We start from the raw sequence: 117,900 nt of genomic DNA on the forward strand, positions 1-117,900 counted from the left end.
CTCTCCACCGCTCTAACTGAAAGAAGACTGAGCGAGGTGGAGATTGACGCAGGCGCAAAACTGCCTCTACCCGAAAGGAGCCCCAAATTTTGGCCCAGGGATTTCTGGGTTATAAGTACATCGTTCTGCCGCGGGATGGCAGCGTTTCAGCTACGATCTTATTGCTTAATATAAATGGGCAGTAAAAACAGGTATTTGGAGGGGGGGGGCTTCAAATTCTCTTTAAGACCTTGTTCACATTGCGTTCTGTTCGCGTGTCCGTCAGCGTTTGGCTGTTTTTCAGATGTCTTTTTTTTCCGATTCCCGGCGCTTGGGTGGGTGATTCGCTTTTGTGCTTAGCGGGTCTCTAAGAGGTTTTCCCAGCGGTTTTGTAGCTCCCTGACGCAAGTCACGAAGTGAACTTTGACCCGGGAAAGAATAAATACAATGTATTTATTCTTCAAAACGCGAGCGCAATCACCTTATTGTGCATTTTTGTACGCTTTCGACAATTTTCCTATACCTTCCATTTCCGCGGAGTCACCCCGAAAATGGAACATGTACCGCTTTTCTAGCTGCACCTTGCATGATCCGCGCTGATGTGAACCTCCTAGACATTCATTGCCCATGCGGGGGGGGGGGGGGGAGGGGTTATAAAAACCGCAGGCGGGTGAAAAAAAGCTGGAAACGTCTGCAGTGTGAACAAGCCCTCACTGAACAGTCTAACACTTAGTGGTGTATGTAAAGCAGCTGTGAGGGGCCTGCTCCTCCCCCTTTTGCAGAGTAGCCCAGTGGAGGAGTTTAATATTTACCTGCTCCAGTGCTGCTTCAGGTCTCCTGATCTATGCTGCATACCTCTGGCTCCTGTGGTAAGTCACGTGATCAGGAGAAGGAGGTATGGAAGCGCAGATCGTGCAGCTGCCAGGAAAAACAGAACATATACAGCAGATCGCTGGAGCAGGTAAATGTTACACTGCTGCACTATGCTACTCTGCTATGGGGGTGGGTCCCATGAGTTATTAATGCACCCTGGCTCAAATTGACAATGTTTCAATCAGAAACACTGACACTGGTGTTCTCCTGAAAGGAAGGCAGTGCAAAAAATATATATATTTTACAGCTTACAATGATGGACATTAGAAACTATCAACAGCCACCTAAAATTGCAAGAAGGGCTACATTCGGGCCTTGTGTTTGACACCTGTGTGGGTGCTCAGATATCTACAGTACTACGGAGCCACTTGTGCATGTATTTTCTGTGCATGAGCGATGGTGCTGCAGTGCAGGCTGGCCCTCCATGTACCTGCGATGCGGCTGTGCTCTTTCATGGATTGGAACACAGCGAGGAAGGTGAGTGCTGCAGGATTGAGGAAGTTTATGGAGCATCCAGAGGTACAACCATTCTGCCCCCCCCCCCCCCCCAGTTCATTCCTATATGTACATCAAAGTGACCCAAGGACCACCCACCAGACATTACATGCTGTGTCCAAAATCAAAGCAGTCTCATGCCTCAGAAAGGCAGTGACGTATGGGCAGAGACATCATGGTACTGTGGCACGAATACAATGTGTGCGTGAAAAGCAGGCAAACCCCAGATGTGAGTGAGTCTGTACAAGGAAATATGTACCAAACCAGTACACTGATTAACCACCACCATGTGGCCTCTTTCATGTACCAGATGTGCGCTTGCTAGTGTTTGGTAGGGGAAGTGCAGACATGGACTACACTGTCACATCTGAGTGCAAGTCCAAAATCTGTTCCCTGCTCACCATTTCCAAAACCTTCAGAAAAATGCATAAGACAAGCTGTCACAGCTGGAACCCTACTAATCTAAGTCCAAAGGACAGCTCTACGAGGTACTAGAGGTCAACAGTTGTAAAGTGCACAACCTCTAATATACAATACACGTGAAAAGACCTCCCCACATGAGTCAGTGTGGGAGGCTCACATGCCCCACCAGTGTGCTCTGGCTCTCACTGATCCCCCACCTCCCTAATATGTGAATCGTAGGGAGGGGTGTAGCCATCTCACACATGTAGGGCTGAACAGTGACAGATGCATGTCAGTGTAACCAATGGGTGAAGAATCACTGCCCCAATTGGACACAAGGCCCTGTACAAAGTCTACTGCTCACTAAACTGAGGGATTAACATAAGAGGGTGTAAATATATACAGTGACACCAGTTTTGATATGTTTCACCCCGAAAGGCTTTGTCAGGATAGTACAGTGCAACAATATACAATAGAACCCCCACCAACAAAATTCCCAGCAGCAACAGCCCAAGTCAGAGCTCTGGAACCTTCAGAGCCCAGCCAGGGCACTACAGGGTTCCAGATGTGACAGCTTGTCGTAAGCATTTCTCCAAAGGTTTTGGCCAGAGTGAGTCGACAATCCTTTTTGGACTTCAGAGAGCGCCAAAACCATCTGTCGTGTTATTTATCTTTATTATGTGCACTCCTTGGGGATGGAGTGTGGGCCTGGAGCTATTAGTAGGTTAAGTGCCAGAGGAATGTTACCACCTATTGCACAATAGAGTGTGGCCACAACATGATTCTGCCAGGGAACTTACAGTCGAGCGCTAACAGGTGTGTATTTCAAGCGCTGACATTGGTGTACAGTAAACTGTAGCCAGGGGGTGCTCAGGGACCATCAGATGTGAGGCTGAACTATGCAACAAGCACCCAGCTCAGCCTACCATGTGAAAAAGACCTTAAAAAAAAAGACAGGTGAAGTAAATAACTTTGAGTAACTTATTACAAGGGCATTACCTGTGAAGTCTAGCAATATTTTAGTCAGCAAGTAAATAGTCGTTTTCTCTGAAAAAAAAAGTGTGAACTTTTCCTAAGGATCTAAATGTAAGAAGTCTTGAATCCGGATACAATTTATTGGTAAACTTAAAATTCAGGTCTGTTTTTTTCAGTTCCAGGAATGTGTGGTGCAGTGTGGTATCTTTCAGCATAGTAGAAGCAGTAGAGTATTGTACTGAGTTACCCATCAGTAAAAGCAAGAAGTTTTTATTTAGGATAATACCATTTATTTGCTTACTTGAAATTTCAGGAAGTTATTGGCTAACAATTTAGCCGATAAATAGTATCCTGATTCAAAACTTGATGATTTTACTGATGGCTGACGGTACAATACTCACCTGCTACTGTAAGGATCTAAATTACTTTGATTGGAGCCAAATTGTTAGGTCTTGGTGACTGAGCCAGAGCATCTTCAAACCTGCAGCTCTTGTGCGGTGTTCCCGGGATGCAGTGGTTGGTATCTACCAAAAGTGGTCCAAGAAAGGATTAGCGGTGACCGAGTGATGGATGACTAAGGCTTAAATATGTGGGAAGAGCAAAGCCCATTTTATCTAATCTCACAGAAGAGTTAAGGCGGCCATACATCAGGCGACTTGGCGGCCGATCGACCATCCAATTTCATAATTATCAAATCTGATGAAAATCTGTGCTGCCAAGAGCATGCCCGATCGACGATGCAACCATTTTGGGCCAAAATGTATCAAATGTCTCGGTCTGACATGCTGCAAGATCGTACAGAAGCAACAGAGGAATACCAGTTAAAAGTTTCAAAAGGCTTACCTTTATAAGTGTGTGTGAAAGACACAGTGCTTTTGTATCTTGCAGGCACTGTTTTATGTTTGCTTTTATTACAGTTACTCCGTTAGTATTTTTGCCTGAGGAAGCGGGCTAAAGCCCCGTGAAATGCGTTACATATTTTTGGAGTAAGAATTAAAAATGTTGTTCATATAGAATAGTTGTTTGTCCTGGGGAGGTAAGTCCACCCTTACCCCCCATCTTATATGTTTTTAAATTTGTCATTTTTACTCTGTTGGCGACTTTGTTGCTTCTGTACGCTATTGTGATCCACCTGGTGGATGGGTGTGCACACTCTTTGTTTCCTTCTATGAAGAGAGACCTCTTAACTTGAGTCGGGACAGGTCTAAAATCCCCCCCATGTGCATATAGTGGTTGCCTGAACCATGGCAAACCATACTTATATTTCGCTTGCTGCTATAATTATCTCCATCAATAATACATTATTGGGGGCTCTTGATTGTGTTTTTCATGCTGCAAGATGTAGGGCCGACTTGCTTGTTTGAGTGCGCGGCGGTTCCTGCATGCAATAGGATGAGTGATGAATGCAATGGAACCCCAGGCCCTCACCTGCCAATGTAAAATGTTCCCTCGGTGCAGTATACTTTACCTGTCCCGCCACTTGCTCCGTCTTCATACCCTACATGGTTGCCGGTGTAACGCAGGCGCATGTGTAACGCCACACAAGATCCCATGTATATGCCAGCAACTGCGTGGGGAGTGTGTTTAGACGGAGCAAGAGGCGGACATGGACAGGTAAAGTATACTGCACAGGGGGGGTTTGTCGGGGCTTAACACATTTAACAGCGCTGGGGGGGGGGGGGGGATGCGGTGTCACAAGGCTCAGATTTGATCAGAGAAAGATCTGTGTCTTGGTCGATCTGCCCATACATCTTCGATTGTCCCAACTTAAGGGTAATGTCGGAGCACCAGCTAATGCGCATATGGCTTTATTGGTGGTCACATAGGCAGAGACATTTCAGCAAGGTATAGAGAGAGATACCAGCCGTACAGCCGTTTCACGGCAACTGCATCTTCTGAAGACGCAGCCGTGACACGTCGGACTGGGACACTAAGGGCCCAACAGGAAAGCTTTAGTCTGACTCCCCCCTATCCCTTCTTCCCACCCCCCATATTGGGCTCACATATGCATGTACTCTAGAAATTTTGCTATATAAATATAATTTTGGTAGGACATTAGATGATGGTAGGGAATAGATTGTGAGCACTTCTGAGGACAGTCCCCAACAGGGAGTTGCCCACATGCGGCGGCAGCAAAAAATAAATGTCACCATGCACTGAAACATGGGCGTAGTCATGATGGGTCATACACAAAATAACAAAAAATACACAGAATAAGTAGTGGTAGGTCTGACCAGATAATTTTAGATAAAATAATCAAGTAGTTACATGCTTCATTATAATTCATCAAGTAGTCAAATGTTGCAAAATAAAAATATGAAGTAGTCCAGTGCTGTCCAACTTCGCGGGCATGGAGGGCCATTTTTTATTCCAGACCACATAGTGGACGGCGACCCAACCCCCCAAGGGAAAAAAAAAATATATATAGTAGCAGATTTCTCCACAAAATGCAATCAAATTGGCAGCAGATTCCCCCAAAAAGAGGGCCTGGCGGGCAGGTCTATAGGTGGCCCTAGTTTAGGTAGGAAGGTGTATAGGTGTCCCCAGTATATGTAGCCAGGTCTATAGGTGTCCCCAGTTTAGGTAGGCAGGTCTATAGGTGTCCCCAGTTTAGGTTGCCAGGTGTATAGCTGTCCCCAGTACATGTAGTCAAACGCTATCCGAGTGGTATTCCAGGGAAATAAATATGTACACTGGGTCTCAAAGGACAAGCCCTATAGGTATAAAAATATGCAAGCAATGTATTCCTTGACGATTACTGTATATATGTCTAGCACTCTTTGATAAAGCCGTGAGGTGAAACATGTTAGGGAATCAGTATACAGCACTTTGTATATAGCACCAGCACTGTGTTATTGCATGTCTTCTATTTTCCAGCGGGCACACCTTAGAGGGTTTTACAATAGGTGCTTGAGGGGTGAATCATATACCTACACCCCATCAACACCACCCCTCTATCTGTGCTCTTTCTGGGTATTGTCCTGCTGGTTTTGATGGTGGAATAGCTACACCAGTTCTCCTTATATGTGCGCAGGAAGCACTGGGGGATAAGCAAAGACCTCCACCATTTGCAGAGACCTAGCATCATATATTTGTCAGGACTATACCAGGGGATACAGACTATGTAGATCCCCCTTTTTAAACTTTATGTATCATATGATTTGCAAGGGATTCATTGCTTGCATATTTTTATACCTATAGGGCTTGTCCTTTGTGACCCAGTGTACACACCCAGTATATGTAGCCAGGTCTATAGGTGTCCCCAGTTTAGGTAGGCAGGTCTATAGATGTCTACAGTTTAGGTAGGCAGGTCTATAGATGTCTACAGTTTAGGTAGGCAGGTCTATAGATATCCCCAGTTTAGGTAGGCAGGTCAATAAGTGCCCCCAGTTAGGTAGGCAGGTCTTAGCGCCCCCAGCCTGGAAGGGGGGGCAGTGGGCACAGAGTGTCTGGGAGGGGGGGATGCCTCCCCCCTCCCTGACCTGGAGCCCCCTCCTCCATGCTCCCACCTCCAAAATTGCAGCAGCAGCGAGCGTCGGAATCACTTACAATCCGAGAGAATCAGATAGCTCTGCGTGCCGCTGCTGGTCTTGTCTCCTGCACTGCACTGTCCAATCACGCTCTCACAAGGAAGTACAGTGAGAGCGTGATTGGATAGTGTCAGTGCAGAAGACCAGACCAGCGGCACGCAGAGGTTTCGATCTCCGTTCCCCGCTGCTGCTGCCGCTTGCTGGAATTCTGGAGGGGGGAGTGCGGAAGGGGGGGCCCTAGGTGAGGGGGGGGGAGGCTTCCTCCCCTCCCCGCTGCTGTGCCACTACCCCCCTTCCTGCGCTGTGCCCCCTCCTCAGCACTGGAGCCCCCGGGCACAAGAGGCCTACCGGGCAGAAACCCGAGCTCCCGCCGGGCCTGTCCGAGCCTGCCGGTATCTCTTTATACCTTGCTGGAAGGTCTGTTTGCCTATGTGACCACCAATAAATCCATATGTGCATGAGCTGGTGCTTCGACTTTTTTCTTCGGCTGGTATATGACTTGTTCTGCGTGAGCACAGCCATAATAGGGGTGGTACATAGAGCTCGCCCTACCAACGTGTTCTCTATTAACGACATCTTCTGATGTATTGGCACCTTTAGTAGATTACAAAATTATGAAAAACTTAAAGGACAACTCCAATAAGATTATGGAGGCTGCCATATTTATTTTCTTCTGATGAAAGTGTCCAAGTGTTTCACCTATTAAAGTGTCCACTATGAGAAGATGAGTGTCTGAACTGGATCATGGAACAATGGAAGAAGGTCTCCTGATCTGTTGAATCACATTTTCTGTGGCCTCTGAACATCCCACATTTCCATTCAAAAATCTTTTGGAAGTGCTGGAAAAAAATCAAGTCTGATCTGTTTACTCCACCCAAGTGACTGAAGTCTGACTGGATTAGCTCCATACTGGTTTCAGTGATTCCGACACTACTCACGCCAAAGAGATAAGCAGAACTGCCAGGCAACTAGTATTGTTTAAAAGGAAATAAATAAATATGCCATATCCCTCTCAGTTCTGGTGTCCTTTAACCCTTGCCCTGTATATAACTACTGAAGGGAATGCATTTTTCTCAATATTTCTCTTCTAAGTCATCAATATACAGCAGCAGATCTCTTCTAAGGCTCAACACACACCATACAATCTTGGTTGTTCAATCTTACCACTTTCATGTAGTACAAGAGCTTATCCAATCAGTCATTCAAGGTATTTTCAATCTGTTGGCCCTTATACTACATAGATTTGGTAAATCTGTACAACCAAGATTGTATGGTGTGTGTTGAGCTTAAGCGCTAATCCCATGTAGATCATATAGATTAAAGAAAAATAAAACAGTTAGATGAAATATATTAGAGCATTGTCTTTTTATTTTTATTCCGTAATGTACAGAAAACAAGTTACATCTTTGACACAACACTACTGAAAACACACAATCACAGATTGTTCTTTCAGGAAATACAATATATACAGATAAATTGTAAACATGTCACTTGTGTCCAGACACACGCACACACAGATCACACTGTATAATTGACACGGTGGTAAGTGGCCTCGAAGTTTTGGGGTGGAGGCTAAGGACGGTTTGGTTACTGTTTGGCAATAAATCTTATTTCTAACTACTGGCTGGGTGCATCCAGTGTTTCCCAAAGTGTGGTATGTGTGCAGCAGGGAGTCCAGGGGAGGGTGCGCTTGGTGTATATGCAAGCCCTATTAGCCTATAGTCCCCAAAGCAGGCACTGGGTGGTGCCTATAGTCCCAGAAGCTGGCACTGGGGGAGCCCATAGTCCCCAAAGCAGGAACAGGCACTGGGGACATAGGAGGGGCAACATGGCGGTTAATTCTGGATGGAACTATCAAGACATTAAAGTTACCCTTCCAGTATCTCTGAAATGTGATTGTCCACTAGGCCATAAATACGAGTACATATCAAGGCGTCACCGCATCAGTTGGGCGCCAGGTAGTGTCACTAATAGTAAAATATTGGTGATTTAAATTACCAATATTTTACCATGCACTACCTGGCACCCATTATACCCTTAACCCTCCACCATAAGTGCCTAACCTTCCACCTAATGACTAACCCCCAGCCTACCATAACTCTCCCACCTATTGCCTAATCCTCCCATAAGTGCCTAAAAAGAAGACCCCCTACCTAATGCCTTACCCTTACCCCCCTTTAAGTACCTAACCTTACAATCCTCCCATACACACACACCAAATGCCTAAAACCTTAACCTCCCCCAGTAAGTGCCTAAATCTGGCATCCACACACCCGATAGCAAGCAGACCTAGAAGGCCTAGAGCAGCCTTTCTCAACCTTTCTACCCTGGAGGAACCCTGTAAATAACTTTTGGATCTCAAGGAACCCCTGCAAACAATTTTTTGGTCTCGAGGAACCCCTACATTTATTTTTCATGAGGCATGGTCTTTAAATAGGCTGGGCTGCTAATTTCACTATCTCCTATTACACTGCCACTTATTATACTGTCTCCTGACCCCCCAATTTAGTGCTTCTTGTTACAGTACCACCTATTATAGTGTGCTCTATTATACTTCCCCCACGATGGGGTAAAATGCCAAGGAACCCCTGCAGAGTCCTCAAGGAACCCTGGGGTTCCAGGGAACCCTGGTTGAGAAAGCCTGACCTAGAGGTTGTAGACTCTATTATGGCGCCCAGAATTGCAATTGACATTTGGACCCTGTGGAGGTTATGTTAGTACAACGGACCAAAGTTTGGGAAACACTGGTCTAATCATGTGATTGAGGCCTCGGAAGAGGGACTAGGCCTCCGACAGATCACTGACGCTGCATTTGTTTAAAGGAAACCTAGAATTAATGGCCTTCAACCAATAATGCAGTTGTGTGTGATTTTGTTGTCAGGGGGTTTACATGCAGCCTGTATTCCAGCCCTGCTTTACAAACTGCTCTAGAGTACACCATGCAACACCCATAGTAAATTTAGCTATGCACTGTTATTCACTATGTGCCAATTGGGCTGTCAATTCAATAATGCCCAAAATATTAATTACATTTTAACCTGCATAAGCTGTTCCTTTTATTGATCAGTTGTGAATGGAAGCAGGGAATTGACAACGGTGTAGATATCTTAAATGAAGTACAGATCACAGAGATGGTCCTAAAGCTCTCCTGCTTATTCTGATCCTAATTTTGCCCTCAGATTATTTCCCTAGCTTCCATAGCTGACTTCTCAGGATCCAATGAGGGCTTCAGGATCAGCTCCATAATTTGTATTGTGAGCTCTGTACACACGCTAGGTTAAACTTGGCCGAGGCAGCCAATAAAGGCCGCCTTGGGTGACAATCTAGCGAGTGTCGTCCCCCCCCCCCCCCCCCCCCCCCGACATCGCCTATAGATCTGGCATACCAGTGGTTTATTGTCTGTGTGAGTGTAGTTTATTGTAGCAGTCAGTGTGGGCGTATCTGATAATCTTGTTGTCAGCGTGAGCGTAGTTGATAGTCTTGTTGTCAGCGTGAGCGTAGTTGATAGTCTTGTTGTCAGCGTGAGCGTAGTTGATAGTCTTGTTGTCAGTGTGAGTGTAGTTGATAGTCTTGTTGTCAGCGTGAGCGTAGCTGATAGTCTTGTTGTCAGTGTGAGCTTAGTTTATTGTGTATTGTTGTCAGCCTGAGTGTAGTTTATCGTCTAGTTGTCAGTGTGAGCATAGTTTAGTTTCTAGTTATGACTTATGAGTGATTGTCTTGTTGTCAGTGTGATTGTAGTTTATTTTCTTCTTGTCATTGTGGGTGTAGTTTGTTGTCTTGTTGTCAGTGGGAGTGTAGTTGATTGTTATCAGTGTGTTGTTTATTGTCTTTTCAGTATGTAGTGTGTGTATTTTAATCTCGTTGTAAGTGCAGTTTGTTATCATGTCAGTGTGAGTAGAGTTTATAGTCTTGTTGTCAGTGTGAGTGCAGTTTATTGCATTGTTAACAGTGTGAGCGTTGTTCATTGTTTTGTCAGTATCAGTGCAGTTTATAGTCTTGTTGTCAGTGTGCTGTTTTATTAGTGTAGTTTGTTGTCTTGTCAGTGTGAGTGTAGTGTATTGTCTTGTTGTCAGAGTTGAGTGTAGTTTATTTTATTCTCAGTGTGAGTATAGTTTGTTGTCTTGTAAGTGTGAGTGTAGTTTATTATAATTTTTATCAGTGTGAGTGTAGTTTGTAGTATTGTTAGCGTGAGTGTAATGTATTGTCCTCTTGTCAGTGTGAGTGTAATTTGTTTCGTGGTCAGTGTGAGTGTAGTTTGTAGTATTGTTATCAGAGTAGTCTATAGAGCAGGGTGGGGGCTGAGGCTGCAGTCAGTCTTTGTGACTAAAGTAAACATTACTGCTTTGGACTAACTTGACATATTTGTGTAATGACAGTAATCCTTTACAATGTGACTCCAGCCAATACCCATTTTATGCATGGATGACTGGAGAACACTTAAGATTCTGTCAAGTTTTTATTGCCGTCTATGTCCCTTTTCTGGAATTTTCCTATGCCAATAACTAGGATGGGAAGTCAAGGAAAAGGAAACTAATGAATGGAACACGGACTGCAAAAAAACTTACATTTAACAGTTTCTAATTCTTCCTCAGAGACACATAATGACTTTTGGCAAAAGTTCCACTAGAAGGATGTTCAGATCTGACTGAGCCAGATCCATTCCGGTTAGTGCATAAGGTTGTAATGTTCTGATTGGCCACACAGTAGTCTATTCCTGATCCAACATTCTCTATCTAGAATACGTGAAGTAATGCAAGTAAGATATAACTTAGAGTGCCATATTACTATAAATATATATTGTTTAAGCATCCGATCCAGTGGCCATCATTCGGTGTCTGAGCTGGAATGTACAATTTCTCCTTAAGACCAGCGTTTTAAAAAAAATGAAATCTTGATTGTATATAAACACATCATTAATCATTTACCGTATCAATAATCTGGCAGTTATAGTATGAAGAGAAGTTTGAACTTTTTGGCTGCAAAGCTCCCCCTGGAGGCATATCCGTGCGCACACACTAAGTGCAAGTCAGTACAGAGTGCTACATGCGCTCTTCTTACTTCCTGTGCATTATTAGGGTGCCGGGTACAGGAAGAGGCGGGACTGGGAGGCATCAACACATCATTCCCCCAATTTCTGTACTGTCTTTTCAGTTTAATGGACTCAACGTTATCTATTAATTTTCACATCTTCCTGTGTCCAGCCGTGTGGTCTTTTACTGTATCTTAATGGGAATGTATCATTTTCAGTCTTGTTTTATTTCTGTATTAGATGATGTGTTAAAAAAGGTGTTTCAACCATTCCTGGTGGTCCCATTAAAAGAAAATGGGGACTGCAATAAAAACTTAAAGGGGCACTATGGCGGAAAAAAAAAAATTTAAGAGATGTGCAAACATAAACAAATAAGTACCGGTATGTTTTTTCCAGAGTAAAATGAGCCATAAATGACCTTTCTCCTATGTTGCTGTCACTTACAGTAAGTAGTAGAAATCTGACAGAAGGGACAAGTTTTGGACTAGTCCATCTCTTCATAAAGGGATTCTCAGTAAGGCTTTTATTCTTTACAAAGATATTCCCTAAAAAGGATTTAAACAATGATGCTGGCCATCTTCCCTGCTCGCTGCACAATTTTTTGGCAGTTGGATAGAGCAACTGCCATACACTAAGTGCTTTTGAAAATAAATAAATCCTTGAGAATCCCCCATGAGAAGATGGGCTAGTCCAAAACCTGTTGCTTCTGTCAGATTTCTACTACCTGCTGTAAGTGACAGCAACATAGGAGAAAAGTAATTAATGGCTCATTTTACTCTGGAAAAAATTTACTTATTTGTATATGTTTGCACATATTTTAAATTTTACAATTTTTCGCCATAGTGCACCTTTAAAACGGACCTGAACTCAGAACTTCCTCTCTGCTCTAAAAGATACGCAACAGCATAAAAACCTTTAAATAAAAACATTTCTTTGTAACAGCTGATACAAATCCCGAAATAAATCTGCACAGTTTTTACTTCCTGCTTTCATCGAAGCAGACAAATTAACATCCTGTGTTTTTAAACGAGCTTATATGCCGTGGCAGTCAGGTGTCACGGGGGACAGATCAAATTACAACTTGTGCTTAGACACAAGTGAGGGGGAATTAGAAAAGCTAAACTCTCTCAGGGTCTGTTTCCACTAACGTTTTCATTGTATGGGAAACGGATGCATGATGCAGAAATCTGCATCAGAAAAATTGCGTTTGGTGGAAACCGGCACATAGGAATTTATTGGAGTCAGTTTTTCTGCATCCAGAATCTGTGTGTAGTGGAAATAGGCCCTAAATACATACAGGGTGCATTTCTCTATTTTTCTTTCTGTCCTGTGCAAGAGTTCAGGTCCACTTTAACAGAGGCTCCTCCTTACTGCAGGAAAATACATTAACATGACCACATCCTATCAGATCACATAATAGATCTCTTTCTTCCTGAGGTGGGCGGGGTCATTACAAGCCACAGGGGTTTGGGATTTGCCACTTTCAAAAGATTCTTTCAGTTATAAGCCAAGTACTACTGGTACTCTGAAGCGATACCATTTATCACCCTACTATCCTGGGATTTACAGGTGAAATATTGCATCATTTAGTGAAATTGCACTTATGTTTGCACCAGATGTACAAGGGGACTATGTGTGCTCTTAGTCTTATGCTATGCTAGAGAGGGGGCAGAGCAGCCATGTGATTCAGCTGGCTTACAAGGAAACATATATCTAGAAAAGGGGGGTATTCTGCACCGAACACACATGATTCGACAGGCACGTATATCCATGTGAACATGACTTTCCTCATAATATACAGGCAGATTTACATAAACAATCCCCACACTGTAAAAAGGCTCAGTGTTCCCTCTAAGAACCACAGAAAGTCCATAATATATTGCTATCTAGGAGAATTGGTTTGCTACACAAGTTTACAAAGCTGCTCAGGAATAACCATCACTTAAAGGGTAAGTCTACTCAAACTAACATAAACATTTAGAATAGTTGGCAACAAGCTGAATCACCCACCAATCCCCTTATCTCTCAAGGAAGCTGTTGCGTTCATTATATTACAAGAAAATTAAATATATTAAACATAATGGAAACTATACTTCCATAATGCCCATGATGACCTGTGGGCAGAGCTGGGAACAAGCTGAGATCTCACCACCACAATTCTCATGAGATATAAGAAGCTGGTGGGTGACCCGATTTGTTAGCTGCCACCTTCCAACTTTTCCCTGAGACATTTCTGAAAACCGCTGTGTGGAAAGGTGAGTGGTGTTCCCTACAACAATCCGCAACATCTAATAATTTAGATCTGGCGTTAGCTAGACCTACACCATACAATCCTTATTGTACTATCTGATCACATCAAATGAGTGCAAGAGATGAGGAATACTTTGGAGAAATTGTTTAGTAAGCTTTCATACTACAGTGGTACGACTAGACAGGATTGTACAATCAGTGCCATATGGTGCAGGGTCAGCTTTCGAAGGATGATTGGATTTTGACTAAATGTTTTGGAAGTGGTAAGAGTACTCTCAAAAAAACAGGAGTATTCGTTAAGGCAGCCATCCACTGGTCGATTCTGCTTGAAAATGATGCAGAAAACAATTCCCGATCAATGGATTTTTGGCCGAATGGAAGATTTTCGCTAGATTGGCGGCAAGTTGGGAGTGCTTTCCTTGATTTTGTGACAAGCGATGTACACATGGCCATCTTTAGAGGATCAGCAGTTTAGCTAGATATCTACTACGTTTTAGAAGGTCTTTATGGTGGACTTCTTGTGACAGGTGTACTTTAGGAGTTCTATATTAACATTACACAGCCCAGCAGAGGTCCTCTGCCTTTCTTTCATAATGTATGTGGCATTCAGGATTCTGTTCATGTTAAAGGACCAGAGGACCTATGCCTGTCCTCTATAAGGTATGTAACATTCAGTGGGCTGTTCATGATAAAGGACCAGAGGACCTCTGCCTTTCCTCCATAATGTATGTGGCAATCAGGACGCTGTGCATGATAAAGGGCCAGAGGACAGCTGCCTTTCCTCCATCATTTATGTGGTTTTCAGGATGCTGTTCATGTTAAAGGACCAGAGGACCTCTGCCTTTCCTCTATAATGTATGTGGCATTCAGTAGTTGCTTTGTTGAGTAAAACACCACTTTTCCTTCAAGTACCAGTTTAAAGAAAAAAAATCTCAGTAAGCTAATAATTGGAAGTGTCTTATCTGCTGCGATGAACACTTCCAAGTGTCCTTCTCCCGAAGCACCAAGTGTGGTTTACTAAAGGCTGGAGATTCGAGATGCAAATAAATCAAACTTGCATTCAAATGCAATGCGAATTGTACGTAGCTTGGAACTGGGCCAATCAACTGCACCTCCTGCTGATTTTGACTCACCCAATTCCAAGATTGAATTTACATGAAAGTCATAGTTTTTTGCATCTCGGTAGCAATCTCTACCAATGAAGAAGCAAAACTAACCTGGATATATTAAAACGTTTCTCCTATTAGTGACGAGTTTGAAACCTTCTCCTGTATCAGGCCACAGAGGGGATTGCTGAACAGTCAGTGAATCGGCAGTAGTATGATTTCTGTCATCTACATGAACCCATTGGGTGACTTTTTTTGAATAAACCCAGGCTGTCCAATGTGAATGCAATCAAACAAATGCTGATTCAATTACATTTTAGCAATCCTCGCTAAGGTCTGGATATGATTCCCTTGCCCCCAATAAACAGTTTTACTATATCCAAGTTTGCAGGATAACCTTGTTCTCCAGTAGTCTTGAGCCCTGGGTAACCTTAGCAGATCCAACCCACTGCATAACCAATCAGGTCACATGGGTTGAGTGATGTCAATGAGGCACAAAATGGCAGAGAAAGTAAGTGATGCACCAAAAATGTTTCTACTTACAGTCATACTTTATTACATGGTTCCTGCCATTCATCTCCAATTACCAGGAAAACCCATCTTGGGATTTTCAGGACACTCAAGTATCGGCGTGTAGCTATCTACTGTTTGGTTTGGCACATTATATACCCTTATGGTCATGTTTTTCGTTTCAAGCGTGGGCAATCCCTTAGGACTTACAGATGGATTGGACATACATGCAGGGAAGTTGGAGATGCAGCTCATTCCAGTCAACCAGGTGTTTGACAATTTACTAAGGTTGGAATAACAGATGACATCTGATATACTTGCTGTGGACAACCCAGACATTTCCCCAATCCCTAAATTTTTCTCTTTGAGAGAAAATATCTTTGCGCTTTTATACTCAGGAACATTATTAAAGCTCTGCTTTTACTATCAAAGACAAAAACCTTGATGTCAGTTTTGGATAGAGAGGGAAAGGCTAAGAACCACAATCTGCTGTCTATCCTCCTATTGGTTAGAGTTCTCTCTTCCTTTCCCTATGGCAACATAAGCAAAGTAAGGTGCCACATATACAGGAAGTGAAAAATGACTAATGCAAACTATATCAAGGTTCTACTTTTTTCTCACGCCACAAAACATATACTGTTCATTGTTGTCTCTGTTCCTGTTAGAGGGGTTTATTTACAGTTCCTGCAAGGACAAATATTAAAAATGTAGGATGGGGAAGTGCCTGCCCTGTCCAAAACAACCAATCAGATTGCTCCTTTCAGTTTCTAATGAACTCTGGAGGAATTAGAGCTAAAACCACATTGGCTGCTATCCGAAATACAGTTTCCTTTTGGAAGCTTTGATTCACAATGACCTTTGTATGCCAGTCACTGAACTATACTGAACTTTTTTAACCAAAGCAAACACAGCAGGGGCATAGCAATAGGGGGTGCAGAGGTAGCGACCGCATCGGGGCCCGAGGAGCCCAGAAGGGCTCTCCCTCAACTACAGTATTAGCTCTCTATTGGTCCTGTGCTCATAATAATCACTTCTATAGATACTTTGTATAGTGGTAATCATTAACAAGCTGTTACCCATCCCCTTCTTGCACCTCTGACACTGTAGTTGCCATTGGCAGGTTTGCGTGCGCCATATCAATTGTTATGTATAGAATGCTTAGGGGGCCCCATTGTAAAACTTGCATCGGGGCCCACAGCTCCTTAGCTACGCCACTGAAACACAGACACCATTATTAAAACAGAAGAATTTTTGTACAATTGCTATGGACGTGCAACAAGAACTATCCCTAATTCTGAACCTTCTGACCATAAGACTTTACAAAAGATTACTCAGCTTGGCTGAGCAAAGTGCATAAACTACTCTAAATGGATACCTAGTTCAGCTCATGTTGCCATAAAAGGGAAGTTCAAGCTTCTATTCACCATTAAGGCAATCAAATATCCATATTGTTTTACTCTTTGAGTCATATGTTCAATGTACTTGTTGAGGTAAGACCAATAAGTTAGTCGTAAGATCAGAACCGCATTTTCTAGCCTGCCGGCCAAAATTTACAGACAGGGCCATCAAGATTCACCATTCAAATGCAAGTCTGTATCTAAGTGGTCTCTTGATGTTGAAGCAAGTTGCTCCCTGACTACATGATTACACTGCGGAAATGAATAACTAAAAAAAAAGCCTGTTAATTGGGACCCCTATTTCTCCACTTTGTGGGAGAACTAGTGCTGAAGTGAGGTAAGTTGCACAAGTTAGGACTCATTTCCACGAGTGGTTGATAGGCAGTGAAAAGACTGTCGAACCCTCACAACTGCTTGCTGCTGCCTGGTAACTACTGCCTGGTAACTGCTCGCTGCTGCTTGGTAACTGCTCACTGAGCGTGCAGTTCAGCCGCCAGTGGAAAAGGGCCCTAAGTTAGGTTTCTCCTCCAACCAGTTGGTGCCGTCATTTATGTTAGAGCTTAATCAAAAGTGGAATCTTTCCATTCAGTCATCAACTATTAAAAATCATGAGACTCACATTTCAAATGCGTATTCACGATACTTGCAATCATAAATGTTAAAACCTGAATTACAGATACAAATCTGAAACGGTTTTTGCATGAATGGAGGGAGTTCTGCTTTACATGGACTATGATACAGCAGAGAACAGCTAAAAAGCCCTTTAACGTCATTGGTTTGCGTTTGGTTAGTCAATTATGTTATACTGTATGGCCTACTGGTGTGGTATAAAGTAGGAATATTTGTAGCCCCTTTATAAAATTTCATATCAATCCGTCAACTTTCACCTTCAAACACCATCCTTTCTAGATCGTTCCTATATCCCCCATCCACTGAAAACTTTGTTACAAACTTTAAATTTGTCAAGCGATGTGTACCGGGTCACTGGCATCCCATTACAGAAATTCACACACTCCAAAGCTATCATCTCATAAACGTTCTTGTTTTACATGTGTAACTGTCTCTTCTCCCAAACCATCCCAACATAGATCCCCATATATCTTTGGAGAACAAGTGGAACTGGCCAGAAGAGAGGCCATCAGAGACCAATGCAACCTTTTTTTTATGACATCATCTTCCATTGTGGCCAGTGAGTACCTGAGTATCAGTTGGCACAGGTTCAAAAAAAAGCCTGATCAAGATAAAAGAAGTGGCCATTTAACTGACTTTTTTTGCACAACATTACAGTAATTTTACATGTGTTGTATGGCCTTGTCTTCTAGTTTAGCCATATGTAGCTCAGTATCAGTTGGTTTATGAAGCTAATAATGGCCCTCAAAAAATCTGATGAAGGTGTGAGGTCAATAACTGGCTTTATGGGCACTTGTAGGACTACAGTATATAGTTCATGTTGTGAAGTTGAATGTTGTTTGACCTTAGCAGTTGGTGGAGGGCCACAAATGGTCAAATTAAGATATGAGGGTCTAATATAACCATTTTTTGTATATATACATAGCAGTAATTTTGCATTGCTTCTATGCCCATATTTTCCATGTTGGCCACTGAGTATCTGGATATTTGTTTGCCTACAGAATGGCTGATCAAGATATAAGGTCAATAAATATATATTTTTTCCTAACCGGCAATTTAAAAGTAATCTTATACCTCTATCTACCTTCATTGTTTGCTGCACCAACCTACATGCCTACCAAATCACATCCACAAGTCCGAACCAGGATCTGCCTGCCTTAGAGGGAACACTTTGTTTAAAATCAGAATTGCAAATAGTTATAAAATAAACCCTTTTCCGAAGAGATCACAAACAAGCAATCAATATCACAGTACAGAGTGCACTGTACATGAACTACAGGAAGAGAATCCAGCACTGGTAATCACATATAGAGTGTACAGCAGAATGCGCTAGTCATCCCATTCTCTGTACCGCGCTCAGTACACCTGCTTTATCTGCATACAAACATCCACGTGCGCCTCCTCCCCCTCAGTAAGAGGGCGCTTGGTAACCCTTAGGGTTGATGTCCGCATTTTCGGTGAAAGGCGGGCTCTGATACGTTTCTGTGGTCTCAATTCCACTGCCCGTTGGGTAGCCTGGGTATCCAGCAGTGGTGGGTGTAGTTGCGAACTGATCTGTGCTGAAGAGAGTCATGTCGGTCCCTAGGCGGAATCTCTGGTAGGCTTTCAGTGCCATGGCAACCTGGATGAGAGGTTAGGTTAGAGGATTAATAAGGGTTAGGTTAGCAGTCCACATGCAGCAGGGATTTTAAAAAGTTATCTATCGGTTAACAGTTTTAGATGAAGAAAAGCATGCTGGGATATCAAGTAGCTTTACAAATTAGGCCCATAGTTAATAAACATGCAGAGGTTACCTTCCCCCTCTTCTCAGACTATTAAGTCTCCATATCACTTTCAGGGCTGGTTTTAAGTAAAATGGGGACCTGGGAAAACATGAACTTGGGCCCCATTCATAATATACCAGTATTAGGGTGGCCTTTGTCCTCTCAACCAAGAGCAGAGCTGGGGTGTTTCATTAGAAAGCCCAGTATAGTATTATTTTTGTTTAGTTTTTTTACTTAAAGAGAGTCTGAAGCGAGAATAAATCTCGCTTCAGACCTCATAGATAGACACATGCCCCTGCTAAACCGCCGCTAACGCGTGGCTAAACGGGGGTCCCTTCACCCCCAAATCCCCTCCGTACAGCGGGGGAGTGCTTCCTGGTTAGGGCAGGGCTAACCGCCGCAGCCCTGCCCCACGCGCGTCTGTCAGCGCGTATATCCGCCTCTCCCCCGCCCCTCTCAGTCTTCCTTCACTGAGAGGCAGCGATGTGCCGCTGATAGACGCGACTGGAGGCAGGGCTGCAGCCGTTAGCCCTGCCTCCAGGAGCGACCAAGTCTGCGACCAAGTGTCGCAGTGGGGGGTTTGGGGGTGAAGGGACCCCCGTTTAGCGGCGCTATAGCGGCGGTTTAGCAGGGGCACACGTGCCCCTGCTAACTATGAGCTCTGAAGCGAGATTTATTCTCGCTTCAGAGTCTCTTTAAATGCATTCAGTAACATTTTATTTATAAAAAATAATCTTTATATACATGATTGAAAAAAAACAAAACACATCAAGCATCTATTTTAAATTTCCAAATCAGTTTCAAACAAGAATGCACCGTTAGTTAACCATTGAAATGTATTCAGTCGGTCTACAGGGAATCTTGAGATTCACCTCAGCAGCTGCTGCAGGTCTTGTTGTGAGCTTAAAAAAAAGTGTCTAGAGGTGGTCAGAAAGGACAACAGCGTGAATGGTTGGTCAGTGGTGAAGTCCTACTAGCTAAAGAACCAACCACCATGCCATCACTTCCTGCTCTGCCCACACCTGGCTCTGCAGGAGAATCTGTGACACGCCCCGGAAGCACTTCATTTATCCCTGCAGAGCTAGGAGGACGGGTGGAGCCTTGTCTGCTGGAGCAAAGACAGGTCCCTGATTGGCAAGAAGATGGCCCAGTTCATACTGACTTTCAGAAATGAAGGTTGGAAAAGTTATGAATTGAGGTTCCCTAATTTAGTACTTTCTGCCAACAATGTAAGTCACAGTTAACACTTAAGCCAGGGAAGGAGGGGAATCAGGGATTAGGAACGATTTTCTGCTCCTCTTCCACAAAGGCTAATTGTTTGAACTTGTTGACAGTACAAAGGGAGATGTAGCCCTGAAACAGAACAACAAACAGGTATTGCATGAGTCCAAAATATTAAAGGGAAGGTCCAAGCAAAAAAAAAAAATGAGTTTAACTTACCTGGGGCTTCTACCAGCCCTATGCAGCCATCCTGTGCCCTCGTAGTCACTCACTGCTGCTCCAGTCCCCCGCTGGCAGCTTTCTGACCTCGGAGGTCAGGGCCGAATTGCGTACATTTTTACACATTCCCGCTAGTGCAGGAACATTAACACATACATTTTTACGCGTTAGTGGTGCAACGCGTACATTTTTGTTCCTGCACTAGCTAGAATGCGTAAAAATGTATGCAATGTGGCCCTGACCTCCGAGGTCAGAAAGCTGCCAGCGGGGGACTGGAGCAGCAGTGAGTGACTACGAGGGCACAGGATGGCTACATGAGGCTGGTAGAAGCCCCAAGTAAGTGAAACTCATTTTTTTTTTTTGCTTGGACCTTCCCTTTAAAACTGATATACAGAATGTGAATAGACAAGACTTTCTGTAGAAATGTATGGCGGTAATAATTAAAGGATTGTATAGTGTTTGATGTACCTGTGCTGAAGAACCATATAGAACACTACAAAATGTAAGTGATCCAAAAAAAACTGATAACTTTTTTTTGTGCTATTACGTTGCCAGTTTGTATGTTTTGTGATGCTCATTTGTGTCATTTCAGTACTGTACACAGTGTAGGTATTTGAAAAGTACGTGAATTAGTGTTTGCGGTACTGCCAGTTGCATGTGGACACGTACAGCAAGAAGTATTGTTTGATAAATCTGGGACAGATTGCATAAACTTGAAAACATTGCAAGTGCCAGGGGTAGACAAAGGCCCATGCAGGCCGTGCAGGGGCCCAACCAGGGCCGGAGCTACCATAGGAAAAAATGGGCAAGGGCCCCAGAGCCTGTAGGGGCCCCCAAGGTGTCCCTCCCCCATCTTTACTGTTGCTCCCCAGGGACTCTGCAGAGTCTGTTAAGTTGGGAGGTGATTGGGGAAGGGTCAGCAGCCAGCTCAGGGGCCCAGGAGGGAAGTTTGGCTGCAACAAAGTGCCTCTAATGACACTTTTTTGGTTGGGGATGTCTGTTGGGGGGCCCCCAGGCTAATCTTGCCCTGGGGCCCAATTGTTACTTGAACCGGCCCTGGGCCCAACAGTAGGGCAGGATTATCGCTCTTCTCCGTGTATTTCTCTTAGTAACTCATGAGGAACAGTCATAATAGCTTGTAGCCCACTCATAACAAGTATAAAACATGCGCTACATTAATACAGGGCCCCCTTCATTTATTCTGCACAGGGGACCACTGTTAGCTTTGTCCGCCACTGGCGAGTTCTGAAAATGGCTGCAACTGCACAAACACTGCATTAACTTTCCATTAACCCCACAATACTGTTATATATCACTTATAAACAGAATAAACGCTAGGTGGGAGGGATATATATATCTCTTATGAGTTCCCTGAGGTGGGTGGGGGCTCTGTCACACTCGCCCCACGTGGTTGTCGGAGTAATGGGAGCACGAGTGTGACGTCACATACGCGCCCACCCACATATACACCGACAACCACAAGGGGCGCAAGTATGCAGATTGTGGGCGGAGCCTGGAGCAAGCAGCAGATGCGGAGAGATTAAGTATGGTGCACCGGGCATCGGGGGGTCACATTTGACATTAGGGAGGACAGTGTTGGACCGGCGAGGCGATGGATGCGTCATCAGAAGGCCGATTCCTGATCAATTTCAGCATGAAATCCATCGGGAATCGGCCTGTGGTGTACGGGCAGCTGACAAATCTCTCTCTAATCAGATTGGATTAGAGAGAGGTTTGTCTCTTGGTCGAATCTGCCCATCATCGCTAGATGTATGGCCTACCTAAACAGGTGTGTTTAATCCACCAGAGATTTAATCAAAGGTTTTGGAACTGACAAGAACTACTTTATCGAGACAACTTGTCTGCCCATCATGTTGCCTCGATAGAGGAATCTTTGGTTGGCTCAAAATGTTGGCTTCAGATAAGTACACATGTCCAAAAAAGTGCACGATTAACACCACAACATGCCCACCACCACGACTTGTATTTTCCACACACCAACCAACTAAACGACCAACTGCATGCGGAAGCAAAATGACAGCCTGCACGACATGGCCACATTCAAAACAAGTGCATCATTCAAACTACGCTGTACACACTAGGCCTACTGCACAGTATCAGCCCAACAGTCGTGTGAGTGGGTCGTCTAGTCATTTTCCACATGTACGCATGCCGGATTGTTGTCCAACAGAACAAAATCAGATGACAATCAAGCAGTTTGGTTGAGTGTGAGTGTGGGCCTTTAAATCTTAATTGGATTAAACACCACTGATTTTAACATGATGCACTGGAAAGTGCTGACTTCTTTTCAACTTTCCACACCTGTAACATTCTGAGAAAATTGGGCAGATGTGCAGATCATGGAATCAAACGAAGAGCCCTAAAGAGCGACCATCATCTTACCCAGGTGAGGATAGAGAAGAAGGAGAAGGCAATGGCGGCTCGTGCTGCATCAGCTCCTTGGTACGCCTCTGGAATATCGGGTGTCCTTTGCCACTGGTTGGTCAGAAAACAGAAGCACACAAACCAGAGGAAGGCCCATAATGCTGGAGAAAAAAAAGGAGAAACAGTGAGAGGGACACAGTACATTTTGTTCAAGTGAGACATCGTAAAGCTTAATGACTTGGACATCTGGATTCACCTTGGTTGGACCATAGTGGACATGGTAACATGAGTATGGTTAATGACAACTGGCTTGGTTTTTGTTCACTCCTAAGCCACTGTACGTGGTGCGTAACTACAAATCAAGGGGCCCCCTACAAAGCTTTGATGACCCCCTCCCCTCTTTCCCAACATTCACTCCCCTTTCCTCATTTAACCCTAGTGAGCCCCTTCAGCCAGCAGGACCATCTACCAGAGGTCATATAACAAGTGTGCCCATCAAGATCATCCCATACACAACAAGCATGGCCACAACAACTGTATTGGAGGTCGGCTGGGCAAGTAGTTTCTGCAGCAGGCCTGGCTGCCATACAGTATCATGTGGCCCTGGTAATAGGTACTGACTGGCTCATTCAAGGAGTAATGTTAATCTAATTTACATTGACTCTTGCAAAGCATTGGTATAACTCAGTCAGTATGTCCCACTCAGACCTCCCTTTAGAGTTATGTGCAACTTGACAACCCTCCCCTGAGTGTACAGTCCAGGAAGCGACCTGCTCAGCTTCTCTGTGACCTAAAGTGTTCCTTTCGGGGGGAACAGCAATGTGTAAAGCACCAATGTGCCATCTCCCTGCCCCCCTTCCCAATCCCAGGCTGGAGCGAGCCTCAGCACCTGCCACCTGATGCTAGCCACAAAAAAGACCAAAAATCTTTCTGCATGGAGCTGTGCCAGTGGCTTTATAATCGCTGTTGTTTTGCAATTTGGACCAACTGTATATATACCAGCATCTCCAATCCTCCTCCGAAGACACAGACTGCAAGTTTCACTTCTTCATCATGTAATATAATAGGAAGGAAATGCGGTCACACATCAAAGCCACAGAATTCAGATTTCACTGTAAGCTTCAAAAGGAGAAGTACGGCTCTGAAGCACAATATCAAAATATTTTTTTTTACAGACAGTAGAGACGAAGTACTTATTCTCTAAAGCAGGGGTCAGGAACCTTTGTGGCTGAGAGAGCCATAAACGCCACATATTTTAAAATGTAATTCCGTGAGAGCCATACAATGTGTTTCAAATTGGGACAGTAGGGCTCACGTCCCTAGTGCCATGGTGATGTGTATACAGTTCATCCGCCGGGCAGCGGAAGTGTTGGACACGTCTTCAGCTTCTCTTGGGTTTCAGCAACATCAGCAATTTCCCAGAGAGCCAGACAGGAGAAATACCGACTAACAGCTTGTACAGTTAGCTAGCTGATTTGGGGATTGATTCACTTTGTAGGACGAGATCCCCGCACTTTGGCCCAATAGGCTGCATGTGTGTGTGTATAGCCACAGCATATGTGTGTGTGTGTGTGTGTGTGTATAGCCACAGCCAGAGCTGGGACAAGGTTCTCCAGCACCCAAGGCTGAGACACCAAAGTGCGCCCCCCATCCCTCCCACCCCAGCCATCACACACTGATTGCTATTAGACTAAGAGGGCCACAGGGCCCACAACCTCCCCAACACATTAATATGTAGTTATCTGGCTTGCAGTCATTGCTATGTATCCCCTTTTCTTATTTCTTTCTGCTTCATACACAATTAGCAATGACAGCTGAATGAATTGTGCGCCCCCTCCTACACTGCGCCCTGAGGCTGGAGCCTCTCCAGCCTATGCCTCGGCCCGGCCCTGGCCACAGCATATCTGTGCATTTGTGTGTATAGCCACAACATATCTGTGTGTGTGTGTGTAGCCACAGCATAACTGTGTGTGTGTGTGTAGCCACAGCATAACTGTGTGTGTGTGTGTGTGTGTGTGTGTGTGTGTGTGTGTGTGTGTGTGTGTGTGTGTGTGTGTGTGTGTGTGTAGCCACAGCATATATGTGCGCTTGTGTGCATAGCCACAGCATATCTGTGTGTGTGTGTGTGTGTGTGTATAACCACAGCATATCTGTGTGTGTGTGTGTGTGTGTATAGCCACAGCATATCTGTGTGTGTGTGTGTGTGTGTGTGTGTATAGGCACAGCATATCCGTGTGTGTGTGTGTATAGCCACAGCATATCTGTGTGTGTGTGTGTGCGTGTGTGTGTGTGTGTATAGCCACAGCATATGTGTGTGTGTGTGTGTGTGTGTGTATAGCCACAGCATATGTGTGCATTTGTGTGTATAGCCACAACATATCTGTGTGTGTGTGTAGCCACAGCATAACTGTGTGTGTGTGTGTGTGTGTGTGTGTGTGTGTGTGTGTGTGTGTGTGTGTAGCCACAACATATCTGTGTGTGTGTGTGTGTGTGTGTGTGTGTGTGTGTGTGTGTGTGTGTGTGTGTGTGTAGCCACAGCATATCTCTGTGTGTGTGTGTGTATAGCCACAGCATATCTGTGTGTGTGTGTGTGTGTGTGTGTGTATAGGCACAGCATATCTGTGTGTGTGTGTATAGGCACAGCATATCTGTGTGTGTGTGTATAGCCTCAGCATATCTGTGTGTGTGTGTATAGGCACAGCATATCTGTGTGTGTGTGTGTGTGTGTGTGTGTGTGTGTGTGTGTGTGTGTGTGTGTGTGTGTGTATAGCCACAGCATATCTGTGTGTGTGTGTGTGTGTGTGTGTGTGGTTGTGTGGTGTGTGTGTATAGCCACAGCATATCTGTGTGTGTGTGTGTATAGGCACAGCACATCTGTGTGTGTGTGTGTGTGTGTGTGTGTATAGCCACAGCATATCTGTGTGTGTGTGTATAGCCACAGCACAGTTCAGTTTCTAGGCTAAAATGCACCCAGGGCGAGGGTGTAAAAATTGCGCCCGTGCCCCCCCCCCCCCCCCCCCCCCGGTATAGGTAGTCAGCTATAGGTCCCCCCCCCCGAGTATAGGTGGCCAGGCATAGGTGAGCCAGTAAAGTTGCCCCCCGTATAGGTTAGCCAGGTAGTTGCCTCCAGTATAGGTAGCCAGTATAGTTGCCCCCAGTATATGTTAGATAGGCAGGCACCCCTCCCCCCCGGTATAAGTTAGATAAGTAGGTGCCCCCAGTAGAGTTGGGCGAACTGTTAGTTGAACTGCAGCCGAACTGTTCGGCTGCCCAACCTGTCATGTCGCTGTGGCTCTTACTACTTCCGGGTCGCAATGACCCGGAGTAGTACGTCTGCGCTGGCCCGGCGGAGCGCGTCCTAGATCGCGCTCCCGTTGCCGGGCACTCTCTGCGCATGTGTGTGACGTCATGTACAGGTTAGCTAGGTAGGTGCCTCCAATATAGGTAGCCAGTATAGTTGCCCCCAGCATAGGTTAGATAGGTAGGTACCCCCAGTATAGGTTAGTTAGGTAGGTGCCCCCAGTATAGGTAGCCAGTATAGTTGCCACCTGTATAGGCTAGCTAGGTAGGTAGGTGCCCCCAATACAGGTTAGATAAGTGCCCCCAGTATAGGTTAGATAGGTAGCTGCCCCCCAGTATAGGTTAGATTAGGTAGCTGCCCCTCAGTATAGGTTAGATAGGTAGGTGCCCCCAGTATAGGTTAGATTAGGTATGTGCCCCCAGTATAGATATGTGTCCCCAGTATGTGCCCCCAGGATAGATAGGTAGCTGCCCCCCAGCATAGGTTAGACAGGTAGCTGCCCCCCAGCATAGGTTAGATAGGTAGCTGCCCCCCAGTATAGGTTAGATAGGTAGCTGCCCCCCAGTACAGGTTAGATTGGGTAGGTGCCCCCCAGTATAGGATAGATAGGTAGCTGCCCCCAGTACAGGTTAGATTAGGTAGGTGCCCCCCAGTACAGGTTAGATTAGGTAGGTGCCCCCCAGTATAGGTTAGATAGGTAGCTGCCCCCCAGTATAGGTTAGATTAGGTAGGTGCCCCCCAGTATAGGATAGATAGGTAGCTGCCCCCAGTACAGGTTAGATTAGGTAGGTGCCCCCCAGTATAGGATAGATAGGTAGCTGCCCCCAGTATAGATAGGTAGCTGCCCCCCAGTACAGGTTAGATTAGGTAGGTGCCCCCCAGTATAGGATAGATAGGTAGCTGCCCCCAGTATAGGTTAGATAGGTAGCTGCCCCCCAGTACAGGTTAGATTAGGTAGGTGCCCCCCAGTATAGGATAGATAGGTAGCTGCCCCCAGTACAGGTTAGATTAGGTAGGTGCCCCCCAGTATAGGATAGATAGGTAGCTGCCCCCAGTACAGGTTAGATTAGGTAGGTGCCCCCCCAGTATAGGTTAGATAGGTAGCTGCCCCCAGTGCAGGTTAGATTAGGTAGGTGCCCCCCAGTATAGGATAGATAGGTAGCTGCCCCCAGTACAGGTTAGATTAGGTAGGTGCCCCCCCAGTATAGGATAGATAGGTAGCTGCCCCCGAGTACAGGTTAGATTAGGTAGGTGCCCCCCAGTATAGGATAGATAGGTAGCTTGCCCAGTATAGGTTAAGTAGGTAGGTGCCCCCTCAATGGCGGGGGGAGCCAGAGCCGCGGGGAGGGCAGCCCGACCTCTTCCTCCCTCTCCTCTCCCGGCCGCCCTCCGTGCTCCCCCCTCAGACTGCAGCAGAGTTAGCGCGCAGGGAAGCGCTGCTATACACAGTTACTCACCTCCCTGGATCCGATCGCCGCTCACGCCCTGCTGGTCTCCTCTCTGCAATGTAGCCTGATACACACGTCACGCTGCTTCCTATGTAAACAGGAAGCAGCGTGTGTATCAGGCTACATTGCAGAGAGGAGACCAGCAGGGCGTGAGCGGCGATCGGATCCAGCTATCACAGCGCCCCCCCCATCCTCTGCGCCCAGTGCAGCGGCACGGGCCGCACGGCCATAGAAACGACCGTGCCACAGCATATCTGTGTGTGTGTGTGTGTGTGTGTGTGTTGTGTGTGTGTGTGTGTGTGTGTGTGTGTGTATAGGCACAGCATATCCGTGTGTGTGTGTGTATAGCCACAGCATATCTGTGTGTGTGTGTGTGTGTGCCTGTGTGTGTGTGTGTATAGCCACAGCATATGTGTGTGTGTGTGTGTGTGTATAGCCACAGCATATCTGTGCATTTGTGTGTATAGCCACAACATATCTGTGTGTGTGTGTAGCCACAGCATAACTGTGTGTGTGTGCGTGTGTGTGTGTGTGTGTGTGTGTGTGTGTGTGTGTGTAGCCACAACATATCTGTGTGTGTGTGTGTGTGTGTGTGTGTGTGTGTGTGTAGCCACAGCATATCTCTGTGTGTGTGTGTGTATAGCCACAGCATATCTGTGTGTGTGTGTGTGTGTGTGTGTATAGGCACAGCATATCTGTGTGTGTGTGTATAGGCACAGCATATCTGTGTGTGTGTGTATAGCCTCAGCATATCTGTGTGTGTGTGTATAGGCACAGCATATCTGTGTGTGTGTGTGTGTGTGTGTGTGTGTGTATAGCCACAGTATATCTGTGTGTGTGTGTGGTTGTGTGGTGTGTGTGTATAGCCACAGCATATCTGTGTGTGTGTGTGTGTATAGGCACAGCACATCTGTGTGTGTGTGTGTGTGTGTGTGTGTATAGCCACAGCATATCTGTGTGTGTGTATAGCCACAGCACAGTTCAGTTTCTAGGCTAAAATGCACCCAGGGCGAGGGTGTAAAAATTGCGCCCGTGCCCCCCCCCCCCCCCCCGGTATAGGTAGTCAGCTATAGGTCCCCCCCGAGTATAGGTGGCCAGGCATAGGTGAGCCAGTAAAGTTGCCCCCCGTATAGGTTAGCCAGGTAGTTGCCTCCAGTATAGGTAGCCAGTATAGTTGCCCCCAGTATATGTTAGATAGGCAGGCACCCCTCCCCCCCGGTATAAGTTAGATAAGTAGGTGCCCCCAGTAGAGTTGGGCGAACTGTTAGTTGAACTGCAGCCGAACTGTTCGGCTGCCCAACCTGTCATGTCGCTGTGGCTCTTACTACTTCCGGGTCGCAATGACCCGGAGTAGTACGTCTGCGCTGGCCCGGCGGAGCGCGTCCTAGATCGCGCTCCCGTTGCCGGGCACTCTCTGCGCATGTGTGTGACGTCATGTACAGGTTAGCTAGGTAGGTGCCTCCAATATAGGTAGCCAGTATAGTTGCCCCCAGCATAGGTTAGATAGGTAGGTACCCCCAGTATAGGTTAGTTAGGTAGGTGCCCCCAGTATAGGTAGCCAGTATAGTTGCCACCTGTATAGGCTAGCTAGGTAGGTAGGTGCCCCCAATACAGGTTAGATAAGTGCCCCCAGTATAGGTTAGATAGGTAGCTGCCCCCCAGTATAGGTTAGATTAGGTAGCTGCCCCTCAGTATAGGTTAGATAGGTAGGTGCCCCCAGTATAGGTTAGATTAGGTATGTGCCCCCAGTATAGATATGTGTCCCCAGTATGTGCCCCCAGGATAGATAGGTAGCTGCCCCCCAGCATAGGTTAGACAGGTAGCTGCCCCCCAGCATAGGTTAGATAGGTAGCTGCCCCCCAGTATAGGTTAGATAGGTAGCTGCCCCCCAGTACAGGTTAGATTAGGTAGGTGCCCCCCAGTATAGGATAGATAGGTAGCTGCCCCCAGTACAGGTTAGATTAGGTAGGTGCCCCCCAGTACAGGTTAGATTAGGTAGGTGCCCCCCAGTATAGGTTAGATAGGTAGCTGCCCCCCAGTATAGGTTAGATTAGGTAGGTGCCCCCCAGTATAGGATAGATAGGTAGCTGCCCCCAGTATAGATAGGTAGCTGCCCCCCAGTACAGGTTAGATTAGGTAGGTGCCCCCCAGTATAGGATAGATAGGTAGCTGCCCCCAGTATAGGTTAGATAGGTAGCTGCCCCCCCAGTACAGGTTAGATTAGGTAGGTGCCCCCCAGTATAGGATAGATAGGTAGCTGCCCCCAGTACAGGTTAGATTAGGTAGGTGCCCCCCAGTATAGGATAGATAGGTAGCTGCCCCCAGTACAGGTTAGATTAGGTAGGTGCCCCCCAGTATAGGTTAGATAGGTAGCTGCCCCCAGTGCAGGTTAGATTAGGTAGGTGCCCCCCAGTATAGGATAGATAGGTAGCTGCCCCCAGTACAGGTTAGATTAGGTAGGTGCCCCCCCAGTATAGGATAGATAGGTAGCTGCCCCCGAGTACAGGTTAGATTAGGTAGGTGCCCCCCAGTATAGGATAGATAGGTAGCTTGCCCAGTATAGGTTAAGTAAGTAGGTGCCCCCTCAATGGCGGGGGGAGCCAGAGCCGCGGGGAGGGCAGCCCGACCTCTTCCTCCCTCTCCTCTCCCGGCCGCCCTCCGTGCTCCCCCCTCAGACTGCAGCAGAGTTAGCGCGCAGGGAAGCGCTGCTATACACAGTTACTCACCTCCCTGGATCCGATCGCCGCTCACGCCCTGCTGGTCTCCTCTCTGCAATGTAGCCTGATACACACGTCACGCTGCTTCCTATGTAAACAGGAAGCAGCGTGTGTATCAGGCTACATTGCAGAGAGGAGACCAGCAGGGCGTGAGCGGCGATCGGATCCAGCCATCACAGCGCCCCCCCCCCCATCCTCTGCGCCCAGTGCAGCGGCACGGGCCGCACGGCCGTAGAAACGACCGTGCCACAGCATATCTGTGTGTGTGTGTGTGTGTGTGTGTGTGTGTGTGTGTATAGCCACAGCATATCTGTGTGTATGTGTATATAGGCACAGCATGTGTGTGTGTGTGTGTGTATAGGCACAGCATATCTGTGTGTGTGTGTGTATAGCCACAGCATATCTGTGTGTGTGTGTGTGTGTGTGTGTGTGTGTGTGTGTGTGTGTGTGTGTGTGTAGCCACAGCGTGTGTGTGTGTGTGTGTGTGTGTGTGTGTGTGTGTGTGTGTGTGTGTGTGTGTGTGTGTGTGTGTGTGTGTGTGTGTGTTTATAGCCACCGCATATCTGTGTGTGTGTGTGTGTGTGTGTGTGTATAGCCACAGCATATATGTGTGTGTGTGTCTATAGCCACAGCATATCTGTGTGTGTGTGTGTGTGTGTGTGTATAGCCACAGCATATCTGTGTGTGTGTGTGTGTGTGTGTGTGTTTGTGTGTGTGTGTTTATAGCCACAGCATATCTGTGTGTGTGTGTGTGTGTGTGTATAGCCACAGCATATCTGTGTGTGTGTGTGTGTGTGTGTGTGCGTGCGTGCGTGCGTGTGTGTGTCTCCACAGTAGGGCTGAACGATTTTTGGTGGCGGTTCTGCAGCGGTTTTCGACACTGCCGCAGGTCCATGGTCTGTTCCGTTCCCTTCCCCTCCTCCACTTGCGGACCCCTCCTCCAGTAACTTCCGATTACATGCGGGCTCACTGCATTGTATTGGCACGCGGTGAGCCACAGGGAAGAGGCGGCGAGTGTTTGGGCCTGTACCAGGAAGAGTGACATCACCTCCTGGCGGCCACCATTACTAAGCAACACTTGTTGCCTTCCCTGCAGCTCACCACGCGGCAATACAATGCGGTGAGCCCACATGTAATCGTAAGTTACTTGAGGTGGGGGCCGTGAGTAGAGGAGGGGGAAGGGAGCACCAAGCGGAGCAGGCAAATGCAGCGGCGAGGGGGATCTGGAGGCAGCGGCACCTATACACTGGCTAAACTGTCCTGACTCCGGTGGCACCTATACATTGGCTAAACTGTCCTGACTCCTGTGGCACCTATACACTGGCTAACTGTCCTGACTCCTGTGGCGCCTATACACTGGCTAAACTGTCCTGTGGCACCTATACACTGGCTGACATGTACTGTGGAACCTATACACTGACTAAACTGTCCTGTGGCACCTATACACTGGCTGACATGTACTGTGGAACCTATACACTGGCTAAAATGTCATGTGGCACCTATACACTAGCTAAACTGTCCTGTGGCACCTATACACTAGCTAACCTGTCCTGTGGCACTTATACACTGGCTAACCTATACTGTGGCACCTATACACTGGGTAACCTGTTCTGTGGCACCTATACACTGGCTAACCTGTCCTGTGGCACCTATAGCTGGCTAAACTATACTGTGGCACTTATACACTGGCAGCGGCACCTATACACTGGCTAAACTGTCCTGACTCCTGTGGCACTTATACACTGGCTAAACTGTCCTGACTCCTGTGGCACCTATACACTGGCTAAACTGCCCTGACTCCTGTGGCACCTATACACTGGCTAAACTGTCCTGACTCCTGTGGCACCCATACACTGGCTAAACTGTCCTGTGGCACCTATACACTGGCTGACATGTACTGTGGAACCTATACACTGGCTAACCTGTCCTGTGGCACTTATACACTGGCTAACCTGTCCTGTGGCACCTATACACTGGCTGACATGTACTGTGGCACCTATACACTAGCTAACCTGTCCTGTGGCACCTATACACTGGCGAACCTGTCCTGTGGCACCTATACACTGGCTAACCTGTCCAGTGGCACCTATACATTTGCTAACCTGTCCTATGGCACCTATACACTGGCTAACTTATACTGTGGCACCTATACACTGGCTAACCTGTCCTGTGGCACCAATACACCTGCTAACCTATACTGTGGTACCTGTACGCTGGCTAACCTGTACTGTGGCACCTATATACTGGCTAACCTGTCCCGTGGCACCTATAGCTGGCTAAACTATACTGGGGGCACCTATACGTGGCTACCTATACTGGGGGAACTCATACTCGCCATCAGTGTACTGATACATCATTATGTATTGAAAATCATGAATCGAAACGAAATCGCATTTTCTGACAGAAATTGTGCAATTCAATCTTTTCCTAAAATCGTTCAGGCCTACTCCACAGCACATATGCATGTGTATCCACAGCATTTGTGTGTGCGAGCGCATGTACAGCATCCACAGCATATCTGTTTCTGTAGGCCCCGCATATGACACTCGCCCAGGCCCCGCATACTCTAAGGCTGCCTCTGTACTCACCTCGAGAGGGGGAAACTTCTGGATCCTGGAGATGCTTCCCCACTCCTCCTCCACTGGTCTGCTCCAGCACTGAGTCCCCTGAAAAGCCGTTTGTGGACCACTCGCACATGCACCCTAGCAGGCACCGGCTCGGGCTCCTGTGAAAAAGCCGAGTCTGATTGGGTCACTGCTATTGTGCTGTCTCAGAGGATTGCTTAAGTTACCACTGGGTCCTACTAAATTACCGCCCAGGATATGAGTACCATATGTGGAGAAGCTAGGCTGTACAATGACAGCTTTGACTTTGGGTCAAACTTTTACAGGAAATATCTTTCAAGGGTTTCCTTTTATCATCTATAAAGTTCAGTATTACCTTATTAAAACAGAAGGTAATGGCAGATCATGGCTTCTAGCATGTGTCAAAAAATAGACCATGATGCCTCATTTCAGACCAGGCGTGGCCCCATTGGGACCTTTCCTTTATGCTCTTGTGGGCCAAGCGTGCATCCAGACTTGATACCCACAGCCAAGATATTACAGAACTATTTATTCCAATGTACTCTCAGTTGTTTCATACTATTCTGGCATTAATCTGTACTGCCGCCTCACTCGCGCTGACAACAGTGAGCCTGGAGTACCTCGGGAAGAAAGAGGAGCAAGAGTGGTGAGCCTGCGGGCCCTTTCACACTGCGACTGTGCGGTGCAGTACATTTACCACACCCCACAGCAGCCTAATGAAAGTCTACGGGGGAGTTCACACTCGCCAAGTTGTGGTACGCTGCGCCAGAAGTGCCCTATCTAATGTGCGGCCATACCTACGTTACTGTGCGGCTTCTACGGCGACCTGAGGTGATCTGCGTTGGACCGGAAGTCATGTAAGTCTATGGTAACGCATGTGAAATTAAAAAACAGTGTCAGTGTCGTGCACTACGCTTCCGCGCGAGTCATCAACTGCCCAACAGGAAGTGAGCGTTACTTCCTGTTTGGCTGGATGATAGACGGGGATTATTGTGTACTAACGCTGTAATCCCCGAAGGACTGTTTTTGGCGGTGCGGTGCGACCGCCGCACCACCGATCTACAGTGTGAAGCCGGCCTGAGGCAGTGGCTGAAGAAACAACACCCTGTGACAGACAATGCGAGGGGGGTGCCTTACTGCATATTAACCTGCATTGAATAGGGGGATCACTGGCGGGACGAACAGGGGGAGATGAAGGGAAGGGGAAAGACACATGGCAGTGCACTGTGCACTTGATGTTACCAAAGGCACCATCACTGATAGTGGGATTAGCAATAAGGGCACCACCACACTGGTGACTGAGATCACACTGGTGGTGGTACTGATGGAAGGAAGTAGAGCAGGATCATCCACCAGGCAACATAGGCAGGTGCCTGGGGCCTAGTTGGTGTCAAGGGGCCCACCTGCCGCCTTCTCTGACCTCTCTCCACCTCAGCTTACCAAAAGGACCACAAGGGGGTCCCATTACATCTTTGGGGACAAGGCTGGATATATTTTATTTGCGACCCTAGGCCAACTATGTTCTTGCTCCCTATCTATGTACAGCAATGCCCCTCCCATTCCATGTGCAGACCCTCTGTCATGTGTACTATCCATGTGTAAGGACCAGGAGAACCGCCGCCTTGTATCAGTCTCTATGCCCCAATCTACCTCTGCAATCTTAGCCTTGTGTGGCGCATCCCCGCTTGACCAGGAGACAAGTACGGTCTGCCTAACTACAGTTACACCCAGTCCTTAATGCACAAGGTAGAGGGACTGAAGGCCATAAGGCAATGGGACCACTAATTCCCACAAAACAATGATTCAGGCTACTAATTGTTGTAATACAGTTCAGAGTCATACACAGATATACAGACAGCAAGGCAGGAGTAGAGAAAAGAGTGGTCAGACAAGCAGAGGTCAGTTCAGGCAGTAGGCAACAGACAAAGGTTCAGACATGTATCAGGCATGGTACAGAAGGCAACAGTTAGGGGAGCCCAGCAGCTAGCTCTTGTGACTTAACGATATCACAGGCAATGAGTGTGCCATCCGTGCTTAAACCAGGAAATTCAAACACCGCAATCCTTTTTCATGTTCCGCCACCCCTGGGGCTGCAGCCACCCAAGGCCTGAGCCTTTGTGGCCTTTCCAGAAATCCATACCGGGAGAAAGTGTGCCAGCAGGAGTTACAGAGGGACAATGAAAGTCCATCTCTGTTTATAACCAAGTCAACCATTTCTACCAGTTCTCTCATGTAAAAACAAGGGGCGCTTGGTTATGTTGAAGTACACGTGCTAATCAGAGATCACACTGTGACTCATGTAGAAAGCAAGAACACAGGATTCCTAATACTGACTGTGGAGCGCAGACTCTGGGCTTGTGGTCGGCTAATAGACAAACAATACATAGTAATTACACCACGGGCCGCATACAGTAATCTCACCAGCCAGCATCTGAGTCACCAGTGCCGCAGGCCAGAATCTGCGGGGGCTTCTGCGAGCGCCAACTAAAACTATAATCAAAGAATGCTGTTTTTTTACCGCACTGAAATGGGTGAGTCATCCAAGAAAATCATTGTTTACCTAAAAGGGCATCAAATGTGATTTCCAAATCAGTTTATATAACACATGCAACAACATGTAAAGGTGTGTATAGCGGTGAGGAAAGTGTGTGAGCCCCTGAGAATTTACATTATGTCTGCATGAATGGTTTCCAAAATACAATCTGGCGCACAATAAGATCCATTCACAGGGAGTGCATAGTAGTTATCCGGCCCGATTGTTCTTATGCAAATCAAGTGACAATTTTATGAGTGTAGACAGGGGTGGAGCTATAAATCATGGTACCCCTCCCCCAGCAAAACTTTGATGGGGCCGCCAATGTTCACACTTTTTCCTTTGCCTTTCCCTGGTGACCCTCACAGCCTGGTGGCCAATCTTGCATTGGTCATAAACCAGTATGGACATCGTAATCTTCACACCCATAACAAGTGTAGCCACAAAAACACCTGATCTGAAGGATGGAGGCCTTTTATTAGAGGAAGTGAAGTAGTGGTTGGGGCCCCCTTACAGCTCTGGGCCCCCCAGCAGTCGCAGGGGCTGCTCCCCTGTAGTTACACCCTTGTGTGTGGAGTCTATGGTCAAATTCTGTCAGGGGTGATGGGACAGGTGGCCAATCCTTTCTGCTTTGAATTATTGCCTCTCGATAAAAAGATGCTTGCAGTGCAATACTTTTTTTCAGGTATTGTGACATAGTGCTACTCACGTCACCTAGGTAATGCGCGCATTGCTAGTACAACACCTCTTAACGTTACAAATACAAGCATAACCTAGGTAATGTGTGCTACATCCATTGTATGAATACTGGCAGGGCAGTTTTTAGGATAAATTGATCACCCCCACCATGGGGGCCACGCACTGACAGCCTGCAGGACATCAGGTGTCATCATGCGGTGGTGACGTGATGATGACTTGACGTCTGATGCAGGCAGCCCAGGAGGAGTCAAGGAAGGCGATGGTGCTGGTATCTTCTTTCTTCTTCCATTTGGCTGCGCCGTGCGTCACCAGCTCCCTAGCATTTTTGTCCTTCTGCCTGAGCCCACCTTCTTCTACTTGCTGGTCTGCACCCTGCCCGCACTGCCCAAGAAACGGCCCTGAATACTGGTAACATTTCTGTGCGCTGTGATTAGGGAAGACTAGGGAGTAAGTGATAGTTACTATTTAATGTGCCTGATGAAGCAGGTCACACCTACAAAATGCGTTGCACTGTGGAGTATTCAATAAAGTTATTTTTTTAGCTTTTGACAAAATCGAAACATCTTTGGAGACGCAAGTCCACTGATACATCCCTTTTCAAGCGGATTGTACTGTATTTTTTCCTGTTATTGGCGCCTCTGTTCTATATATTTATATAGATATCTATATATCTAGCCCCCCTCTTTTGATCTACAGAGAATGATTTCTTAACCTGAGTAGGGTCAAACTCCCCACCTACCTAATCATTGGTTGCCTTAGCAGTAACCCTAACCTACTACACTATCGTGGGCTCTCGATTCTCCCATTTTGTCTTTCTACAACAGTAGTGGTTAAGTGGACATGATAATAGTGTCTTGGTTACTGACCTGAGAAGCCCATGTCCACAATGACGGCCTTTTTCCTGTCCTTCACACTGCTGATCTGTGGGAAATTGATATCCAAGATGATGAAGAATACGCAGGCAAAGAAAGCAATGAGTCCAACACTGATAGCGTAGTTACAGGCCCCTTCATTTCTGTTGTAGATGCAGTGCAGCTCAGGGCTGTTAAAGTTGATGTAGCCTTCATTTATTATGGAACCGAACACCACGATGGAGAACACCTGAAATGGGGAAAGTATCAGGAGAGAAGGCATTAGTGAGAATTTACTCACAGCAATAATGTTAACATTATTCAATTCATTTTTTTCTCCTGAGTTTTTTTCCTAGGAGATCATTTTTCATCTTCTGTTTAAAATAACACTGCAGCGTCCTTAGTGGCTGCAGCTCTTAAGCGCTTTGAGTCCAACAGGAGAAAAGCACTATACAAATGTTAGGATTATTATTAGGATTAAAATAACGCTTCAACTTTGTTTTTGTTTTTTTTTCTTATTTGTCCTATCAAGGTATCCCCCTAAAAAAAAACCAAAAAATAAAAAAACCTTTCATAACAAGTGGGTTGTAGTCAGAGGCGGGACAAGGTCCTCCAGCACCCAAGGCTGAGACACCAAAGTGCGCCCCTCCATCCCTCCCACCCCAGCCGTCACACACTCATTGCTATTAGACTAAAAGGGCCACAGGGCCCACAACCTCCCCTACACCTTAATATCTAGTTATCTGGCTTGCAGTCACTGCTATATATCCCCTTTTCTTATTTCTTTCTGCTTCATACACAATTAGGAATGACAGCTGAATGAATTCTGCGCCCCCTTTTACACTGTGCCCTGAGGCTGGAGCCTCTCCAGCCTATGCCTCGGCCCGGCCCTGGTTGTAGCGATCACCCTTTGGGATTTCTCCTTCCCTCCACAATCAAAAATGTTACCAATCACCACTTGCCTAACATTTGTAGGCAGTAAACTATTGAAAAAATGCTTGGGTGTTGCCCCAGAGCATCCTGGGTATGGCGTTCCTACATACCAGCTGTAGTGCATAACATAGTGATGTTTTAATATTTAGACCCTACTTAATCAATTCATTTTAATTATATTATTATGCATTTATAATATACAAAAAAAATTCCATCACTGCTAGTGATAAACTGAAAGTTCTCAAGCATTCATATTTCTGTGTGTGCGCGTGGTTGTTGGGGGGGGGTACTAGTGTAAACATGGGAGAACATAAAAACTCCATGCAGATGTACTGACTGACTGGGATTTCAGTGCGACAGAAACAGCATGCTACTGACTGACTAAACATCTGCCAATCACATTGCTTCATGTAAGATCAGCAATACACTGTATTAAAAAATGACTTATCCAATAATAAATATGCCTGAAACTGAACTCAGCCATTGCATACTGATAAGGAGAGCTGTTTGTTGCAATGACTCTGACTAACATGAGCTACACATTCAGTACTGTCTGTGACACCATGGCTATCATTCATAAAGCATTTCCGCATGCGGAAATGCTTAAAACAGCTGACTTTACCGACCACTCGGCAAAGTCAGCATTCATAAAGCCTCTTTACGCATGGAAAAATGACACTACCGAGCAAAGTGATAAATCACCGCCTTGTGCGGTGATTATCGGTACAAATGTAGCAAAATGTTAATTCATAAAGATCACCGCAAGCGGTGTGAGGTCGGAAAGTACCGCTCCCTCTGATGTGGCGATACCAATGTAAGTGAATGGAGACACACAGACCTCCCAGGCAGCTGCAGCAGAGCGGAACACGGAGAAATGTATCAACTCGGCAGCTTCCGTGTCTCCGCAAGCCTACCGCCTGCCTACCGCCAGCTTAGCTCGGGGAATCTCCGCACTGCTTCCGCACATGGATACATCTTTATGAATCAGAATGCCCACCCAGAAGTCTAAAAATCCGCCAGCGGTGTTTTCCCGCACTGATTCTCTTTACCGACAGCCTGTTCATGAATGATAGCCCATGCCTAATATAGATAAGACATTTTTGCTTTTGATCTGTTTTTTTATATTTATAAGCTTGCCAGTTAGTCACTTGTGCAACAGATGTGCAGTGCTGCTGTAGTAAGATAATATGTTCCCATGAACACACATCTACTACAGGGTAAGTAAAAACATTTTTGTCTGGTCTTGGTCTCCAAACCCACAAGCACTAGGCAGTGAAAACAAAAAAATCTGTCTCCACAATACATTTTTGGTCCCTTTAAAGCGTACCTGCGGAAAACCTAAAGACAAAAAGTAGTTACTTAACTAAGAAGACATGAGCATTATTATAGGGAAGGAGTGATGGGGAACTCTGCTGTGAGAGACTCTAAGGTCAGTGGTCAGGCTGCTGGACTATATTCAAACCAGCGACAGCATGTTCAAGTGTAACTGTCAGGCATAAAATCAAAAATCGTTTCTTTATTTTTATCTGGTAAACAAGTAATATGAATGGTCCTAACCAGGCAATCGAAAAGTTACAAATCACTCTTACTTTTCTTCTCCATAAAACATAATTCCCCAGTTTCCCTGGCTCTTGTTTGTTACATCTGCCGGCTGCCACACAAAAGAAGTTTCAGGGCATGCTGGGTTTTCTTTTTTTTCCTTCTTTACTTTCCCCTCAGACATCACTAATGTAGCCTGATTTCCCTCCTGGTTTCCCCTCCCACACCTCTGTTCCCCTCTGATTGGTCAATATATCTCATGCTGAAACAATGCACTTTCTATTGCAGAGCTGGATGGGAGTGTCTGAAGACTGGGAGGGGAACGGGCAATGATACACAAACAGAGCAAAGGAGGAAATTATGTCAGGATTGGCTTCTAGATAGACACAGTCAAAATGGAAAATCCTAAGAAGAATTTTCTCTTTTTTTACTATAGGAAAATCACTAAAATAAAAATGTGGACAGTGCAATACATATGTTATGTAAGTAGAGCAAGTATTTATTAACTTATTTATGTGTTTTTTTTTCTGAGATAGTGTGGCTGACAGCTCCTCTTTCAGTGGACGGTGTAGAAGATTTTTAGAACTAACCTCAGTAATGTAGCCCATCTGTATTGCCCTTACTGGCAATGCAGATGGGCCCAACACTAAACTGCAACAACACATTTGCAATTTGCTTTTCTCCTGTAGGACCCAAAGCACATAAGCTAGTCTCAGATCAGTAAATAGTTGCGGCTAGCAATGTGTTACGGGGAAAAAGTTATGCACTTTTAAATTCCGGACTAAACAGGTAGCTTTTCGTTTTGATTTAAATCTCTCCAGGGTTGGTGATGTCTTAATTGGATGTGGCAAGGCATTCCAAAGGCATTCCAAAGACAGCATGACAGACCACTCTGGCTCCAAAGGTTTTGGGGTGGTTAAGTTGTTAGATTTTATTGATCTGAGGTTGTGGGAAGTGTGACACAAAGGTAGCGGTATATGAAGGCTGCCATATTTATTTCAGTTGCCTGGCTATCCTGCTGATGCTCTGCCTCTAATACTTTTAGCTGTAGACCCTGAACAAGCATGCAGCAGATCAGATGTTTCTGACATTTCTGTCAAATCTGACAAGGTTAGCTGCATGCTTGTTTCTGGTGTGATTCAGACACTACTTGTTTAAAATGAAATAAATATGGCAGCCTAAATATACGTCTCGCTTCAGGTTCCCTTTAACTAGACAAATTTTATGATGCGTAATAACAAAGAAGTGATTTAAAAATAACAACAACAAAAAAAAAACAGTACTGGAAAAGTTTATGGGCTGAAAAATGTCATCAAGGGCTTTTCACTTGATGAAGATAATAGAAAATAGCTGATTCTAGCCACAGAAGAAGGTCTGAGTCAGCCAGTATTGTCTCAACAGGAGAGAGTGAGAGGCCCCTTTCAGACGGACGGCTGACTACGCGTTACCCGAGCAGTTTAGCCTCCAATTTGCCGCCTGCCAGTGCAATTCGGGTGCAATTTAAATGCAGGCGGATCGCAGCGGTTGTAACACCATGCGTGTCCAGCGTAGACATGCAGTGGCGTTACTGGGTGGAAGAGGCACGCGACAAGTCCAGTCTGAGTGCGGGTGCGGTCGTGCCCAGCTCTCACTCTGCGGGGGGGGGGGGGGGGGGAGGTCGGCACCTGTACAGCGCCAGTACCAGGCACTACAAAAAGCGCCTGGCCGGTGCAGGAGAGCAGCTGACAGGCAGTGGCTTCACTGCTTGTCAGCTACCTGTATGAAAGGGCCCTAAGAGATATAGTTTGTGTGAGGGCCCGTTTCCACTAGTGTGCAGTGTTTCCTCACAGGCACAGGGAAACTCTGTCATAGGGGATAATGTTGCAGCCGTCCAAACCGCTTGCCATAGCAATTTGGCCAACATTGCAGCAAGTTTTCACGCAAGTGGCAGCGAATCCACGGCTTCTGGAATTCAGCTGCGTACTCACAAAACAGGAAATGCTACGAGACGCGCTGCGGCTAGTGGAAATGTAGCCTGAGAGTGCAGTGTACCCTGACCACATGTCCATCTGCAGTAACAGGGGATTTACACTGATTGCACTGAGCCAGGGGATATTTATCCATAATAAAACCACATTGCAGCTTCTCCATTTTAACAAAGGTTCTTTTTTTTTTTTAATCACAGTGATACAAGCATTCCGTATCTACCAGCAGCCAGCTGAATTCTCACCTCTATTTTTAAAGCGTAACCACACTTACAAACATCAGCACAGTAATCTGTTTGGCCTATTTGGCCTCCAAAGTGATTCTTAAAACTTAAGGGATACCCGAGGTGACATGTGACATGATGAGATAGACATGTGTATGTATAGTGCCTAGCACACAAATACCTAGGCTGTGTTCCTTTTTTTCTTTCTCTGTTTGAAAGAGTTAAACATCAGGTATGCAAGTTTCTGTCTGGGTCGGGACTGGGTAGGACTATAGAGTAACCTTCACTGATAAGGAATTACAGCCATAAAACACTTTCCTAGCAACAAATGCCTTCTGAGAGCAGAAAAGACATAAAAAGGGTCAATAGTTCATAGATTTTAGATCTGGCATACGTCAAGGAATGTGTCATTGAGCAGAGACAATAAGCCAGTAAAAACTTAAAAAGTAGATTAAAATATGAAATAAAACTGGGGGGTTATTAAAAAAAAAGTCATTTTTAGGAGAAGGAGGATAGATACAATTGTTTATCTTATCAGTTTATTTTCACCTTGTGTTTCCTGTAAGTGAATCTCCTGCTTTGATAAAGAGAACAACCACTGTAGCCTGTTGTCCCTCTAACTCTTTGTTCTATTGTCATCTTCTGTCCACCTGGAAGCTGGGAAGGTAGATAACAGGTAGATGGCAATGAAAGCCTAAAGCAGCCCATACACTCAGCCGATTTTCTGGCCGATCGATCGATCCCGATCGATCGATCGATCGATTGCAAATCGGTTGGCCAATCGACCGATCGACGGCCGATTTCGATCGATTTCGATGGATTTCCATCGAACTTGCAGGGTGGAAAATTTAGGTCGATCTGATGAGATTGCTTATCAGTTTGCATTGGCCTTAATAGAAATCTGATGGCAAAAAAATGCCATCAGATCGAATTTCAATAGATTTCAAACTGAAATCTATTGGAATTCTATCCTGGTAAAAAATGTTCTAAAAACGCATCAGATAGATCATCAGATGCATTTCTTATCTATCTGCTGCCAATCTGACGAGTGTATGGGCACCTTAAGTCTGTGATGATGGAAAGCTCTCCCTGCCTAGGAGAATCCCCACCACGGCAACCAACAGTCCAACCTCCTATCTGCATCCTTGCTTCTTTGGGTAGGCAGGAACTGACGTCATTATTGTTTACAACTCCCGACATGGATTGTAGCATCTGTATCCAAACATGCTAGATAGGAAGTCTGATTTAGTTTTTGAAGCACTTTGGGAGCCAACAGATAACTGCATTTAAGTATGCATGAACAACCGACCTTTAAAGCGCAGCTGAAAGTTGGCAACATGCTATCTGCTGCATAGGAAGACAGGAAACATAAAAACTATCTGGGTGAGGAATTCAGCAGGGAGAGGAGCACTTTGAAAATCATGCCTAGCCTGCATTGCTGCACTATCTGTAGAAATGCTATTAAGAACTTCTTAATCTGCAACAGTTTAGGGATGGGTTTGCACTTTTCTAAACTGTAGTGCAGCTCTAGAAATTCACTTTAAACTGCCGCTATTAAGGAGGATTTAAGAAGTTTCTTATTATCATGCAGAACAGTCCTTCTGCTGGTTAGAACTGTTTAAGAAGAAAAAAACTGTCAGTAATGCTTTGATAAATCTGGCCTTATGTTTCATAGCTGTTACAGATCACCCAGCAAGCTCATGGTGAACCAGAACTCCTAGGAGTGTGTATGGGGCTACAAAGGACCAAAAAGCCCTCTTACTAAAATGTTATGCGATACAAAAGTTTGTCATTTTAAAACAGAAGGTATTTGCGATTTTACAGATTGGAGTGAGAATATGATCTCCCAGAAGGCATCACTGCTGAATATGCAAATCATCTGTTGTTGTCCCTGTAAAGCTAACCACACTTCCAGAGCCGCTGATACGCAATGATGTGTCAGCTTGTTAATTGTACAGGGCCACACTATGTCAACATGCATACAGACTGTTTCGGATTGGTTGATCCTCATCAGTGCATGGCATGGATTAATGTGGCTCTATGGGGTAGGACTTGAAGCACTCAGAGTTACAGACTACCCAGCAAGCTCATTGTGAACCAGAACTCATAGCTGTGAATGTGAAAGCTCTGGTTGAACTCGATAGACGTACCGTATATACTCGAGTATAAGCAGACCCGAGTATAAGCCGACCCCCCAACTTGTACCTAAATAAAGGGAGAAAAATGCTTGTCCCGAGTATAAGCCGAGGGTGAGAAATGGCTTTATGGCATAGAACAAAAGCATTGTTTGAAGATAGTTAACGTGTTATTCCAGGCACATACATGCACTCATAGTTACAAATTTAGTCATAAATGTAGGTTGTCCTTGCATGTAGCTGTTTATATAATTTCTCTCTTGGATCACTGTCTGCATGGTCCCCCTGGCAATGTGATAACTGCTACTGGTAAACTGTTAACCCTTTGCTTGCCAGAGCAGAAGTTGTATCATACCTCTTTGTGGTTCCCCAGAGTATCTCCTGGCATATGTACAGTAGTTGGGCTCCGTTTCTCCCGGTTACCTGCCTGCTCTGTTGTTCAGTAAACCCCTCCCGCCAGAGCAGCATACCTCTTTGTGAACCCCCCATGTATATACAGACATCTGCACAGTACTTGGGCTCCGTTGATCCCGGTTACCGGTCGGCGCTGTGGTTAAGTAAACCCCCGCCCGCCCCAGTATCACCCTGCATATGTAAAGTAGTTGGGCACTGTTGCTCACGGTTAGCGGTGCGCGATGTGTGTGAGTAATCCCCCGCACGCCAAAGTAGCATACCTCTTTGTGATCCCCTAAGTATACCCCGGCATCTGTACAGTAGTTGGGCTCCATTCCTCCCGGTCACCGACCCTCGCAGTGAAGTTTCCTCTGCAATTTGTCAGCCGCAGTCTCATCACTCTGACCTCACAGTGGCGCACGTGTTGAGCGGCGCCACTAGAGAGCGTCATAGTGACAAGACTGCAGCGGACAAGCTCCAGAGGAAAATTTACAGCGCGGGCCGTTACCCGGGAGCAACAGAGACCAACTACCATACTGTACAGATGCCGGGGGATACTTAGGGGATCACAAAGAGGTATGCTACTTTGGCGTGCGGGGGATTACTCACACACATCGTGCACCGCTAACTGTGAGTGACGGTGCCGAACTACTTTACAAATGCAGGGTGATACTGGGAAGCCAGTAACCCGGGGGATACTTGGGGGATTGCGAAAATGTTTACAATTTACTAGTAGCACTTGTCACACTGCCGTGGGGACTGCACAGACAATAATCAGAGAGGCACTGCCGCTCTGCATGTGCAGATGTGATTTTTATGTTGCGGTAGACGGCGCGGTATGTGGGGACTCTGCTTGTGACTCGAGTATAAGCCGAGACCCCCACTTTTGGGACACTTTTTTTGTCCCAAAAAACTCGGCTTATACTCGAGTATATACGGTATGTCTTTGTTAAACCCAAATAATTATGTAACTATGAAAGGGGCCTGGTTAAGAAACAACCTTTTACATTTCTTTAAATGCTGCACAGTGTAAGGGAAACATCCTCAAAAGGATGCATTTGTACTGTTTTCTGTGTTGCCACTAGGGCTGCTTAAATCCGAATCCGGGAGAAACCCGGATAGTTGCTATCTGGATATCTCCCAGTAAAGCTGGGCAGAGAGGTCAAGCTTACCTTTCTGACGTCTTCTTCGTCCGTCCCTGGCGCCTCCCACGATGCGCTCCACGCGGCGGTCTTGTGACTACAAACACTTCCTCCTTCCGGGTTAAAGGAGGAAGTGTTTGTAGTCACGTGATGCGCGTGGACCGCATTGTGGGAGGCAGGGCCGGGCCGAGGCATAGGCTGGAGAGGCTCCAGCCTCAGGGCGCAGTGTAGGAGGGGGCGCACAATTCATTCAGCTGTCATTCCTAATTGTGTATGAAGCAGAAAGAAATAAGAAAAGGGGATACATAGCAGTGACTGCAAGCCAGATAACTAGAGATTAAGGTGTTGGGGAGGTTGTGGGCCCTGTGGCCCTCTTAGTCTAATAGCAATCAGTGTGTGACAGCTGGGGTGGGAGGGATGGAGGGGCGCACTTTGGTGTCTCAGCCTTGGGTGCTGGAGGACCTTGTCCCAGCTCTGGTGGGAGGTGGCAGGGACGGACGAAGAAGACATCAGAAAGGTAAGCTTGACCCCCCTGCCCAGCTTTACTGGGAGATATCCGGATAGCAACTATCCGGGTTTCTCCCGGATTCGGATTTGAGCAGCCCTAGTTGCCACTATCCCACTCCAACAACTTATATCTCCTCCTACTTCCCACACAGGGAAAACTTTGATGCTTCCCCCCCAATGTCCACACCCTTTCCAACCCCTTGTGAATCTCACAGTCTGGGGCTCATCTTACAAGGGTCATAAACCAGTATGGACATCGTAATCTTCACACCCATAACAAGTGTAGCTATAAAAACATCTGATCTGAAGGATGGAACCTTGTATCAGTGGGAGGGAGGTAGGAGTTGGGGCCCCCTTACAGCTCTGGGCCACGGTCGCAGAGGCTGCTCCCCTGTAGTTACACCCATGTTCCCACAATCCCCCTCCATGTTCAAGCCATGCTCACTTTCCCTGCACCCCACCTTCCATCTTGGTACCCCCCAACGGGCAATTTTGAATAAATGTATGTATAGCTATTTCTGGATAACAGGATTACTCTAAGATAACCTCACCTGAGCCATATATATATACTGTAGGTTGCAAAAATATTCGGCCCCCTTGAAGTTTTCTACATTTTGTCATATTACTGCCACAAGCATGAATCAATTTTATTGGAATTCCATGTGAAAGACCAATACAAAGTGGTGTACACATGAGAAGCGGAACAAAAATCATACATGATTCCAAACATTAAAAACAAAAACAAAAAAAACTGCAAAGTGGGGTGTGCGTAATTATTCAGCCCCCTGAGTCAATACTTTGTAGAACCACCTTTTGCTGCAATAAAACTTTTGGTCTGGTTATATATATATATATACGCACACCCACACACAAATGCTAAGCCTGCAGAGAGTAGGAGAGGTGTAATACCTGATTCCTGGCGTCAGATTTCACACTTGAGTGAAAATGAAAGTTTAGCTTCCATCACATACGTGACAGGAGCACGCCCTGCATTCATTCCTTATCCATATTCTCTCACAAAACAGAAATTACTATTGTGAGTTATGTTCACCTCTCGCCAATCTCTGGCTCTATTCTCCAGTAGAGTAAGGCCAGAAACCCACTACCAGCCTTTTCTAAGCGCTAGTGATTTGAAAAAGCTCTTGCTAATGCAATGCTATGGGAGATTTTTATAACATCACATTGCTCAAGTGGGATCACACCCATAGCATTACATTAGCAAGAGCTTTTCAAATCACAAAGCGCTCAGAAAAGTACTCCTAGTGGGTTCCAGGCCCAATGTATCCCCAGTACTGCTGCAGGAGCAACATGTAATGCTTTCTTGGTACAAACCATGCAATTTCCTGTCAGATCGATGGGTCAATCGATAATTTCCAACAGGTCTGATCAGGTTGTTGATTGATTTTACAATCACTTCTGCACAAAATCGATTGGAAACCTAATTGGACCAGTTGGAGCTTACCAATCCGTCTATCTGAGAGGAAATTGCATGGTGTGTACCTGGAATTACACCGATCCTTATACAGCAGACAGCTTTGTCCTGGAAGGAGCTTACAGTCTATGTAAGCTCCTTCTGGTATGTTCTTACCAAGCTAATACTCAGGCTAATTCTGCCGAGGCATCAGTGAGAGGAGAGCTCTGTGATCTTTCACTGGACTGCACATGCATTTAGAATAACATTTGTACAAAAAAATGCTTTCTGTCAAAAGTTGTCAGCTGGAAAGTTTTATATACCTCCTTTAATATACGGTACATTAAATTCTCTCACTAGCCAGCAGCTGTTCCGACTCATGCTGTCTGGATGAGTTGGAAAGATACAATATATAAAGTTTGCTTAAAGAGGAGCTGTTAGGTATAGGGTCTCAGAGAAAAAAAACACATATATCAGTAGCTAAATATTGGCTGTACTTACATTACATATGCATTTCACTGTCCACGTTTGGATTTCACAGAATTTTTATATAGTATTTGCAGAGAATGATGCTCCTGACAGCTCATGGCAGGTTCCATGATTGTCTGTCTTGTATGAAGCCAATTGTGACATAATATCCTCCCTTACGGTGCTTCCTGATGATTCGACTCACAAAAAAGATGGTTCATGATCCGGACAACATTACTGTGCAGTAAATATTAATTAGCCATGTGGCTAGGAACAATAGCGGACTCTAAGAACATGTGCCCTGTGAACAGCACAATGATTTTTCAGTGCTGTGATTTAGGCTGCATTACTGGCTGCTGTAACATGAGCCTGTAACTTCTCACTGTGAAAGCAGCCTTAGGGCGGTATAGGGAAATGAAGGGGAGGACCAAGGGAGTGGGGAGAAGGAGCAGCCCCAGAATGCTTTGCAGTATCTGTTATGCGTCCTGCCGGCCTCTTTAGGAGCTTGGGCATAACCAGCCTTGCTGTTCAGCAAACATCAAAGTAAGAGTGATTTTTAACTTCAGTATTGCCTTTTTGGCTTCCTTCTAAACTGTTTAACACAGGAGAATAGAGGTTTAAATTAGCTTTTGCAGCCTGACAGTTACTCTTTAAGGAGAAACCGTGACCAAGAATTGAACTTCATCCCAATCAGTAGCTGATACCATCTTTCCCATGGGAAATCTTTTCCTTTCCACAAACGGATCATCAGGGGGCTCTGTATGGCTGATATTGTGGTGAAACCCCTCCCACAGTGTGATGTCAGGACCATGGTTTCCTGTCTGTGAACCTCATTGCATTGTGGGAAATAACAGCTGTTTGCATCTGGGTCCAACTGCCAAAAAGCAAGCAGCATTTCCATCAACTGACATCAATTGCCAACAGTAAAAACATCACCATGTGGTTAATCATTTATACATAATTATTGTAAAAATGAAGCACTTTTTTTATTACATTATTTTCACTGAAGTTCCTCAGGACTAGAGATGTGAGCGAACAGTTCGCCCGCGAATCTCTATGTGGCCGTACTACTTCCGGGTCGCTATGACCCAGTTTGCATTCAAATATTTAGATTAGGGATTAGTGCATAATTAGCAATACATTTGCTGAACAATGAAGGGGCAATATGTGAGGGGCCAAACATAAGGGATGCATATGTGAGAATAAATACACATGAGGTGTAAAGGGGCCCATACACTTAACGATTTTCCCGCCGATATACAGCAGATTCGATCACTGTAATCGAATGTGCTGTGAAATCGTTGCGCAAACGCTGACAGAACAATCGATTTCCGCCCGAAATCAATCGGTACCGTCGATCCTTCCGTGCGGAAGATTTTGCTCAATCGCCGGCGGGTCGGGAGTGCGTCGATAGCGGCGTTCGAATGTCCGACGACCAACGCTAGCAGCAATACATTACCTGTTCCCCCGGTGCGTGTCCCCACTCTTTCCGCTGTCCCTTCTCTGCGCTGGGCTCCGGCTGGCTTCACTTACTTCCTGCCCTCTACTGTTTAAACTTCCCTCGGCAGGAAGTAAAGTGAAGCTGGAGCCCAGAGCGGAGAAGAGACAGCGGAGACCGTGGGACTCGCGCTGGCCGGATCAGGTAATGTATGCGGGGGGGGGGGGGGGGGGGCGTTTTGGCAGCGGCAGCTCCACAGATTGTGAATCGGTTTCATAGTGAAATCGATTCAAAATCTGTTTGCAGTGTAGGCAGCCAATAGATCCCTCTTTGATCAGATTCGATCACAGAGGGATCTATCTGCTGGTCGGTCTGGTGGCAATCAACCAGTGTATGGCAGCCTTAAAGGATACCACAACTGACATGTGACATGATGAGATAGACATGGGTATGTACAGTGCCTAGCACACAAATAACTATGCTGTGTTCCTTTTTTTCTTTCTCTGCCTGAAAGAGGTAAATATCAGGTATGTAAGTGGCTGACTCAGTCCTGACTCAGACAGGAAGTGACTACAGTGTGACCCTCACTGATAAGAATTTCCCCCTTTTTTATCTCTTTCTTGCTCTCAGAAGCCATTTTCTTCTAGGAAAGTGTTTTATAGTTGGAATTTCTTATCAGTGAAGGTCACACTGTAGTCACTTCCTGTCTGAGTCAGGACTGAGTCAGCCACTTACATACCTGATATTTACCTCTTTCAGGCAGAGAAAGAAAAAAAGGAACACAGCATAGTTATTTGTGTGCTAGGCACTGTACATACACATGTCTATCTCATCATGTCACATGTCAGTTGTGGTATCCTTTAACATAAAAAACAGTTTTTCAATATGCCATGCCACACCCACTCCATACAGGCAGAGAACCAGGTATGATCTCTTCAGACTGGCAAGTACAATAGTCTTGTAGCACCTCCTGTTAATGTACAATAGGAAACCAGCCAACTAGGTTATTTTCATATGTCATATTCTGCAGATGCCCTGTGAAGATGGCTCACAACTCTCTGTATGCAAATGATCACTGTGAGCAACAAATGACGACTTACTGGCAGGTCTAGTAGGAAGTAGCCTTTGTTTATGGAAAAAAAATTCACTCAGTATGCAAAATTACATGTTGAAAAGGTTGCCAATGTAAATCATGAATGTAAAGTGGTAACCCGGCCAATGATATCTTTTTAAGGTTTAATAGAGCCATAGTAATTCTGGTTTGTATTGCTACTCCTGTCGTAGTGATTGTTTGTGCTGTGACAGGAAGTGTGCAGAATCCCTGGCACACAAACAGGGTCAGAAAAACTGTTAAATGGAAAGCTTCCACGTACATAGCAAAGTTCTAAAGTTCACGTCTGTGAATTTTTTATCTTGCCTCACATGATTCTCATAAAAAAAAAACTCAGATACTTATTGGTCAGCTTCAAAATTCACAATTCTGTTAGATAATTGACTAGGCACCTCTTTGCAGTAGTTGGGAGAATGGTTGCCTTGGTAACAGGAAATTTGTTGCTCTGGAGGCACCCCAAAAGCGCTTATGTTAATATCGTCCAGGCCCTGCTATTTTATTGGGCACCTGCAGCGGCCACATTTCTGATTATAAATGTTTTTAACATAGGCACCTATGGAGCGCCCAAGGTTCTGCGGCACTCAATATTTTGCGTATATATTAGCGTAGGGGGTGTGGATATTGCTGGTTTTGCGGAGGAGGGGGTTAAGAATGGGGCGAGTGGTTAGGGTTAGGCATCGGTAGGGGTCGGTTAGGAATTGGTGGTGGGTAGGTTAGGGTTAGGCATTGGTAAAGGGAGGGATTGTGCGGGAGTAGGGGTAGGTTCAAAATATTGGTATTTTTACCCATACTTTACTAGAAGATATTTCTGCCATCCATATCTCCCCTGTGTCTTTTTTGCATGTATGCAAACATGCCTCATCGACAGACTTCTGCAGAAGAGTAAGCAAGAGGCTAGCAATGCTCTCCAGACTCCAACAGAACACTCAGGATCATATTCAAAAGAGTAGACAGTAGCACCTGCAACCATGCTACCTCTCCTTCCCAGCGGTTGGAGGCGGGGTGGCCATAAGAGCCACGCCCCCACACTGGAAGGGAGGGTGATTGGCAGCATGCAGCACTCCCCCTCCCAGAAAGCACTGCAGAGATGATGCTGTGGTCAGCCTTCAGTGAACAACAGGATGCAAACTCTCTCTTCAACCCACCATGGAAATTTCAAAGGAAATATTGGGTATTGTTTGGGGATGCTGGAGAGGACGGCCAGTTTTGTAGTGACCCTCCCTTCTATAGTCCACCAAATATAATTTTGCTTTATTGAAAAAAAAAGTGTTAGCAAACACTCAGGTTCCTGTGAGCAAGAGGTTTCTCCCATAATGCATCACTTTATGGTACTGAATGAATATGCAAATAATTTCTTTTAAGTCGAAGAAAACCCAGGCATACACCTACTAGTATATACAGTATACTGTCATTTTCCGGGGTTCAGCATCCGAAACACTTCCTATATCAATATATTACGTAGCCCAGCCCTCCCAGTTATGCTTGACCTAGGCTATTTAGGTAGGAGGAATTCTCCTCTTAGGCCTAGTGCACACCAGAGCGGTTCGGCTGCAGTTTGCGATCCGCTTGCGGGTGCGGATCCGCTAGGGTAATGTATTTCAATGGGCTGGTGCACACCAGAGCGGGAGGCGTTTTGCAGAAACGCAAACTCCCGGGCTGCTGCAGATTTTGGATTGCGGATGCGTTTCTGCCTCAATGTTAAGTATAGGAAAAACGCAAACCGCTCTGAAAAACGGCACTTCAGAGCGGTTTGCCAGGCGTTTTTTGTTACAGTAGCTGTTCAGTAACAGCTTTACTGTAACAATACAGGAAATCTACTATACCAAAACTGCTACACAAAACCGCAAAACGCTAGCTGAAACGCTGCAGAAAAAGAAGAAAAAGCGTTTCAAAATCTGCTAGCATTTTGCGGATCTGCTAGCGGTTTTTGGTGTGCACCAGGCCTGAGAGCATTCTGGAAGACCAGGCAATATTTTCACTGGCTTTGAAAACCTAAGAAACAAACATTCTGCAGTGATGCACCTGACAGGACTAAAGATTTCGACAACTGTGAAAAGTTTTTGAATGTAAATCAGGGTGAGAAAATATTTTACAATGAGCAAATACTGAATAAATGATTTATAAATGACTTTTGTAAAAAATATAAGCAATTTCATTTATTACATTATTTTCGCTACATGTTCTCTTTAATCCTGCAACAACAGTCCCATAGCAACAGACAAATGTTCAATGAAGAGCGATCCGAGCTCACTGACATTTTTGATAAATTCCTAGACGGCTGCAGATTGAAATGGAAAGTGAGTTTTTAATGAGAATAAATGACGAAGAGACTTGTGCATCATCCATCTATATTTATGGACATTTGATAATGAGGGTGGAATTTCCCTTTATTTCTTTAACCTCCGCTAGTAAAGTGTGAAATGAAGGTGGCTGGCAGCTGCAGTAATCTGCACAGCTTCTCTCCGCTCCGGCACACTCAGGTGCCTCCGCAGGAACGCAAATATATATATAGCAAGAGTGAAACTGCAGGGCTGCCAATGATTACAGCGAGGAGAGTCATCAGCACAGAGACCAGCAGAGCCCTGACTGAGCAGGACAAGCTGGTTCTATTCGTCTGCAGTGAGAGGGATATGGAGGCTGCCATATGTATTTCCTGTTAAAGAAAACCATATGGGAAAAAAAACCCTCTGGGGGATACTTACCTCAGGAGAGGGAAACCTCTGGATCCTAATGAGACTTCCCCTATCCTCCTCCGTCCCAGCGCTGGAAGCCCCCGAACACCGGGGAGGTGAATATCTACCTACCGCAATCCAGCGCAGGCGCAGTAGCAGCTTCCCAATCAGGCTTAGGCAGAAAAAGCCGAGCCCCATCTCCTTCATGCAGTCTTGGGCTCTTAGGGCTCATTCACACTATGTGCTCGCTGTCAGTTTTGACGCAACGCACATAGTGTACGATCTACATGGCAACATGAAGGCCATAGACTTTCATGTTACCATTCACATTACAGCTGTGCGTTCCCATGCGTTACGATGTAATACGATGTAACGCTTCTGGGGACATCTAATCGCACAACGTACACATTCTCCTGATTAGTTGGCAGCCACCATCTGCGCTCCTAGCGCACCACAACGTGGATTCTGTGTGTTGGCCGCACGATGGCAACGCATACACGAAATCGCGTTTGTGTATGCGCTCTGTAGTGTCAATGAGCCCCTAGGGGTTGATTCACACGGCTTTGTGAATCAACCCCTTAATCTAAATGCCTATTATGATACCCATCTGTTTATTACATCAAACTTATATCATGTCTATTACACTATGGGTATTCATTCACAAAGCCGCCATAACTCTTATCGCGGTCGCGCTAACGCTATAACGCGTTTGCGCGCAAAAACGGCTGCGATTTTGCATTACGCGCATTATAGCGCTGGCGCGACTGTGATAAGAGTTATCACGGCTTTGTGTATCAAGCCCTATACTGACTGTACACTGACCTTATGTACGAACCATATTACTTTGATTGTCAATATATGATGTATTTCATTCATGTTGTTCAATACTATAGGCTTGATTCACTAAGACAAATAGCATGCCTTATCAGAGATAATACGCCTTATCAAAGTTATCACGCCTTATCAGAGTAGCATAGCGAGCGCTACAAACTTATGCTTGCTAATTGGCAATTCCACTCGTCCTGCCCTGAGCCCCTGCGGGTTCGTAGCACTCGCTATGCTAGGCTGCTAAGGCGTGTTAACTTTGATAAGGCGTGCTATTTGTCTTAGTGCATCAAGCCCTATGTCTGTTAACTGACTCCATTACTGGGTCCATGGCTGTACTATTCCTATGCTATTGCTCATGTATTGCCTTTTATTAAAATCAATAAAAATTATTTGTTAAAAAAGAAATAGCCAAGCCCAATAGAGTCCACAGTAAAGCGGACCGTATTGGGCTCGGCTATTTTTGCCTGAGCACGATGGAAAGCCGCTACTGCCCCTGTGCTGGAGCCAGGGAAGCCATATACTGCGGGCGTTACTGCGCCTGCACCACAGCCGACAATGATGTCGGGGCTTCCAGCGCTGGATAACCGGGATGGAGGATGGGAAAGCCTTTTTTTCTTCTTATAGATTATCTTTAAATAAAGCAAATTTCCTAACTGAAAGTATTATAGGATTAAATGCAAGTAAATCCCTGGCAGACTGGCGGTTACCTAGGAAGTTATGGGCCTGTAACTACTTATTTTAAAGTGACACTGAAGCAAAAAAAACCCTCATGATATAATGATTTGGTTGTGTAATACGGATAATTGATAGAACATTAGTAGCAAAAAAAAATATTGTAATATTTTTATTTTCATATATATAGCATTTTTTTATATTATTGCATCATTCTCTAATAATTGCAGTTTCCACAATACACTATGCGTTTAAAATGATTTCACAGAGCAGAGCTATTGACTCTTTGAGGCCTTGTTCACATTGCTTCCGTCCGCATGTCCGTCCATGTTGGGCGGTTTTTGACGCGTATTTTTTTTTTCGATTCCCCACATTTGGGTGGGCGATTGGTTTTTGTGCTTAGCGGTTTTCTAAGCGTTTTTTTTCCGAGCGGTTTTGTAATTCACTCCCTGACGCAAGTCAGGAAGTGAACTCTTTGACCTGGAAAAGAATAAATACAATGCATTTATTCTTAAAAACGCGAGCACAATCGCCTTATTGCGCATTTTTGTATGCATTTTACCGATTTTCCTATACCTTCCTCCCTTTCCCCCGGTAAGCGGCTCAGTGACGTCAGCGGCGGACCTTCTGCGCATGCGCGGACCTTCTGCACAAGCGCAGAAGGCCGCAGCTGACGTCACTCAGTCAGACTAAGTCCGACTGAGCCGCTTACCAGGGGTTGACTGCGGCTGAACAGCGGCGCTGAGGAGGACGGCGAGGGACACATCCATGCTTATGGGGCTGGAGGAAGCCCGGGGTAAGTAAAAAAACTGCAGTGAGACTCCTCTCTGAGTCTCTTTAAAGATAGGCCTAGTTAATACAGTACAATCCCCAATTCTGTATACATATCATGAACTCTGTATTAAGGGCTCTTTCACACTAAGAAGTTGCATTTAAAGCGACGTTAAGGTCGCATAACGTGCCCCTAACGCAACGCATGTTAGCTTTGAAGTTGGACGTTATATTGAACTGCGTTATGCGTCTCTTGATGCGTACTTGATGCATACTATACTTTTTGACGCATACTGATCAAACGAAAACGGCGCATGCGGCACATTTTTTTTAAAAAAAGAAAACATTACTGAGCATGTGCAAACAGTCCAACGTAGCTAATAACGCAGACAAAGCACAGCATGCATCACTATCTACATATTGTTACACGTTACACACAACGCAACGTGAGCACTGTGAATGTAACACATACTTTGTGCTGCTGTGCGTTAGCCTGCGTTATTACTTTGTATAACGTGGGGCTGTAACGTCGCACTGTGAAAGCAGCCTAAATGTTAAAATACAGTAATTGAAAGTATATTAACCTGGTGAGGGCCATGGAATACAGTCTTTAAGCACAGCAGCGCCCACAAACAGCCTAAAAAGTTGGACTTCACCACTGTGAGTACTGCCGAAGATTTGTTCTGGTTAGTTGAGTTCTGGGTAACTGGGACTCTACTGTAATTGCACCTTTATGCGTTTTTCCAGCTGTGTTTTTTCCTGATGCAAATCCCAAACACAAAATGCACCACAATTGCACCATACACTGACCTGATCGCAATGGATTCATGGTGGTGGAAACGAAGAAACGCAATCACATCGCAGCACGATTTACATTGCGTTTCTAAGGTGAAAGGGGCCCATTTTCAATATGACGGCCAGTCTCCCACCTCATTTGCATGCTATTTTGGCAGCCACACTGAGCAACTGCCTATCAGTAAGTGCTTTTGAAAATAAGGAAAACCCTGAGAATCCCCCAAAAGGAGATGGACTAGTCATATTTGTAATACCTACTGTAATTGACAGCTCAATTGTCAGCATGAGGAATTCTAACTGGTTGCTCTGGGCAACTGCCTCAACCTTTGTTAAAGTTTGATTTTGGTGACGGGCAGTTGGGCGCAGGGTGCACCAAATGACCGCTCTCCTTGCTGCCGCTACACTTCCCGGAGGGCGGAGTTAAATACTATTCCCCCTCCAAGTTGAGGAAGATGTAATTTGGGGTCTGGCAACCATCGAAGACCCAAATTACAGTTACATGCATAGCATAGCATTGCTGCTATGATGGCACCCAGCTCCGGCGCTCGCCGCCTCGCACCGAAATGATCTGCTTCAATGGCAACCAACCACAGATCGTCTTATGACTAGGGCTGGTCACCTTGATGGGATTAGATTGGTCCATTTTCATACAAATTTTGCATAATGCTGAATAAACTTGGAATTATTTGCATCCCGTTGACAATCCCTACATATAATTGCTGCAGCTGGATTTATGATTGGTTGATAAGGCTTTCTGCATGCCATCCCTCTTTACAGTATATTGTGCTCTCTGTTCTGAGACAGCTGTTTTTTTTTTTTTTTGTATTGATGTTGTTTCTCCAGTCAGTTTTCATATTCACTCACATTGCATCCAGGTTTCCAAGGTTACATTGATGTCACAATGACGCTTTGCTTGTCCATATTACAGGCATCCCTAGCCATACGATGGGGGCTGGAAGGCCTGGCAGTCCAACAATTGTTTGTTAGAACAAGCAGTATACAAACACCCACGCTGCCATCATTTCAGCGGTCAAGTTTTTTCCCAGCTTTGGTGTAACAACAGAAGGGAATCCAAAGTGACTCTTTGGAAAAACACAAACCAACCACTCAGATTTCAAAAAGACTAACTGACTGTGGGAGGAATCCGTTTTCCTGAAGCACAATACAACAAAGTCCTCGTTATCTGGGACTAACCGGCATGCCTAAGGAAATAACAGGAATTATGCTTTTGAAGGAGGGGGGATTGGCAGGGGTTTTGAAGAGCAAAAAATACTCACTGAGTGTCCAGCTCATAGCAGCTTTCCGGGTCACGTGACATGCCGGAAGCCATGCACGGAGAATGCCGGAAAGCTGCTAGGAGGTACAGGATGGTTAGAAGACAGTGCTGGACACTCAGTGAGTATTTGTGGCTGCTCTACTGGGCTGGCGTGGACTGTACTCACCAAAGCACAATATGGAGAAGCGCGTACCTGGACAGGACCGCGGCTACGATGAAGAAGAAGGTCCCTGCAGCAGTGGGTGGGCTCCAGGAGGATCTGGGAAGCCTCTGTACCATCCAGAGGCTTCCCACTAGTTAGACATGTATCTCTGGTCACAGGTTTGCTTTAGGGCCAGTCTACCTATAACACAGTGCAACCACACTCTACAAATATAGCAGCTAGTTGCCTGCAGTAGAGACTATTTGCTGAACCTAGTTGCTTGCACTGGCTACTAGTCCCAACTACTAATTGCTATAATTAGTGACACTGGGTTTATATGCAGAAAAGGCTGGTAAAATTACCTTGTTCACACTTTACCAGTATTTACACACCTGATGTAAAATACATTGCGCGACTAGCACAACTCACATTACCTAGGTAGCACGCATGTTGCTAGGACAACATATGTTACGCTATTTGCGTAATGCTCACTACGCCAGTCATATAAATACTGGTAAAACTACCATATGCTATACGTGCATGGTCATTTTACTAGTGTTTCCTGAATATGTGTTTTTTGGGTTTTTCTTTAATGCAGAAATGCATCAAGACTGATGGCCCACGTTAATCATTTGACGTATTCACACTGCGTGTTTTCCATTCTAATGTACTGTAATTTGGTCAGAAACGCGTGTGGTTCTTTGCCTTGAATACTACACTCCATAGCCACAAAATAAAAAAAAACTAATAAAATTATGAAACATGCTGTTTACTCACCTCGAAAAGGGGTTGAACCTGAGACCGAGAAGACAACATCCCTATGAAGCACTGTTCCCCAACATGGTCCTCAACCCCGTCCTCACCAACAGTGCATGTTTGTGGAAATCCACAGAGGTAGTTAATCAGCTCTACTTAGATGTAGATTACCTCACCTGTACAGTGGGTTGCAAAAGTATTTGGCCCCCTTGAAGTTTTCCACATTTTGTCATATTACTGCCACAAACATGAATCAATTTTATTGGAATTCCACAGGAAAGACCAACACAAAGTGGTGTACACATGAGAAGTGGAACGAAAATCATACACGATTCCAAACATTTTTTACAAATAAATAACTGCAAAGTGGTGTGTGCATAATTATTCGGCCCCCTTTGATCTGAGTTGCCTATAGACATTGCCTGATGAGTGCTAATGACTAAATAAAGTACACCTGTGTGTAATCTAATATCAGTACAAATACAGCTGCTCTGTGAGGGCCTCAGAGGTTGTCTAAGAGAATATTGGGAGTAACAACACCGTGAAGTCCAAAGAACACACAAGACAGGTCCAAGACAGGTCAGGGATCAAGTTATTAAGAAATTTAAAGCAGGCTTAGGCTACAAAAAGATTTCCAAAGCCTTGAACATCCCACGGAGCACTGTTCAAGCGATCATTCAGAAATGGAAGGAGTATGGCACAACTGTAAACCTACCAAGACAAGGCCGTCCACCTAAACTCACAGGCCGAACAAGGAGAGCGCTGATCAGAAATGCAGTCAAGAGGCCCATGGTGACTCTGGACGAGCTGCAGAGATCTACAGCTCAGGTGAGAGACTCTGTCCATAGGACAACTATTAGTCATGCACTGTACAAAGTTGCCCTTTATGGAAGAGTGGCAAGAAGAAAGGCATTGTTAACAGAAAGCATAAGAAGCCCCGTTTGCAGTTTGCCACAAGCCATGTGGGGGACACAGCAACCATGTGGAAGAAGGTGCTCTGGTCAGATGAGACCAAAATGGAACTTTTTGGCCAAAATGCAAAACGCTATGTGTGGCAGAAAACTGACACTGCACATCACTCTGAACACACTATCCCCACTGTCAAATATGGTGGTGGCAGCATCATGCTCGGGGGGTGCATCTCTTCAGCAGGGACAAGGAAGCTGGTCAGAGTTGATGGGAAGATGGATGGAGCCAAATACAGGGCAAACTTTGAAGAAAACCTCTTGGAGACTGCAAAAGACTTGAGACTGGGGCGGAGGTTCACCTTCCAGCCGGACAATGACCCTAAACATAAAGCCAGGGCAACAATGGAATGGTTTAAAACAAAACATATCTATGTGTTAGAATGGCCCAGTCAAAGTCCAGATCTAAATCCAATCGAGAATCTGTGTCAAGATCTGAAAACTGCTGTTCACAAACGCTGTCCATCTAATCTGACTGAGCTGGAGCTGTTTTGCAAAGAAGAATGGGCACGGATTTCAGTCTCTAGATGTGCAAAGCTAGTAGAGACATACCCTAAAAGACTGGCAGCTGTAATTTCAGCAAAAGGTGGTTCTACAAAGTATTGACTCAGGAGGCCAAATAATTACGCACACCCCACTTTGCAGTTATTTATTTGTAAAAAAAATGTTTGGAATCATGTATGATTTTTGATCCACTTCTCACATGTACACTACTTTGTATTGGTCTTTCACGTGGAATTCCAATAAAATTGATGCTTATTTGTGGCAGTAATGTGACAAAATGTGGAAAACTTCAAGGGGGCCGAATACTTTTGCAACCCACTGTATATAGGTACTGTTGCTGGGCCTTGATGACAGGGTTGGGGAACTCTGACATAATGTGGCTGATGTATTGGTAGTGTAGTATCAAGTAATGGGCTAATACAACTTTTGAGGCTTAACTTTGTCAGTCTGTGGTTTGCAAACCTGTTGTTTTGTCATAGGCAAAGGAGCAGGTCTTGTTCCCACAAGATATGGGGTAGAGTGCATAGTGGTGGCAGTGGGAGGAGGGTGTACAACATGTAATCTGAAGTCACATAGTTCTAGGTTATGCAAATTACTTGCCTCTGCCCACCACATGTTGGGACCCAGTTTTTGTTGAGGCTATATTTCCTCTTACTGGGGGATACGGCACCATGGTCAGGTTTCCTACAGTGCGCCTTGTGACCTAAGGCCTTTCCTCTATTCCATCTAAATTGATCCTTTTATCTTCTCAAATATAATGAATTGATGACAGACTTGTGAAACAATTCTACTGTGATAGTAAAGTTCAGGTGGCTGCTAGTGTTGGTGTTGGAATTTAGCATGGCGAAATCCCGTAAGGAGGAAATATCAGAGTCACGTTGTAAGGAACATGGAGGAAGCAGCTGCGGGTAGCCTGGCGTCCTCCACAGCTGCCTCCATTCCGCTGCCCAGTGTGTCTGTAGGGAACATGGAGGAAGCAGCTGCGGGTGGTCTGGCGTCCTCCACAGCTGCCTCCATTCCGCTGCCCTGTGTGTCACCCGTGCCTCCGGCGTCAAGCACGGCGAGGACGGGTTTGTCAGCTGCCCATAGGGTTGTTGTAACGCGTGCGCGCGCGCACCGTCACGGCCTTTATGCGGCGAGGAGATGGCTCAGCTGACCTACGGGGCGGCTGATGTCACGCCATGCGTCCGTCGCTGGTGATTGGCCGGACGCAGGGGGGCGTGCTGCGAGGTCTTCTCGGGCTCCTAAGCCCGGAGGATTCAGTCTTTCTTTGTCTGCTGTTGCAAATGCTACGTGTTAGCACTCAGACTCTTAGATAGATCCGGTGCGCTTTGATCCGGGAGGAAACCGGGGATTTCACACAGACTAGGATTTATTATTGTTATTGATATATTGCTTTATATCTTGTGTATGACTCTGGCTCTCTTCTGACTTCCCTTTCGCTTAAAGTCTCTGTACTTTAGCCCATCTGATCCTGTTTGCTAACACTGCTAACACTGCCTGAATTATCTGTATTCTCTTGCCTGCCGATTTTGTACTGTCTCTTCCTGTCTGTTGCTAAACCGATCTGTCTGACTACTCTACTCACCAGTGAGCCCTTGTCACTGGTGAGGTTCTTTACTGATAGTACCCACCAGCTCCTCTGGTGAGGACTACTGTATTGATATTATCCACCAGCTCCTCTGGTAATAGGCTTCTGTACTGATAGTGCTCACCAGCTCCTCTGGTGAGGGCTACTGTACTGATAAGATCCTCCAGCTCCTCTGGTGAAAGTCGCCATACTGATAGTACCCACCAGCTCCTCTGGTGAGGGCTTCTGTACTGATAATACCCACCAGCTCCTATGGTGAAGGCCTCTATACTGATAGTACCCACCAGCTCCTCTGGTGAGGTACTTGCTAGCTATCAAAGTACTACTGTTGCACCAAGCACTATTCATTGTGTACCCTGTTGCACCAAGCACTATTCATTGTGTACCTCCTGTGTGTGGTTACACCTGTTACACCATCTGTATTTGTTTTCACGGCAGCTTCTGATATACCAGCATTATAGGTGATTCTGCAGATCACCATATAATCAGGTATATATCTGCATTATAGGTGATACTGCAGATCACCTAATAATCAGATTCTCTGCCTCTTGCTGACACAGATCGTTACACACATGAGATGCAAGTCAATGAACTCCTTCTGACCCTGTCCACTTGTTTGGTGCTGAACAGAGGCAATCAGGAGTATTCGGGTGTGATTGGCATTACCAATAATAAAACCACCAACAAACCACCCATGTGATCAAAGATTTGACATCAAACCGCTGTGCCCCTTGTCAGATACGGGAACGTAATCGTTTGCAGACCCTCTCCTGCACACAACCCCTTACACCTATTTTCAGGTGAGGAAACATCTCCCTCTGCTTTCTTCTATGAAGTCTAGGCTGACACAAATGTTAATCTAGAAGATAACAGTAGATTGCTTCTTCTTTTTCAACCCCGATTATTAGCAAATTCCTATATCTCAACAATGACACAGTGCTGTGACATGAGGAGTGCAGCCAAACTAAGATAAATTAGTTTATTTTATAAACTTTGGTTTGCTCTACTATGCATGAAAAACTGACAGGGCCACTTAAATCAAAACATAAATAATCTGATAATAATCCAAACATTTGTATAGCGCTCTTCTCCTGTCGGACACAAATCGCTTAAGAGCTGCAACCACTGGGACGCGCTGAAGGGACCACCCTGCAGTGTTAGGGAGTCTTGCCTTGAACTCCTTACTGAATAGGTACTGACCCTGGCCAGGATTCAAACCCTAGTCTCCCATGTCAAAGGCAGAGCCCATAACCAGTACACTATCCAGCCAGGCATCAAATTGGACAATCTGTAAGGCAAAACAGCACAAACATATTAAAGTAAGGTATCCATACTAAAATACAGAAGTTCCCTGGACTCAGTTCCTATTTTGTGCTGTGGGCATTTGCAGTTCTTCATACACAAGAACTGAGGTTTCTTTAAAACTGGACTCCGGCCAAACAGAATGTAATCAAGCTACACATTCATTAGCGTGTCTAATGCCTGTAGACAGCCTTATTCTGCATATAGGAAAATGAGAATTTGTTAAATGTAACCCAGACACATCAGTGTGCTTCTGCTTTTCACAGCCCAGCAGTGATCAATATTATAACATGCTTATTAGCCCCACACATCATGAGGCAAGATTTGCCAATGCCAGCTTTTAGTAACTGGTCTAGTTAACCAGCAGTTGTGTTCATTGTTTAGTGATTTGACAGCCTCAGCTTTCACCTAACATGAAGCTAATAGATTGGTAGACAGCAAATGAAATGACTTATGCTCTACATTTTCATACAAATAAACTCACCATTTTTTCCAGCATAAGAAATGGCCGGGGGACCTTTATTAAATGTTTGCCAACAAATAGTGAATCACTATTCTTTTAATACATTAAACAACTTGATACACAAAATAACAGCAGTAAAACTGCCAGATCACCAGGGCCCACACAGGCAATGGCTTAAAACAAAGTCCCACCTCAAAGAGGTGACACACCACATAAAGCGAGAACGAAAGGGAGGGAAGGTGGGGGGGCCATGCTGAGAGGTGCTTAAAGTGTATCCAGGGTGAATTTGAAAAAATGAGATACTTACCTAAGGGCCTGTACGCACTGCTGAGCTTGCGCTGTGCTTTTAAAATCGCATGCGTTTTTTTAATCGTAAGGTCTACAAAGGCTGCCCACTTCATAGGTAGGCATCTCATTTTTTAGTTTAGGTTTAGGTTTTTTAGCCTGCCTAAATCCTAAACTGCTCACCTACAGAGCGAAAAAAAAGCTCACATGGCCAATGAGGCCAAGCACAATTTAGTGAGGCTGCACCATTTCATGTGCTGCCTCACTAAATGTTCTTGTTTTTTTTATTTGCATGTTAGGAGAATATCACATTTTTAGGCCAGGAGAAAAGTTTGGTCAAGTTTCTGGGTGTGCTGTCTATTGCACACATAGCCCAAGGGATGCAGTTTATGGGCTCAGGGGTGCTGGTGCCAGTCAGCATGATGTCCATTATGTATTCTCTGATAAAATGCTGCTCTAGAGCCACTTGAATTATATGATTATATTGCTGAATTATTTATAGAGTATTTCACTGTCACTTGACCTTTTTTCCTTTGCTCCTCCTCAGAATGGCCTGCCATGTTCCTCCATGGGTAAGTGGCTCCTGTAGCCACTCCTCCTTCCATTAAGGACAAAGAGAGGAAGCGTATGTAACAGCCATGCTCCCTCCCACAGTGAACTGCAGCAGGAGCACACTTTGTCCCCTCCCAGAAGCCACAGCAGGAGGTCACATCTCCATGACTTTTGGGATACAGAGTGCAGGTGAGTGTAAAGGTTTTTATTTTGGGGGAAGGGGGGCATAGGGAAGTATATACAAATACAAACTGTGAACACAACCACGGTCCTGGAACCCCTTCAGGGAAACAAATCCTTGAACTGCCGGTGCTACGCCTCACCCAGGTCACCCACCTGAGGATAAAGTCATGCAAACAGTGAAGAGGCGGCACACAAACGGCTTTGCTATTTAAAGCGTATATTGGTGGTGGAGCATAGGTAAGGGTGATGCGATTTTAACCATGTCACTGCCTGTGAGAATTAACATGGGTACCTATGCGAAATCGCATGCGAAATCGCGGCAAAAAACGCATGGGGAAAACGCATGCGATTTCCCTATTAAATACATTGCGTGCGATTCGCCTGCATTCCACACGCCGGCGAATTCTGAGGGCCCTACCCTGCAGATTTTTTCTGCACAGAAAAACGTGCGGGGAAACGCACAAGTGGAAACAGTCCCATCCACTTGCACTGGCTATGCGAATTCGCATGCGGGCAACGCATGCGAATTCGTGATAGTGGGAACGGGCCCTAAAGCTACAAGAGGCTGAAAGAAAACCCAGGTAAGTAAAATGGAATTTTCTTCCCACCTTTATAATTTTGCCACTACTCTCTCCATACTTCCAGCGTTCTTTTGCCACCACTCATTCCACGCTCCTGGCGCTTCCACAATATGACCCCGGGAGCACGGAAAGAACAATGGTACTAAGCTACTGTGCATGCGCAGTCATCGAGATCCGGTTCAAAGGTCGCCAACTTCCTCTGGTCGGGGCCTCTACTGGACCGAATTACCAGCTGACTGAGGCTCTTGGAAGAAAACCGCCACTGTGGTGTTTGTGCAAGTGCAGGAACCTGTGGATGGCATGCCCTCTGTTTCCCTGAGGCTTTTCACCTCACTAGTCCTAAAAATGGCAACAAAATAATACTGTTATAGAGATAATCCACAGGGCCAGATTTGCCTTGATGAAGGGGTGGAGTCCTGAATACTGCAGACGTCTGAGTCACACACCAGTGAGTGTTCTCCAGAGGCCGACCTTCCCCTACTATTAGGATTCCTTGCTGCAGGCCACAAGTGTGCTGGGCAGCGATGCTGAGAGCTGTATCTACCCTTCTAGGCTGGAGACAGACTCATCGCTCTTACTGTATAAATGCTGCATGACGATGATGGAGCTCGTTTATGATGCATTGCTATTCAGAGTTCTTTTGTGTTTCTTTATTAAGAGAAAAAAAAAGACCAGTGGTGAGACCAGTCTCAGCTGGTGAGATCTGAGTGACGAGTTTGGCTGCCATTGTCAACATAATAAGGATCTGACACATTTTTACATAAAGTTATAATTCAATTATATTGCACTGACACATTGTATAGAGATTACATTAAGAAATCCCCATAAGTGTTTCTAATGTACCTAACATAGTAATACACTAATGTCTCTACCATAGACTAAGACAGTTAAAGTAAAACCGAAGTGAAAATAAACCGTTGAGCTAAACAATTTTATTTATCCTCCTACTCCTACAAATGACTTCTTTAGATATCCCATGGTTTTATTTTATATTTAATATTTACAAAGTAAGAGGAATGTTTTGTTGCCTCTGCTCAGTAGCAGCCTAATAAGTGTCCCATAGTAAGAAAAAGGTCAATAGTTCATGTATTATCTCTCCCTGCCCTCAGAAGTTGTATTCTGCCAGGAAAACATTTATGGCTGTAATTAGCTTATCAGTGATATTTACAATATTCCCGACAAAGTAGGACAAGACAGAAGTTGTCTAAAAATTAACTATTTCAGGCAGTAAAATAAAACAAATATAACAGCCTGGTTATTAATATGTTTTGTCCTGTACATACACATGTTTATCTCATCATATCACATACCGCCTTGGGTACACTTTAAGGGACAATCCAACACACAGAGAACATACAAACTCCATGCACATGGTGTCCTGGGTGAGAGCTGAACCTGGAACTGTAGCTCTGCAAGGCAAGAGTGTAAACTACGGTATTTAAAAAGGCCCTGTAGTGACATATAGTAGAATGCAGTCAAGTATTCAGGATACTCACTTTTATGGTAACTTTCCCATTGACAGCATCAGAAACACTTTCTACAGAATATTTATCTATTGCTGTGTTTTGAATGTGCCTACCCAGTGATGGTTAGCCGAGGTTGATTAGCTATGCGGAATTCCGTCTCCTCATGGGGGTTTCTCAGTTATTTCTTTTTTCTCAAAAGAACGTACTGAACTGTAGCCGCTCAGTCCTACTGCCACAATAGTGTGCAAACTAGTAGGGAAGCTGACTGACATCTCCCATGAGTAGATGGACTTGTCCAAAATCTCCCAGATCTGTGAGCTTTTTACTACCAGCTGTGACAGCAACTAGGAAAAAAGTAATTTACAGTGTATTTTACTCTAGGAGAAATGTGCATTTTATATGCGTGTATTTTAACTGTTACAATTTTTCGCAATAGTGGTCCCTTAAACAGATAAACAGTTTTTCTTTCTGTACACAACACTATGAGGGGATCCCCTCTGTGTGACAGAAGGTGAAATCTTATTGACTGCTACATGGAATCCACAAAGTTGTTTGTTTCAGCTTGGGTATGTCAATACTGACTTTTTTTTTTGCAATACTTGTCAGTACGGGTTGCCTAGGCAGTTAATTGTCAAACAGTCTCTAGAGGCTGCAGTCTTTGTACTTAGCCTGAGGCGTCACACGCAAGCAATCTGCGCACACAGGAATTAGGGAACAGGCACATCCAATGCTGCAAAATCTTTATTTGTTGTCTTGTAACAGTACCCATACATCGGGCAATGTATGGGCAGATCGACCAAGAGGCAGATCTCTCTCTGATCAAATCTGATTATAGAGAGATCTATCAGCTGTCCATACACCACAGGCCGATTCCCAATCAATTTTAGCATGGAATCTCTCAGAAATCAGCCTTGTGACATCACATCCACCATCTCATGGTTGCGGGCGTTAACGTGGGCATGTGTGACATCTCACACACACACCCACGTTACGCCGGCAACCATACGTGGCGCATAAATGTGGATTGTGGACATAGCTCGGAGCCAGAAGGGGACAGGTAAAGTGTATTGCATGGTGGGGGGAGGGGGATAGTTGACATTAGGGGGGACAGTGTCACCAGGGTTTTCATTGTGTTTGTTGCTTGCCCCGATATCGCTCACTGTTACCGCCACGCAAAGGATCAACCACGATGGCCCAACATCTTGCTGCATGTCTGATTGATATCTCCAAATCATTTCAGACATGCTCCTGGTGACACCGATTTCCATCCAATAATATATATCTAATCGGATGGTTGGTTGGCCGCCAAGTCAATAGAAGTATGGCCGCCTTAAATGTACCAACAGAAATTTAGCTGTTATTTTCTGTCACTGTCAAATAAGGTAACAAGATCTGCCTTGCACACATGCATGAGGACTGTCACCCGGCAGCAATTGGGATTCGACACCTCTGGCCACAGTGTGGGGCTGAGGCAGTACAGACACGTCGCTAGCGTTCTGTTGCTATGCAGTGGGAGGAGGACCAACGGGGCAGTGCACAAGGAAGGTCAGGGTGAATGGGGAGAGCAATGCCCTCAGCCAGTGCTTGGCTGAGTCAATCCGCCAGGTGGATTCCTTTCTGAGGTGCCGAGGGGGACATTGGTACTCATGCTAGATTCTTGGTAGGGGTGGCACCTATCGGCTTCCTCGACCAAGAACTATCTAGCATGTTTGTTAAGCTAAAGCCTCATCTACACGGTACAATTTTCCATCAGATTGGATCAATTTTTTTTTTTCAATAGATTTGGGGTACTTATCAAATAAAAACCTATTGCAAAACTGATCTGAAACAATTTGGACGTCTACACACGATGCAATTTCGTATTAGATCTAATAGATCCGTCTATCTCATGTAAAACTGTACCGTGTAGATGAGGCTTTACATGTCTGTAGGTGCAACCAACCTTCCCAAGACCCCAAAAGGAATATTCACATTGGATTTCCAGTGGCTAAGCCCTATTACATTCCCCACAGTAAAGTACTAAAGGAGACTCCTAGGTCATCTAGGTCAAGCATAACCCAGCTGTTTTCTTTTTTATGTGATTTTTATCTCCCAAGCAGACTCATTTCTAGGCAAATAAACAACAACAAGCACAACATCACATGATTGTCACTTACTCCCAAACACATGACCCATTATGTCCAGCTGACCGTATATACAAAGTCATGCTATGTAGGTTAATGCTTTAGGTTTCAGCTAACAGCTGGGAAATAAGTTATGAAAGTAGCAGTGTAGTTAAGTGTAGTTAAAATAACTTCAAATGACTCCCTGATCAATAATGCAATGGACTGATGATATTTATTTTATATCATTTTTAAGATACAGGCATGTAACCAAAGGCTGTAACATTGTTTGTATACTGATAGTGAAAAGGCTGCAATCTATGCAGATCTCTACTTTACTAATATGCATTTAAGCTTTCCCTACTGCTGATCGGAGAGAGATCTGTTGGCCGCCATAAACCGAAGGCCGATTCCCAATCGATTTCAGCATGAAATGTTTTGGCCATTGGCTTCCTGACACCGACTTGTCATCTCGCCACCCCCAGGTCACGTCCTCCCTAATGTATATGTGACCCTTCCCCCCCCCCCCCCCCCCCCGCATTAATACCTTACCTTTCCGCTGTCTGCTGCTGTGTCTAGACTCCTCTTCCACATTCGCACACTCCAAGTGGTTGCCAGCGAACCGCACGCGAGGCGTGTGTGTGATGTCACACAGGCGCCTTGTGTGCAATGAACCGGCAACCACATTGGCCGTGAATCCGGAAGAGCAGTGAAGACACAGCAGCAGACAGCGGAAAGGTAAAGTATTAATGCGGGGGGGGGGGGGGAAGGGGGGGAGGGGTCACATGAACATTAGGGGGGGCAGTGGATGGAGGCTTCCGTCATGTTCGGCGTTTGCGATTATCACCCTCATTACCGCCGCACACCTGATCGAGCATGTTGGCCTGATAATTTCCAGCATGTCTGATGGATACATGTGAACCAATTTCGGCCCGAAATTGGTTGCATTGAGGATCGGGCATGCTTTTGGCGGAACTGGTTTTCATCCGATTTGATAATAATTATTGAATCCAATCGGCCACCAAATCTACAAATTTATGGCCACCTTAACTCTCACTTTTGTTATGTAAACATTGGCAGAGATAAGCTTGAGTTTTAAAGTTGAAAGAAATAAAATCAATAATACAGGTATACTGCATTATTGATAGTTTTATTTTAAGCACAAACCAAAATAGAAGGAAAAAAAAGGAATTCCGCTACAAATGCCAAATAAAGAAATGTACCGATAGTCACTCACTGAGCACTTTGTTAGGAACAACACCTGCTAAGTCATGCTATTTGGACACTTATGTGGCAGCCTTATGTACAGCACATATACTGTACATACAAGATGTAAACTCGTCCCAGGGTGGGCTATGGATAGATAAGGAGAACTAACAGAAATGTTTGTAGTGGACCTGAAGAAGCCAAAAAGCCACCTACTGCAAAATGACTGTAATGTCCAATGTTTAAGGTAAAATTGTGCTCCTAAATAACTTTGTTGTGGCGTCGTAGTGGATAGCACTCTTGCCTTGCAGCGCTGGATGCCCAGTTTAAATATGGGTTGTGACACTATCTGCATGGTCTTTGTATGTTCTACCCATCTCTGTATGGGTTTCCTCCCACATCACAAAAACAAAAAGAGAAGTTAATTGGTAACCCCCCCCCCCCCCCCCCACCGGTGCCGTGTGCTTTCCGTGTCCGTCACTGACTCCAGGTTCCGTTCGGATACACACTCCCCACGTGGTTGCGTATACATGGGTGCATGTGTGACGGAGCCTGGAGCCAGGTAAAGTATAGTACACCGGGGGAGAGGGGGGAATATTTTACATTAGAGGTTCCGTCGCGTTTGTCACTCATCCGGATATCGAATGCCGCACGCCGCGAACCTGATCAAGCAAGTCGGACCTACATCTTGCAGCATGTCCGATCGATACAGGAAACCAATTTTGGAGCGAAATTGGTTGCATCGTCGACCGAGCGTGCTCTGGGCAGCACCAATTTTCATCCGATCTGATTAGAATAATCGAATTGGATGGTTGATCGGCCGCCAAGTCGCCTGATATATGGCTACCTTAATGGTGTATGGGAGGCACAAGAATATCCATGCAGCAAACTGTCTTCTCTTTGTGTTATAACCTCTACCCAGCTGCTAAAAATAGCTGACTTCATTGAAATAAAACCCGCCAGAGGTGCACGCGATCCGTGCTAAATATACATCAAATGAAAGGCAGAGAAAAAAAAACATCGCTCCTGCTATATCAGGTAATAAAGCATCTGGCGTCTCTTCCTATTGTAGGATGTGATCATCGCACCCATCCATCTCTCCGGCTGTATCATGTGCCTTTACCCAGCACTAGTCCACCAATCACAGCGCAGCTCCACTGACACTGTCGATGTCACGCTGGTCCTCTGCAAGCCCTGATGCTGTTTCCAGGAAGAGTGGACTCTATTGTCTGATAGAGAAGCCCCTCCTCTCCAATACATCAATACAGCCTTATAAATGACACTGAGGCAGAGAGTGGATTTTATATCGCAACATCTGGCCTCTATTTCCATTTCATTAAGCGCTCCGTACAATGCAGCTCCTGAACAGGTCGTCTCACTAATGTGCAAACGCCAAGGAAAATCGCTCTCCTTAAAATAGATAAGAAAATGGCATTTTTATCTTACGGGATACAGGATCGTACCACACAGAGAGGTATGGTTATTGGCCAAGTCCTTTTGCATTGCTGATGACATTGGAATGACCTTGTAAAATGTAAAGGCTCATACTGACACTCAATGCATGTCACCCCAAACAATCGTAAGTAATCGTTTAGGGTGAAGGTTAGTAATGATTACTGTACAGATATACTGCTTGGCTATCTGCTGAGCAGTCTGTCTCTGGAAAGGGGAGGGCAGATCGGAAATCCCCCCACTTCATTGTTCTTTTCAAAGTCAGGGGTGACGCATGCGCAATACGGATGTGCTCGACTGTGGAAGTACTTGGGATGAGATTATTTCTGAAGGCTTACAGATGTTATTCAACCTAGCAGGTCGAAGAAGTTTGACGGAGGACAGCACAGAAATGACAGCCAGCATGGAGGAACGGGAAGGTTCTATAATATTCAGCGCCTTCCCTCTCCTTAGGTAAGTATCTAGCCTGAGGCTGGCTTCACAATGCGGATTGGCTGTAGAGGTGCGGCCTGGGCGCTCACTTCTTGTGGCTGAAACGATCACGTGCGCATAAACCTATTGCTAAAATACGCTTCTGCGCATGCGTGACACGTAAAACTTGCAGCGGTCGTTTTAAAACGCACGTCGCCATAGATTTACTTGACATCGACTCCGCTGTACGTCGCTGCAGAGCCACACGGTAATGTAGATTTGCCTTTGCATCAAGGATGCAGCGAAAACATCACTTCCGTCGCATTGCGCCGAATTCCGTCAGTATGAAAAGCCCCATAGACTTTCATTGCCCTGCGGTAGGCTGCGGTGAAAATACCCGCACTGCGCCAGTGTGAAAGGGCAGTGAAATGAAATGATTTATGCTTTAAAATGGACCTGAACTCCAACCAAATCTATGTAGTATAAGGGTAAATTAAGTGAATATATTGAATGGATAATTTATGCAGTTACCTTATATTACATAGAAATGGTAAGATTGGATGAAAAAGATTGTATCATTAGTGGCTACCTGCAGTCGATGTCAGTCAGGGTCTACTGTGCATGTGCAGACCTCCCGCGCATGCGCAGTAGACCCGGACTGAGGTCACTGAGCCTGTTACCTGGGCTTATCGTGGCTGAACGGCAGACCACGGGAGGACGGCGTGGGACTTAGACATGTTTATGGGGCAGGAGGAAGCCCCGGATAAGTATCAGACCTTGAGCATTCTTCGTCTCTGAGCCTCTTTAAAGGTTATTATGCTATTGCTTATCTCTTTGAGCAGAGAGGAAGCTCTTAGTTCAGATCTGCTTTAAGCCTGCAAAAGCCCATTCAGAAAACATAAAGCAGAGAAGAAAATCTTTCTTAGCAGTGATAATTGAATTTATCTCACTGTTATAATGGGTACTTTCCAACAGACGCGGCATAAACTGGTCCAGCCACAGAGCACTCTTTAAAAATGCAGTCCTGGCACTAAGGGACCGCCCAATACAAAACTCCCGGCATAAAGCGAACTACGCAGCTACCGCTCACATTCTTTATGTGCTTGTCAGACTGTATCCACCTGTACAGGGAACAAGTGCTCCATCCAGTCCTGCTACTTTATACACGTGCCAATATAAGGTATATACAGGTCCTTCTCAAACAATTTGCATATTGTGATAAAGTTCATTATTTTCTGTAATGTACTGATAAACATTAGACTTTCCTATATTTTAGATTCATTACACACAACTGAAGTAGTTCAAGACTTTTATTGTTTTAATATTTTTATTATTATTATTTAGTATTTATATAGCGCCGACATCTTACGCAGCGCTGTACAGTATATGTATATTATATTGTCCCTAACTGTCCCTCAAAGGAGCTCACAATCGAATCCCTACTATTATCATATGTCTATGTATGTATTATGTAGTGTAAGTACTGTAGTCTAGGGCCAATTTTTTAGGGGTGAGCCAATTAACCTATCTGTATGTTTTTGGGATGTGGGAGGAAACCGGAGTACCCGGAGGAAACCCACGCAGACACGGGGAGAACATACAAACTCCTTGCAGATGGTGCCCTGGCTGGGATTCGAACCAGGGACCCAGCGCTGCAAGGCGAGAGCGCTAACCACTACGCCACCGTGCTGCTTTGGCATACAGCTCATGAAAACCCCAAATTCCTTTCTCAAAAAATTAACATATTTCATCCGACCAATACAAGAAAAGTGTTTTTAAAACAAAAAAAGTCAACCTTCAAATAATTATGTTCAGTTATGCACTTAATACTTGGTCGGGAATCCTTTTGCAGAAATGACTGCTTCAATGCGGCGTGGCATGGAGGCAATCAGCCTGTGGCACTGCTCAGGTGTTATGGAGGCTCAGGATGCTTCAAAAGCGGCCTTAAGCTCATCCAGAGTGTTGGGTCTTGTGTCTCTCAACTCTCTCTTCACAATATCCCACAGATTCTCTATGTGGTTCAGGTCAGGAGAGTTGGCAGGCCAATTGAGCACAGTAATACCATGGTCAGTAAACAATTTACCAGTGGTTTTGGCACTGTGAGCAGGTGCCAGGTCATGCTGAAAAATGAAATCTTCATCTCCATAAAGCTTTTCAGCAGATGGAAGCATGAAATGCTCCAAAATCTCCTGATAGCTAGCTGCATTGACCCTGCCCTTGATAAAACACAGTGGACCAACACCAGCAGCTGACATGGCACCCCAGACCATCACTGACTGTGGGTACTTGACACTGAACTTCAGGCATTTTGGCATTTCCCTCTCCCCAGTCTTCCTCCAGATTCTGGCACCTTGATTTCCGAATGACATGCAAAAGTTGCTTTCATCCGAAAAAAGTACTTTAGACCACTGAGCAACAGTCCAGTGCTGCTTCTCTGTAGCCCAGGTCAGGCGTTTCTGTTTCTGGTTTAAAAGTGGCTTGACCTGGGGAATGTGGCACCTGTAGCCCATTTCCTGCACACGCCTGTACATGGTGGCTCTGGATGTTTCTAGTCCAGACTCAGTCCACTGCTTCCGCAGGTCCCCCAAGGTCTGGAATCGGTCCTTCTCCACAATCTTCCTCAGGGTCCAGTGACCTCTTCTCGTTGTGCAGCGTTTTCTGCCACACTTTTTCCTTCCCACTGAGGTGCCTTGATACAGCACTCTGGGAACAGCCTATTCATTCAGAAATTTCTTTCTGTGTCTTACCCTCTTCCTTGAGGGTGTCAATGATGGCCTTCTGGACAGCAGTCAGGTCGGCAGTCTTACCCATGATTGCGGTTTTGAGTAATGAACCAGGCTGGAAGTTTTTAAAAGCCTCAGGAATCTTTTGCAGGTGTTTAGAGTTAATTAGTTGATTCAGATGATTAGGTTAATAGCTCGTTTAGAGAACCTTTTCATGATATGCTAATTTTTTTAGATAGGAATTTTGGGTTTTCATGAGCTGTATGGCAAAATCAGCAATATTAAAACAATAAAAGGCTTGCACTACTTCAGTTGTGTGTAATGAATCTAAAATATATGAAAGTCTAATGTTTATCAGTACATTACAGAAAACAATTAACTTTATCACAATATGCTAATTTTTTGAGAAGGACCTGTATAACTTATCTGATGGAAAAGCACATTCCAAACAAATATCTTAGCAGCGCTCAGCATATCTGATTGGCAATTTTCTGTAGATTCCCCTCTTTACTAACGATTGTGCTTTTTGTTTTGTTTTGTTTTTTTCTATTCATTTAGCCTAAAAAAAAAAATCGACAGACAACTTAGGAAAATCCCTATTCATAAAATACCGGTAACCAATTAAAGCACTAGTTCATCATTGTGGATTTTCACAATTAGTACGCATAAGCAACGGACTAGGGTACTGCCTGCACAATTTTCATATTTGATGCAGCTTTTCCACAGAAATTCTCTTTGGAAATGCCAGCCACATGACCCAGAGATCTGTGCACAGAGAACTTTCCAGAACGGTAGGAGTTTTTTTCCTCTCCAGAGTCATCACCTGACTGCAACTACTTCCCTCCTCTGATCCCTCCTGTGGAACACATGGTGGAGGTAGGCAGGGTGAGCTCTGTGCTCTGAGGGTCCTTCCTCCGAACATGACTACCTCATGTGAGTGATTCCTGAGTAGGGGGAGGGAACTGGACAGCTCAAGGTGGCATATTCCCAAAAGTGTAATGGCAATTTTACCAGTATTTAAACCAGCATATACTGCGCGAATAGTGCAACTCATATTCAATACATATCTCAGGAATTGCTAGTATAACTCGTGCTTCGCCATTTTCCATTTTAACCAGCAGTTTGTGAATATGCCCCAAGGACAGGTACAGCAGATAATACATTCAGATAACGTTAAGGTTTGTAGACACGCCTGACTAAAGTCGGCTGAGGTGACCAATAACAACCACCTCAACTGATAATCAGGCGTGTACAGCGGCCCCTTACCCCCAGGTGATCCGCCCGGTGGATCAACTCACCCCCCAGCAACGGACCGTTGTCCACGGCGCTCCCCCGCCTGGCGCGAGACATCACGCATGCACCGCTCCATCGTCCCTTGGCCCCTCCGCATAGCAACAGAGCGCGTTGTCAGCTACACAGCTGAGAGGCATCTGTGCAGCCCAGCAATGTTGCACAAGGGGATCGGGCCCAGATCCCCGACAGGGGACTTCCATCAAACGTGTGTATGCACCTTTAGATTTATAGAGAATTCCTGATGTTGTTATACTAGCAATCTTAGTCTTCATAATACAGATAAGAAAGAACCATCCAAAGCCTGAATCATACAGGCCCATTTCTCTCATGAACACCAGCTTTAAAATGACTGCCAAAAGGCTCTCTAATGGTGCCCATACGTGGTACAATTTCCATTTCTATGTAATATAACGGAACTGCCTAAATTATCCTTTCAGTATATTTACTTAATTTACCCTTATACTTCATAGAAATGGTTAGATTGGATGAAAAAATTGTACCATGCATGGGCACCTCAAGACTGTGCACAATTGCACCGATCCTGATCAAACAGCTTTCACTCCAGCCAAGTCAACAGTGATCAATGATTGGAATAGTTTCTCTGAGGCTAGTTTCACACTGGGGCATTGCAAAGCATGGCGTTACAATCTACATATTACATAGCCAAAAGTAGCATTCGCAGTGGCATGCAAAATAGCACAAGCAAAGACCATTGTGCACCTCAACTGACAAAGATTGAGCACCTCAATGTGTATTGCATGTTCTGCGTTGTAACAACAGAATGAATTGCATTATATTGCAACTGTTGAAGGGTGAACTGTTCATAGGCTTTTCATCGGTGTGATTCAATGCCTACAAACAGTTCACCCATCAACATTACAGTGCGCAAAACAGCGTCTGTTAAAGTATACGCGAGGTGACATGTGACATGATGAGATAGACATGTGTATGTACAGTACCTAGCACTCAAATAACTATGCTGCGTTCCTTTTTTTCTTTCTCTGCCTGAAAGAGTTATACATCAGCTATATGTAAGTGGCACTTCATGTCTGAGTCAGGACTGGGTCAGACTACAGTGTGACCCTCACTGATAAGAAATTACAACTATAAAACACTTTCCTAGCAGAAAAAGGCTTCTGAGAGCTGGAAGGAGATAAAAAGGGTCAATAGTTCATAGATTTTAGCTCTAGCATACTTCAATGAATGTGTCATTGAGCAAAAACAATAAAACAGTAAAAACTTAAAAAGTAGATTTAAATATAAAATAAAACGGTGGAATATCTTAAAAAGTCATTTTTAGGAGAAGGAGGATGGATACAATTGTTTATTTCATTCGTTAATTTTCACCTCGGGTGTCCTTTAAAACTCAATGCAAAGTGTCAATGTAAAAGTACCCTTCATTTTCAGTTACTTCGGGACAACTCAGAGAACAAGGCTCTCTTGTTGAACACAGCTAAAGCTTTTAAGAGTATCGAATAGGGTTATCTGCGGACAGCTCTTTTATAGGTGGGATTAGATCCACATTTTATTAATAGGTTGCCATGGCATATTACAAATCTACAGCCACGATTAGGGTAAATGGGTCTCTTTTATTCTATCCAGTGTTGTGTTGAGGGGGGGGGGGGGAACTAAGTTGCCCCATCTGAAAAATCCCAAAATATCATGCAAAACAGAAGTTTGCCTTTTTAAAACAGAAGGTTTACGTGATTATTCAGGTTGGAGTGAGCTCTGAGGTGTCCCACAATGCATCACTGCTGAATATGCAAATCATCTCTTTGTTGTTACCGATACCTAAACACACCTCCAGAACCGCTGGAATGCCTGGTAAGGAACTCTACCCTGGTCATCCGATTTAAATATGGCTCTAGTGAGGAAAAACTGCTTTGTGCCATTGGGTGTTTTCTAGGTTCTAGGTGTCTTCTGGGCTCCCACTCTCTTTCGTTGTCAATGAGATGCAAATAAGTCTGAGTCGATGCTGATTTTATGCAAATTTTAATTAAAATGTATGCAGCTTCAAAATAAAATAGAAAAGAGCATTTGATTGGCTCAGTTTCAAGCTGCATACAGTTTCCATAAAATTTGTATCGCCTCACAATAATTTGGCCATCTCAAATCATGAGCAGGGTGGAGTGGATTTCTCAATTCCGTGGGCTGGATTTGGTGTTTTGAATGGACAGCTTGGCTGATAACATCGGCGGGAAGTTTACATCAGCGGATCAAGCTGCTACAATGCACCCCAAAAATGGATTCCTCCCCCCAAAAACACACCAGACATGTTCAACAGAGCTGAAGTTTTTTATATTTGATGTTTATGATGATGCCTATAGCTGCAAGCAGGGAGCGTAGCAGTAACCATAGCAGCCGCTATGGGGCCCAGGAGTAGAGGGGGCCCAGCGGGTACTTTATGGGGTTGATTCCCTTTAACAAATAGCATGTCTTATCGGAGTTAACACGCCTTATGAGAGCTAGCGTGCCTTATCAGAGTATCAAAGCGAGCGCTACCAACTTATGCCTGCTAATTGGCAATGACAAGAGCTCCACTCGCCCTGCTCTGAGCCCCTGTGGGTCCAAGCATTTTAAAGGACATTATCCCTGCACTTTGATTGGCCCAATAGGCTGCCTGTCACTTGACTGGAAACTTGACAGGCAACCTATTGGGCCAATCAAAGTGCGGGGATAATGTCCTTTAAAGTGATTGGACCCGCAGGCGTTCAGGGCAGGGCGAGTGGAGCTCTCATCATTGCCAATTAGCAGGCATAGGTTCGTAACGCTCACTATGATACTCTGATAAGGCTTGTTAACTGTGATAAGGCATGTTAACTCTGATAAGAGGTGTTAACTCTGATAAGGCACGCTATTTGTTATAGTGAATCAACCCCTATGTGTTCACCATTAACTTTCTTCTGTTTCTCCACCCTCTGACTGTGTCTCAGTGCCCATGATCTATGTGCAGTGGTGATTGCATGAGAATGGAAATTGCCCAATTAACTCATATCCATAGGGTAGGGGCAGGTGACATTGCTTAAGAGTGTCTACATCTGAGGGCCCCTATGAAAGTTTTGCTATGGGGCCCCATGATCTCTAGCTACGCCACTGGCTGCGTGCCTGTATTGCATTCTGTTTGTATTATTTCTTATAACACTAACCCTCCTACTGGTACACCTAACACTAACTATCCTACCGGTACATCTAACACTAACCTTCCTACTGAAAAGACTTCCTGCCAATATGCCTACCACAAACCCTCCTACTGGTACACCTAACACTAAACCTCCTACCGGTACATCTAACACTAACCTTCCTACGGAGAAGACTTCCTGCCGATATGCCTACCACTAACCCTCCTACTGGTACACCTAACACTAAACTTCCTACTGATACATCTAACACTAACCTTCCTACTGAGAAGACTTCCTGCCGATATGCCTAACACTAACCCTCCTACTGGTGCACCTAACACTAACCCTCCTACCGGTTCATCTAACACTAACCTTCCTACCAAGAAGACTTCCTGCCGATATGCTTACCACTAACCCTTCTACTGGTACACCTAACACTAACCCTCCTACCGGTACATCTAACACTAACCTTCCTACCGAGAAGACTTCCTGCCAATATGCCTAACACTAACCCTCCTACTGGTACATCTAACACTAACCTTCCTACCGAGAAGACTTCCTGCTGATATGCCTAACATTAGTTCTCCTACTGGTACACCTAACACTAACCCTCCTACTGGTACACCTAACACTAACTATCCTACCGGTACATCTAACACTAACCTTCCTACTGAAAAGACTTCCTGCCAATATGCCTACCACAAACCCTCCTACTGATACACCTAACACTAAACCTCCTACCGGTACATTTAACACTAACCTTCCTACGGAGAAGACTTCCTGCCGATATGCCTACCACTAACCCTCCTACTGGTACACCTAACACTAAACTTCCTACGGATACATCTAATACTAACCTTCCTACTGGGAAGACTTCCTGCCGATATGCCTAACACTAACCCTCCTACTGGTACACCTAACACTAACCCTCCTACCGGTACACCTAACACTAACCTTCCTACCGAGAAGACTTCCTGCCGATATACCTAACACTAACCCTCCTACTGGTACACCTAACACTAACCCTCCTACCGGTACATCCAACACTAACCCTCCTGCCGGTACATCTAACACTAACCTTCCTACCAAGAAGACTTCCTGCCGATATGCCTAACACTAACCCTCCTACTGGTACACCTAACACTAACCCTCCTACTGGTACACCTAACACTAACCCTCCTACCGGTTCATCTAACACTAACCTTCCTACCAAGAAGACTTCCTGCCGATATGTCTAACACTAACCCTCCTACTGGTACACCTAACACTAACCCTCCTACCGGTACACCTAACACTAACCTTCCTACCGAGAAGACTTCCTGCCGATATGCCTAACACTAACCCTCCTACGGGTACACCTAACACTAACCCTCCTACTGGTACACCTAACACTAACCCTCCTACTGGTACACCTAACACTAACCCTCCTACTGGTACACCTAACACTAACCATTCTACCGGTACATCCAACACTAACCTTCCTGCCGAGAAGACTTCCTGCCGATATGCCTAACACTAACCCTCCTACAGGTACACCTAACACTAACCCTCCTACTGGTACACTTAACACTAACCCTCCTACTGGTACACCTAACACTAACCATCCTACCGGTACATCTAACACTAACCTTCCTACCGAGAAGACTTCCTGCCGATATGCCTAACACTAACCCTCCTACAGGTACACCTAACACTAACCCTCCTACCGATACATCTAACACTAACCTTCCTACCAAGAAGACTTCCTGCCGATATGCCTACCACTAACCCTCCTGCTGATACACCTAACACTAACCCTCCTACCAGTACATCTAACACTAACCTTTATACTTGGCACTACTTACTGATGACTTATCACCGCACAGCTTCCCAGACACTTGCACAGTGCGCTGCAGCACTTGCCGATATCCCCGCACCAAAGCGAACTACAACAGCGCCCAATGCTGTGGTGCTGGAATGGATGGCTTTGCCTATGAGACCTTTTCAAAAAATCCAGCCCCCGATACCCTGCTGAGCACAAGCTGTCCAGCTGATGAGCGTTTATGGTTAATACCAGCCGTGTTCCTGCTTTAATATGGTATTGATCTGCTGGGAATAAATCATCCATTCACTACCCACTGGCACACAGTAAAACTGAAAGCAGCTGAGCTACTTTTATTAGAAGGGGAATTCCTCATATCTGGCAAATCTGGTTCCAAAGATAATTATTTCCTTGTTCGGGAAACCACCTGCCAGCAATCTGTCTTTACAAAGTGGCAGGATAAAGTTGTGGATATAATCTGGGCCATATGACACCAGTAACATTGTGGCAGAGACTAGTGATGTAGCGAACATCACATTTTCTGTATGTGAACGTGAACTTGCTGCAAATGTTTGTGAACCGGTCGTTTGCAGCGGGCTCCATAGACTTAAATGGCAGGCAAACGGCCGTCGACTTTAGCGGTTAATAACAAAGCCCCCAAACATGCTAGAAACATCAAATTTGCAGGGAATGTGGAAGAGGACAGTAGAACAAGAGGAAAAAAAGACCTTATAGTTTTTGAGAAAATCGGTGTTAAAATTAGAGGAAAAAACGAGTTACTGTGGTAAAATGACAGATAATTTATTAACCTCCTGGGCGTTTTGATTCCATGCGGCGCACGTCCGCCGAAAGGTTTTTTGACATTTTTTTTTCATGTAGCTAGCCTATCGCTATCTACATAATTCCCCCCTCCCTGCTCTCTCCCTCCCACCCTTCCGATCGCCGCCGGTGTGAATACCTATCAGGAAATCCCGTTCTGAACGGGATTTCCTGCAGGGCTTCCCCGTCACCATGGCGACGAACGGAATGACGTCACTGATGTCGTGACGTCACAGGGAGTCCCGAACCACCCCATAGCGCAGCCTGGCGGTGACTGGCCAGGCTGCGCAAGAAGTCTGCGGGGAGGCCCTGTATCGCGGCGAAGTGCTAGCTGCGTGTATAAAAAAAATTATGCAAATCGGCCCACCAGGGCCTGAGCAATCCACCGCGGCGTTACTGGACGAGCTGAGCTCGTCCGTAATGCCCAGGTGGTAACATGTATGGAAATTTATTTATTTTTATATATATGTTCAGAGTGTGGGAAATATAAAAAAAATATGATGTGGGGTCCCCCCTCTCGAGGCTTTTTTAACCCCTTGTTCCCCATGCAGTGGTCAAACCTCCCCCTTTCCCCCAGATTGAGGATCCCCATTTGTCTGTTAAGGAACCAATGGGGAGCCCTGGAGGGAAATTTAAAGATGTTTTTTTTTCTCTCAACTCAGTAGGCCTACTCACTCCTGCTCTCTGTTATGTCTTGTGCCCATGGGGCAAATACAGTATTTGAAGCAGTTGAAAGCAATGAAACTGTAGGCTGCACACCTGTTCAAACTTTCAACCAGTTTACATGAGCATTCTCAGTCACATTTTAATGATGTATAGAATGTGCATTGTTAAACCTTGCTAATCCGCATGAAACACAAAATATACATAAAATGTGTTGTCCGGAAAAATGCAGAACATTCTCAGGTGCAGATTTATCAAAGCAATTACAACAGGGTTTTTTTTCCCTACCTTTTTTGCTGTAATTACGATTGTAATCTGAAATTCTCTACTTACAAAAGAAGACTTTTGCACTAGTTTTGCATGAATTTCCTGAAAACTGGTAGAATATAGAGCAAAACTGTCATAGAAATAAGAAGTGGTTGATACCATTACTAAAACTCATGCACAGCTGCCAAACTAGGGGATGTACTGTCAGCTTGTGCTGTGTGTGTTATGTTATTCCCCACATGTCTGTCACATCACTTCCTTGTAAAGCTCAGACAGCAACTACACTGTGAGATAAGTTAATCCTACCCTAAAGCCTGGTACACACTTTCAATTATGATTGGCCAATCACTGACCAATTTTACCACTGCTATGTAATATGAGGATTTACCTACACAATCTACTCCTAGTATTCATACACAGAGAAGATAAATTGGTCAGTGACTGGCCAATCACATATGAAAGTGTGTACCAGGCTTAAAGCAAACCTGAGATGAAAATTAGATCTGTAAAAAAAGAAGGTAGACAATCGAGAGCCCCCAATCGTGTATTATTGATAATACAATGTATATATGGTATGTAGTGAATAATACTCACAAGTATGGGTTGCCAAGACCAGGCAACCACTCAAAAAGCAAGAGGGGAGATTGGGCCTGTCCCCACTCAGGCTAAGAAGTCGCTCTCTGTAGAGCAAGAAAGAAGGGTGGTCACACCCATCCACCAGGTGGATAATTATCACTTAGACAATACAATACAGAGGTGCCAACAGAGTAAAAGTATCAAGTTAAAATGGTATAAAATGAGGGGCAAGGGTGGACTTACCTCCCCGAAAAAAACACAACTATTGTATAAGATTAAGAAAAACTGTATTTATTCTTACTCTAAAAACAGTTTGCAATGCGTTTCATGGGTCTCAAGCTCACTTCCTCAGGCAAAAATACACAAGGAGCAACTTTCAAGTTGTGCACGCTAGTGAAGCGCCTTTGCGAAGAGGCGCTTCACTAGCATGCACAACCTGAAAGTTGCTCCTTGTGTATTTTTGCCTGAGGAAGCCTGAGTGCTCCCGAAGACTTTCGTAGCCTTCTTCGTGGCAGAGAAAGCAGTAATTGACCAAATTGGTTGAATACTGCTACCGGGGAGCCAGCCCTGGAACGGGGACCGAGAGAGGAGCGGGAAGACTCTATAGGACCCAGAGCCTTCCCTCTCCTTAGGTAAGAATCTGCTTCATTTTTTTTTTCAGCACTTCCCATTGACTTTAAGATGATCCTCAGATCATGTACTTCTATTACTGACTTTGGTTTGATCTAAGATGCAAGCTTATTTATATCTGCCAATGTTTATGTCACAAAAATGAGCCACAAGCAGCCTGTAATCATTATCCAGCTTTTGCAGATGACATCAGCGCATCAGTGGAGAAATGCTAATGAGTTACAATAATCATTTTAACCCTTCAGAAGCCAAATTGTAAAATGTAAAATACATGCATATAAATGTAAATTTCTGCCAGAGTAAAATGTACTATAAATTACTTTTTTCCTATGTCGCGGTCACTTACAGTAGGTAGTGAAAATCTTACAGATTTGTCAAGTTTTGGACTAGTCCATCTCCTTATGGGGATTATTAGTGTTTTCTTTATTTACAAAACCACTTAGTAAATGGTAGTTACTGAGTCTAACTTCCAAAATAGTGTGCAAGTGAGTAGGGAAGCTGACTGACATCTTTATATAGATCCTTTCCAGGAAAAACTTTATAAAGAATAAAGGTAATTCTGAGAATCCCCATGAGGAGATGGACTAGTCCAACATCTGTCAGATCTGTCAGCTTTTTACAACCTACTGTAGGACATGGGAAAAGGTAATTTATCGGGCAAATTACTCTGGGAGAACTGTACATTTTATGTACATGAATTTTAAATGTTGCTATTTTTCACAACAGTGGTCTTTTAAGAGGTTAAATGTAACAGTGGTACCTCATAGATGAAGATTACAAATCTGTGTATGTTGCTGGGGAAAAAGGGGGGGGGGGGAAGCCAACAAACAATAGAATAAGCAAGTTATGACCGAGGCAGGTAAAGCTACCTGCATGGACAAGGGCATCACACAGCCAGGCTTTACTCTCTTTCTAGTTCTCAGTGGTAGGACATCCCCTGGGCACTACCCCACTTAGCAGTGGCGTTTGCCCAGTTATCTAGAGCAGCAGAGAAGAAAATGACAAGTACAAATAGTGCTGATGCTGCAGCCTGCGGGTCAGTGCTGGAGAACTCGGAACAGTGTACTGCACCTGTTATTCTCACACAGGATTCTGCCACACAGCCCACAACACTGGAATCTAACTGTCAGGGTTCTGCATAAGCTCTGGAGACCTCAGCAGCAGTCCTGACTAGTGAGGCAGCAGAGGTTCAGTTAGGGCAGCAGGCAGCACCCCTTCACTGTGACTATTCTATAAACACTGAGGAGCATTTATTGTGAGCATCTGTACACCTGCTTAAACAGCCAACCATGTGTTAGCAGTGCAGAGCATAAAATCCTACAGATACAGGTTAGCAAGCTTCAGTTACTGTTCACATCAAATACCAGAATGGAGGGCAAAAGTGTCCTCAGCGATTTTTAACTGTGGCATGATTAATGGTGCCAGGTGCACTGGTTTATTCCTGTACACAACAGTCTCTATGTGAAAAACAAACAAAAAACAAAATCACATTTGATGAAACAAGTCAGATACAAATGGCCAGACTGCTTTGAGCTGACAGGAAGGCAACAGTAAAGGGCCCCGAACGCACTAACGTGCTTCTGTCTGCTTTCCAACAATGCATCAGTGTTATAAATGCTACAAAGAAGCTGTGCTGAGATGAAAAGCACATGAGAATGCACAACACATTGAACCACATTGGGTTCCACTTCTGCCAGCTAAGAACAGAAAGCTGAGGACGCTGTGCGCACAACTGGACAGATGAAGACTGGAAATACATAGTCTTGATAATTCAAAAGCACATGAGCAAGTGTCTGCTGCTCCAGACCACCCACTTTCACCTCCCCTTGGGTGTTAAATGCACATTACTTCAGCAGCAGTTTGTATGTCTTGCGCAAAGTTGCGAAAGTAAAATTTACTTGGATGGTGCCCGACTCCTCTATCGTCTTGCTTATACAAATAAGTAGCAGTAGGGTATTGTACCGTGTTAGCCATCAGTAAAAGCAAAAAGTTTCAAATCAGGATGATGCAATTTATTGGCTAACTAAAAATGAATAAAAATAAGCAAGCTTTCGGCCTTGTAGCCTTCGTCGGGCTTATATCCTGGATATAAGCCCGACGAAGACTGCAAGACCGAAAGCTTGCTTATTTTTATTCATTTTTAGTTAGCCAATAAATGGTATCATTCTGATTTAAAACTTCTTGCTTATACAAATTAGGATACATGACTGGATGACCAGCTCATGTGCCGAGAGCACTTTCAGATACAGCCACTGCGTGATCTACAGAAGGGTGAGTAAGCAAGCCCTCCAGCTGCTATATGAAGGGCCAAGCATACATCTAGCTTCTTGCACTGTCATGATAAACCTCGAGTTCTGCTAAGGCACATAGGTGATACGGTCAAAGCTTTGCATCGATAGCATGAATCAATGGAGCCATCCTAAAGGTGTGTACTGTCAACCCCTGGCATAGGAACTCGACCCCTCGGGCAAAAGTTCAAAGTAGAGTTTTGTAGTCTAGCGACACATACTGTTGCTATGGAGCGGGGGGAGGAATAATGCACAACACACAACAGAGTGGGTGGGGTAAGTAGGGGAACAATGCCCTTGACCTTCAGTCGACTGAGATGTTCCAGCACTCTTGACCTCTATGTCAGAATAGCAAGAGTAAGAGCCGCAAACCTTTCCAAAGGTACTGGACCAGTGTAGTAGCAAATCAAACAATCCAGAAGATCCACACATTCAAATGAAGAGTAAAGCTTGGTTGATTCACATGTCGGTTTTGCGAATGGACTTTTGTCACGACGTGAATAAACCAAGCTTTATTCTTCAGCTGAGTGTGTAGGCCTTCTGGATTGTTTGACCTCTATGTGACGCACAGGGAGGGCGGGGTGTGGTGGTGGTGGGGGGATTGGGGGCTGCCATACACATGCTTGATTCTTGGTCGAGAACCATATAGCATGTGAACAAGGCTTGACTTGTGCCAGCAGTGCAGGCCTGTCATGGTTTGGGATGTGTTGAAAGTGGAACAGGACATTTGTAGCGTGATTGTACAACTGACAAATTCTGCAGAAATTGCATGAAGTAATCATGTGACCATGAAGCGGAATAAGGAATGTTACCAGCATCTATAACTGAGGCTATTCTGAGGGCAAATGGATGTGCAGCTAAGTATGAGTACAGTGTTTCTAATAAAGTGCTCAGCGATTGTGTGAGCATGTTCTGGCACATGACAACAATGGGCAGCTGTGGTGTTTCACATCTCTTCAATGAAGTAAAATTGGCAATGCGTTATTACTGGATTACTGATCAGGGGTCACTTTGGGGTCAATATATAATATTCATAGCTGCTCTCGTTAAAGGACAACTGAAAGGAGAGGAATATGGAGGCTGCCATATTTATTTATTTTTAATACATACCAGTTGCCTGGCAGCCCTGCTGGTAAATTTGGCTGCAGTAGTGTTTGAATAACACCAGAAAAAAAGCATTCAGCTAATCTTGTCAGAAAGTTAGCTTGCGTGGTTGCTCTGGGCATCGATAGAAAGTCCTTCACAAGGAACTAACATGGGGGATTCAGCCCAGCCATTCATTATTAGGGACTAGACATTATTCCCTACTGAAGAAAGGGCACTTGTACACTCAGCAGGGCTGATTTCATAGTTAGGAGTCTAACTGACTGCATTTATTTACAGGAAATGCCTGGCTACTTTCAGTATGTGCTGAATGTCATGCCGAAAATGAAAGCAAAGTCACAAGTCAAGCTAATGCAAATATTTCACACAAGTGAAGTTGAACTCTATAACAACTGCAGACTCAAATATATTATATATATCAATACAGTATATATAATCATTGTGACATCATTACTGTTCAGGCTTTCAAGGGGCGTGTCTTTCAAGGGGCATGTCTGAGACCATACCTGAGCCATTTGCAATAAGCTGCAGTCTCCTTGGCTGGCACAAGAACTACACCCAACCCTTGGTTATGTACAACCACCGCCATCCTTGGAATAGGTTTTATTGCCCCTTTAAAGCATATCCACGTTTAAAAGTTTCCATTTTTGCCTGGATACAAGCCTTAAAGTGTACAGTTCATACATTTACACTACTGGCAGCCATCAGGGCCTAGTGGCACAGGAAAGCACAGCATATTGCTAAGTCAGCCTCCTAGTTTTACAAACTATTCTGTGATGCTGATTTTGGTAGGAACTAAATAGCCATAACAGAAAGTATTGAATGCAAGCTGATCGCCCGGATTGTGGGTGAACCCGCTATATTATCTCCAATCTCTGAAAACCACTGAATCATACCAAATGCAATCTTGAATTCCTAATCAACTAATGGACTGTATTATCTGAAGAATCAACCCAACCAACAAAATGGCAGCCTTCACCACAGAAGGTAACAAACAGGTTTACCCCAGTCAGTTGTAATGAGGAGGCAAAACAGCCCACAGAGTCCCAGATTTCATTACATTTCATCTCTATTATCACTAATGTTCTGCTTAATAATGTACTGGAATAACAAAGACTTTATAGGAATAGCAACTTGTGCAGTGAGTGTAATATAAATGTGTGAGTGTGTGGTGAGTGTAATATAAATGTGTGTGTGTGTGTAATATAGTCATGTACGTAGTTAGTAGTGTAATATAAACGTTGTGTATGTGTTTGAGTCTGTATATGTGTGAGAGTGTGTGTGTGTGTATGAGTGTGTGTGTGTGTGTGTGTGTATGTGTATGTATGAGTGTGTATATGTGTGTGTGTGTGGTATGTATGGTGATGATAACACGTAGCATTGTGCGTGTGTGTATTCTCCATCCATACAGTGACAACCTTTGCATACAGAAGCCGTCTCCTCCCTTTTGGTGGGGGTCTCATCCCCTGTGAATGAGCCAATGAAAATGTTGATTTTTTTTACCTGGTTGCCATCAGCCTCTTTCATGCACAATCATCTTAGCCTTATTTTAGTATAACACAGAAATATTAAACCACCATCCATATGTGAAACAGACTAATGTGTGAAGCCCCCAGTAATGGCTATCTAGTGGCATTCACCAGCTGGATAAAGGTACCCAGATTACTGATTGGAGCCTAGGTGTATGTGTAGGCTTTAGTTATAGTATAATGCTTATGACATCCTAATAAAATGAATAATAATTATAATAGAGAGATGTGTGTATAGGTTTCATACTGACTGACACTAGGTGTTAAGCTGTATGGACCTTTAATAGATTACACATCATCACACACATATATTTGCACATACTTGATCCTGACACAAGATGTCCCCTATGTAATGTTGGCCCTGTGAGGACCTCTCATACCCTCATAGGCTATTTGCCTCCTTGATGCCCACATGACACATTCTAAGCCCAGCTTTGTGGCTGCTCTCCCTGGCATTGCCATGAAAGGCGAACCTATAGGGCAATCTCTTTATAAATAGCAACCAGCCTATTTATTAATATCGATTTCTCCAGCCCTACAGCCACAACACACAGCAGAGGTCCAACAAAATGCCAATAAAGAGAGCCCCCCTCCCCCAACAGCAGAGTGGCAGCCCCTGGCATGCATCAGTGAAGACTTACCCAGGATAATATCCTCAGGATGGTCTGGGGCTGCTTGAGGAATTCAATGGGGTCAAAACCCCCTCCTGCTCTTCCAGCTCCATATGAGGCTGCCCCGTCCATCTGTGCCGTGTTGGATGCCTTGGTGTGTGCCTATCAGGCTGCCCCTTGCCCTCTGTCAGGCTGCCCCTTGTCCTGTACAGTCCACCTGCCCTCTGTCAGTCTCCGCCGTCCTCTCCTGCCTGCTATCGGTCTGTGCTGCTCACTGTCTCTGTCTGTAGTGCTGAATGTAGTACAGCCTCATCTCAGGCTGCTCCTCCCTCAGCTCTCGTCCTCCTCTCTCCTTCACTCTCATTCTATGTCATTCTCTCCCCTCCTCTGCCTTTTCTTATCTCCCCCTCCCCTGTTCCCCACTCCTTATCTCCCTTTCACACCCTCCTGCTATCCTTCCCTCTCCCCCTCTTTTTTTTATGCTTTCCTTTGCCCCCCTTTCCCTCACACAGTAATATCAGGGTTAAGGTGGCTTTGAGGTGAATGAGGTATTCCCTGCATGGATGCTGCTTACAGAATATAGAATATGATGGGGCTATTGCTGGGAAGCTGAGACTGATGCAGCAATCTGATTAGGCAGCCTACAGCTCATCTTAAAGCAATGGATCACAGCTCACTGAGCTGCAGGAATTGGAGCTCAATTTAGACACCATGAGATATTTAGAAATATAACAGCTTTATTTTCTTCTTCTGCACCATCTTTATTTTTTTTTTTTATTTTTTTTGCCTCCCTCTTGCGTCCCCCAACTAACAAGTGACCACCCTCCCCTCTCACTTCATTCATTATTGCCACTCGAAAATTATTTTTCTCTCATCACGTCGTCTCTCTCCAAACATTATCCCCCCCCCCCCTTTCACGACTAACACTAACCTCCCCCCATCCCTAACACTAACCTCCCTCTCCACCCCTAACACTAACCTCCCTCTCCACCCCTAACACAAACCCCCCTCTCCACCCCTAACACTAACCTTCCTCTCCACCCCAACACTAACCTTCTCCACCCCTACCAAACCCCCCCCCCCCCTCTACACCCCTAACAATAACTTCCCTCTCCACCCCTAACACTAACCTCCCTCTCCACCCCTAACACTAACAACCCTCTCCACCCCTATAACTATCCCCCCTCTAAACCCCTAACACTAACACCACCTCTCCACCACTAACACCAACCCCCTCCACCCCTAACATTAAGCCCAGTGGTGTAGCTAAGGAGCTCTGGGCCCCGATGCAAGTTTTACATTGGGCCCCCCCAAGAACTATATACATAACAATCGACATGGCGCACTAAAACCTGCCAATGGCCACTATAGTGTCTGAGGTGCAAGAAAGGGATGGGGAACAGTTTGTTAATGATTCCTACTATTCAAAGTATCTATAGAAGTGATTATTATGAGCACAGGACCAATAAAGAGCTAATTCTGCAGTTGAGGGAGGGCCCCTCGGGGCCCCTCTGGCCAAAGGTCCCCAATGCAGTCGTAACCTCTGCACCCCATATTGCTACGCCCCTGCTTAACCCCCTCTCCACCCCTAACACTAATTTCCCACACAGCTCTGCCCCCCCCCCCCCCCCCCGCGATCATAGGTGCTGCTCCCCTCTAGTTATACCTCTACCCACCTCTCTTCCCCCTTGTGCTGGTCCCACATCTTCTTCCCAGGTGAGATAGCTTGGTAACACCAGGGCAGGGCAGCCTGAGCTACAATATATCCTAAATCCTCCCAGGTTCCCATTCCAACACCTTAAAGTATTGACAAACTGCCAATGCTCCAAGGGTGCCTTTCAACTGCTCCATGAAATACCACTCCATCAGCTTAAAATGTCCCCTGAGAGCCTGCCTGTCCTGCACTAACATGACAACAAGCATTTAAGAATGAACTGCTTCCAATTTTTTAAAAAAAGGGATTGGGTCCTTTTGTCTTTAGCCTTCAGCCCTGCGTGTTAAGTAGCCTAGGCATCTCACTCTTTATCATGAAAAGTGTCAGAGGGTTTGGTTCCAACCAAGCCAAAAACATTCTGGCTATTATTAGTATGATATGGTATATTATAGAGGGCCTGTTACTTGAATCTTTCTTAGAGACATAATTGAACCCACAAAAATCGCTGTTTTCGTATTGTCTTGGGATCTGATTGGCAAAACTGATCACCTTATCCCAATTTAGAACAATGCAAAGACATGACCACAGGCAATGGAACAAATCTACACTTACCGGACAGGCGGTACTTTGGGCGGCAAGGTTTGTAGTGAGAGGGGGGATCCTTTACTTTACACAGTAGAATCTCGTTATAGTAAACTCTGATGAAGTAAATCTCTGGCAATAGTAAATTCAGTCCTCAGGTCCCGCTTCCCGGCCATGTGCCTCTATGAATATATAATGTATGACTAATCCTGATGTAGTGAACTTCAGATATTGTAAACTACCTGGCCAGGTCCCTTGAAGTTTTTCTATAAAGAGGTTCTACTGTATTTAAAGCATATTTAACTTTATGAATCAACAGTGGGTGTGAAGTGCGCCAAACCTTGCCTTTTTGCATAATTACCCACAATCACAAAATTACGAAACTTAATTACAGTTATGTGTGAAATTATGGATTTGCCCGAAATTATGCATTACGATTTTGCATCACAATTATGAATTTTGATGCAAAATTACTGCTATGCAAAATTCAAGATCAACACTATCCGAGAGGACAGAGAGGTCATTTGGCTCATTGAGGAGCTAATTGCTACCAATGGGCTGTCATATTGTTTTGCACTTTCTTGTTATATGATATGTATATCTATGACAAAGCTTTCATCTTAAGGGCGAAACATGCTGGGTGTGTAGAAGGGTGTTTTGCATGTAATTAGTGGGGGGAGACTATCTATTGACCCAGCATCCCTGGTTAATTTATTCAAAGTGGGAGCAGTGGAGAGGTCTATAATGCATAAACCCCTTGGTTTAGTAGGGCTCAATGGTACTCTAGTATGTGGTGCATGCTCTAAAACAGACACGTGACCCTTTGGATGCCTTTATACGCTAATATACTGCCTCCGCTTTATGTATTACTATCACTTTGTATTTATGGATATTAGCCATTTTATATAAACAATGGGAGTTAAAAGACCACTACAGTATTGTGAAAAATTGTAAAATGTAAAATACACATTGACACATATAGTTAGTAAGTACATTTCTTCCTGTATAAAATGAACTATAAATGATTTTTCTCATGTGTTACTGTCGCTGACAGTAGGTAGTAAATATTTGATAAATCCAAATGTTTTGGACAAGTCCATCTCCTCCATAGGGATTATCAGGGTTTTCTTTATTCTTTACAAAAGCACCCATGGAAAAGGAATATTTGAATTAGACAAGATTATTATGTTTTTCCTTTAGCTCAACAGTTGACTGCCCAAGGTGCAGAGGATGGAAAGTAGGATGGTGCTGATGGAGAGCAAAATCCATTGGCTAGAATGCAGACAGTGACAAAAAAATGTAAAAAACGCCAACTCGAGTTGAGACCCTGAATGCCAACCAGCACAGCAGTGGCCTGTTGCCCAGTTCTCCACGCGCTGGGTTAAATACAATACAACAACATTTCTACAGCGCTTTTCTCCCATAGGACTCAAATCGCTTAGGTAAAGGTAAATATTTGGTCAACCTGTGTAACATGGTCCTGAAGTCACTCCATGGATGGTCAGTCTGTGTCACATGACCTTGTAGTTACACTTTGATTGGTCAGCTTGTACAACTTGACTTTGTAGTCAACTTCTGCTTGAGTGGTCTGTGTTAGAGATGTCCCTGTGGCCGCTCACTCTCCACACAGTAGCAGTGATAAGGGAGCACCCCATGCCTGATTAGAAAGAAGGGTCCAAGGCTGGATTTATACTTTGTCCACCCCTAGGTCTAATATGTTGTGGCTTCCCTTCCCTGTGCAGCAGCCCCCCTCCCATTCCACGTGTATCCTACTTTTCCATGTGTAACATCCATTTACTGCAGCCCATTTATTTCATATACAGCTTTCTCGGGCAGTAGCTTCTCTTTTTAATATGTTGCTCCCCATTTGCAGCTTTCACTTTGTTATGTAGCAACCCTTATTTCAGGTCCAGGTGCCCCCTTGGGCTACAGCTGACAAAGGCCCGAGCCTTTGTGGCCTTTCCAGTAACCCAGCCCTGGAAGGGTCCATAACATGTTGCTGTAAGGCCCTGAGATTCCCAGTGACACTCATGACCACAGATACTCCTCCTGCTGTAAAACGAGAAAGGGCAGCTGAATCCCGCTAGGCAGAAATATTGATAGCAGCAGAAGAAGCATCTGCTTTATGCCACAGAGCCATTAGAAGTTTGTGATCTATGATCCGGGGCTCTGGAGAACAACGTGTAACAAGCATTACCCAGGGGCTGAGTTTATCTTCATCAGATGTTGGTGACTCACCTCTGCAGCCAGAAGACTTCCCAAAGATCCTCAGCCGTATGAACCAGCGGCTCCCCCCGGAGATCAATGAACATGACGTCTCGCCGGTTATTAATGGCGCAGCGCTGAATTATTACTGGTGTGGGCTCTGTGACATGGCTATACCCATCAGCATTTGTCTTACAGAGAATTTCACCAAGTGCTGCATCAGGAGGGCCATAAATAGAAAGTATAAAAATCAAACTTGCAAAGCTGATAGTTATTTTATGATCTGTGAAGTCTGGAAGTGCACTTTGCATTCGTTAGATCCAAGCAAATCTTTTAAAGAGGAGATTCATCAAGAGTTGACGGCTCCTTTATCGCGAATAGGGATGATCAATGAGATGCAAATATCTCCGAGTTCATGCAGGATTATGTAAATTTGTATGTAAATATACTGTATGCAGCTTGAAAATGGACCAATCACATTCTACCCAGGTTTAAATGGATTGGTTCATGTTCAAGCTGTATATAATTGCATAAAAATGTACATAAATCTGAATGAATTTGGAAATATTTGCATCTCATTGATCATCCCTTATCCAGAACCAGAACTAATACCTTTTGTTATTCATAGCTTGTTTTGTGCGATGATGCCTTCGGGAAATATTGGCTTCTGAAAATTCACACTACTACCATGCCCATAAGATTGCAAGGGCAGTGGGATCGCAAGCGGGAACACAACGCAACCTGCATAGCATGAACGCTTCCTTAGAGCTTGTACACACTGGCTACACTTTGATACGATTTTAGAATCGCAAGCATTTTTTAATCGTAAGTTTCCCGCAGGGATAATGAGAAGCGCTGTCTACAGTGGTGCTATGCGATTTCATGAAATTGCAGAGACTGCGGCGCTTTTTTAGCACTTATGTTTGTGCGAAATTAATGGAAGTAAAAATGCAACGCATGTGGGTTTCATTGTGTTTTATGGGTCAACAATCCCAGGAAACCTTGAAATGTCCTGTTGAATGGCAGGTCAACAATCCCAGGAGACCTTGCAACTTCCTGTTCAAAGGTTATTTCCTACATAAGGATCAAGGAAGATGGAAGATGACCTCAGATGGTCCTGTAGTCCGTTTTTTAAGTTCCCTAGCCAATCCTGTGTTTGCATAGCTTTTAAATTCTGTAAATTCAAATATTGTAACGCTTGTGACACTTGTACCTGTCAGTGGTTCCGGTGGCGGACCGGGCGGTATTAGCCGTGCAGTACGACGGCGAAGCTCTACTTCCGCCTCCCTCAGCGACATCCTTGCGGTTGTGGCTGATCGTGCGCGTCCATCCTGTGTCCTTAGGCGGGCGCGCGTGGCTCAGGGTCTCTCTTATGCTCCCCGGCGGCGATATTGATTGCTCAGCTGAGCAATCATTTATGCAAAGCACATCATTTCCTCTGATCTGGTTGCAGGGGTTGCTGGGAGTTGTAGGTCTTGTGTGTGGCTAATTGAGTTAGGTTTTGCATATAAGCACTTCTTGAGTTCCCCGCCCATTATAGCTTCACTTACCTTAGGGTTGCTGCTGGGTGCTGTTTACTCTCATGGATATCTGTTGTGACCATTGCTTGTTTCCTCTATTACGATTGGATTGCTGCCTGGACCGACTCGGAATTACCTTGACACTGCCTTGCTTAACCCCTTGTACTTTGCTTCTCGGATTGTGTATGACATCGGACTGTTACTGGATATTCTATTGCCTGCTGAATCTGTACCGCATCTTTTCTGACCTGCCGTGTATGACCTCGCCTTGAACTTATCTGCTATAGTGCATACTACTATCTTGAACTCTTTCAGATTTGTTGGTTGTGCAGTTCTGGTGGCATAATTTGCCCTCTTCCCCTCAGCTTCTATACTTTGCGCACAGAAGGCCTGGGTGTAACCGAAGTCATGTAGGTGCTACTCGGTCACCTCCTGTTCAAGCGGGGATGCTCCACATAGGGTGAAGAGTGCGGTGGACATTGGGGCACAGGAGCTGATTGAGGGTGAGAATACTGCTAGTCCTCACGTGGCCACCAGATTCTGACAAATATAAACTAAATCCAATTGAAATAAAATGCATGCTTTCCAGACAGCACATTTTTCCTAAAGGGCATTGCTTATTACAGAAATGTTGATGGAAAAATACCTAATGCGCCAGTTCATAGCTCTTCATCTCCCCCTTAGTGAACCATAATGCCTTTAGTTACATGGGAATGTAAGTGGGACAGAGATTGCTTTATCAGCTGAAACCACATCTCCCCGGTGACTGACAACCTATCAAGGATATCAAATTCTGATAGGGAGGCGTGGCCTCACACAAACTTGGGGTTAGGGGAAGCCAGCAGACAGCTAAAGGTTGCTGAGGAGGAGACGAGAATCTATTGGTGCACCAGGTAGTTCTTTTTTTACTTTGCAAATTACAACTTTTTTTAGTAAACATTTTTTTTCTGTACAAGTACCAAAAGCGCATTACAAAAGGACTTTAACAATCCACCTTAGTTCAATTTTGCTTATTTTGTTAAAGATCCTTTATTTTTATTTTGCAATTTCCATTAAAAAACACATACATATGCATATTTGTCTCAAAGCACAAAACAAAAACAATAACAATAAAGAGGCAAATAACACTTATAAATAATGGATCATTTGTTAATAGGTTTTGATCGACAAGAGTGCTTTCTTCTTCCTGTAATACTGGTATATTATTCACAACCAAAAATTCATTCACTCATCTATCAAAGAATACACACCCTTAATTCTTCATATGCCACCTGTTAGCTCCAGGATCAGTTAACTCTATTTCTGTATATATCATCCTACTCTCTTATATGACTAAGGGGTGCAAATAATGAATTGTCCTATGTGGGGAGGCCTTTTAAATAGAAAAGAGAAAAAAAAGAGAAAGAGAAGGATCCCCTCCTAAAAAGTACAGTCGATTTATTGTTACAGCGCCATGGAACATATTGGCGCTTTATAAATCAATAATAATAATAATAGTTTTCTCTCAGCTCAATGACAAAGTCTGTCCCTTGTCTCACATAACTAAACTATATATACCACTGACCTTTTTATCTATCCCCTGCTCTCAGAAGCCCAGTTCTCTGCCAGCAAAGCGTTTTATGGCTATAATTCCTTATCAGTGAGGGAAGCTATAATTCAACTGGGTCCCGACTGGAGAGAAACTGCATAGCTGAATATTAACTCTTTCAGGCAGAGAAAGAAGAAAAGAAACAGCATAGATACAGTATATATATGCTTGCCATGTTACAGAGGAGATGAGAAGAGGAAGAGAAGAGGGGAAAAAAGGGGGGGGGGGGAGGGGGTGTTACATGTTATTAATATTGCTGTTATCATTTTCACTAAATTGCGGTATATCGCTACACTTTTATTTCTGCTTTTATACAGAAGTGGCTGAGCTGTGTTAGTAGTTGACTTCTGTTTTCAGGAAGGGATTTTCCAGTGTTGACAGTATGCAGAAGTTCACCTTCTCAGTCACAGGCTATCTTCTGTATATTCTGTATGTAGCTGCAGGCACTGGATCAGTCTCTCCCTCTCTGCTTTCTGTGATAGGGAACATAAGTCTCTGCTGATCTGAATCATCTCAGCATAGAGCAGAAACATTGTAATGTATTCTACCATCAGTTTACACTTTAAAGTGTACCTGAGAAGTCAAATAAGACAAATAACATTTATATTGCGCTTTTCTCCTTGCGGACTCAAAGAGCCAGAGCAGAGCAGCAGCCACTAGGGCGCGCTCTATTGGCAGTAGCAGTGTAAGGGAGACTTGCCAAAGGTCTCCTACTGAATTAGTGCTGGCTTACTGAACAGGCAGAGCCGAGATTCGAAACCCTGGTCTCCTGTGTCAGAGGCAGAGCCCTTAACCATTACACCATCAGCCAACTGCTGATTGTGTATAATGGGTGTATTTATACTTACCTGGGGTTTCCTACAGCACCATGAGGTGGGTGGGCTCCCTCGCCGTTCACTTGTTTTCCCCACTCCGGTAATCTGGCCAGTGGTGGTTAGTGCGCTTCTGCGCATGCACACCCTACGTGCGCATGCACCCCCCACATCACTCCCGTGCTACTGCGCAGGCGCAGAACGCTTCCAGCTGCGAAAGTGTGACGGGGAGTGTGCGCACGGTCGAGCTACGCATGCTCATAAGGGTGCAGACAGGCAGACTAGCAGGGGGGGAGGGAGATAGCTAAAGAAGAGGACGGAGAGGACGGTAAGGGAGCCCATGCACCTCATGGGGCTGGAGGAAGCACCAGACAAGTAGTAGAAGTACACCCATTATACACGTCGTTGGTTTCTTTAAAGAGGAGCTGTCAGCCATACTATCTCAGAAAAAAAACACATATATAAGTAGATGAATACTTGCTCTACTTACGTAACATGTATTGCACTGTCCACGTTTTGATTTTAGTGATTTTTCTACAGTGAAAAAAGAGAAAATCCTTCTTAGCATTTCCCATTTTAAGTGTGGCTATTTTGAAGCCAATTCTAATGTCATTTCCTCCCTTAGTCTCCTCTGCCGGATTTGGCCGCCCTTCACTATAGAAAGTGCATTGTCTCAGCATGAGAAATATTGGCCAATCAGAGAGGAACGGAGGTGTGGTAAAGGAAAACATGAGGGAAAAAGGCTTCAGCCGATCAGGAAGGAAAGGGGAAGTACAGAAGCAAAAAAAAGGACAACCCAGCATGTCCTGCAACTTCCTTTTTGTGTACCAAATTTTGTGTGTACCAAATAAGAGTCAGGTAACCTGGGGAATGATCATTTATCAACAAGAAAAGTAATAGAGATTTTAAGTTTTGGATTGCCTGGTTAGCATCCTTATTACTTGTTTACCAGATAAAAATAAAAAATAGATTTTTTATTTTATGCTCGACAGTTATACTTTAAGGCTAGTTTCACACTGGGTGAATAGTGCTATGTTATAACTTTACAAGGAGCGAGGGACGCCAGACGAGCTCTAGGAGATCTTATATGCGCATATAAACTGGACTTTTGTGAGTGCACTTCTTTTAATGTTTTAAATAAAAAACCGGTTTTACACTATGCTGGTCCCTGTTTGAGTCTTAGGGACACTGATGCTGGAGGAGGATTGCTGACAGTGCCTGTGAAGCGTGATTGCTGGTCTGTGCTGGGTCAGCCATGATATTTGGTGAGAGGCTTCATTGAGCATACGGTGGAGGAGCACGGGGTGTCTCAGTAACTTTTTGGAGCACTGGTGTTTGGATAAGTGGAACAGCCACATTGATATTAAACAGTATTACACTATTGTAGCGCTTTTCTATTTCATACCCCTCAGGGCCGGCGCTACCATTAAGGCAAAGTAGGCAGCTGCCCCAGGGCCCCAGAGCTTGTAGGGGCCCCCAGTGGCTACAAGAGGAAAAAATTTATTTCAAATCGGCCTTATAGTTTTTGAGAAAATCGATTTTAAAGTTTCAAAGGAAAAAAAAAACACATTTAAAAACCTGACGACTTTAATGGTTAGAAACCCTAAATTTGCAGGATATGTTAAGGAGATAATTAGGAATAAGAGGAAAAAACAATTTTTCAAAAAGACCTTATAGTTTTTGAGAAAATCGATTTTAAAGTTTAGAAGGAAAAAAGTATAGTTTTAAATGCGGTAAATGTCACTTTTAGTAGCAAAACCTAACGGTAGTGTAATTTTACATGCATCAAATGAAAGCGCAATAAATTTCCTGACGGGGTTTCCAGGGGGTCCATACGCAGCCGCAGCGCTTTGGCCAGGGATCGCTATACAGCCGCAATATGGCTGTATGAAGATCCCTGGCATTTTTTCCTATTTTCCCAATTTTTTTTATGTTTAGAGTGTGGGAATTTTTTTTTTTTTTAAAGTATGTGGGGTCCCCCTTCCTGAAACTTTTTAACCCCTTGTCCCCCATGCAGTCTGGGATAGCCAGAATGTGGAGCTCTGACCGATTGGGACTTCACACCCTGACTATACCAGCTGCAAAAAAAGGTCCCCTAATGCCGATTTTTGTTCCGGGGTATATGTTGGGGGGGCCCCCCAGGTTAATTTTGCCCTGGGGCCCCATTGTTGCTTAAACCGGCCCTGATACCCCTATGATTTGAGGATACAAGAGGAGGCTGAACGCGCCTAGGAGATCTTGACTACTGGCTGGGCCAGAAGAGCTTTTAGCTGATCCTGAGAAGGCAGCTTAACATCTGGTGAGCGTACACTGGTTATTGTTTGATACAGGAAGAGCATCTGTTAGATTGAATATAAAGATTTTTCCAACATGTCCGATCGGATTTTTATTGAAAGAACAGGATTATCTTTCGTTTTTCTTGATTAAAAAAAAGATTATTTTTGTCTTTCTTTACATTCAATCATTTTGGTTGAATAAACGGGAAAATCAAAGGTTTTTATTGTACTGTGTATGGGTACCATCAGGGCCAGTGCAGAAGGGTGCTGAACCAGCATTAAACAACGCTCACGGTGAGAAGCATTTGAACAAAATGCCAGTTCTTACACAGAGCACAACCAAAAGTAACATATGGGGTTTAAGAGGTGTATGGTATACAGTATAGTAAAAATGTCTTTATTCAATTCTTCCAAAAAATCTAGTCTGTGCTTTGCCTCCTTACAAATTGGGTAGCATAATGGTGAGTACACCCAGTGCACAGGACAAGTGCTCCTGAACTGGGTGTGTGCAAGCTGTAGCCCACCTATGCCCAAGCATCCTTTGCACCTACGGTTTGGAAAGATAAAAATCACCCTGGCCCAATTTCACACTGGAGAAGGGGATTCGAAGACCATATGTGGAAAATGGACCCTGTGGGTGAGAAAATCACACTTTATTATGTGTGATTTTATATATATTGGCAACTTATTAGGTTTAAAGCAAACTGTAATATATAATTTAGGTACTCTTGAAACTTATATTGTGATAGCTCAGTGGATCCACCGCCTCTAATTCCTATGCCCCAGTCTTCTCCGCAGTCTTCACCTTGTGTGGTACGGCCCTGCTCAGCTGAGGGATGACCAGTACGCCTCGTCCCGGCACTCAGTCACACCCAGGCCTTCAAGTGCGCAGCCAATCCGAGGGTCCCCATGAACTGGCCAGCCAACTGAGTGCTCAGTCCCGCCTCCAGTAAAAACTTGATTGATTGACTCGGCGTGGTCAATCACTTCCTGGTTTCAAGATGGTGCCGGAGAGTGTACGACAAGAGTCCGTTGCTTGGCAATGACAGAGGAAGCTCATCCACACAATCCTGCGGGACCCAAAGAGATGACAACAAGACGTAGCGAGCCGGGCATCAGTCCGCACCAGCTCCCGGAGACCACTGGGACATCGCCGGATCAAGGCCTAGGTGAGAGCATGACACTCAGTCTGCTCTTTTTTGGGGATCTTTGTACCACCCTCTCCAGTTTGGTTTGGTTTCAAATTTTATACCCAAGTTCACGTTTGCTTTAAAGAGAAACCGTAACCAAGGATTGAACTTCATCCCAATCATTAGCTGATACCCCCTTTCCCATGAGAAATATTTTCCTTTTCTCAAACGGATCATCAGGGGGCTCTGTATGGCTGATATTGTGGTGAAACCCCTCTCACTGTGGGAGCCTTGTTGCATTGTGGGAAATAACAGCTGTTTCCAACTGCCAAAAAAGCAAGCAGCGGCTACTTCCACTGACATCACCTGCCAGCAGTAAAATGTCTCCATATGATAAATGTCAGAATGTAAATCAGGGAGAGAAAAGATTTTACAATGGGCAAACACTGACTAAATCATTTATACATAATAATTGTAAAAATTAAGCACTTTTGTTCATTACGTTATTTTCACCGGAGTCTCTCTTTAAGTTGAACTTTTGGTTTCAGTAGTATTGCTTGCCTGCAGCAAATATGCAGTGAAATGAGACTCAAGTGGTAGCTGATGCTTATAATAAAAAAATAGTACAGTAGTCTACTGAGCATAGTTACAACCTGTGCTGGGAATGATGGACAAAGAGCATTAGGAAGTGTTAACTATAGGGGGCCAAGTGAATCTCTCTCAGTGGGTCCCTAGAATTACCTGAATTTTTTTTTTCATCTTGATATGTCAGGTTTTCTTTTAAAGCAGACCTGAATTCAGAACTTCCTCGATGCTCTAAAAGATAAGCAACATACTAACCTTTAAAGAAAAAACATTTCTTTGTTACAGCAGATACAAATCCTGCAATAAACCTGTATTGTGTCTACTTCCTGTTTTCATAGAAGCAGACATATTGTTAACATCCTGTGTTTGCCAATTAGCTGCTTTGCAGTGGCAGCCAGTTGACTAAGCTGAGATAAAACTTGTGATTAGTCACAGATGAGGGGGAATTAGACAGGCTAAACCAGGCATGGGCAAACTTGGCCCTCCAGCTGTTAAGGAACTACAAGTCCCACAATGCATTGCAGGAGTCTGACAGCCACAGTCATGACTCATAAAGGCAAATGCATTGTGGGACTTGTAGTTCCGTAACAGCTGGAGGGCCAAGTTTGCCCATGCCTGGGCTAAACTCTCTAAAAACATAAAATGTGCATTTCTCTATGCTTTTCTTCTGTCCTGTACAAGAGTTCAGGTCCACTTTAACTTGTAGCACTGGTGCAAACCAGCAAACCATAGCCTGCAATGCCTCTTGTATCGCTTTCAGTTTGTGTTGTTTGGCTTAGTCATCCAATTATCCAGAAAAGCCAGTTTTAAATGAGTCTGCTGTTCATTTGATATAATGGCTGCGTATCAACAAGCTTGTCAAAGCACAAGTAAAACCGACATAGATGTAATCTGTTTTGTAAAGACTAGCCCTAGCTAATAATTAACAAGAAATGACGTCTCCTACCAGATCAACAATATAAGTTTCTAGCAAAAGCAAACATTATTATTATTTATTGTATTTATAAAGCACCAATATATTAGACAGCGCTGCACAATAGATAAATATGTTTGACATACTTAGTAAAACATACAACAAGGAGCATAAAACAAAAAACATGATCATGCAATGGGATTGAGTGTGTTTTGGTAGCAATAATTCAAGTCCGTTCTAGTCCGTGAGAGGGTGCATGGTCAAGCTGGAAACTCTAGGGGGGAGGGCCCTGCCAGAGGCTTACAATCTAATGGGCCAGGGTAGAGACACATTAGGTGCACCTGTTGAGAAGGTACTCAGGAGAGTGTATTAGTATACTGATGCAGGGGGAGAGGCAAGCATGAAAAGGTGAGTTTTGAGGCCTCGCTTGAAGGTATTAAAGAAGGGGGTGAACCTGATGGATGTTGGGGGTGTTAAAGGTGGAAAAGAGGCGTTATGGGTTGGAGGCTTGAGCACAGATCAGACCAGTGAAGTATCTGTTTTCTATCAGCGAATGCAGTGTGGAATATCTGTAGTTTGGTCTTGTACTCCAAGTGGGGTTGTAGCGGGATTTCTTCCATTTGCTTTCTGCTGCTCAGGTCTCTTTTTGTAGGTTTCTCATGAGGGCGGTGTGCCAAGGTTGGGGAAATGGTTGGTACGAAAGGTGAAGGGTGCCGCATGATCTAAGTCAGCTGAGAGGTCGCAATCGTAGTAAACTTCCACTTGGCTGGGGAGGGAAGAAGAGAGGGAGTGGAGGGGGTCAGCTAATACAATGGGGTTGAGGTTGTGGAGATCTCTCTGCAAGTGATGTCCAGGTTCGTGAGGGTGGTGGCTTTGGAGAAAATTAGGTCCAGAGTTAGATCGACGCTGTAGGTGGGGGTGTGTTATAGTGCTGGTGGGGGTACATACCCTTGTGAAAGGAAGACAGCAGTGGTGCAGCAATCAGGGGGTCAGCGGTGATGTGGACAGCAGGGAGGTCCATGGAGGTGGGGTTGACAGAGGTCAGCAGAGGAATGGCCAGCAGGAAAATCAGCGGTGGGGGGGCCGGAGGTTATCAGTGGGTTGGCGGGCAGGCAGGGAGGTCCGCAGTGGAGTGGCCAGGAGGTCAGCAGCGATGTTACTGCCAGACAGGGAGGTCAGCAGCGGAGAAGTCAGCAAGGAAATCAGCGGTGGAGCGGAAGAGGGTCAGTGGTGGTGGGTTGGACTGGGAGGTCAGCGGTGATGGATTTGGCAGGAAGGTCAAAGCTTTAAGAAGGAAAGGAAAGTATGGATTTGACTGCTGATTTGCAATAGGAAACTGAACAATTGTGGATGCCAGATGATCTAGTTGGGCAGAATCTTATAATACCACAAATATGCAACTATACTAGTGAACTCTACCATGCAGAAGTCTGAAGTAATATGGAATTCCCCTCCGAGTTTGCCTTCAGACTTTGAAGTTAATGTTTTAATTTCTCTGGTTTATAGGGTGACATAATGATTATATCAACTGAACTAAGATAAATGGGAGAATGAATGAAGCTGCCGGTTGTGAGTAGCTGGCCAACTGTGATCCACAGGTTTATGTTTTATATTGCAAAAATAAGACATTTTTGAACTTTTATTTAACATGCATATACAGCCCTCACAAAAGGGGTTTTATTACCATCCATTCCCAACTCCCTCCCCACTGCCAGGAGGAAATGTGGGTGGCTGGGGCAGGGCATAGAGGATGATCTGTCCAGTGCAGCTGAGAGAGAGAGGGGGGAGGTAATATTATCATAATAGAATAAACCACAGCTGTACTCAGCAAGAGGCTCCCCTCTTGTATAATGGACTGCCCCAATTCCCCGTCGCCGTCAGTTTTATTAGGGGACAGCCGACAGTAGTTAGAGAAAGACAAAGACACTCTGCGCAGCAAACATATATGCTGTGCTCATCCTTACTGTTGTTGGCAAATTGATTTAAAGTGCTCACAGAAAAAGTAAAAGTTTGATAGAATTCCTTTAATGGTAGAGGCCTCAAACCTACTCCTAGTAAGTCATTACGTGACTGGGGCTCAAATTCAGAAAAGGGGGCAGAGCCACAGACAGCTAATCATATTTGTTTGATTGATAAACTGCTTCCATTCTCACGTTATTAATGCAAAGGACCTTAAAGCTCACAATCTTGGTCATTGAATGACTGTGTGTCAAGGTTAGAAAAACTGGCCAGAGCCAACAACCACATTTTTACATGGGAAAATTTAAACTGCAGCCATTCTTACATTGTTAATAGCAGGGTTCTCAAACTTGGCAAAGTTGGTCACTGGGGGACATGGGTTAACCTCTTGAGGACCATGGGCTTTACCCCCCCCCCCCCCCCAAAGACCAGGCTATTTTTGTCAAAAAAAAGGCCACTGCAGCTTTAAGGCCAAGCTGCAGGGCCGCACAACACAGCACACCAGTGATTCCTCCCCCCTTTTCTCCCCACCAACAGAGCTCTCTGTTGATGGGGTCTGATCGCCCCGTCCCCCCCCCCCCCCCCCCCGCGCGTTTGGTTTTTTTGTGTGTAAATATTTGTTGTATTTTTTAATAAATCTGCCTTTTTTTTTGCTGTATTTCTTTTCCCTGCCTCCCTCCCACCCCACAGCCAGCCAATAACGGTGATCGGCTGTCATAGGCTTCTGCCTATGAGAGCCGCTCGCTCTCTAGTGTCCCATGGGGACAGCCGTGTCACACGGCTGTCCCCTGCACATCGCTGCTGCAGATCGCATCGCTGTACAATGTAATTAGACGGCGTTTCCGCCGTCTAACAGTCTCCCGAGCAGCAATGGCCGTTCGGAGACTGAAGGCGGAGCACAGCTCCGCCCACTAACAAGAGATGCGCGCGCAGCGTGCACGTGATCTCCTGCACTGCGAGCCCCAAGGACTTTATGCCGATCGGCGTTAGGCGGTCCTGGGGCTGCCGCCGCGGCCACGCCCATCGGCGTGACACAGTCGGCAAGCAGTTAATATTCAGGAAAGTGGGTGGAGCCTACAACAGCCAATCAAAATTCACCTATTGATATTTTCAAGGGAAATGCTTAAATTGCTGCCATTCTTACATTGTTAATGATAGAGGCCTCAAACCTAGTACAGTCAGTCGTAAAAGAGGACCCGAGGTGGGTTTTAAGAATGCTATTAGGACACAAAGGCTGGTTGTGCATACTATCACCAGCCTCTGTTACTATACCGTGCCCCCGCCCCTGCGCTCTGCTGTTCCCCCCACCAAAAAAACCACCGTGTTAGCGACATGCAGCGTGTCGCTAGCAGGCTGTTTACATCCAGGAGGTCACTCTCCGCTGCTCCCCCGCCTCCTCTATAGCGCCGCTCCCTGCCTGCGTCCATATCCTCCAATCAGCTTACAGAGGTGGGGAGGAAAGGGACACAGGCGGGGAGCGGCGCTATAGAGGAGGCAGGGGAGCGGCAGAGAGTGACATCCTGGATGTAAACAGCCTGCTAGCGACACGCTGCATGTCGCTAGCACAGTAGTTTTATTGGGGGGGGGGGCGGGGGACAGCAGAGCGCAGGGAGTGCACGGTATAGTAACAGAGGCTGGTGATGGTATGCACAACCAGCCTCTGTGTCCTAATAGCATTCTTAAAACCCACATCGGATTCTCTTTAAGTGACTAGGGTTCAAATTCAGAAAAGGGGAGGAGCCAAAAAAGCCAATCAGATTGTTTGTTTGATTTCAATGGGAACATTTAAACTGCTTCCATTCTCACATTATTGGTGTAATTTAGTGACTGTGTGCGTCAAGGATATAAAAGGAGATGAGTAGGAGAAATAGCTTGTAGAGAAGGCTATAAAAGGAGAGAAGCGCAAATGACTTTCTGTTAGATAAGATCTGCAACGCCACACCCTGCCTTATGTTCCTCCTTGAAGTGCTTCTTTTATCAGGCCTGTTGCACCATGTCGCCACAAATGACATCTTAAGGCCCATACACACGGGGCACAACTGTCGCCACAAACACGTGGCACGCGCATGTCTGAGTGACAGTTGCCCTGTGTGTATGACGTGCGCGCCATGAACTGTCGCCGGACAGTAAAGTTGCCGTGCGATTGAAAAGTTCAATCGCCGGCAACTTCTGTCTCCGCAACTGTCGCTAGTCCGCCACGCGTACTGTGTGTATGCGGACTAGCTACAGGAGACAAAGGCAAGTGAATGGAGAATCCGGCCGGGGGATGCTCCCTTCACAGACAGCTTCTGCCGCGTCTCTGCCTTTCTGGCGAGACGTGCGGATAGCTGTCGCTGCCAGGGAGCGGCCGCTCCCTGGTCTCTTGTCTGCTGGCAACAGCAGACAAGAGTAGCCCGTGTGTATCCACCATAACAGAAGGTCATTTGTTAATGGTGAATGGCCACTGCTTGGGGTGTGGTGGTGGTGGTGTACTACAAGGGAAGGTTGCTGCATCGCCCCTGCTGGGATATGCATTGAATATTGCTGAAATATGTTGGATTTTATTGTTCTCTGATAAGGACTTTCTAACCATTTAGCGTTGACATATTTGAGCATTGTTGTCATTTTTATTACGAAGGAACACACCACCAAGTTTGAATGCCCTAATTTTACCTGCACAGTATATATTAGTAATAAAAAAAAATATCTACAAGAAAAAAACATCAACACACATGAAGTTTTATTATTATCAAAATATATACAATATAGAATTTGCTACTTCATCAAATATTCAACATTTCCCAAAATTAGATCATTTCAAGTGAAAACACTGTACAAATATAAAATAGTCAATACACAGGGCAGGAACATAAGTTTATACAATCTGTAGACCCGATTCAGGCACCCGTCACCTGCAGATGGACCACAAATCCCAGCAGGCCATACCAGCATCAGTAGATAGAGAACATTTTGTACTGTGTGGGTTTTCTGTATCACATTTTTCAGTGTTCTAGACATGGATGCAAAAAGACTCAGTAAATATAATCTTACCAGTTTGTTTAAACCTGCGAGCAGCATTTTTTGCAAGCATTTTGCCAACATTTTTAAAACTCTCTCCCATTCAGTCGAACAAGAATAACAGTGAAATTGCGGCAAATGCACAGCGGTTTTTAATAATCGTGGCAAAATCAGCACAACTATTTTACAGCGGTTTTGAAAAACTGAAGAGATTTTGCCGTGATTTTACCGTGATTCTCATTCAAGTGAATGGCAGAAAGTTTTCAAAACGCTGGCAAACAATGCTGCAACTGGGTTTGAGCCCTTACAGGAATTTGCTTTAACTTTTAATCGCCAATTTTAATGAGTTGCTTGCAAGTGCTCCAGGCTGATTTATTTTAGAAAATTGTATTTCTTATTTGCAATATTTCCTTGCTACCAAGTAGCACACTTAGGGCTTGTTCACATCCAGAGCGTTTTCGTTTTTTTTAAGCGCCTGCGATTTTTAAAATCGCCCTAAGAGAGCTTGTGCAATGATTCCCTATGAGAGTGTTGAAAAGTGTTCACATATGAGCGGTTCAATTCCTATCTGTTCACCAAAGTGCTGCCTGTACCATTTTCGGGATGATTTGCCTCATTGGAAGGTACAGGGAAATCGCAAATCGCTAAACTTATCACACCTAAACTTATCACGCCTAAACTCAGTTTAGGCATGATAAAGGACTTTTCACCAGTGTGCTAACTGTTAGCACCGCTTTGTGAATCAAGCCCATTGTATTTATTCATTTCCAGGTGAAAGAGTTCACTTCCTGACTAACGTGAGGAAGTGAAAAACGAATCGCTCTGCAAAAGCGTTTAGAAAATCGCTTTACAAAAAAATGAGGCGCTAAAAAAAAATTGTGCACAAAAATGCAAGCGCTCGCGATTTATGATGTGAACAAGGCCTTACAGAGGGCGCACAACTGTTAATACTGCACATTCACGTATTCATGTTTCCTCTGAGTTAAAAAATTCTACATCCATTTCCTTTTTACTGCATAACGTGCACGTTGCTAATTCTATTATATTCTGGCACGAAAATACAAAAAATTAAATGCGGGAAGGGAAAACTTAATACGTTCGCATTGCCATGCAAAAATGTCAGCAATATTGCAGTCAAGTGTGACATTACAATAATTATGAGGATCCAGCTACAGTACAAAGACTGCAGCAATAAAACAGTACATGGCAGTGTAGGCGTGCGCTTCCCCCACTAGAAGGCAGTGTAGAAAGGCAGAAGACATAGCAGTGGACTTCAATCAATTACTGTACAGTCCAAAGTCACATGATTGCACGGCATTCCCAGTATACTGTACTTGTCCTTGGTGCTGCACTGTTGTAGCTCCTACGCAATAACTTGTGCGCAGCGCCTAAAAGGTTAAATGCATTCATGTTCTAGCAGCCTCCAACATCAATAGGCTATAGGCTAAAAGCAATGCTTAACATGTTTCTGCTACTTAGGGATAGTCCATGAGATGCAAAGGATTGAGTCAATGGCAGAAAGAAAATGCAGCAGCTGTTCTATTTGATTGGTCTATTCCTAAACTGCATACATTTGCTTAGGGTACGTTTCCACTAACGCGAATTCGCATGCGTTCGTCGCATGCAAATTCGCATAACCAATAAAAGTGAAGGAGCCTGTGTCCACTTGTCAGGAAAACGTTGCGTTTTCTTGTGCAGGAAAAATCTGCACAACAGAGTTATCCGAATTCGCACGCCGCACACCCGCACGCGAATCGTCGGTAATGTAACTAAATAGGAAAACCGCAAGCTCTTTAGTCTTGCGGTTTTCCCGGCGTTTCTGCGTGCGATTTAGTCTAAAAACCCATGTCAATGCTTGCCGGCATTGACATGGTTAAAATCGCGTCGTTAAAACCGCGGGCGATTCCGCGTGAAAATCCGCATGGACACGTCAACGAATCCGCAACCGCATCCAGATTAGTTGACGCGGTTTCCGCGAGCAAATCGCGCCGCTCAAGTGGAAACGTACCCTCAGTCAGAATACAATCTACATCCACTTGGAATTCTCTGCATCTCATTGGCCATCCCCGGTGCCATTACAAAGCAAAGACACAAGATTGAGCTCTTTCTCCTTCTTCTATACCTTGGGCTGCCAGCAGGAGCTAAGGAAATGCATAGGATTACAGCTTGCATGCAAACATCATGCAAACTGTATGCAGCTTGAAACTGGGCCCATCAAAAGCAACAGGAAGTGCATGCATCTGACTGGCCCAATTCCAAGCTGTATACAATTTGCATGTAGATCATTGGCCATCTCTACTAGGTGTGCACCAGCATCCTGAGGAAAAAACCCTCAATAGGCCTCAAGGACTGAGTTCTGAGATCAGATGAATGAAAGCTAAAGTTAAAAAACAAAAAGCCCCATTTACTTACCTGGAGCTTCTTCCAGCTTCGCGACGTCTTCCTGGTCCCTCGCCGTCATCCTGCACTCGGAAATTCCTCCGGTGCCCCCTCCAATGCTGCATGCGCGGCCCCGTGCGGCACGTACCCTCTATTGTGCTCCCGGAGCTGAAAGCACTCTGCGCTTGTGCAGCAAGTAAAAATTGGGGAAGCCTCAGGAACATCCAGAGGTTTCCCCTAACTGAATACTGATGCATGTAACTTTGTAAGTAACAGGTATACTTTAAGAATAAAACAATCCCTGCTGAATGACAATCATACATTCCAAGTAAATTGAGAAGCAGCATTACATATGGATTGCTGTTTAGCTCTATAAGGCCTCTTTTCCACGGACCGTTGATGGGCAGTGAAATGCCTCTCAAACTCTCACAACTGTTCACTGCTGCCTGGTAACTGCTTGCTGAGGACGCAGTTCAACTGTCTGTGGAAAAGAGGCCTTAAAGAGACTCTGTAACAAAAATGTCATCCTTTTTTCTACTATCCTACAAGTTCCTAAACCTATTTTAACCACTTTACCCCCGCGCGTACGTATTTCTCCGCCCCTTTTTCCATCCTTTAAAAACCAGGGACGGAGAAACACGTACTTTCCGCGTTCCCGACGCTGTCCGCGCTCCCGCTCGTAAACACGCCGCCCGCCGCTAGTAAACACGCCGCCGCCCGCTCGCCCGGAGATCAATGAACGGGAAAATCCATTCCCGTTCGTTGATCTAAGCCCCACAATGACCCGCTGCTCTCCTATGGGCAGCGCGATCATTGTGAGAAGAAACTCACGTGTCCAGCCTCCTTATTCTTCCTCCAAGCTTCCGGAAGGAGGCTTGGAGGTCGCAATAAAGCAAAAAGTTACTGTGGCCATCTTGTGGCCAAATAGTAAACTACACCCTACACATTTTTCACATACAAATAAATGACTTTTACACAAAAAATTAACTCATTACCTCCCACACTCCCCATTTTTTTTTTTTTTTTGTAATTAAAAAAAATTCAAAAATGTACAATTAAAAAAAATACATAATTAGTTACCTTAGGGACTGAACTTTTTAAATATTTAAGTCAAGAGGGTATAACACTGTTACTTTAGAAACTATGGGCTTGTAATTAGGGATGGACGCAAAACTGAAAAAAATGCACCTTTATTTCCAAATGAAATATTGGCGCCAAACATTGTGATAGGGACATAATTTAAACGGTTTTATAACCGGGACAAAAGGGCACATAAATTTCATGGGTTTTAATTACAGTAGCATGCATTATTTAAAAACTATAATGGCCGAAAACTGAAAAATAATTTTTTTTTTCCCCACATTTTTCCTATTTTCCCATTAAAACACATTTAGAAAAAAATAATTCTTGGCATAATGTCCCACCTAAAGAAAGCCTAATTGGTGGCGGAAAAAACAAGATATAGTTCATTTCATTGCGATAAGTAATGATAAAGTTATAGACGAATGAATGGAAGGAGCGCTGAAAGGTGAAAATTGCTCTGGTGGTCAGGGGGTAAAACCCCTCAGTGGTGAAGTGGTTAATGTGCTCTGGCTTACTGCAGCACTTTCTACTATCACCCTCTCTGTAATAAATGAACTTCTCTTTCCCCTGTCGGATTTGTCGCTCTGTGTCTGTAAGGCTGCCAACTCTTCAGTGTTGTTGATCTCTTATGCACGCCCCCCTCCAGGCCCTCTCTATGCACACTCCCGTGTGTGTTATTTACATTAGGCAGCTGTCTCTGCTCTCTTGTCAGTGAGAGAAGAGAGCTGCTTGCCTTTTACAAGCTGGATAACTCGTCCTCTGTTTTGCTGTGAAAGGAGCTGGGCTGTCACATGAGGAATTACAGACATCGCAGAGCTGTCTGCAGAAAGAAACAATCAGCCTGTCATTCTTCAGTGGATGAGAGCTGCAGGGGGAAGAAGGTAAACACAAATGATCTCTTGATATTCAAAACGAAGGCTGTATACAGCCTGCTTGTGTATGGATGTATTTTCTATGTGTGGACATACTGTACATCAACCTACTTCCGGTTTTGGTGGCCATTTTGTTTGTTTGTTTGTGCGGCAGGAGCGGCGAAATTGTGACAGAGGGGAATAGGAGATGTCCCCTAACGCACTGGTATGTTTACTTTTGTGCGATTTTATGGTGGCCACACACCATACAATTAAAAGATAAAATTTTTCACCAATTCAATAATTACGATTGTTTGTCCCGAAAAAAATAGAGCTTTTCTTTGTTTTCGATTGGATTTCCCATTTTTTCGATTTTTGGAGATTGGACATGTTGGAAATTTTAGACCAACTTTATCAAGAATTGTATGGTGTGTGATGGATTGTCAATTACTTGATGTACAGGTCCAATCATTTTTTTCCGAGCTTTCAATTATTTTATTCATGATTGGGGAACAATTGAACGGTACTTTTCCGTTAGCCGGGTGCATCCACTAGGTGGCGATAAAACTCCACCAGAATTACATCTTTCCCTACTATCCATGGCGGCCTGGAGGGGGAATAGTAATTAACGCCACCTGGTGGATGCGCCCGGCTAACGGAAAAGTACCAACTGAACATAGGTGTGTAGGATGTTGGTCAGATTTTTGAATTTTTACAATCAGTCAGAAAAACTGATTGCTATTCTTAAATTGAACAGATATTTAAAAAAATATATGGTGTGTAGCCACCTTTAGTGTCACTACTGCAATAACTTCCTAGTATTGCTGCCACCTGCTGTTGAGATGGGAGTCATTACTCCACCTGAACTATACATATCCCCAGCATACCCAAGCGCATGTACTATCCCCCTCTATGTAATGGTCACTAATTGCAGTAACATGTAAAGGACACCTGAAGTGAGAGGAATATGGAGACTGACGTTTTTTTCCATTTTAAACAATACACATGACCTGGCTGTTTTGCCGATCCTCTGCCTTTTAGCCATAGACCCTGAACAAGCATGCAGATCAAACTGAATTTTCTGCATGTTTCAGGTGTGTGATTCAGACACTACTGATGCATAAAAGATCAACAAGGCTGCCAGGCAACTGGTAATATTTTAAAGGAAATAAAACATACCTTTTATTTTACTGAACTGAAGTTACTGTTTAAGTATAGTTAGTATTTTTATAGGTTTATGGGTGTAACCATGTGACTATTGTGCTTGCTGCTGGATCAGGAAACAGTCCTACGCTGTACAGGATTGTAATGTGCTTTACCATGCTTATGGCATTGGGATGGATTTGCACATTGGCCTCAGGGTTTATTCACACGCTGTCATTGCAAGAGATTTGTCTCAGCGCCTGAGTACACTGAGGCAGGGAACACACTTGACTGTTTTCGTACGCGTTTTCTGCACAGAAAAACTGAGAACTCATGTTAATCAATGGGCTAGTGCACACTTACTGTGTTGCTCGCACACAGAAAAAAAACTGACATTCTACATCATGATTCTGCACATTTTGGAAGTTTTTTTCTCTATTAATTACATCAGCTGCTGTGAAAAAACGTGCGCGTTCTCCTGCATGGAAACACACTTGGTGTGCAAAAAAAGTATGCAGAAAAACTCGTGCGGAAAACTGAAAGTCAAGTGTGTTCCCTGCCTCAAGATACACATATATCTAGCGATGTATGGGCATATTCGACTAAGAGACAAATCTCTCTCTTATCAAATCTGATAAGAGAGATCTGTCGGCTGCCCATAGACCACAGGCCGATTACCGATCAATTTCAAGCTGAAATCAATCCGGAATCGGCCCTGTGCACCACCTGCACGCTGCATCTTGCCTCCCTAATGTAATGTCCCCCGTGCCCCGTGTAAATGTATACATTACCTCTACGCGGCCTCCGCTAGCTTCTGGGATTCCGCCTCTGCATACATGTGCGCCACGTGGTTTCCTAGTAAGGACCCGCGTGTGTGACGCCAGACGAACGCCCTTACTAGGAAACCAGGTGGGGCGCGTGTATGCAGACAGAATCCCGGAAGCTAGCGGGGGAGAAGCAGACGTTGCGGAGAGGTAATGTATACATTTACATGGGGCACAGGGGAGAATTACATTGGAGGACAGCATCGGGGGTTTCGTCATGCTCGTCGATCATCGGGAAATTGCACGCTGCACCGCCAGGCACCCGATCGAGAAGCATCTTGCAGAATGCGCGATCAAGAATGCGACCAATTTTCATCCTGAAATTGGCGCATGCACTTGGCAGCACAGATTTTCATCCAATTTGATAATAATCGAATTGGATGGTCAATTGGCTGCCAAGTTGCCTGGTGTATAGCCACCTTTACCAAACACACAATTTTTAATCTTTAAAGTGTACCTGAGTCACATACTTACCTAAAGAGAGGGAAGCCTCTGGATCCTAATGAGGCTTTGCTCAGCGTCCTCCAGTCCACCGTTGCCACTCGCCGACCCTCCAAAGATTACAGACAATTTCTTTTTCCGTAATCTGATTAGGGCTCTTCTGGCACGAATGCGGGCGTACTGCACCTGTGAAAGTACAGCCGCGGTTGCGCGGTAAGCCGGAGCTGTGCAAGCATGCTCATGACAGAAGAGGAGGGTCCCGGGAAGCGGGGGAGGAGCGAAGGACACTGAGGGAAGCCTCGATAGGATCCAGAGCCTTCTCTCTCATGAGGTAAGTATGTGATTTGTGTAGTTAAGTACGCCTCGGGTTCTCTTTAAAGGACACCTGAACTGTGCAGGATATGGCTGCCATATTTATTTCCATTTAGACCATACCAGTTACCTGGCTGTCCTGCTAATCCTCTGCCTATAATACCTTTAGCCATGAACAAGCATGCAGCAGATCAGATGTGTCTGACTAAAGTCTGACTGGATTAGCCGCATGCTCGATTCAGACACTACTACAGCCTAAGAGATCAGCAGGATAGCCAGGCAACTGGTATTGTTTACAAGGAAATAAATGTCAGCTTCCATATCCCTCTCAGTTCAAAGTGTCCTTTAACTACCTAAAGACCGCTCCACGCCCATGGGCGTGGCCGCGGCAGCAGCCCAGGACTGCCTAACGCTAACTGGCGTCAAGTCCTGGGGCTGCAGTTTGCAGATCGAGCACATCTCCTGCTCGGGGGGCGGAGCTACGCCCCGCCTTCAGTCTCTGAGCGGCGATTGCCGTATTTACCTATAGTACAGCGCTGCTATCAGCAGCAGCGCTGTACTGGGGACAGCCGTGTGACAGTTTTGGGGGGAAACAACATATCGGGATGTTTTTGGGATGTGTGAGGAAACCGGAGAACTCGGGGGAAACACATGTAAACCCCGGAAAAACATACTAACTCAATCCTGATAAGTGTCCTGGCCAAGATTTGGGAACCCAAGCACTATATGGTGAGAGTGCTATATCCACTTTTCTGCACACTATGATGCTCTCTGCCCATTATAGTTCCCCTATTAATTTGCCTCCCATTATAGGGTCTCTATATTATATTGCTTCCCCATTACAGTGCTCTCACTATGATTATTCTTTACAGTGTCCTTATTTTGGTGTTCCTCAATATTAAACCACCCATTATGGAGCTCCTTCATAACAGTTTCACCCTTATACTGCCACCATAATTCTGCACCTATCCAAAAATGACTAATAAATACTACAAAACTACAGGAGGTGCCCAAAAACCTCTAACTAGACAATATAGGTATCTGAGAAAAGGAAGGTGTGTGTGTGTGCTGCTGCACTATGTATATTTAGTTCAGTGCAAAACTTCCAACCCGCCCAGTAAAATGACTTAGTATTTCAGTTAGCTGATATATAATGCTTGGTCCACGCTAAGGTATGGTTGCAGAACGCAATCCGTGGTCCGGGCTCCGGTTTTCAAAAACCGGAACGCAAACGAATCCGTGCTGCCCTTTTGCTACATACATTTCCAGTCCGTTTGCGTTTTTAAAAACGTGCCCCCAGCACTGCCCGTTGGTGGTGGTGCCGCCGAGCTGGAGGGAGTAGCAGGCAGGAAGGGGGCAGCGGGCACAGCTGCGGGGTCGGACCCCCCTCCCTCACCTGGGTCCCCCCCTGGCTATTTGCGCTAGTGTAATCAGCTTATGTAATCAGCAGCGAGTGGGGAAGGAATTATCTTCCTTCCTTGTGTTTCGCCGTGTGACTTTGCCCTCTGTACTTCAGTGGGCGGCATTGCAGGAAGTCACGCGGCGAGCGGAGGAAGGAAGGGAGTAATCGTTTCCCCGATCGTTGCTGATTACATTAGCGCAAATAGCTGGAAGGCTATTGCCTGCTGACCCCCTTCCTGGCTGCTACCCCTTCCAGATTACCTAGGAACAGTTATACTACCTATGGGGGGGGGGGGATAAGAGGTCTGCAAAGATGACGTTGAGGGGAGGAGCAGGCAGTAGGCAATCCGGTTCTCCCTCCGTTTTTGTGTGCAATGTAGCCTGTGTAGAGGGAGATCTATTGTTGTATTGCCTTTCATTGCCTGTGCGGGTATCTGGGCTCCGTGAAAATGTTGCAAATCCGGACTCTCCATTCAGAGTTTCAAACCAGATCCCGCAGATCCGTTTTTTAAAGTGTGTGAAGACGGCCGCTATTTTGGTCCAGGCCAAAAAACTGAGCCACAGATACGTTGTTTTTTTTAAACAAGTGTGAACAGAGCCTGACTGGGTTTAAATTGTTTGGATACACAGCCCACTGGATCCGTGAATCCAAATTCCCAATATTTATAGTGAGATTCTTTCTTGGACTCGATTTATGTGAAAGCCTTGCATGTCTGGGCTAATGACCGGTTGTGAGAGTGGTTCCATCATGAGAGCAGAAAGTAAAAGCAATAATGGACATCCCTGTCTTGAATCTCTGCAGACTTTAAATGTATAAGGGAAAAAAAGGAAAGTGGGAAGAAACCATGAGCCAATATAGTGTAACAAGTTTATGACCGGGATTAAGAGAAAACATGAATAATTAAACTCACATTTGTGTGCCATGGCACTGGCACCACAGTAGGTTGGTGGGAAGAACAAACCCGACCCCATTTCAGTTAGAAATCCGCTCTCTGTAGTAATAGACAAAACAATAAAGGGATATACCCTCCACATAAGGTGGTATGATTACGTATGTGGTTCAGAGGCACCAAAGTGAAATAAAAGTATTAAGAGCAGTTTAAAAATCGAGGAGTTAAAAGGTAATCTTACCACTTCGCAGGGAAAAAATTGCAACGCGTTTCTCTAGACTAGGCTCCCACTTCTTCAGGAATATAGAGCGTAAAATCTTTTATGAGCCGTTGTAGAGCCTAGCGCTTTAGAAAAACCCATTGCAAGAGTTTTGTGCATTTGCATCAATAAAATTACAGTTCTTAACATCACTATTACGTTTTTTACGTTTACCATTGCCTCCTCTATTTTTAAAAACTGTTTTTAATAATTGTATTGCACTTTGGCGCCTCTGAACCACATATATAGATGTATTATATCCATTATTATTTAGGTGTACCTTAGCAACAAGGTTTGTGTTTAAAGTTGTTCAGAGTAACCAAGCAGCTCAGGGAGACCTAGACTACTAGGAATGTATAGATGGATAAAAGGGACCAAAAAGCCCTCCAACTATAAAAAGCTAAGCTTGGTGTAATTTGCCTTCTGAAAACATAAGGAAATTTGCAATAATTCAGCTATAAGTGAACATTTGTGGTTACCCACAATGCACTACTACTGAATATGCAAATTATCCCTTTTCTCGCTGTCTACATGTGGGGTTGATATGGCTGTGTAAAATTTAAAGCTATAGGCTTGCTATACACCTTGGTTCTGGATGCTTGCCTGGCTTAACAAGGGCGAAAAGGGATCATTTGCATATTCAGTAGTAGTGCATTGTGGGTAACCACAAATGTTCACTTATAGCTGAATTATTGCATATAAAGTTGGTATCCACCTTATGAATTTGGGTTAAAAAATGAAATTGCACAAGAGTCTCCCACATATGTTCCTCTCTAAGGAAGAGAAGGCCTTATTGGCGTCAAGTGATAATATTACAGGTGATGAATGATGTTTAGTTGGACGTCATGGAATTAACCTCATTAAATCACTATGAATTCATTTTAGTAATATTTATTCAATCTATTCACCAATAAATTCACAAGGACCTTTGCATCAATAGTAATTCAATTGTCTAGGAGAATCACAAAACGCTGTTTTTTTCTATCTTTACAAAGAGTACTAACAAGGTCTCTCTGAAGGACGGTGGCTGTTTTTTGTCTTTGTATGAATCACATCTCTAATAGTTTAGGAGCGATTAAAGAATTGGAGCTTTTTTACCATTTCCCTGGAAACCCAACCCGGCCTTGTGCTTTCCCAAATGAGTCAATAGATGTTGTTACTTCTTCTAAGGTAATCAACTCTTCTCTAGCATTTGTGTTTAATTTAGGTACTTATTTGTTACAGTAGTTATTTGTTAGGTAGTTTTGCAAGTTCTCCTTCTAGTTATTAATTTGGAAACTATACAGGGAGGTATACAAGAAGGCCTGCGTAATCATCTCTCCCATGGTGGCAAAACGCACCCCTAGCACTGATGGTTCTGGGAATTGAGGTCTTTGGAGCCTGAGACTTGCCAGATATGCTAATATTTTACTGGTTTATTTCTCCATTCAAAGAGCTTTTGAGTCTGAGTTAATTCTTTATTTTTAATACGGTCCAATAGAAACAGTTCATGCTCCCCACATACACTAATAGCTGCCCAAGCACCATACTTTTCA

General features: G+C 44.8%; 1 protein-coding gene and 2 long non-coding RNA genes across 3 annotated transcripts; 1 reads left to right on the forward strand and 2 right to left on the reverse strand.

Moving 5' to 3' along the window:
- Positions 1-7,595: 7,595 nt before the first annotated feature.
- LOC137524461 (uncharacterized) lies at positions 7,596-9,589 on the reverse strand. The gene is made up of 2 exons (XR_011022702.1): positions 8,901-9,589; positions 7,596-8,552 (listed from the first exon to the last, which is right to left on the reverse strand). It is a non-coding gene; the product is annotated as an uncharacterized lncRNA (long non-coding RNA).
- A 675-nt stretch (positions 9,590-10,264) lies between these two features.
- SYNGR3 (synaptogyrin 3) lies at positions 10,265-88,889 on the reverse strand. The gene is made up of 4 exons (XM_068244344.1): positions 88,592-88,889; positions 36,914-37,148; positions 22,783-22,925; positions 10,265-18,797 (listed from the first exon to the last, which is right to left on the reverse strand). Exons 1-4 carry the CDS (start codon positions 88,691-88,693, stop codon positions 18,585-18,587), a joined length of 693 nt encoding a protein of 230 aa, XP_068100445.1. The 5' UTR covers positions 88,694-88,889; the 3' UTR covers positions 10,265-18,584.
- Positions 57,243-65,111, forward strand: LOC137525590 (uncharacterized). The gene is made up of 3 exons (XR_011022945.1): positions 57,243-57,296; positions 63,733-63,926; positions 64,566-65,111. It is a non-coding gene; the product is annotated as an uncharacterized lncRNA (long non-coding RNA).
- Positions 88,890-117,900: the final 29,011 nt, after the last annotated feature.

Source organism: Hyperolius riggenbachi, chromosome 7 (assembly GCF_040937935.1).
Source record: "Hyperolius riggenbachi isolate aHypRig1 chromosome 7, aHypRig1.pri, whole genome shotgun sequence".
Lineage (NCBI taxonomy): Eukaryota > Metazoa > Chordata > Amphibia > Anura > Hyperoliidae > Hyperolius > Hyperolius riggenbachi.

Bases quoted from the DNA above. Each gene is read 5' to 3' on its own strand.
- SYNGR3 (XM_068244344.1), bottom strand. From the start codon at position 88,693: ATGGACGGGGCAGCCTCATATGGAGCTGGAAGAGCAGGAGGGGGTTTT. The intron at 22,926-36,913 runs GTCAGTAACCAA...TTTTTTCTCCAG, and splicing joins TGTGGACATGGGCTTCTCAG to CATTATGGGCCTTCCTCTGG. The intron at 18,798-22,782 runs GTAAGATGATGG...CCTCTCATCCAG, and splicing joins TCTTCTCTATCCTCACCTGG to GTTGCCATGGCACTGAAAGC.